This window comes from Neoarius graeffei, chromosome 23 (assembly GCF_027579695.1).
Source record: "Neoarius graeffei isolate fNeoGra1 chromosome 23, fNeoGra1.pri, whole genome shotgun sequence".
In the NCBI taxonomy this organism is placed as follows: Eukaryota; Metazoa; Chordata; class Actinopteri; order Siluriformes; family Ariidae; genus Neoarius; species Neoarius graeffei.
The window spans coordinates 53,184,251-53,306,146 of record NC_083591.1 but is presented as its reverse complement, the minus strand read 5'-3'; the positions used below and the strand labels follow the sequence as shown (position 1 = coordinate 53,306,146).

The 121,896-nt window shown below is 41.3% G+C and overlaps 3 protein-coding genes across 4 annotated transcripts; 2 read left to right on the top strand and 1 right to left on the bottom strand.

Annotated features, from left to right (window-relative positions):
• The first annotated feature begins 4,219 nt into the window (after positions 1–4,219).
• mmp16b (matrix metallopeptidase 16b (membrane-inserted)) lies at positions 4,220–72,972 on the top strand. The gene is made up of 10 exons (XM_060905470.1): positions 4,220–4,261; positions 37,827–37,975; positions 44,418–44,540; positions 54,086–54,390; positions 60,203–60,364; positions 62,911–63,128; positions 63,221–63,359; positions 63,583–63,733; positions 71,351–71,466; positions 72,608–72,972. Exons 2-10 carry the CDS (start codon positions 37,872–37,874, stop codon positions 72,970–72,972), a joined length of 1,683 nt encoding a protein of 560 aa, XP_060761453.1. The 5' UTR covers positions 4,220–4,261; positions 37,827–37,871.
• A 25,669-nt stretch (positions 72,973–98,641) lies between these two features.
• On the top strand, positions 98,642–107,163 carry pter (phosphotriesterase related). Of its 2 annotated transcripts, none has more exons than XM_060906407.1 (5): positions 98,642–98,681; positions 99,195–99,628; positions 99,781–100,046; positions 100,892–101,032; positions 104,827–107,163. In XM_060906407.1, exons 2-5 carry the CDS (start codon positions 99,197–99,199, stop codon positions 105,035–105,037), a joined length of 1,050 nt encoding a protein of 349 aa, XP_060762390.1. In that variant the 5' UTR covers positions 98,642–98,681; positions 99,195–99,196; the 3' UTR covers positions 105,038–107,163. The 2 variants fall into 2 exon arrangements, with proteins under 2 accessions (XP_060762390.1, XP_060762389.1); XM_060906406.1 differs by having other exon boundaries at positions 98,664–98,745.
• Positions 107,164–111,144: 3,981 nt separating this feature from the next.
• Positions 111,145–114,970, bottom strand: c1ql3b (complement component 1, q subcomponent-like 3b). Its single transcript, XM_060905469.1, has 2 exons — positions 114,353–114,970; positions 111,145–111,324 (listed from the first exon to the last, which is right to left on the bottom strand). Exons 1-2 carry the CDS (start codon positions 114,926–114,928, stop codon positions 111,145–111,147), a joined length of 756 nt encoding a protein of 251 aa, XP_060761452.1. The 5' UTR covers positions 114,929–114,970.
• Between the last annotated feature and the right edge of the window lie 6,926 nt (positions 114,971–121,896).

Below are 121,896 nucleotides of genomic sequence, written 5' to 3'. Positions count from 1 at the left end.
GGCAGCCATGCTTCCCTCTGCACCAACATGTTTATACCGTATATTTATACATCTGTACACCCTTGTATAAATCCATCCATTATCTGTAACTGCTTATCCTGTGCAGGGTCGCAGGCAAGCTGGAGCCTATCCCAGCTGACTACGGGCGAAAGGCGGCGTACACCCTGGACAAGTCGCCAGGTCATCACAGGGCTGACACATAGACACAGACAACCATTCACACTCACATTCACACCTACGGTCAATTTAGAGTCACCAGTTAACCTAACCTGCATGTCTTTGGACTGTGGGGGAAACCGGAGCACCCGGAGGAAACCCACGTGGACACGGGGAGAACATGCAAACTCCACACAGAAAGGCCCTCGCCGGCCACGGGGCTCGAACCTGGACCTTCTTGCTGTGAGGCAACAGCGCTAACCACTACACCACCGTGCCGCCCACTAGCATGTTAGCTTGAGATAAACAACAAGCTTTGGAGAAGTGTGTGTTTTTTAAATCCTTGTAGTGTCTTCTGATTAAAAATAAACAGGAGCTTACTTTCCAAAAGCATGAGCTTGATTTAGTTTAAGTGTTTATTACATCTTACATACAGTAATATATGCGCTATTTTAAAGGTACTAACTGCAAAGTCATCTGAAATGGTAAATTATTTTTTATTGTGCATGCATGGCTTTTCCTATGTCCTGCAAGAACAATATTGTGTGGATGAGATGGGATCATTCTGATGCACTGAGGGTCGCTTTCCTCTGTTTTGGGACCGAATATCCTCCCTCTTGAGGTAAACAGTATGGCCTTGCAGATGGAAACAGCCGAATGTGAGGAGATTTAACTAATTAGCATAACTATGGAACTGCATCACACCAAGATGGCGACACATGGAAAACATCATGACTCTGCATCAACATCGAGCTCGGAGAGTTTTGAGTCGCAGGGATGTAATTTGTGGTTGACAACGATTCACACTCACATTCACACCTACGGTCAATTTAGAGTCACCAGTTAACCTAACCTGCATGTCTTTGGACTGTGGGGGAAACCGGAGCACCCGGAGGAAACCCACGCGGACACGGGGAGAACATGCAAACTCCAGAGGTGGACAGTAACGAAATGCATTTACTTGAGTACTGTACTTGAGTATACTTTTTGAGTATCTGTACTTTTACTTGAGTATTATTTATTTTTGGAAAATTGTGACTTTAACTTCACTACATTTGAAAGGCAAATATCGTACTTTTTACTCCACTACATTTCTATCAAGGTCCTCGTTACTCGTTACTATGAAGCAGCTTTCAAAGTGGATGTTTTTTCTTTTCTTTTCTAAAACGTGATTGATTTTTTCCCAGGTGACACTGAGACAGCCAATCAGTAATCACTAGGTTCACGTCACGTCCATAGACTGTATAAAATCAAGTTCAATGATTTCTCTGCAGTGTTATTTAACACGATCAGTTGATGGCAGAATGGAAGGAGGCGGTTCTTCTGGAGGACGCACGCACTCGTGGCTTTACCTGGAACCCATCTCATTATCTCTAGCCGCTTTGTCCTTCTACAGGGTCGCAGGCAAGCTGGAGCCTATCCCAGCTGACTACGGGCGAAAGGCGGGGTACACCCTGGACAAGTCGCCAGGTCATCACAGGGCTGACACATAGACACAGACAACCATTCACACTCACATTCACACCTACGCTCAATTTAGAGTCACCAGTTAACCTAACCTGCATGTCTTTGGACTGTGGGGGAAACCGGAGCACCCGGAGGAAACCCACGCGGACACGGGGAGAACATGCAAACTCCACACAGAAAGGCCCTCGCCGGCCACGGGGCTCGAACCCGGACCTTCTTGCTGTGAGGCGACAGCGCTAACCACTACACCACCGTGCCGCCCTACCTGGAACCCATGTTTCAGTTTTCTGAAAGGATTAAAGATTCGTTTCGTTTTAAATGTTTGCTTTGTTTGCCCAAAACGAACCACATCACGGCCTACAAAAACTCGCCGTCCAACCTGCGGAAGCATATTGAGGTATGTAAACGTTTTATTCCAAGAGAAAGCTTGCAATGAAGTTGTCTGTGCTTTTAGAGCTAGCGATAATGTTGCAAATGTAGCTATGCAGTCTGGTTAGTCACATGACTTTCTATGGATTTTCCTGCTAAGTTGCCATCGCCTTGTCCACGGCTAACATTTACACACAGCTGGTTAACTTGAACACTGTTAGTTAGCATGTAAAAATAGAGTTACGCTAACATGAATAATGCTAACTTATCTGAAGTCCTTTCAGCAATATGCTTTAGCATAATCTTGCCAAAGAAACAGAATGTAGAAATATTTCTTTTCTAGTAGCGTTAGCTACCCAATATGATTTTGAGTTTGAAAAGAGTTTGCTAGCATGTCAGGTGGAGTTTCACTGACTAGCTAGCTTAACGTTAAACCACCATGATGGCACAGCATGCGTTCATTTTGTGAATCCAGTCGGTTGTTTCAGAGGCGTTAGGTTTTGTAAGCGTTCTGTCAATAATACAACAATGTGTTGACAGAAAATGTACTTTTAATACTTAAGCATTTTTAAAAGCAAGTACTTCAGTCCTTTAACTTAAGTAAAAATTTGACTGGACAACTTTCACTTGTGGGCGGCACGGTGGTGTAGTGGTTAGCGTTGTTGCCTAACAGCAAGAAGGTCTGGGTTCGAGCCCCGTGGCCGGCGAGGGCCTTTCTGTGTGGAGTTTGCATGTTCTCCCCGTGTCCGCGTGGGTTTCCTCCGGGTGCTCCAGTTTCACCCACAGTCCAAAGACATGCAGGTTAGGTTAACTGGTGACTCTAAATTGACCGTAGGTGTGAATGTGAGTGTGAATGGTTGTCTGTGTCTATGTGTCAGCCCTGTGATGACCTGGCGACTTGTCCAGGGTGTACCCCGCCTTTCGCCCGTAGTCAGCTGGGATAGGCTCCAGCTTGCCTGCGACCCTGTAGAACAGGATAAAGCGGCTAGAGATAATAAGATGAGATGAGATCTGTACTTTGACTTTAGTAATGAAGTTGGGTACTTTGTCCATCTATGGCAAACTCCACACAGAAAGGTCCCGGTCGGCCTTCTAGGCTCGAACCCAGAACCTTCTTGCTGTGAGGTGACAGTGCTAACCACTACACTGTTTATTTCTTTTCTTTTCTTCAAGTGACACATTCATTCCAGCTCACCATCTTCTTGAGGAAATCGCTCCATTTCCTCCAAGTTCTACCCCATTAAAGCTGATGAAATAGTGCCATCTGGTGGTCAAAATGAGTATTGACCCACCAATAAAGTGCCAGAAGACTAAAGGCACACATCTAAAATTGAGAAGATTATTAAAAGCCTATTAAAAGATGATTAACTTATCCTTTGCATAGGAATCCATTAGGCTCCAGGAGAAGATTAAATATTTTCATCTCAGGAATGCAGATTAAATTGGGCTCGGATGATGTTATTGGGTTATTGAAATAAACAAACAAGCAAATAAATACATATAGTAGAGCTTTATTTATTTGTTTTTAACACGGTGTGAAAATGGTGTTTCTCATTTTCAGTATTTCATTTGTGTAATCCATTTTAAAACGTGCTGAATTTGTGTTCATGGGTTTCTCTGAACACTGTAGATGATGGAGGAGTTCATTCCTCTCTCTCTCTCTCTCTCTCTCTCTCTCTCTTTCTCTCGTGTGTGCGCGTGTGTGAAACATGCACTATTTATGAATTGACAGAATCAGAATGAAAGCGCGCATGCGCAGTAGCAGCAGAGCGCCAGCCAAACGCGCAACATCGCAGGGAATTAAAAGCGCATGCGCAGTTCCAACCTCCGTTCATACCATGGGATGCTGCTGATGCTGATGCTGTTGATGCTGCTGCTGATGATGATGCTACAGCTGGATACAGCAGAAACAGTTTACCTGCTCGACACCAGGATGCAGAATTGACGCGAAGGGAATGCGTTAAAGCGCGCAGATGTTCACGAGGCATGTTTGTTGTTGAAGAAACCAAAATCCAAGGAGATGTGCTCAAGCAGAAAACCCATGGATGCTCTTCTGTCGCGCACTGGTCCATCCGTCCTGCTCCCAGCGAGTCGCCCTTGATATAGGAGCACAGCCTTGACATCTCCAGCCATGAAGAGCGCAGTGTGTTTCCTGTCCAAGCCCAAAGCCACGCTGGTGTGTGTGTGCGCCGCGCTGCTGTGGCTCCATGCGTCCTGGTGGAGTGTGTGCGCGGCGGCGGAGGAGGGAGAGGATCAGTTCAGCGCCTTGGTGAGTCAAGTCGGCCTCAGAGAGAGAGAGAGAGAGAGATGATGATGATGATGGTGGTGATGTGTAGGAGCTCCACACCAGCATCATCACTCTCGTTATAAACACTGCGCCGTTATTGTATCTGCTCTTATCCCACTATCACACAGTGTCAGTTTTCAGCCTCAGGGAACTGAAATGTCGACGCGACACTCTGATTAATTCTATTCTATCCGACTCTGTTGTCTTCTGTCCTGTGCTGTTTTCCTTTCCCTTCATTTTCTGAGATGTTTTCCCACCGGCTGCTGTGAGATTCATGCATTTTTGAAAACGGTTCCATCTGAAGCTCTTTAATTTTATTCTGCTCTGCTGCAGTTCTGTTCGATTCAATTCCATCCTGATTTATTTTCCATCGTTGCCTTTGTCACTGAATGTAGATGGGGTGGCATTCAATTCGACTCTCTTCTACTCTATTCTGTTGTGTATTTGATACTCCTGTGTGGTATTTCTCTTTCACTCCTTTAGCTATTAGATCATTCTGTTTTACAGGAAACCCTATTTTATTTTCACGATAGCAAAGTCTCAGCTTTCACTGTCACAGATTTCAGATCAGCCTCTATTCTATTCTATTGGTCTATTCTATTGTGTATTCAGTCCTCCTGTATAGTATTTCTATTTTATTCCTTTCACTAGTCTATTACAGAATTCCAGTTTATTTTCTCTATAGGTTTAACTGTCATAGATTTCAGATCAGCTTCTATTCTATTCTATTCTATTCTATTCTATGAGTTGTTTTGTTCTATATTATCCTACTTCAATTAAATGCAAATCAGCTGACATTCTATTCTATTCTATTGTCTTCTATACTGCGATATGATATTTCTCTTGTATTACTTTAACTATTAGAGAATTCTATTTTATAGAAAATCCTATTCTATTTTCACTATAGCAAAGTCTCAAAGTAGATTTCAGATTAGCCTCTATTCTACTCTATTCTATTGTGTATTCTATATTCCTATATACGTAGTATTTCTCTTTTATTCCTTTAAGGATTAGAGAATTCCATTTTATTTTCTCTGTAGCTTTAACTGTCATAGACTTCAGATCAGCTTCTATTCTATTCTATTCTGTGAGTTGTTTTGTTCTATATTAACCTACTTTAGTTAAAAGCAAATCAGCTGACAGGACAATCTGTTCTGGTCTATTCTATTCTACTCTATTCTATTCTGTGAGCTGTTTTGTTCTATATTATCCTATTTTGGTTAAAAGCTAATCAGCTGACAGGACAATCTGTTCCGGTCTATTCTATTCTCTTCTAGTCTGTGTTCTATACTGCAGTATGGTATTTCTCTTTTATTCCTTTAGCTATTATAGAATTCTATTTTATAGAAAATCCTATTTTTACTGTAGCAAAGTTTCAGCTTTAACTGTTATAGATTTCAGATCAGCCTCTATTCTATTCTATTTTGTATCCAATACTCCTATATAGTATTTCTCTTTTATTCCTTTAACTAGACTCTATTAGTGAATTCTGTTTTATTTTCACTAGAGCTTTAACTGCCATAGACTCCAGATCAGCTTCTATTCTGTTCTATTCTGTGAGTTGTTTTGTTCTATTTTGTTCCATATTATCCTACTTCGATTAAATGCAAATTAGCTGACAGGACAATGTGTTCCGGTCTATTCTATTCTATTCTATTCTATTCTATTCTATTCTATTCTATTCTATTCTATTCTATAGAGTAGACCAAAACATATTGCCCTGTCACCTGATTTGCATTTAATTGAAGTAAGATAATCAGTAGGATAATCAGATCAGCTTCTATTCTATTCTATTCTATTCTATTCTATTCTATTCTGTAAGTTGTTTTGTTGTATTTTTTTCCCATGTTATCCTACTTTGATTAAATGCAACTCAGCTGACAGGACAATCTGTTCAGGTCTATTATCTTCTATTCTATTGCTGATTCTATACTGTGATATGATATTTCCTTTTTTATTCCTTTCTTTTCATGATAAAGTCTCAGCTTTACCTGTCAGATTTTGGCTCAGATTCTATTCTTGTCTATTCTGTGAGTTGTTTTGCTCTATTTAGTTTCATGTTATCCTAAATCACTTAAATGCAATCATCTGATTCTATTCTATTCTATTCTATTCTATTCTATTCTATTCTATTCTATTCTATAATACTATATGATATTTCCCTTTTATTTCTTTGACTCTATTCCTTTTCACTATAACAAAGTCTTAGCTTTACCTGTCATAAATTAAGGATCAGATTCTATTCTATTCATTTTGTCCTATTTTATTCCATTTTATCCTACATGGTCTTAAATGCCCTGCTGGAGTCTGAATCATCTGACAGGACAATATGTTCTGTGCTTTTTTTTTATTCTATTCTACTTTGTTCTTTTCTCTTATACTGCATTCCATTTTATGTTATTTCATACTATTTTTTTGAACAATCGCCAAAGTCTGAGCTTTAATATACACAGAACTCAGATCAGGTACGGTACGATCCTATCCTATCCTATCCTATCCTATCCTATCCTATCCTATCCTATCCTATCCTATCCTATCCTAGCAAACAGCACTGCTGAATGTTATGAATATTATATGAAATGCTCTATTAACACCATGTAGTCAACCAACTCAACTCTAATGAACACAGGATCTATTCATATCGTATAATCATGTACGCCTTTTTCCGTTCTGAGCCCAGGCTGGCTGCAGCGGGTGGGAGGACAAGGTGTAGGCTGTGTGCTGTAATGTGACAGCTCTATTATTGGCCCAGACCCTTCATTTACACTTCTGTTGTTTTATTGTGCTCGAAGCCATTGTACAGGCAGTCAGTTAGTGACATGCCAATAAATAGCCGGATATAAACTGTGATAAAGGAGGCTTTTAATAGTCTCACAGTCCAAGTGCTGCAATGAAAGGAAAAAAAAAGTGCAACACATGAAGAAATAAAGTGTTGTGTAATCTGCCTGCTTTCTCTGTCCTATATTTTTGGGGGCTAAGCATGATGCTGAGCTTTGTTGAGTTTTGTCAACCTATTGCTGGTTGGTAGAAAGTTTATAGAGGCAATACAGTGGAGAAAGACATCCATGAGGAAATGTTTTTCAGTTTTAATGCTGTAAAAGTAAAATGTTATAATTTTATACACTTTGGCAGAAAGGATTCTTTACAATGAGATGGAGAACCACTGATTTGGGAGGTTTACAAAACCAAACTCAGTTCCTCTTTGAGATTTGACTGAACATCCTTTTCTCCCACCTTTTAAGAGTGTTGTGGTTCGAGGTTTTGAGATGCCTTTATAGTATTAAAAATCAATTATACAATTATCATCAAGCTCTTCATCCTGTGCACTCTCAGAAAACTGGATATTAAACTGTACTGAAAAATTAATGACGTATCCCAATTTAAAAGTCCACTATATCCATGTTTCCAGGTGAAAGATACTTATTAAAGCTAGACTGCCTTTCAGATTTTTCAAGTGTAGGTCATTAAAAGAATTTTCCCCGACATCCAATTATTTTTGTTTAGTGACCGAAAGCTACTGAATTTGAATCACAGACTTCCAATTTTATTAGTTTTTTAAAAATGGAACAATTAATGAATTTAGGGCCACATGGCCCTAAATTCTCCGCTATTTTTTCCTGCTTCACCATGACCCAATTCAAGATACTACGTCATGCATCACGTGGTGGGCTTTCCCCGTTCACACAATGCATCGTAGGATACAAATTTGAAACAGGAGAGAAAAATGGAGGACGTGAGTGTGTGCGAATGAAGCTTGAAAGACTGACTACAGTAACGGAAAGCGAGAAGAAAAGACGTTATGTTATATACGAAGGAAAGGAAACGCAGGACCAAACTAATAAATATCAGCGCTCAGCGAGCACCTTGGTGTGATCAGCTGTTCGTTTAGCGACAGAATGATGAAACTGTCAGTGCACAGTCAAAGGTAAACCTGCGCATGCGCACACACACGGACTTCCTCTGTCTGCTTGACTGCACGAAGCGGGCAATTTCATGCACATTATTTGCTTTAATCCCCTCAAATTAAATAACTTCCCAGCCACAGAATGGCCTGATATTTTGTGAGATATTACAAAAATAAACATATATCACAAAGACCACATTTCAGAGGGAACTAAATTTCACCAATTTTATGAAATCAAAAGGCCATCTAGCTTTAAAAGGATAAATCATGAGTACCAATCTCGTGAAAAGAAAGGTACGACTTTTTTTCTGAGAGTATGTTATTGCCTTCTCTGTACAGAGAAGAATAAATATGCATAATACCTCTCGATTACTTTTTTATTTTATTTAAATTATATATATATATAAAATTTATTAAATGTTATATATTTATTTTATTATTTTAATTTTATTTTTATTAGCTTCGCCAGATAACAATATAAGGCAGGGTAACCACAACAGCCTTGGTAGGCCAGTTACTGTGGGCCCATAATATAATGAAGAAAAATGATAAAATCATCGCACCAGGTTAAAAGCAGTGTAAGGCTGCGCGAAGTATTGCGCCTGAGGCAAATAGTCTTAAAGGTTCTTGGGTTTTCAGGTTCATATATAGCTTGCAGTCAGGTTCATATATAGCTTGATCTAAAATCTAAAAATGTAATGTAATGTAACAACTTTGAATGAGCTCAAGTTAACTGTAGTAAGGTTGAGTTCATCAGATCGAGTGTTCCAGATACTAACGGTTCTTACAGTAAACGAACGTTGGTAGGTCGAGGACTTACACTTAGAGGTTACATACTTAATGACATTTGAGTTACTGGTAGACCTGGTTTGTCTAGCAGGAGAGTAAATATGAGGAATGGAAGACTGGTTTAGCGTTACCAGGCCATGAACTACTTTAAAGAAAAAAGAAAACAGATCTAAGGGTGTATTCAGACCAGGATAGTTCGATAGTTCACTTGCTTTGGTCCGAACCAAATGTTTTTTTATTTTTTCATTTTGGTGCGGTTCGCTTTCACACTGTACATTTTAGTAAGCGGACCGAAATCTGTCAACAAAGCCACGCGCCCTGAGGTCGTTCAGCTATTGGTCAGAGACGACACGCGCACAAAGCGCTGTTCTGGGGAGCGCGTGAACCCCTTCTCCTTCATTTTCTCACTGAATACAGCAAACACGTCAGCATTTTTGTGTGTTCTCTCCAAAAGCTCAGATATGTGGACATCTGCCCATATATCCACAAGGGTACGCATTTCTTCCTCGGCCCACGTTTGACCCCTACTCATTTTTTGTACTCTGTAGTCTAGCCTACCACTGGTCTGAATGACTGAACGACTGTTGTAAGGTTCCCTTGACAACCGAAACAGTGTTTGCACTTTGCGGTGGAGTGTCAAGACTCTGTTTCCCATAATGCTCGACAAACGACGGAAGCTCCCGAGGTACAAAAAAGCAAAACTGTCGGATTAGGTCCGGTCTGCTTTCACACCTCCAAAAGGTCCGCACCAGGGTTCCTTTGGTCCGGACCGAGTCCGACCTTGCAGCTCGGTCTCGGTCCGCTTGTTTGGTCCGGACCAGAGTTCGGTGGTTTGTATTCAGACCAACCCAAAAGGTCCGGACCAAGGGAAATTTGGTTCGTTTGGTCGTTTGGTCCGGACCAAACAACGTAGGTGTGAATACGCCCTTAAAGACTCGTGCCAGTGACAAATTGGTAATAAATTAAGTAACTGTAACCTTTTCTCAGTCTTACGCATGTACCGCTGTTGTCCTGTCTTTTTATTATGTGCTGCAGAGGTTTTTTTAGTCGTAGAGAGCGAGAGAGAGAGAGAGAGAGAGAGAGAGAGAAGAAACATGATGATGCTCGACGACTCTTCAGGCAGAAAACCTGCTTCAGCCCGAAACACCTCAGAGAGCACCAAGCTTCGCAGTACACCCACGGACAACTCCGTTTAGTGGTGTATTAAGCACTAAGCTAATAAAAGTGGATCAAAGACACTATGAGGTCAAAGGTCATTCATTTTACAGAAACCTATGACATCATTTCACTTTTTTTTTTACAGAAAAGAAAATGACATTATCAGAGAAGAAGAAATAAGGTTGTAAGGTGCAAACATGTTATTCAGACAAATCCACAATACAGCTATAAAATACAAAAAGGTCAAATACGGAAGTTAAGGCCCGGTCCGACAATACCGATAACTATAACTATGATGATAACTATGAATAAATCAATCCCCTGCAGTTTATGTGGTCAGTGCTCACACCAGACCGATAACGATCCCTATACCCCAGGCCTGGGTTTATCTGTATCGGTGAGATTGCTTCTGGAGCAATTTTTCCAGCCCGGGACCTGATCCGATAAAACATCTGACCAATCAGGTAATTGTTTACATGTCACATTGTCTGAGCACGTGCTATTTTTCCCTGGGCGTCTTTGTACATCCTTGTTAAATTATAAAGTCACGGAATACAGATTCACAGAAAATAAAAAAATCTAACACAAAGTACGGATCTTTTATTCACAGATATGTGATTTTCTGTGAAATATCAATAAAGTAAACATATAAACGCAGGTAGGCTTTACAAATGCAGGTAAGCTCACATTTACATTCCTCTTCTGGACCAAGATTTGTCAGTATTATGCTTCACTTGGCTAAATATGTCATGCTAAAAATGATGAAGACTTTTACCGCAGATGGGCACGTAGGTTCCAGAGGCTGCAGTTGTTCCTGCAACTTCTCAAGAGTTGGAGATAAAGCGCTTTCAGGTGAAGAAACGCTTCAGAGAGTGTCTGTGGAACAACACGCTTTCATTCAGGACTATCAGAAGAGAGCTAGACATTTGGAGAAGTCTTTGAAGGATCTTAAGACAGAAGATGTCAAGTATGATGGATTGTTGAAGAAATATGAGAGAAAGACCAACTTGGAAAAAGACCTTGTGGAAAAGATGAACTTCGGCAGTCCAGACATTTAATTGTTTTAGACTTGTTGTGATGCATCATCCGTATGAAATCAGTAACCAATCTGTAATATACTGAAATGTCCGTGACCGATCTGTAAATTACTGTATTAGCATCCCTGATGCATCCGTATTAAAATCCGTAACCACTCTGTATTTTGTATACTTTTTTATTATATTTCCGTAATCTGTGACCTATCCGTATTATATCAACCACTGGAGTGTGTACATGGGTTGTTTTGAAGTCCAAGCTGTACAGTACGACCCGGAATAATGTGCTACTACTTGGAATAATCTTCCATGACTATTCCTAAGTTGCATGTGGTTATTTCCCTGAGTGTCAGGACCGAGTGATGTTATAGTCGGGATTATAGTTGTGGTGTTTCTGCTCCAGACTGGAACTAAATCAGGCAGAGGGATCGTCAGAGTTGGAGTTATAGGTACAGTTATTAGTGTTGTGGGATCGGGCCCTTACAATTAAGTGTCAAAGTGTTAATAGAGGCTGCTTTATCTTAAAGGAGTGTCTATTTTTGCATGGAAGGGTTAAGGTTCTATGCAAGTGACCCTGAATCCCAGAACAAGCAGAGACACTAATGAGTCTCTTAACTGCTCAGCTTGAACTAGATTCTACCCTACTTTCTCAGAAATAATCTGCATACACTACATGTATAGCCAAAAGTGTTGGCTTTTCAGCGACAGAACTCAACCCCACTGAACACATTTGGTATGAACTGGAATCAGTGGCAGATCATCAGCACCTGGCCTCACTAAAGCTCTTGTAGGCTCTGAACAATCACAAATCCGCACAATCACGCTCCAAAATCTAGTGGAAAGCCTTCCCAGAAGAGTGGAGCTTATTATAAGAGCAAAGCGAGAATTAAATGTTCGAAATGAACATATGGGTGTTATCTATACACATACTGTATCAAGGAACATGCGAACTGGTGCGTTTTGCTATTTTGGATTTTTGAAAAAAGTAGTTTTCAAATTTTTACATAAAAAATAGATTTTGACTTAGTTTCTAAGAGCAATGTTCATTTCTGGAGCATATATCCAAAACTATTCATGATACGGATTTCAAACTTGGTATACATGTTAACCAGTGGCGGCTGCTGGTTTTTAAAACAGGGGAAGCCCATTTTACGCATTCATCGTAAAACCTGTAGGCCGGATATCAAAGCATAGAAAGGTGTGCCCCATTAGCATAGTGAACTAGACAACCCTACCTAGTGGCAGAAAGTATTTTTGCTTGTACATTTCATGTTATAGTCTGGCTTGCCAGGCTAGTGCCTCATATCCTTAATCAAAAATATCAAACATCCAAAAATCACTGGCTATTCAACGAAGAGCCTTGAACAGCATACCCTGATATGCAACACAGAGTCTTTAACACAACACCCAGCTGTGCAACACATCCTTGAACATCTTCTGCAACACAGTCTGGAAATTCATAACCAGGTAGGCTATGCAACACACAGAACCTTGAATATTATACCCAGGTATAACCTATAACACAGAGCCCACCATTCTCTTAACATTACTGAACAATATACACACTTCAGATTCATGAACATGAACACTATTTATACACAAATTCTGCCCTCCACTCCTTTTCCAGAAAATGGTCTGTGACCCTGTCATACCAGCTGGTTGTGCTTTCCAGAGACTTCACCAATTTCTGTTAGCAGCTAGCACTGCAGATCCCAATAAGGCTCAAGCTAGCCTACAGCCAGATTGAACTACAAATGAAATAAACGAGTGAATTCACGAATGATCAAACTGATAGAATGGACGAAAGTTAACGGAGCACAACGAGTAATATTTACATTTATTTACACAGTAATGTACAGAGACATCAATGAGAAGAAACGTTTATATGAAAAGAAATTCAGACAGCACTTTGGCACACGACTGCACTTTCTCGACATCCGCTAGGGACTGACTGATCATACTTCCGTGTTCCTCGCCGAAGTACCGCCCTCCTCATGTCTTTCAAACACTACCTCCAATAATCCTTTATCAGCCCGGCTTCTTGTCCCTCCCACTGTCTCGTTTAGTCCCAGAGAAGCCCGGCTTCCCTGGAAGTGATGATTTTGTTGATTTTAACCAATAACAACTAGCCGAAATTGGCTGTTCAGAGCCGTCTCGTAGACTGCAACGGATACCCGGCTGCCAGTTAGTGTTGCCAGATACTGCTGACGTTTTCCATCCCAAAATATGTTCAAAACCCGCCAAAATGCACTTAAAACTGCCCAATCTGGCAACACTGCTGCCAGTCCATAGAGCCCATTGAAATAAGAAAGGTTACAGCCTGGCAGCAAAGGTGATTCTCGTAGCAAACTGCAAGTTCGTCAGACATCACTCAAATAAGTTACAGGATAGTTATGAACATAAATACAATCTTGGGCATATATTATGTTATGCAAGTTATTGTTTTAATGAGAATTCAACGTCGTAGACGCCACAGTTTGGGGAGAGAATTTTAGGGGAAGCTCGGCTTCCCTTGTTGTCTCTGAGAACTCGCCCCTGATGTTAACAAGGTGATGTAGATGTGCTTTTCATACTAAAATCTCATCTCATTATCTCTAGCCGCTTTATCCTTCTACAGGGTCGCAGGCAAGCTGGAGCCTATCCCAGCTGACCACGGGCGAAAGGCGGGGTACACCCTGGACAAGTCGCCAGGTCAGCACAGGGCTGACACATAGACACAGACAACCATTCACACTCACATTCACACCTACGCTCAATTTAGAGTCACCAGTTAACCTAACCTGCATGTCTTTGGACTGTGGGGGAAACCGGAGCACCCGGAGGAAACCCACGCGGACACGGGGAGAACATGCAAACTCCACACAGAAAGGCCCTCGCCAGCCCCGGGGCTCAAACCCAGGACCTTCTTGCTGTGAGGCGACAGCGCTAACCACTACACCACCGTGCCGCCCTCATACTAAAATATTTGAGAAATTTAAATTTTTCATGTTTCCATGGAAACGTTTTCAGACTTAGTCTCTCAGGTTAGTCTTAGGGGTAGGTTTTGTTTCCGGAGCAAAACTTGAAAACTATGAGTGGTATGGTTTTGAAAGTTGGTATATGTGTTGATTGAGTAATGTATACGGTATGTGCCTTTTGATACTAAGATATGTGAGAAGTTTTAATTTTTAGCCCACTTGGACCAAAGGTCCGCTGGGTTTATGCCACAGGCTGCTGAGGTCAGTGTAAAGAGGTATAGTTGGTTCCTTCCTGCAGCAGAACTTGAAAAATGTGACAAATAATATCTTGAAACTTGGTATATAGTTGGTATATAGAGCGGGGATATAGATGACTGTCTTTTTGTTATTATTATGCTCCTAACATTTTTTTGGACGCTATTTCTCCATCAGTTTTCAACCAATCATCATCAAATTTCACATGAATACCACCTCTGGGCTGAATTAAGTTGCTATGACTTTTGGTGCTGATCTGGATCACCGAACTGGAATGAGCCATGAAAAAAGACTGTTTTTCAATCACTTATAACTCTGTCAATTTTCATGATTTTTTCGGTCAGCAAAATGACCTTCACCTTGACCTTCAATTGACAAAGGTCAGCTAGCGCAAATTACCATGACTTTAGTCACAGTCTCTATCTAGTCGTTAATTTTTCAGCAAACTTGCTAAAAAAAAAAAAGCTGACTTTGTAAAATAATTAAGCTGCCTCAGCTGTCAAATAGCGATGATGTGACTACACAATAACCGAAAAAGTTACAGGTAAAGTTTGGGAGCATTTATCACTTTAATCGATATTTTGTGCTGTTCTAGACAAGAAATTGCTTTAGATTGCAAGGCATGCTTGACAGATTCTATTCCCTGAAGTGTACACTTGACCCCTCAGGCTTCCCTCGAACTAATAAATGATTGAAAGAGTCATAAAAATGTTTTGTTTTGGAAAGGAATGATGCACAAGACCAACCACTTAAGATTCTCTCAAACCAGAGCCACAATCTACCACAAACCAGCATTTCTTCTGACATTATGACCCAGATAAGCTATCCTACCTCTGTTCAGAGAGCAGGAGCCTGGGATTGCAGGCTGTCCTGACGTTATGATCGAAAACCAGGCAATCTTCCGAAGTGTCAAAGCACGTCTTTTAGTCCCATGCTGTTGCCTGATAAGTACAGTAGTTGCTAGGGCACTGAGGATCCAGCTGCACAGTCACGGATATTTACAAGCTAATCCCTGTTTCTCTTTGCCTCATACTGTGGAGCCAAATCCTGTTTTATCCTTATTTCATGTCTTTAATTCAACTGCATGACTCAGACAGCTTTGCGTCCTCAAAACTCATCCTGAAATACGGTCAGATATTGAAAATGTAATTAAAAAGAAAATAAAAAGCAACCAAATGAACAAGAGATACAAGATGCAGGTGAAAACAAGTCTCAAAATAGCTGTCTTTAAGGTCCAGTTCCATATTATACACTCACCAGCAACTTTAATAGGAGCTTCTTGTCGGTTCTAAGCTTCCTGTTCTTGGCTGCAGGACTGGAACCCAATGTGTTCTTCTGCTGTTGCATGCTGAGATGCTTTTCTGCTCAACACGGTTGTAAAGAGTTGCTATGAGTTACTATATTCTTCCTGGCAAAAAAAAAAAAAGCTCAAACCAATCTGTCCATTTCCTTCTGATCTCTCTTTTCAACAAGACGTTTGTTTCCACCAACAGAACTGCCACTCACTCACTCGATGTTTTTTTGTTTTTCGCACCATTCTGTGTAAACTCTCGAGACCACAGTAAAAGTCACACTTTGAGATCACAATTTTTCCCATTCGGATGTTTGAATGAAGGGAACATTAACTGAAGATTTGTATCTGCATGATTTTATGCATTGTGCTGCCGTCAAGGGATTGGCTGATGAGGTAACTGCATAAAACAGCAGGTGGATGGGTGTTCCTAGTAAAGTGGCAGGTGAGTATATATGATTTGTATGTTATAAAATGATAACCGCACAGCAAAGCATGCTTATTGCCTTCTTGAAGTTCAAAACCAATCTGTTCAGATTGAAAAGTAGGAATGTGAAATGCTTCTGTGAAACAAATTGAGATTGTCTTATTTAATGTTCAGACATTAAAAGGTAGCTGTCATTGCAATACCTTTACAAATTTAACAAGAAGACAGAGCCATCTATATCCCCCGCCCTATAGACCAACTATAGACCAAGTTTCAAGATATGATTTGTCACATTTTTCAAGTTCTGCTGCAGGAACCCAACCCGACCTCTTTACACTGACCTCAGCAGCCCACGGCATAAACCCAGTGGACCTTTGGTCCAGGTGAGCTAAAAATTAAAATTTCTCACATTTCTTAGTATCAAAAGGCACATATACATTACTTAATCAACACATATACCAACTTTCAAGAACATACCACTCATAGTTTTCAAGTTTTGCTTCGGAAGCAAAACCTACCTCAAAGACTAACCTGACAAAGTCTGAAATTGTTTCCATGGAAACATGAAAAATGAAAATTTCTCAGATTTCTTAGTATGAAAAGGAACATCTACATCACCTTGTTAACATGTATACCAAGTTTCAAATCCGTATCATGAATAGTTTTGGATATATGCTCCGGAAACCAACATTGCTCTTAGAAACTAAGTCTCATCTCATCCCATCTCATTATCTCTAGCCGCTTTATCCTGTTCTACAGGGTCGCAGGCAAGCTGGAGCCTATCCCAGCTGACTACGGGCGAAAGGCGGGGTACACCCTGGACAAGTCGCCAGGTCATCACAGGGCCGACACATAGACACAGACAACCATTCACACTCACATTCACACCTACGCTCAATTTAGAGTCACCAGTTAACCTAACCTGCATGTCTTTGGACTGTGGGGGAAACCGGAGCACCCGGAGGAAACCCACGCGGACACGGGGAGAACATGCAAACTCCACACAGAAAGGCCGTCGCCAGCCATGGGGCTCGAACCCGGACCTTCTTGCTGTGAGGCAACAGTGCTAACCACTACACCACCGTGACGCCTAGAAACTAAGTCAATGTAAAAATTTGAAAACTACTTTTTTTCAAAAATCCAAAATAGCAAAAATCACTAGTTCACATGTTGTTTGATATGTATACAAAGTTTCATGAAGATCTCTTCAGTAGTTTTAATGAAATGGCCCGGAAATAAAAATGTGACCCGATGGACAGCCAGACAGTTTCTATATCCCGCACCAAGCTTCATTTGGGCAGGGGATAATAAGAAGAATAAAGTAGAAAGATCCGGAGTGAGAGTAACAATTTGAGCTACCACTGTTAGCGCAAATTAATAATAATAATAATAATAATAATAATAATTGGTAAGTGGGAATTGGTCTTCGAGTTACTGAGTTCATGTTAAAACTGTTAATGTTATAGTCATGTTGTCTGTTGTTGCCCAAATGAGGATGGGTTCCCTTTTGAGTCTGGTTCCTCTCAAGGTTTCTTCCTCATGTCGTCTGAGGGAGTTTTTCCTTGCCACCGTCGCCACAGGCTTGCTCATTGGGGATAGATTAGAGATAAAATTAGCTCATGTTTAAAGTTATTCAAATTCTGTAAAGCTGCTTTGCGACAATGTCTATTGTTAAAAGCGCTATACAAATAAACTTGACTGAGTTCACTATTTAGCAGGTCAATACTTTAGCAATTTTAAAGGAAATAATGTACAAAATGCATCAACTCAGCATGGGTTTTATTAGGAATAATTTGCAACTCATTCCTAGAGGACCATTCAGGCAGGGGTCAGTGTACAAACACACAAGGTTGGAATAATCGTGAGCGCATTCCAAAAACGTATGTCAAATAAACAGCCCCCGAGGGAATAAACAGTTGAACAACAACAACAAATTAATCATGGACTAAACACAGAACAGGTGCACACAGTTGGGCAACAAACCAGTGACAGGATGAGGGGAGGAGACAGGAGCAAAAAAAAAAAACCTCGGTGCTTGTCGCCATGGAAACGCAGTGCAATGCAAACGGGGAATTTGTGACAATTGCCAAACCAATCAAATCAACTATATCCTTTTTTGCTGCCAAAATCAAGTGCATGAAAAAAAAATTAGCTTATAAACCTGGACAGAAAGTGGCCCCATATGAGTCGATACACACTTCTGAGTCATAAGGCAAAGTCGATGAGGGAATATTAAAAACAATATTAAAATGCAAGGGATGTCCTCTAGAGGAGTGTGTAGGGTATGAAATCTAAGCCTTTAAGCCTACTCAGATATGTGATTTGCATATTATAAGAGAAACACTCATACAAGCAGATACACACACACGCACATACACACTTGTACTATACTGTATCATAGGGATCTACAACAAGGGATCTACAACGATGCAGTGAATTTCTATCTCCATAAAAAGTGGAATACAATGTAACTGGATGCCGATGGGGGGGACGCCTGAGGACGTTGTCCCAGTTCCGAGCCAGGTGGAGGCCCAGGGGATCTGTTCACAAATAGAACTGGGCTGTCAGTTTGTCAGAAACGTTGGATTTGTCCCAGAAGAAGGTTTTTTTTTTGTCTTAGACACTCCAGCTGACTGTTTACTTATTGGATATCAGAAGACTCATCATCATATTGTAGCATTTGTCTTATGAGCCAGTATTTTTAGTCATACCATACATACAGCATAAGCCGCTTTATAAAGCCATTTGGATACAAATCAAGAGTTTCAGTTCATGTTCAGTTCATTCAAACATCAGAATGGGGAAAAAACCAACTGTGATCTCAAAGTTTGACTTTCTTTCACTGTGGCATGGGTGTTGGTGCTAACCTCATCTCATCTCATCTCATCTCATCTCATCTCATCTCATTATCTCTAGCCGCTTTATCCTTCTACAGGGTCACAGGCAAGCTGGAGCCTATCCCAGCTGACTACGGGCGAAAGGCGGGGTACACCCTGGACAAGTCGCCAGGTCATCACAGGGCTGACACATAGACACAGACAACCATTCACACTCACATTCACATCTACGCTCAATTTAGAGTCACCAGTTAACCTAACCTGCATGTCTTTGGACTGTGGGGGAAACCGGAGCACCCGGAGGAAACCCACGCGGACACGGGGAGAACATGCAAACTCCACACAGAAAGGCCCTCGCCGGCCACGGGGCTCGAACCCAGGACCTTCTTGCTGTGAGGCGACAGCGCTAACCACTACACCACCGTGCCGCCTGGTACTAACCTATGGAATCAATTTTGTGCCAAAATGTTCATACAATACTTTTGAAATATCAAACAAAAACGACAAATCAAAATACAAAAAAACAAAAAAAGTCAATTTTTTAGACTGGCAAACAAATTATTCATGTAATCGTGCAAAATATCAGCCTATTACTCTTCAGAAACCTTTTATTTTTGTTCCGCGTCTTTCTCAGTTTTGTTTGACGTAATTTATTTTGGTTGCGATTCCAGCTTTCTCGTTTGCGCTCCCTGACTTTTTGCTTGCAGTTTTGGCACAAACTTCACGTGTGGGTGGGCTGTCCAGGAATGCATTCCCATTGGCTAACTTGTGTTTGACTGACAGCTACGCTCAGCCATTCCCTACTCGGATTCTGGCGGACTGTTTGACGAGTGACCGATCCATTGACGGTAAACAAGGATCGAGTGGACTTCAGTGGCGCTTATACTATTGAATTAATTCAACAAAGTGTAAATTCAATATCATAGTCGCCACTGAAGTCCACTCGATCCTTGTTTACCGTCAATGGATCGGTCACTCGTCAAACAGTCCGCCAGAATCCGAGTAGGGAATGGCTGAGCGTAGCTGTCAGTCAAACACAAGTTAGCCAATGGGAACGCATTCCTGGACAGCCCACCCACACGTGAAGTTTGTGCCAAAACTGCAAGCAAAAAGTCAGGGAGCGCAAACGAGAAAGCTGGAATCGCAACCAAAATAAATTACGTCAAACAAAACTGAGAAAGACGCGGAACAAAAATAAAAGGTTTCTGAAGAGTAATAGACTGATATTTTGCATGATAACACGAATAATTTGTTTGCCAGTCTAAAAAAATTGACTTTTTTTTGTTTTTTTGTATTTTGATTTGTCGTTTTTGTTTGATATTTCAAAAGTATTGTATGAACATTTTGGCACAAAATTGATTCCATACTAACCAGATGAGTATTTCAGGTTTGAGTATTTCAGAAACTGCTGATCTCCTGGGGTTTACACACACACACACACACACACACACACACACACACACACACACACACACACACACACACACACAGAATGGTGCGAAAAACAAAAAACATTAACTGAGTGAGCGACAGTTCTGTGGGTGGAAACAAATGCCTTGTTGATAAGAGAGGTCAGAGGAAAATGGACAGATTGGTTCGAGTTGAGGTGCCAGGAAGGATAGTAACTCATAGCAACTCTTTACAACCGTGGTGAGCAGAAAAGCATCTCAGCATGCAACACCAAAAAAACGCATTGGGTTCCAGTCCTGCAGTCAAGAACATGAATGTTAGAAACAAGAACAAGGGAAAATTTGGCCATTCATTCTGTCACAGAATCCCAGCTACACTCACCAATAGTAGGCATCTCTCAGCTCTTGAATCTGACTCATGCCCTAATTTTAAGGACTTGTGACTTGACTCAGACTTGAGCACTGATGACTTGGACTCGGATTCGTGCATTAACTGCATTCGGACTTGTAAATTGGAGACTCAGATTTTTTCTTTATTTTTTTGTAGCATGCCATAATAATTTGGCATAATATATTTATATTTATATCTATATAAATTTTTAGACTAATTTCGTGCAAGAGAATGCACATTCACCTGTTCATACGTCATGTTTAAGAACAAACTAGCGTTAATGGCGCTAAAATGCCTGGAGAGAACGCCCCAGGATTGTCCGCTTTGCTTATACAGACTTCTCGTGCAGTGGGAAAAAATGCACTGCTGTATGTTCCATATGTAGAAGAACTATCGAGGAGACGACGGGGACAACCTCGAACTTCAATCGTCATTTGGCAAGACTCCACCCAGAGAAGGAAGTGACACGTTATGTTCATTGCTCTGTTGATAGTGGGCAGGGCTTGCTTGCTGAGCGATGAACTAGCTAGTGTTAACCCTCTCTCATGTTATTTGTCTTGTTGATAGTGGGCGGGGCTTGCTGAGCTATGAACAAGCTTTTTATCTGTAGCCTATTAACTAAAATGGGGCAGTTAAGCAGTAACGTTAGTCCAACACAGTAGCAGAGACGCTTTCACATAAAGGCAGTAACAGCCACCATCAAATGGTGCAGTTGGAGTCTTGTTCTCAGGCCCTGTCCACACGGCAACGGATTCAGGTGAATCTGATAAAATTGTTTATCGTTTCGGCCTGGCGTCCACACGGCACCGGCGTTTTGGGTGCCCCAAAACGAAATCTTTTGAGAACGGGTTCCAGAGTGAAAAAATCTGGCAACGAAGCCGTTGCAAAGTCATCTGGATGAGTAGAACGGATTTGTTTACGATGACATCACAACCACATGACTGTCAGTGCTTCACGCCGGGTAGAAGTGTAATGAACTCGATGCGAGTTGTCAACAAATCCTATAACTTGGTTCATGAAACGTGCTTACAAAATATTTTCACTGTGAATATTTATTGTGTAATGGTGCAAAGTGAGAAAGAGAGAGAGAGAGAGAGAGAGAGAGAGAGAGAGAGAGAAAGAGAATAGCCCTTAGGGCAGAGTCAATCCCGCCAGCAAAAATAGGGAAAAAAAGGAGCGATCTCAACTCTTCAGATGTTGGTTTAAGTCCGACAATACATTCCTCAAAAAGGGCGTAGAAGAACAAAGTAATCCATCAACGTGTAGCATTCAATTTATTCCGGACCATTAAAGAATTCTGGAGGATATCAGAATGTTGGCGTACCGGCTTCCATCTACCCCCGTTCATTCCTCTTTCCGAGTCTCCATTCAAAAAACGAGCATGTGATTTAAAGGGACTATATCCATAGGATAGGGAGTGAGAAAGTGTGTGCGTGTGACAGTGACAGGGATAGTCACTGTGCGCATGCGCAGTTATGCGCATGCGTCTACTTCTATTGTTCTGGTGTCTCCGATGGGACCGTCTTACAGCGCACGTAGAGGTGTGGCATGTGTATTGCATCGTTTTCAGCAAGCGTTGCGTTGCCATATGAACCTGATATTTTACTGATCCGTTGCCCATGTGGACGCGATATTTAAAAAAAAAATCTCGTTGCCATTGTCGTGTGGATGTAGCCTCAGACTTGACTCGGAACTTTCTTTAATGACTTGGACTTGAACACTGGGGACTCGAGACTGGACTCGGACTCGAGGTTTAGTGACTCGACTACAACACTGCATGTATGTGGAAGAGGGCAGTTAGCGCTTTCGTCCAAGTGTGTTATGCTGCCGTCCAGATCCAATGCAAAGCTCTTACTGAAAAGGAATAATATACTGAAATGTCACTTTTACTGTATACTTTGAAGTAAAATAGACGTCTGTTTTCAGATGTGATAGATTTGTTTAGTTTGTATCTACGGTAGTCTTGTAACTCCAGTGCAAACTTTAAAAAAAATGCTGAACAACCAATATATCTTGGTGAAGCAACAATATTTGAGGTAACATGGAAATTTTTACACACAATAGACAATTATTTACACACTTTGGCCTTTGCCTTGTGCTTCATTATGAAAATTCCATTTTATATTCCATTAGTGACGGTTTTCTCAGCTAAAACTAGCCCATTTAGATTAATGTTCTATGAAGAAGCCGCATTCTTATCTCAGCTCAGTCCAGCTCATTTATCTGTCAAAGCCAGATTAAAGTTGATGTATAGTTACCAGCATCACCTCATTACTCAGACACACACTCTGCTCCATTCCCACTTTCTCCAGATAAGAAGTTTCCTCCGACTCAGCAGGATGAATTAAATGATGACTTGCAAAACCTGCAGGAACATCATGAAAGAAGAAGAAGAAGATGTCAGATATGTTGTTCTCACTGAGGTCAATAGAGAATTTAAACCTAAAAGCACAAATATAGAGATTAATTTACTACTTAATTTCATAATTTTCTGATAACTTGAATGCAATATGATTGACAAAGACATCTTCTTGATCTGCAAATGTGTCCTCTTTGGAACCAGATCAAATTGGATCGAATCCTGGTCTTCACTAATATATGGTATCGCAAAACTAACAAGTGCATGAGCTGCATCTTCTCATGATGTGCTATTAAAAGCATTTTGGCAGCTACGTCAGTTTAAGGATCAACCAACCTGCCTGCCTGCATATTATCAGACCGCACACCCTTTTCACTTCAGTGAGATGTTTCGGTTCAGTGGGTTCATTTTAATGATGACGACTTTGAAAATCTGCAAGTCTTCACAAGTCTCATAAGGGCAGAAACAGAATTGCATCATCAAGAACTGACGTCAAGTTTCTGTGTCTCAATGGAGCCAAACGTAACGGTAATTGATGCCATCCTGGAAATAAAGCTGTTCTTAACAAAAGAAGTGAATGATCCTTGATCCTTGGGTTCTGCAAGAATCTAGGTGGTTTAATGACGTCCTCAGGGGATCAGGCCTCTCTGGAAAAGGACCGTAATCGATATTAGAAGTCAAGTGTCGGAAATGTTGCCTCGTTCTGTGTTTTATGGCGTAGTCTGGTATCGATTTGACATTACGGCTCAGGCAGCCTTTAAATATATTAAAGGCTTATTAAAGTCACGTTTACCTGTTGACTTATGAAGCAGGTCACACTGGCTGTAAATAAACTTCTTCTGGCTTGAATGGAAGCGAATAAGGTACGCCAAATCTGGTAGGGGTTAATTTTGCATCCACCTACATTCATCCATGTAGATTAATCGTTTGAATTCCATCTCTTTGCAGTGAGTCAAATCATTTAGCTCAGCTCATTTACTTATAAGACGCATCTTTAGCTCCCATATGGCACTGTGGTGCATTTCTATTTTGTCCTAAATTGAACAGATTTTTTAAAAAAAATAATTAATTAATGTTTCAGCAAGGGCGGCATGGTGGTGTAGTGGTTAGCGCTGTCGCCTCACAGCAAGAAGGTCCGGGTTCGAGCCCCGTGGCCGACGAGGGCCTTTCTGTGCGGAGTTTGCATGTTCTCCCCGTGTCCGCGTGGGTTTCCTCCGGGTGCTCCGGTTTCCCCCACAGTCCAAAGACATGCAGGTTAGGTTAACTGGTGACTCTAAATTGACCGTAGGTGTGAATGTGAAGGTGTGTGAATGGTTGTCTGTGTCTATGTGTCAGCCCTGTGATGACCTGGCGACTTGTCCAGGGTGTACCCCGCCTTTCGCCCGTACGGTAGTCAGCTGGGATAGGCTCCAGCTTGTCTGCGACCCTGTAGAACAGGAGAACTGTTTCAGCACTATATCTAAACATAAACATAGCTGAAGAGGGCGCTCGTACTCTGATCCAACAAAGAAGGAACCAATGTTGTTGTATGTAAATCGTATTCATGAATGCAACATCAAACTCAAACTTCACCGCAGGTGATGAAAGAATATGAATGAATTCACACTCACAAACAACTCAGATGTTGAAATCAGGTGTTGTTTCCATAGAAGCATTTCTAGTAACTCAGACTGCAAGAGTAACTTTCTTAAGAAAAAGAAAAAAATACTGCTTTTTTTATATATATATATATATATATATATATATATATATATATATATATATATATATTCCTATCCACATTCACTGGATATGAGCAATCGCATGCTCTGGGTACTCTACTACTAGGCTATCAGCTCATATACAGTACCATGATTAGAGAAAAACAAAATGGCGGCGCTGAACTAACCGAGGATGAAATAAAAACTCGACTCATAAACAAAACCCCCCAAAATACAAAAAAGCAACAAAATATTTAATAAAAGTATTTGATGGTAAGAGCGTATCTTTTTTCAAGAATTATTATTACAGCATTTTTCATAAATTGCTCCTGTCATTTCATCAGTTTGTTTACTTGAATTTGCAAAAAAATAAAAATGTTTCTCAAAATCCAGTGAATGTGGATAGAATAAAACAGTTACTCCACTCAATCTCATCGTACATGGCTCATAGACAACTCAGTGCTACGTGCTTCATCGGCTATCAGCTCATGTACAACTTGATTTCATGGAATAACTGTTAAATATATATCCAGTACTGTGCAAAAGTCTGAGGCCCCTTATTTTTTTCAGACAAACTTTGTTATAGATTTCTATTTTATGAGTTCTACATTATCAAGTCGGTACAAAAACATTTTAGAGTTCCAAATGTTCGGGGTTTTTTCCAGCACAAATTTTAACATTACAGAAAAAAAAAGTTTGTATCTGAGATCTGAGCGGCATATTACATTCCATAAGAGAGCACTTTTCAGATTAAAAAAGAAAGCATAATGAAGGCTGCTGGGTTTTGCGGCAAAATGAAGACGTGAGCGTGACAGTCAAAGCGTCCAGAAGAACTGTGGCTGGTTCTGTAAGATGCTCAGTAAAACCTACAGCTCATTTCCGCATAAAACTGCACTCACTGGACCTCACACTACTATTTTATTTTTAAAGCAAAGGGTCGTCTCACACCAAATATTGATTGTGTTTCATTTATTATGGCTGACTGATTACTGTTTATAGTATTTTTTTAATGTTGAAACATTTCATTTAATTAATTTTTAAGCCATTTTTGGTCAACAGCATTTCTTTACATGTGCTTAAGACTTTTGTACAGTATAGTGTATGTATATGCGAGTTGACTTTCACCCTGCAGATCTGCCAATATTGGAAATGTGGGCCAATAGAATATTCAGAAACTTATTATTATTATTCTCATCTCATCTCATTATCTCTAGCCGCTTTATCCTTCTACAGGGTCGCAGGCAAGCTGGAGCCTATCCCAGCTGACTACGGGCGAAAGGCGGGGTACACCCTGGACAAGTCGCCAGGTCATCACAGGGCTGACACATAGACACAGACAACCATTCACACTCACATTCACACCTACACTCAATTTAGAGTCACCAGTTAACCTAACCTGCATGTCTTTGGACTGTGGGGGAAACCGGAGCACCCGGAGGAAACCCACACGGACACGGGGAGAACATGCAAACTCCGCACAGAAAGGCCCTCGCCGGTCACGGGGCTCGAACCCGGACCTTCTTGCTGTGAGGCGACAGTGCTAACCACTACACCACCGTGCCGCCCATTATTATTATTATAAGAAATTTCATCTGGTCCTCAGTCAAAATAATATTTTATCATTCAACAAATGTGCAAGTTTCATAGAACTTCACAGAACAGGAAACATGTCGCACCAAGTTTCGAAATATTTGGCAGGAAAACTTGCATGAGAGCTGCCTTAAAGGAGAACTGAAGCCAAATATTTTATTATCAAAATTCTATTTATCTCATTTTATTAAATATCGGAATGCATGTTTGATCGCTATTTTGTCGCTGCTATAGCAAGTTATGAGTGTTTGAAATATGCTCTGTAATATATCAGTCCATATGTCAAAGCGATGGCCGTAAACGAGATTCGTTGAGACCTGTGCGAGACATCGTAGGACGGAAGTAAAACATACAGCGGAAATCAAAGCGACCGACATCTGCCAACGTTGTCAAAAGACGCGCGCGCCCTCTTTCGAATGCTGACGTAATCAAGCTGGAAGTTTTGTTTGTTTTGATAGCAATCAGGAAAATTTGAAAAAAGTAGGCAGTAATCGTCATTTAAACTCGTTTTTGTGCAATACTTCGTTTGGAAAACTTGATTAATTTGTTAATAATATTGACAAAACAGTACATTCATAAGTCTAAATTTCAGAATAAAAAACCTAATTTTACAGAACTTAGTATAGACATTAAACAGTATGTAACCACAATTTCTAGCAGCAGTAATAAGAAGGCTGTCAAAACACAAACACTTTTTGCGCTATACAATGTGTTTTTATGATCTGTTTTTTGTTTTTGTTTTTTGTTGATTTATTTTGTAATGTACATCCCCCTGGCGTAGTTGAACCAATGCTATTGTATTGCATACTCTTTGTATACTGTTTGCATACTTGATTTGATCTAATTAAAAAAAAATCATCAGTAAACAAAGGAGAAAAAAAAATTTCGTTTGGAAAACAGTTTTCAAAATGGCGGCTCTGACACCTGGCTGACACTTCACGTTTTGAAGTCTCGCACAAGTCTCGTGAAGATCGCGTAGATAAGCGACGCCTGCCGTGGACCAAACGAACTAAATTCATCATGGCTAAAAAATGAATAGGCCGATAAGTATAATATTTAATTGCAATTAGTTGCCAGTACGAGTCACGATATAAGGTTACTAAAACCGAAAACGTAATTGAATAACACGTTAATTAAGAAATAAAGCAAGTTTAAAAATGACTTCAGTTCTCCTTTAAGTACATTAATGTGATTTATCACGGTTATTATTTTTAATTCATGGTATTAAGCACTGATACTGGAGACTCCTTCCATTCATCTCATTATCTCTAGCCACTTTATCCTGTTCTACAGGGTCGCAGGCAAGCTGGAGCCTATCCCAGCTGACTACGGGCGAAAGGCGGGGTACACCCTGGACAAGTCGCCAGGTCATCACAGGGCTGACACATAGACACAGACAACCATTCACACTCACATTCACACCTACGCTCAATTTAGAGTCACCAGTTAACCTAACCTGCATGTCTTTGGACTGTGGGGGAAACCGGAGCACCCGGAGGAAACCCACGCGGACACGGGGAGAACATGCAAACTCCACACAGAAAGGCCCTCGCCGGCCACGGGGCTCGAACCCAGAACCTTCTTACTGTGAGGCGACAGTGCTAACCACTACACCACCGTGCCGCCCGAGACTCCTTCCAAAAATGTTAAATTCCGCTGCATAAACGTTGAGCTTCCGATGAGTGTAAAATGTGTTAGTAAATAATCCCATGTTATTTTTTTAAAAAGCAAATTAAAAACAAGCACTAGATAAAACCCATCTACTGTATCTCCTGGAAATAAAGATACAAATTTCGTTGTCCGGTGGGCAAGTGTTTATGAGATATGTTGCCTTGCACTTATGATTGGGTTCCCTGTGATGGTACACGTACGTCGTTTGTTCGTACGGACGTCGTACGGTTGCAAAAGCCATCAAAAATCAGGTCGATGCATCACCATATTCTCTTAAGTATGGAGCTCTGCTATCAACACTTAAAATATCAGCACATTTTAAACTATCAGTGTATTTTTATTCCATTCATTATTAATCTTAGATTAAGTGGTATTTCCACCATGGTGAATTAATTACCATAGAAATGATAACATACTGTATTAGAACAGTAGAACATAACCCTGTGATATGATTTAGGCAGCACTCTTGTCAGAGCTGCTCTTATACAAAACTCCTCAACACCTTCTGACCAATCAGATTGAAGCGTTGTGGAATAACTCACTATCCTATCACCAGATATTGACACATGCTTAATCAACATGACCTCACATAGTCTATGAGTGATTTTAAAGAAATCTATGGCAGAGACCACAAATCCAAACTCAAATGCTGTTTTACGTTTCACCAAATGCACAGCTGCCATCTAACCGAAGTTTCTTTTGAAACCTTTGAAAGAAGCTGTGAATGAAACCTCCATATTTAATCGCAGCTGTTTCACAGGAACATTGTGCAAATCAACAACACTTTATTCTCGTCACAAAACCTGATGTGTAGGAAGGACATATCCTTTCCAAATCAACAAAAACACTTTGAACTGAAGAGAGCCTTAGTGTTTGTCAGAATGCTGTAAATACTTGTTTTAATCAGGTTTGCTTTGCTTTTTTTATAAGCGGTTCATGTAAATAAGGTTCGGATTATCTCATCTCATCATCTCTAGCCGCTTTATCCTGTTCTACAGGGTCGCGGGCAAGCTGGAGCCTATCCCAGCTGACTACGGGTGAAAGGCGGGGTACACCCTGGACAAGTCGCCAGGTCATCACAGGGCTGACACATAGACACAGACAACCATTCACACTCACATTCACACCTACGGTCAATTTAGAGTCACCAGTTAACCTAACCTGCATGTCTTTGGACTGTGGGGGAAACCGGAGCACCCGGAGGAAACCCACGCGGACACGGCGAGAACATGCAAACTCCGCACAGAAAGGCCCTCGCCGGCCACGGGGCTCGAACCCGGACCTTCTTGCTGTGAGGCGACGGCGCTAACCACTACACCACCGTGCCACCCCAGGTTCGGATTATTTGCTGTTAATAAATGAGACAAACATGGAACAAAACTGCAACAGCATCACCGGTGAGCTTGTGAAAAATAACCAGAATGGGATGAAGGAGAGGGAAGAGACGCTGGGGCTGATTTCTTTCTAGCCCAGACTGTAGATTGATTCAGTGACAGTCATTATATTTAATCTCGATATTTGTGCTCCATAATATCAGCAGTGATTAAGATGGCACATGTGAACTATAAGCCAGTGGTGTAATGGTTCTGAATGAGATGAATTATTCACTCTATATTCCTTTTGCACCAAAATTTACTTTCTTTGGATGAGAAACTAAAAGCAGACTAAACACACATTGAGCAATGAAAGTTAAAAAAAAGACACAAAATGACAGAATACAAAGCTTAGTTATTTGTTTGTCTCATCTCATTATCTCTAGCCGCTTTATCCTGTTCTACAGGGTCGCGGGCAAGCTGGAGCCTATCCCAGCTGACTACGGGCGAAAGGCGGGGTACACCCTGGACAAGTCGCCAGGTCATCACAGGGCTGACACATAGACACAGACAACCATTCACACTCACATTCACACCTACGCTCAATTTAGAGTCACCAGTTAACCTAACCTGCATGTCTTTGGACTGTGGGGGAAACCGGAGCACCCGGAGGAAACCCACACGGACAACATGCAAACTCCGCACAGAAAGGCCCTCGCCGGCCACGGGGCTCAAACCCGGACCTTCTTGCTGTGAGGCGACAGTGCTAACCACTACACCACCGTGCCGCCCCCATCAAAATATTACAGAATTTAAAAAAAAAAGAAAGGAAATGAGACCGTCAATGATGGCATAGTTCATTCCAGCCCCGTCTACACTTACAAAAAATAAGTTTATTCAAGTGTGTTTCTAGTATACTTCTTTTCAACTAAAAATAAGAGAGTATGCTTTCAGTTTACTTTTTATTTACTTATCAGAGATATACTTAATAAAGTTATACATCAGTATACTTGGCTTATACTGACAAGTAGATAAAAAAGTCTAAGTATATTAAGCTTATACTTCAACTTTTGATCAAGACATACTTAACAAAAGTGTAATAAAGTATTAAAATATCTGTGCCTTATGTTTAAGTGGACTCGCCCTGTAGTTGTGCTTCAGCATTGTTGACTCTTATGTATGTCTGTGGTTCCATAGAAGGTTTTTTTTTAATTTCTCCTGAGTGGGATAATGAAATTTTATTTATTTATTTTTCTTTAGAGCTTGAATGTCAATTTCAGTTGTCATTGCCATGTTTTTATACTTTGGCATTTAATACAATGTTGCTTTAAATTTAGATTTTTAAAGAAAATGAATATGTTCTTAATCCTGAGTATCTGTTGTTATTTTGTGAATTCTTACCTTTATAACTTCATTGTAACTTAAGGTACAAAATGTGCATGAGGTAAGGGTTCGGGCTAGAAAACTAATAGTATACCTAGAAGGGGAATTGCAGTAAACTTCAAAACTAAAAAGTGGACTAGATGTATTCAGGGTGTCTCAAAAAAAAAATGTACTCACTCAGGATCATCTCCATTTAGAGCGTGGATTAATATCGGAATGTAACATTTCCAATGAACTTGCTTCAAAATGCGATGGGCACTTGATTTTGGGATTCCTGTCTCACGAGCCATTTGCCGTACAGATTTCTGTGGGGATCGGTTGAGGGTTTCCAGCAATTGATTGTCCTTTGCGGGGCTGGTTGATGACCGTGGTTTTCCTGAACGCTCCTTATGGATGTCATGCATAGTTCCATCTTATTCAAACTTATCTTGGATGCGAGCAATGGTGTGTCGTGTTGGTGGATCTTTGTCTTCTAAATTGTCTTTGCACTTCCATGATGTTTTCGTGCTTCCAGTAGCACTTTATGATAAATTTTCTTTCTTCAAAACTTAGTCGTACTTCTGCCATTATTAGGGTTAATTTGATCTGAAAAGAAACGAAAACTCCAATAAGTTATGAGGAGTCAAAATGTGAGTACATTTTTTTGGGACACCCTGTATAACCAGTAACTAATAGTACAGTATATTTCCAATATACTATAAAGTATACTTTTATAAACTAAAAAGTGGACTAGAAGTGTGTAACGAGTAAACCAATAGTATATTTCCAGTATACTACAAAGTATACTTTAGTAAAGTAAAAAGTGGACTAGAAGTATAAAACGAGTAAACGCATAGTATATTTCCAGTACACTATGAAGTATGCTTTTGTAATCTAAAGAGTGGACTACAAGTATAGAACTAGTAAACTATTAGTATATAAGTTTATTTGTGGTATACTTGCAGTACAAAATAAAAAAATACTAGTTGTATACTCGGAGTTTACTTCTCTTAGACTTAAAGTATACTTTTTATAAACTAAAAGTGGGCCAATTTAGTCCCAAGAAGTATTAGATTAGTTTACTTACAAGTATACTGTAAGTACATTGATATCAGTTTACTTGGTACACAAAAGTATACTTAAGGAAATATACTTTAACTTTACTTAAGTATACTTAATAAAATGAACTTGAAGTATACTTTTTTTTTTATAAGCGTAGTCCAGAAGGGACGATCTAAAGTGGGCCATCTTGCACAGTTCTACTCTCAACCTTACCTTACCTTAGACCTTAGTTCCTCCTGTGCCTTTAGAGGCACATCGGGCAGCAAGCTTCCATGTCCGTTTATCGGCTGCTACTGTCTCCGCTTCCTCCCAGGCAATGTTTGCCCTTTTTAGATCTTCCAGGAATGTCCTTCGCCAGATGTTTTTTGGCCTTCCTCTCTTTCTTCTGCCGTCTGGAGGAACCCAGGTCATGGCTGTTTTGGAGTGTCTGTGTCTGGGTAGGCGGAGGATGTGTCCTGCCAGCTGCATCCTCTTGGCTGTAATAATGTCACTGAGCGGTCTTGATTTAGCCCTTCTGAGGATTTCTTCATTTGTTACGTGCTCTTGCCACCTCACCTTTAAGATATTCCTTAGGTTTCTCTGGTGGAAGGCATCCAACTTTTTGGTCATTTTGACAGAACACTCCCATGTCTCGCTTGCATATATTGCAGTGGGTAGGACTATGCTGTTATACAGTCGGAGTTTTGTGTCAAGGTTGATGTTGGTTGCTGTCCAGATAGTATTCATCCTTCGGAACACTGAAGCGGCTTTCCCTACTCTGCAATTGATGTCTGGCTCCACATCACCTCTGTTGCTGATAACACTGCCAAGATAAGTAAACAGATCAACTGTCTCCACCTGGCTGCCATTGACAATGATGCTCAGTGGTGTTTGACTGATGTGGTTTCCCACCTCCATTGTCTTGGTCTTCTCAGAACTCACTCGCAGCCCAGCTTTCCTGGCAAACTCCTCTAGCCTTGTGGTTAGGTGTTGTAGATCCTGGTTGTTTTCAGTCAGCAGGGCTAGGTCATCTGCAATATCTAGGTCTGCCAGCCTTGCTTCATCCCTCCATTTGATACCCTCTCTGCCTTCTCTGGTGGTCTTCTTCAGGATAAAGTCGATTGTCAGAAGAAAGAGGAAGGGCGAAAGGATGCAGCCTTATCTGACACCTGTGATGATGTTGAAGAAATCTGTTGTTCCTTCCTCCGTTCTTACGCAGCACCTTGAGTTTGCATAGAGGCTCTTAAAGATACTGACAAAGCGTTCTGGTATTCCATATGACAGAGCAATGTTCCAGAGAGTCTCCCTGTGTATACTATCGAATGCCTTCTTAAAATCGATGAAATTCAGTGCTAATGGTGTTTGATGTTCAAGGCATTGATCAATGATGTTTCTAAGGGTGAATATCTGTTCTGTGTATGAGCGGTTGCTACGAAAACCAGTTTGTTCTTCTCTCAACAGGCAGTCAACATCTTTCTTCAACCTCTTCAAGAGCACTGTGCAGAACACCTTCCCAGGGATGGATAAAAGAGTAATTCCCCGCCAATTGTTGCAGTTTGAGAGGTCCCCTTTCTTTGGGAGCTTCACGATCACGCCCTCTTGCCAGTCCCTAGGGACCTGGTTCTCCTGCCAACAGCAGTCCATCAGCCTGGTCAGCATCTCCACTATAGGCTCACCCCCATGCTTCAGCATCTCTGCCGAGATCTCATCCAGTCCTGCTGCCTTGTTGTTTTTCATAGCTTTAATGGCTTCTATGGTTTCCTCTGTCCTGATAGGCTCCTCACAGACCTCCAGTGGATCTGGTATTTCTTCTGTTTCGAAGTCGAACAGAGTACCTGGTGTTGGCTGGTTTAGGGTTTCCTGGAAATGTTCCATCCACCGTTGGTTTTGTTCTTCTGTATTCACCAATATCCTCCCATGTTTGTCCTTTACAGGCACGTTTGAGTTGTTGTTCCAGTTTCCAGAGAGCTCTCTGACAAGACGATACAGGGTCCTTGAATCGTTTCTCTTAGTTGCTTCCTCGGCCTCAGCGCCTTTCTTTTCCAACCAGTGCCTTTTGTCTGCACGGCAACTCTTCTTCACTTGGTGGTCAAGGTCACAGTACTGTTGATCTGTTCGTTTCTCTTCCTCCTCTGTTTTTGCTCTATCTCTGATACCCTTCATCTTCTTTCTTTCATCAATGAGCTTCCAGGTAGGCTCCTGTATCCATTGCTCTTTCCTTGAACGCTGCCTTCTACCGATGGTTTCCTCTGCACTTTTTGTGACTGTTTCCCTAAAGAGTGCCCACTGGTCTTCTAAGTCTGGCCCCATCTCTTGCAATAGCTGGAATCTGTTTTGGAGGTTGAGCTGGTACTGTTGGCTATCAACAGGGTTTTTGAGCTTCTCACTTGCATAGGGTTTCACTTTCTTCTTCATTGTGAGCTTCTTCAACCGCAGCCTCACCCTTGCCCCTAGCAGGTGGTGGTCTGAACCTACATCCGCTCCCCTGAACACTCTGACATCGAGAAGTGACAACCTCCAGCGTTGGCTAATACAGATGTAATCAATCTCATTTTTTGTTGTCCCATCAGGTGCTCTCCATGTTTTCTTGTGTATCATCTTGTGCTGAAAATAGGTATTTCCAACGTTGAGGCTGTTGATACAGAAAAGCAAGAGATGTTCCCCATTGTCGTTAGTCTTCTGTGCTGTTCCAAATGGTCCAACCACAGTGTCAAACTCTTGTCTGCTACTGTCAACTTGAGCGTTGAAGTCACCCATCAAGATTTTCACATCATGACTGGGGATGTTGTCGAAAGTATCCTGTAGCTGGTTGTAGAACTAGTCTTTATCACTGTCCTCAGCATCTTCTGTTGGTGCATACACCTGGACTATAGTGGTCTTTCCATGTCTTGACTGGAAGCGTGCTGTGATGATCTGGTCGCTGACAGGCTTCCATCCGATAAGGGCTCTAGTGGCTTCCTTATCCAAGACCATGCCAGCTCCACGGCGGTGCTGGTCCTCATGTCCAGAGTAGAGGACTGTCCTTCCATCATTGCACAACTTCCCACTCCCGGTCCACCTCATCTCACTGATTCCAAGGATGTTGAGTTGGTACTCATCAAACTCCCTCAGCAGCTGTGCCATCTTCCCACTCTGGTACAAAGTTCTTACATTCCAAGTTCCGATCTTCGTTTGGCTTTTGGCACTCAGAATCCGGCACATCAGGGCCCTAACTTCCTTGCGGCTTTCATTTGGGTCCGCCACTGTAGGATCTGGTCCACTGCCATCTTTTTTGCGCCGATATCTTCGATTTTCACTTGCTGTTCCTGTAGCGGTTTTTAGGTTTTTACAGGATTGGGGTGCTGACCCAACGCCTAACTCTGGTGTTTATGGAGAGGGCAGAACTGATAATTAGTACCTCCCTGGTGCCATAAGCCCCCCGAAGGTTACAGGTCTCCCATGCACCAGACCCAGGCAGACACCAGGTAGGAACAAGCTGCTGCACCTCGTCAAGGTTACACAGTTCCTTGTTCTGGTGGGATGCAGGCCCCCAGAACCATAGCAGCTACTCTCAACCACTCCATTGTAATTAAGCAAATCTGGGTAGAAGTTCTATGCACCCTCGGTACGCCTACCTTCATGCCAGAAAGAATCAGAATCAGTGAGGAATTGAAGGAGAAGAAGAGATTTGTGTGGAAACTGCTCATTAGGGATTGATTAATTACTCCATATCTTCATTATTAATTGCAATTATGCAAATTTGGGTAGAACCTACGTATATGCACCCCAGGCAGACCTACCTTCCTGCCAAAAAGAATAAAAATCGGTGAAGAATTGAGAGAGAAGAAGCGATTTTCATGAACTGTGGATGATGGACGACGGACAACACATGATGGCATAAACTCATCACCTGTCGGCCAGATGAGCCAATAATGAATGCAGCTATGTATCTGCCTTGCAACTGTGTGTAATAGTTTGCAGCACGTTATTCTCATCATGCCATTGATGAGACCTTGTACACTACTCGAGCCAAACAACTTCATTGTGGAATTTTTGACAGACATTTAATAGTTATTCTATGAAATTGCGTCATACGTGAGCTGATAGGCACGTAACACTGAGTTGTCTACAAGTCATGTACGACGAGATTGACTGAAATAACTGTTTTATTCTATCCACATTCACTGGATTTTGAGAAACAGAGCATTTTTATTTTTATTTCTTGCAAAATCGATAAACAAAAACTATACAAAAAGTCCGACAAAATCATTTCCACTTAGGTGGACTTCTTAAGAACCTGCACAAATTGATTTGAGTATTGTTTTTTTTTTTTGTATAAAGTGCCGTCTTGCTGTCGTGCTGAGGTATAGAATAGCTTTAGACATTTATTTAATTCTTCCTTGGACATTTTAGTGATGTAATTTTCAAACTTCTTTGAGCTTTGAAACAAGTCTAAAAAAATTCAACAAATTTTAATGCTTAAAGATGAAAAATCAGAATCAGAAATCAGAACAAAAAAATCAGAAAAAGCTTTATTGCCAAGTAATTGTTGCAACTACAAGGAATTTGGCTTGGAGTTAAGGTGCTCAATAAATAAATACTAAATAAAGACAGTCTGTTCTAATAAAGAAGCTACATAAAAACGGTCTATTCTAAGATATTAAGAAATAAGAACTAAATAAACAAGATAAAAATAAGATAAAATAAATAAACAACTGTGCAAATCAGGTAAACAATAAGATAACGTAAACAAATGTGCAAATCAGGTGAACAATAAGATAACAAACAAATGTGCAAATCAGGTAAACAATAAGATAACATAAACAAATGTGCAAATCAGGTAAACAACTGTGCAAATCAGGTAAACAATAAGATAACATAAACAAATGTGCAAATCAGGTAAACAAATGGGCAAATCAGGTGAACAATAAGATAACAAACAAATGTGCAAATCAGGTAAACAATAAGATAATAAACAAATGTGCAAATCAGGTAAACAATAATGTTAACATAAACAAATGTGCAAATCAGGTAAACAAATGTGCAAATCAGGTAAACAATAAGATAACAAACAAATGTGCAAATCAGGTAAACAATAAGATAACATAAACAAATGTGCAAATCAGGTAAACAATAAGATAACATAAACAAATGTGCAAATCAGGTAAATAATAAGATAATATAAACAAATGTGCAAATCAGGTAAACAAATGTGCAAATCAGGTAAACAATAAGATAAACAAATGTGCAAATCAGGTAAACAATAAGATAACATAAACAAATGTGCAAATCAGGTAAACAATAAGATAACATAAACAAATGTGCAAATCAGGTAAACAAATGTGCAAATCAGGTAAATAATAAGATAACATAAACAAATGTGCAAATCAGGTAAACAAATGTGCAAATCAGGTAAACAATAAGATAACAAACAAATGTGCAAATCAGGTAAACAATAAGATAACATAAACAAATGTGCAAATCAGGTAAACAATAAGATAACATAAACAAATGTGCAAATCAGGTAAACAAATGTGCAAATCAGGTAAACAATATGATAATAAACAAATGTGCAAATCAGGTAAACAATAAGATAACATAAACAAATGTGCAAATCATTTGTCTACTTTTAGTTTCTTACAAAGAATGTAAACAAACTGGCGAAATGACAGGAGCAATTTGTGAAAAATTCTGTAATAATAATAATTCTTGAAAAATAAAAAAAGATATGTTCTTACCATCAAATACTTTTATTCCATATTTTGTTGCTCTTTTTTTGTATTTTTTGGTGCTTTGTTTTCAAATAGTTTTTATTTCATCCTCGGTTGATTCAGCAACACGCTCTGCCATTTTGTTTTTCTCTACTCACTGTATATGAGTTGATATCCTAGTAGTACAGTAGCCTATCAGAGCGTGCGATTGCTCATATCCAGTGAATGTGGATATAATAATAGATATTAATCATCTCAAATCACACCCAGCTGTCACTCAGTATGACTCATATACATGACTACATGCGATATGACTTTCCAACCCAAAGCAAAACTTTCCCTTGTCATTTTTCCCCCTTTCCTTGACAGGTTTGGTTACAGCGGTACGGCTACCTCCAGTCCACGCAGCCCAACATGGCCGTCCTGCGCTCAGCTGTGACCATGCAGTCAGCCATTGCCGCCATGCAGCGTGTCTACGGCCTCAACATCACGGGACAGTTAGACCTGAACACTATAGAGTGAGTACACACCTACACACACACACAGAACTGTAAGACATCCCAGAGGGTTTTGGAGCTATTTTTGCCTGGGCTACAGGTTGAGTCAATCTATCACTTTATTCCAGCATTGAAAAGCAAGGTCCTGTCAACATTCATTCATTCATTTTCTATACCACTTTTCCATTCTGGGTCATGGTTGAACCGGAGCCAATCCCAGCTAAGTTCAGGTACGAGGTGGGGTTCATCCTGAACAGGTCACCAGTCTATTACAGGGCTAAGACAGAGAGACAGACAGCCATTCACACTCATGGACAATTTAGAGTAGCCAGCTGATCTAATCCGCATGCCTCTGGACTTATGGAGGAAACTGGAGAACCTGAAGGAAACCCACACATGCATGAGGAGAACATTAAACTCCATACAGAAAGGCTTCAGTCGACTGTCAGGTTCAAACACAGAACCTGCTTGTTGTGAGGTGACAGTGTTAAACACTACGCCACTGTTCAGCCCTGTCAATATTTTTCAAATAAAAAACAAAGTCAAGCCCGTCAAACCCATCTGTCTCGAGAAGAAATCTTCACGCGTTAGGGAATTAAAGCACCTCCAGAACAAAAAAATACTATTTCACTCAGAGTATATTTAAAATATTTCAAATGACATTGTACTTTACACATATGCCTGTCTTTATTTAACAGTTGCTCATAACTTTTATTATTTAAATAATAATAAAAGTTGGCTGGCGTTTTTTGTGGTATATCAGATATATTCCATTCAGCTAGCCTGATATTGAACAAGTCGAAGACGAATAGCTGAATGGAATATATCGGATATACCATGAAAAAAAGCCAGCCAAAATTATTATCATTGTTGTTGTTGTTATTATTATTATTTTACATACACATTCCTTTCGGGTGTTCAACACGTCTTTCTCTTTCAAAATTCTCTCAAAATCTTCTGTATTTAACGAAGCAAACCTGGCAGCCATGTTTGTATACAAATTGTCACAGCCGCTCACTCACTATCGCGGAAGTTTTATGTCTCCGACGTGTGACGTCATGTCGTCTTGACAACCATGCAATATCGTAAACCATATTCAACGCTCATTCTCCATTGGGTAGAGTGACGTAATATACGTAGGATAAGCGATATGCTAACAATATTGCATGCTATCAGACCAAACAAATTAAGCCTACTAGAAAGGAATAGAACACATGTTTTTATTCCATCAAAAAAGTGTCCTGTATGTATAATAATTTTCCATATTAATCAGCTTAATGTATATTATTTTAGTTTTGTGCCCTCATTGGCTACCTCTCCATTTCGTCCATGTGTCTCGTTTGACTGAGTCTCTGCTCACTGTTGCCTCAGACTCCAGTTCTTTCCTGGTAGAAGTTTGGTGTTTGAAGATGAGTAGCTGAATGGAATATATCTGATATACCATGAAAAAAAGCAGCTTTTATTATTATTATTATTATTATTATTATTATTATTATTATTATTATTATCCATACACATTCCTTTCGGGGGTTCAACACATCTTTCTATTTCAAAATTCTCTCAAAAGCTTCCGTATTTAACGAAGCAAACCTGGTGGCCATATTTGTTTACAAATTGTCACAGTCGCTCACTAGTGTGGAAGTTTTACGTCTCTGACATGTGACGTCATGTCGTCTTGACAACCATGCGATATCGTAAACCAGTGGTTCTCAACCGGGGGGGCGCGCCCCCCTGGTGGGGCGCGGAGGTACTCCAGGGGGGTCGCGAGTAGGCTTCATGTATGGAGGAAAAAAAAAATCTGGGGCTAACAGGCTATAGTAGCTAAGCAGATGCAACACATTTACCCATGTCAAAATGCAGGACATTGGACTATTACATACAAATCAATACTATTATAAAATCTATCATCAATCTATCATAAAATCTTGTGTGTAGGTTATTTTAAGCCCGTGACGCGAACATGACGCAACGTCACGTGAGTGAGTCTGCATACCGTGGCCACCGTGTGAGTGCTTGCCACACACACACTAGTCTGGTTTCTTGCCGAGTTAACTCGTGCCGACTCTCGCTAGTCTACTATCATCAATCCATCGATACAGCGCAAAACCCAAACAGTCTTTTTAAAGACTACTACCCCACACTGTATTTTTGCTTTCCCCATTTCAGCTCTACCCAAATAATTTGTTGTTTTTGTTGTTTTCTTACTGCTAGTCTACTATGGATAATGCTACTACTGCTGCTACTGCTGCTACTACTACTACTACTACTACTAATAATAATAATAATAATGATAATAATAATAATCTAGCCCAGGGCTATCTATCTATCTATCTATCTATCTATCTATCTATCTATCTATCTATCTATCTATCTATCTATCTATCTATCGGTCGATATAAGGTGCTGTAGGTCGGGTGGCGTCACTGCGGGTGAGTGTGTTTGGGGGGGGATGGGGGCGGGGCGAGAAGAGGGGCCCCCAACTGCAATGAACCAGCTTTGGTGGGGCCCAGGTTGCAAAAGGTTGAGAACCCCTGTCGTAAACCATTGCTGTTGCAGGCCATCTGCCTCAAGGTTTTGCGTTTTGAGATGCTTTTCAGCTCACCACAGTTCTAAAGTGTGGTAATTTGACTTATCATGAATAATGAAACAGCAAATAATTAAGAAGTGGCATAACTGTTTTGTAAACATTCTCTAGAATGAATTCAACGTTCCTTTAACAGTTATTCAATGAAATCGAGTCGTACATGAGCTGATAGCTGACGAGACGCGTAGCTCAACATGACAAAATCATTTCCACTTAGAATGTAAACAAACCGGTGAAATTACAGGAGCAATTTGTGAAAAATGCGATAATAATAAAAATAATTCTTGAAAAATAAAAAAAGATGCGTTCTTACCATCAAGTACTTTTATTCCACATTTTGTCCCCCCCCCCCCCCCCTTTTTTTTTTTGCATTTTTTGGGGTTTTGTTTTCGAGTAGTTTTTATTTCATCCTCGGTTGGTTCAGCAACACACTCCGCCATTTTGTTTTTCTCTACTCACCGTATATGAGTTGATATCCTAGTAGTAGAGTAGCCAATCAGAGCGCACGGTTACTCATATCCAGCGAACATCTCATCTCATCTCATCTCATTATCTCTAGCCGCTTTATCCTGTTCTACAGGGTCGCAGGCAAGCTGGAGCCTATCCCAGCTGACTACGGGCGAAAGGCGGGGTACACCCTGGACAAGTCGCCAGGTTCCATGGATGAACATGGATAGAATAATTCTACTTATACTTACAGTATAACCAATTTGTAAATTTAAAAATGTACCCTTTTATTTGAAACCAGGATCAGTGGTTTGAAAGATGCATTTCATCGATATTTCTGTTCCGTATATTGGGAAATTTTCTACAATACACTGTAATTCAATGCAAAATGGTTTGGTATTGTTTTATGAAATATTATCTTTGAGAAGGTGCGAGGCCACACCTCCTTTCCTGAGACTGAACAGGAGATCAAGTTGAGAACTAAATAAAAATTTTATTTTAACTTCAGGTACGAAACAGAGCTGTGCTTGTAATATCCGACTCACACACACACATACAGAGCTTCGTCATTTGGCCTGTACACACTGCAACCGTCTTGAATAGTGTCTTTTGGAGTTTTGTTTTCAAGTAAAGTTTTCATTTCGTCCTCAGTTGGTTCAGTGACACGTTCCGCCATTTTGTGTTTCTCTACTCACGGTATATGAGCTGATATCCTAATAGTAGAGTAGCCAATCAGAGCGCATGATTGCTCATATCCAGTGAACATGGATAGAATAAGTCTACTTATACTTACAGTATAACCGATTTTGTAAATTTAAAAGTGTGCCCTTTTTTCACTCATCATCGTCATTAGCTTTGCCATGTACTCGCTGAGTATTCTCAGAACAGCATGTGCTCTGTAAAAGCATGCACATATGACTCATATCCCTGCTTTGCTCTTAAACTCAGGTATTTAAAAGCAAATTGTGTTAAAAACGTAATGTATGGGGGCGTCGTGGCTCAGGTGGATGGGGTGCCGTGCCGTGGATCTGGGGACCCGGGTTCCGGCCCGGGGTCATTTCCCGATCCCTCCCCGTCTGTCTCTCCCGCTCATTTCCTGTCTCTGCACTGTCCTATCCAATAATAAAGGTGAAAAAAGCCCAAAAAATATATTTAAAAAAAAATGTAATGTATTTTCCTATCAATGGATCAGAACTGTGGTGTTTTAATAATGCATTGATGGCACATTAAAGTGGCATACGCTAAAGTGTATAAAATCGCTGAGTAGTCAGTAAAGAACAGCTCTAAACAGGCACAGCAAAATCCTGCTACCAATCGATATTTTAACCTTGAGGGCATTTCATGATCTCTTCAAAGCTTTGATCTCAGAAATGATATTCAGCATCTTTTGCTGCTAGTAGCACTGCAGAACAGTCAATCGGCGCCGTAAACGCTGTACGTATCTGTCTTTTCTGAATACCAAGACCAGGATCAGTACAACCCCGATTCCAAAAAAGTTGGGACAAAGTACAAATTGTAAATAAAAACGGAATGCAATAATTTACAAATCTCAAAAACTGATATTGTATTCACAATAGAACATAGACAACATATCAAATGTCGAAAGTGAGACATTTTGAAATTTCATGCCAAATATTGGCTCATTTGAAATTTCATGACAGCAACACATCTCAAAAAAGTTGGGACAGGGGCAATAAGAGGCTGGAAAAGTTAAAGGTACAAAAAAGGAACAGCTGGAGGACCAAATTGCAACTCATTAGGTCAACTGGCAATAGGTCATTAACATGACTGGGGATAAAAAAGAGCATCTTGGAGTGGCAGCGGCTCTCAGAAGCAAAGATGGGAAGAGGATCACCAATCCCCCTAATTCTGCGCTGACAAATAGTGGAGCAATATCAGAAAGGAGTTCGACAGTGTAAAATTACAAAGAGTTTGAACATATCATCATCTACAGTGCATAATATCATCAAAAGATTCAGAGAATCTGGAAGAATCTCTGTGCGTAAGGGTCAAGGCCGGAAAACCATACTGGGTGCCCGTGATCTTCGGGCCCTTAGACGGCACTGCATCACATACAGGCATGCTTCTGTATTGGAAATCACAAAATGGGCTCAGGAATATTTCCAGAGAACATTATCTGTGAACACAATTCAACGTGCCATCCGCCGTTGCCAGCTAAAACTCTATAGTTCAAAGAAGAAGCCGTATCTAAACATGATCCAGAAGCGCAGACGTCTTCTCTGGGCTAAGGCTCATTTAAAATGGACTGTGGCAAAGTGGAAAACTGTTCTGTGGTCAGACGAATCAAAATTTGAAGTTCTTTATGGAAATCAGGGACGCCATGTCATTCGGACTAAAGAGGAGAAGGACGACCCGAGTTGTTATCAGCGCTCAGTTCAGAAGCCTGCATCTCTGATGGTATGGGGTTGCATTAGTGCGTGTGGCATGGGCAGCTTACACATCTGGAAAGACACCATCAATGCTGAAAGGTATATCCAGGTTCTAGAGCAACATATACTCCCATCCAGACGACGTCTCTTTCAGGGAAGACCTTGCATTTTCCAACATGACAATGCCAAACCACATACTGCATCAATTACAGCATCATGGCTGCGTAGAAGAAGGGTCCGGGTACTGAACTGGCCAGCCTGCAGTCCAGATCTTTCACCCATAGAAAACATTTGGCGCATCATAAAACGGAAGAAACGACAAAAAAGACCTAAGACAGTTGAGCAACTAGAATCCTACATTAGACAAGAATGGGTTAACATTCCTATCCCTAAACTTGAGCAACTTGTCTCCTCAGTCCCCAGACGTTTACAGACTGTTGTAAAGAGAAAAGGGGATGTCTCACAGTGGGAAACATGGCCTTGTCCCAACTTTTTTGAGATGTGTTGTTGTCATGAAATTTAAAATCACCTAATTTTTCTCTTTAAATGATACATTTTCTCAGTTTAAACATTTGATATGTCATCTATGTTCTATTCTGAATAAAATATGGAATTTTGAAACTTCCACATCATTGCATTCCGTTTTTATTTACAATTTGTACTTTGTCCCAACTTTTTTGGAATCGGGGCTGTAGTTTGAAAGATGCATTTCATTGATATTTCAGTTCAGTATATTGAGAGATTTTCTAAAATACACTGTAATTCAATACAAAAGGGTTTGGTATTGTTTAATGAAATATTATCCTTGAGAAGGTGCGAGGCCACACCTCCTTTCCTGAGACTGAACAGGAGATCAAGAAGGGAATAAAAATTTTATTTTAACTTCAGGTACTAAACAGAACTGTGATTGTAATATCACACACACACACACACACACACACACACACACACACACCATTTGGCCTGTACACACTATAACTGCCTTGAATACTGTCTTTATATCACTAGTTTGCTTTATTAACCATCCTGGTGTTTCTCACAGCTGGATGAAGAAACCCAGATGTGGAGTCCCGGATCAGGTCAGGAGACAGTCAGGCTCGCAGTCACGGACACGTCGCTACGCGCTCACTGGACAAAAGTGGCAGCGCACGCACATCACATACAGGTGAGCATTTTATATTCGTATATTTATACGTAAAGGAATAAAATATGATGGAGTATGGTGTTAACGGTAATTATTATACATCCAGGACACTTTTTCAATGGAATAAAAACGTGTGTTCTATTCCCTTTGAGCAGGTTTCATTCATTTGGTTTGATAGCGTGCAATATTGTTAGCATATCGCTTATCCTACATGTATTACATCACTCTACCCAATGGAGAATGAGCGTTGAATATGGTTTACGATATTGCATGGTTGTCAAGACAACATGACGTCACACATCGGAGACGTAAAACTTCCGCTCTAGCAAGCAAGCGACTGTGACAATTTGTAAACAAAAATGGCTGACAGGTTTGCTTCGGAAGATTTTGAGAGAATTTTGAAGGAGAAAGACGCGTTGAACACCCAAAAGGAATGTGTATTAATAATAATAATAATAATAATAATAATAATTAAAGCCGCTAGCGGCCTTGACGGGCCCTCGCACGTGTGGTTCCGCAACCCAGGACATTCCGCCACCCAACAAAACAGTCACATGTCATATATTCATCAAATGTTCAAAGGTGATGTGCATGTTGCAACAGTTCGACGGATGAGAGATAGACAGACAAAGACTTTACACGTAAGTGTGTGTGTGTGTGTGTGTGTGTGTGTGTGTATCATAAGGCCATTTCAACATATTACAAGATACCAAAAATGGCAGCAGCATCTTGGCATCACGTAGAACAAAGAGATAGAGATAAGGAGGATTCTGATCCTCCTTATCTCTATCTCATGCTGTAATCTTAAGTCATCTTAGCTTTCCTGTGTCTGCAGTGTGTGTGTGTGTGTATGTGTGTGTGAACTCTGCATGTACACACACACACACACACACACACACACACACACACACACAATAATAGTGACTTGCCATCATTGTGCATTTTGCTGCAGACATACGGTATGAAAACTCTGCATGTACATTCATATGTCTGCAGCAAAATGCACAATGATGGCAAGTCACTATTATTGTGTGTGTGTGTGTGTGTGTGTGTGTGTGTGTGTGTGTGTGTGTGTGTGTGTGTGTGTGTGTGTGTCTGTAAAGAGATGAAAAGAGTTCGGAGTTCTCCCCACCGCGACTAGAGAAAGTGTAAGATCGTGATTGTTAATAAAGATGCCATAACGGCTAAAGAGTATCAGAATCAGAATCATATTACAAGATATCAAAAATCCCTTCGCAATTTAATATCAGCGACATCTTGGCATCACGTATAACGAAATTCACATGAATCTCATGAACCGTCTAGGAGGAGCATGTTAAAATTCATCATGTGTCAAAACACACATATTCAACACCCTATTCTTTCCTTGGCCAGCTGGTGGCGCTATACCAGACAGGCATATTGGGCATCTAGATGTCATAGTAATCACATTCTCTAATAACCTGAAAGGTTTCAGCCAAATCATTAAATGTATTATGACTTCATGACACATTTCCTGTTTATGTGGTGAGTATTAAAATTCATAATATTGCCATTTCAACATACACTATATTGCCAAAAGTATTTGCTCACCCATCCAAATTATCGGAATCAGGTGTTCCAATCACTTCCATGGCCACAGGTGGATAAAATCAAGCACCGAGGCATGCAGACTGTTTTTACAGTTTGGAGCTGGCCCCTTCCTCTTCCAACATGACTATGCATAAAGACATGGATGACAGAGTCTGGTGTGGATGAACTTGACTGGCCTGCACAGAGTCCTGACCTCAACCCGATAGAACACCTTTGGGATGAATTAGAGCGGAGACTGAGAGCCAGGCCTTCTCATCCAACATCCGTGTATGACCTCACAAATGCGCTTCTGGAAGAATGGTCAAAAATTCCCATAAACACACTCCTAAACCTTGTGGACAGCCTTCCCAGAAGAGTTGAAGCTGTTCTAGCTGCAAAGGGTGGACCGACGTCATATTGAACCCTATGGATTAGGAATGGGATGTCACTTAAGCTCATGTGAGTCAAGGCAGGTGAGTGAATACTTTTGGCAATATTATTACAACATATCAAAAATCCCTTCGCAGTTCAACATCAGCAATATCTTCACATGAATCTCATGAACCGTCTAGGAGGAGCATGTTGAAATTCATCATGTGTCAAAACACACATATTCAAAACCCTATTCTTTCCTTGGCCAGTTGGTGGCGCTATACCAGACAGGCATATTGGGCGTCTAGATGGCATAATAATCACATTCTCTAATAACCTGAAAGGTTTCAGCCAAATCATTAAATGTATTATGACTTCATGACACATTTCTTGTTTACGTGGCAAGTATTAAAATTCATAATATTGCCATTTCAACATATTACAACATATCAGAAATCCCTTCGCAATTCAACATCAGCAATATCTAGGAGGAGTACGTTAAAAATGACCATGTGTCCAAACGCATATAAGCCCAATTACCTCACTTCCTGTTGGGCGTGACATCATCCAAAGGGTAGAACTTTGGGTAGAACTCCAAAGTTCTACCCATTCATTTCAATGGAAAAAGGGGCGCTATGAAGTCCCTGGGCCATGCCCGGGGCCAAACGTCTGTGGCTGAGAAGGAGTTACAATGACTGAATGTAACACAGCATGTACTGTGTGAAAGCAAAGGTTATGCCACATGAAGCTATTGTGCGTACATTTTCCATTTGACAATATATTTAAGGTTCAACTTTCTAACTTTTTTGCTTAGGTTTATATTTGTACTTCTGTATGTATGTATGTACTTGTGTTTGTGTGTGTATTTGATCTACCAATTACCTCACTTCCTGTTGGGCGTGACATCATCCAAAGAGTAGAACTTTGGGTAGAACTCCAAAGTTCTACCCATTCATTTCAATGGGAAATGGAAAAAGGGGCGCTATGAAGTCCCTGGGCCATGCCCGGGGCCAAACGTCTGTGGCTGAGAAGCGGTTACAATGACTGATGTGTGTATCAAATTTCATGAGTTTTCGTGCATGGGAAATGCCTCAAAAAAAGCCTAGCGCGACAGAAAAAAAAAAATAAATAATAATAATAATCCTTTGAAAAGCACTAGGGTCTTCGCACCGAACGGTGTTCGGGCCCTAATAATAATAACGTCTGCCTTTTTTTCATGGTATATCAGATATATTCCAATCAGCTACTCGTCTTCGACTCGTTCAGTATCATGCTAGCTGAATGGAATATAACTGATATACCATTCAACGCCAGTTAATATTATTTACATAATACATTTTTTATTTATCAAAGAACATTACATCATACTTTTTATCCATTTATAGTTACATTTAATGCAGTGGGGAAAAAACACATGCTACAGCAGCTATAAAATATAACAAAAACAGAAACAATAACAGCTTGCCATGTTACCAAGAAACAACAAAACCCACATCTTCTGTCCTGAAAACATTCCTGTGGAAGAAAACGTAAAGTTACAGCTTTACTTCTGATTGTTACGAAGCCCTGAAACTGGAGACTCCTTCCATAAATGTTCAAGGTCTCTTGATTATATGACTTTTTTTTTGTTAAAAAAATTATATATAAAGTTTGTGAACCCTTTAGAATTTTCTATATTTCTGCATATATGACCTAAAACATCATCAAATTTTCACACAAGTCCTAAAAGTAGATAAAGAGAACCCAGTTAAACAAATGAGACAAAAATATTATACATGGTCATTTATTTATTGAGGAAAATGATCCAATATTACATATCTGTGAGTGGTAAAAGTATGTGAACCTTTGCTTTCAGTATCTGGTGTGACCCCCTTGTGCAGCAATAACTGCAACTAAATGTTTCCGGTAACTGTTGATCAGTCCTGCACACCGGCTTGGAGGAATTTTAGCCCATTCCTCCGTACAGAACAGCTTCAACTCTGGGATGTTGGTGGGTTTCCTCACATGAACTGCTCGCTTCAGGTCCTTCCACAACATTTCGATTGGATTAAGGTCAGGACTTTGACTTGGCCATTCCAAAACATTAACTTTATTCTTCTTTAACCATTCTTTGGTAGAACGACTTGTGTGCTTAGGGTCGTTGTCTTGCTGCATGACCCACCTTCTCTTGAGATTCAGTTCATGGACAGATGTCCTGACATTTTCTTTTAGAATTCGCTGGTATAATTCAGAATTCATTGTTTCATCAATGAGGACAAGCCGTCCTGGCCCAGATGCAGCAAAACAGGCCCAAACCATGATATTACCACCACCATGTTTCACTGATGGGATAAGGTTCTTATGCTGGAATGCAGTGCTTTCCTTTCTCCAAACATAACGCTTCTCATTAAAACCAAAAAGTTCTAATTTGGTCTCATCCTTCCACAAAACATTTTCCAACAGCCTTCTGGCTTGTCCACGTGATCTTTAGCAAACTGCAGACGAGCAGCAATGTTCTTTTTGGAGAGCAGTGGCTTTCTCCTTGCAACCCTGCAATGCACACCATTGTTGTTCAGTGTTCTCCTGATGGTGGACTCATGAACATTAACATTAGCCAATGTGAGAGAGGCCTTCAGTTGCTTAGAAGTTACCCTGGGGTCCTTTGTGACCTCGCCAACTATTACACTGCTTGCTCTTGGAGTGATCTTTGTTGGTTAACCACTCCTGCGGAGGGTAACAATGGTCTTGAATTTCCTCCATTTGTACACAATCTGTCTGACTGTGGATTGGTGGAGTCCAAACTCTTTAGAGATGGTTTTGTAACCTTTTCCAGCCTGATGAGCATCAACAACGCTTTTTCTGAGGTCCTTTGTTTGTGCCATGATACACTTCCACAAACATGTGTTGTGAAGATCAGACTTTGATAGATCCCTGTTCTTTAAATAAAACAGGGTGCCCACTCACACCTGATTGTCAGCCCATTGATTGAAAACACCTGACTCTAATTAACCCCGCCGACAGTAGTCGGAGGGGTTATTATTTTCACCTGCGTCAGTCTGTGTGTGTGTCTGTCTGTCTGTCTGTCTGTCTGTGTGTCTGCAAGATATCTCAAGAACCAATGGATCGATTTGGACCAAATTTTGTACATGTGTTGCCAATCACCCAGGAAGGAAACCATTAAATTTTGGAGGTCAAAGGTCAAGGTCATGGCAGAACTTCGAAATTTTCGCCCAATGTATTTTAATAGGGAAAAGGCGGGGTTTGCACTCGTTAGAGTGTCCCTGTCTAGTTTCACCTTCAAATTAACTGCTAATCCGAGAGGTTCACATACTTTTGTCACTCACAGATATGTAATATTGGATCATTTTCCTCAATAAATAAATGACCAAGTATAATATTTTGGTCTCATTTGTTTAACTGGATTCTCTTTATCTACTTTTAGGACTTGTGTGAAAATCTGATGATGTTTTAGGTCATATTTATGCGGAAATATAGGAAATTCTAAAGGGTTCACAAACTTTCAAGCACCACTGTATGTGGTGGTGTCTTTTATCGAGAAGATAAGATCTAGATTGTTGTGATAAAATTGCTTAATTAGAAAATTTCTCATTTCACTAAACATATAATAATAAACATTTATTGAAACTGAAACAAAATGCTACAATATGTGATGCTTCTACGAAACCTTTTAACTGGAACGGAAAGAACGTCACGTCATGTCCTGTCCTTAATGTGGTCCACAATGAGTTACAGTGCTTCCTAAAGACCAGCAAACTGACTCAAGGACATTTGAGGCACTTTGTGTCCGATGGTTACAAAAAAAAATCCTTGACTCCTTTCCAATACTTCACACTGCAGTAGAGATACACTCAAGCATAAAATAACCTCCAAGACTAACTTTAGCCTTCATAATTTCCTGAAGATTATTCTTTGAAGGGAAATGGAGGGTGTTCTCACCTCAATTTAGACTTGCCTGGTTACAGCAGGCGATAATGGAAAATGATTTATTCAAATCTGCTTTTTTTTTCTAATTGACAAGCCGCCTACGCAAATGGAACGTAAATGAGGCCGAAGTCTGGCAGCTCTTTACCGAGAGAGAGAGAGAGAGAGAGAGAGAGAAGCGAATGAATGAGTCGAAGGAGATTTTCAGCTTCTTCCTGTCTGTCAGCTAGAGATAAAGCCTTCATGGTGCAAAGTTTGGCAAAGTTGCCACTTCCCAAAGTTCATTTTTGAGCTTTTAGAAACTGCAGGATGAAAAAAAAACGAAATCACTTTTCTGTTTGTTCTACGTGCGGGCAATCCATCATCTTAATAGGTTGTTAAGAACTGTGTGCAGGTGCTTGGCCTTTTGTGCTGGTCTTTTTTATAATGGTTATGATAACAATTTGGAAAGAAGGTTGGTCCTTGGTTAGAAGCAAAAAAAAAAAAATGAAGAAAGAAAATCAATACTCTGTGCATCTGTTTTAAAGCAGTGGGAATATGTCGTAGTAAAGATGGTTGTATTTTTGAGTGACCTTATACAGTAATTGATCCTTCTAACCTTGAGCGATTCCATGTGGACGTGATAAGACATTGGTTATCTGTTTAATTTCATTCAGTGCTTGTCAAATGATGCTCTAATGGTCCGACCTTATCACTTGCTTTCATCATCTGATACACAAGCAGACAGCACTGGAACACAAAGTGCATTAGGTTACAAGCCGTTAATATTTTTGTGCTTCGATACCGACTCTTGCAAAAGCCAGCTATAGGAATTTCAGCGTTCCAAACTGTACTTGTTACATATGAAATTAATGTCTTTAGGACTTGCTAAATACATACGTACTCTTACAAAAAAGAAGTTTATTCAAGTGTGCTTCTAGTATACTTCTTTTAAACTAAAAATAAGAGAGTATGCTTTCAGTTTACTTTTTATTTACTTATCAGAGATATACTTAATAAAGTCACACATACTGTAAGTATACTTGGCTTATACTGAAAAGTATATAGAAAAGTCTAAGTATATTAAGCTTATACTTCAACTTTTGATCAAGATATACTTAACAAAAGTGTAATAAAGTATTAAAATATTTGTGCCTTATGTTTAAGTGGACTCGCCCTGTAGTTGTGCTTCAGCATTGTTGACTCTTAGGTATGTCTGTGGGTCCATAGAAGGTGTTTTTTTGTTTTGTTTGTTTTTTAACTTCTCCTGAGTGGGATAATTTAATTTGTTTCTTTCTTTCTTTTTCTTTAGAGCTTGGATGTCAATTTCAGTTGTCACTGGCATGTTTTTATACTTTGCCATTTAATACAATATTGCTTTAAATTTAGATTTTTAAAGAAAATGAATATGTTCTTAATCCTGAGTGTCTGTTGTTATTTTGTGAATTCTTACCTTTATAACTTCATTGTAACTTAAAGTACAAAACACTTAAGTTGTCTACTGGTAGTGTGCATGAGGTAAGGGTTCGGGCTAGAAAACTAATAGTATACCTAGAAGGGGAATTGCAGTAAACTTCAAAACTAAAAAGTGGACTAGATGTATATAACCAGTAACTAATAGTATATTTCCAATATACTATAAAGTATACTTTTATAAACTAAAAAGTGGACTAGAAGTGTGTAACGAGTAAACCAATAGTATATTTCCAGTATACTACAAAGTATACTTTAGTAAAGTAAAAAGTGGACTAGAAGTATAAAACGAGTAAACTCATAGTATATTTCCAGTACACTATGAAGTACGCTTTTGTAAAATAAAGAGTGGACTACAAGTATAGAACGAGTAAACTATTAGTATATAAGTTTACTTGTGGTATACTTGCAGTACAAAATAAAAAATACTAGTTGTATACTCAGAGTTTACTTCTCTTAGACTTAAAGTATACTTTTTATAAACTAAAAGTGGACCGATTTAGTCCCAAGAAGTATTAGATTAGTTTACTTACAAGTATACTGTAAGTACATTGATATCAGTATACTTGGTACACAAAAGTGTACTTAAGGAAATACACTTTAACTTCACTTAAGTATACTTAATAAAATGAACTTGAAGTAGACTTATTTTTGATAAGAGTACACATTTAATGCAGTATACAGAACCCTGAAGTGTTTGAGTCTTGAGTGTCAACTAATTACTAGTTATTCCACGAAAACGAGTCGTACATGAGCTGATAGCCGACGAGGCGCGTAACACTGAGTTGTCTACAAGCCATGTACGACGAGATTGACTGAAATAACTGTTTTTTTCTATCCACATCACTGGATTTTGAGAAACATTTTTATTTTTATTTTTTGCAAATTCGATAAATAAAAACTTTATACAAAGCGTCTGACAAAATCATTTCCGCTTAGACGGACTTCTTAAAAACCTATCGACGGCTGCACGAATTGACTTTCGTGTCGTTTTTTTTGTAGAAAGTGCCGTCTTGCTATCGTGCCGATATATAGAATAGTTTTAGACATTTATTTAATTCTTCCTCCGACATTTCAGTTGTGTAATTTTCAAACTTCTTTGAGCTTTTGAACCAGTCTAAAAAAAAAATTTCAACAAATTTTAATGCTTAAAGATGAAGAATGTAAACAAACCGGCAAAATGACAGGAGCAATTTGTGAAAAATACTATAATAATAATAATAATAATAATAATAATAATAATAATAATAATAATAATAATAATAATTCTTAAAAAATAAAAAAAGATACATTCCTACCATCACATACTTTCATTCCATATTTTGTTTCTTTGTTTTTGTATTTTTGGGGGTTTTGTTTTCAAGTAGAGTTTTTATTTCGTCCTCAGTTGGTTCAGCAACACGCTCCACCATTTTGTTTTTCTCTACTCACGGTATATGAGCTGATAGCCTAGTAGTAGAGTAGCCAATCAGAGCGTGCAGTTACTCATATCCAGTGAACATGGATAGAATATTTCTATATATTAACTTCACGAAAGAGAAAAATGTTAATAGCTGTTAATAGCTGCTATATTGTAAGTGATAATGAGAACTATCTTGTTTTGTAGACGTTAATTAAATGTAGCTATAAATGGTTAAAAAGAATGACATATCATCCACTAATAAATTATAGAATTGTTAGCATTGATAAATTGCTGTGGTATAAGAGTATAAGTGTAAGAATAAAGAATAAATACTCCTGGACATGCTGTTAAAGGAAAACAAATCAATACGCTCCGCCATTTTGTTTTTCTCTACTCATGGAATATGAGCTGATAGCCTTGTAGTAGAGTAGCCAATCAGAGTGCACAATTGCTCATATCCAGTGAATGTGGATGGAATAAAACACCGTATACCACAGTGTGTTCGAATGCTCGACTCTGATTGGTCAGAAGGTGTGAATTATTTTCATACAGTAGTTCTGGCTTTAACATGAACTTAGTATTAACGTGCTCGCTCTAATATGTTATTGTTTCTACAGTAACAGCTCAAACACAGAGACTTGTAATAATGACTAATAATGAACAGATTTTTTAAAACGCTGTTTGTAGATTCTAGATAAAGGAGCAAAAAGATTTTGAGTGGTATTTGATTCGATTCCCAACAAAACAGCAAATGGTTTGTAGTTTGAAGTGTCAAGGAATGTTCAATTAGTACAACAGGAATCTGAATGCATGATATTTCTCCAGTGGAAAGCTTAAACATGCCTAATAAGTGCCGTTTTTCCTCCAGTATTAAGAACGTGACCCCTAAGGTGGGCGCCCGAGAGACTCACGAAGCCATCCGGAGGGCGTTTGACGTGTGGCAGAGCGTTACGCCGCTGAACTTTGAGGCCGTCCCCTACAGTGCGCTGGAGAGCGGTAAGCGTGACGTAGACATCACCATTATCTTCGCGTCTGGTTTCCATGGCGACAGCTCTCCGTTTGATGGCGAAGGAGGCTTCTTGGCACATGCGTACTTCCCTGGGCCTGGGATAGGCGGTGATACGCATTTCGACTCTGATGAACCATGGACCCTGGGCAACCCCAACCATGATGGTGAGAGAACGGCAGGTTAGGGGCTTTTTTGTTGTTTGTGCAAGTCGTTCCATTTGTCACAATCAGTGTCAACAACAACAGGTGACAACAATGAATAAATTCATGAAGTTTGCAAAAAAAAAGTCAACTATTTCAACAAGTTTTCCACTTGGCATAAATGGATTCCATCAGCGTTAGAAGTTTATTTCTTCACTTTTGGACTGATGTTCCAAGGTAATATAAGCTGGAATGAATGGACCAACTCACCCAAATTCTAAAATATCTCCCTCAAACCACATCCAGTCCTTTGGTGCTTTCATACCGTATTTGAATCTATAAACATCAACAAAGCTTCATGTAGCTAAACATTGTAATGTTTTGATGCGATTGCTGTTTAAAAATAGTAATTTCCTCCATTTTGTTTCAGCACAGCCTCTTCACTTTTTCTTACTGGCTCGCAAGTTCAAGGCTTGTCAAAGTTCACTGAGATAACGTCAGTGTAAAGCGAAAGTAAGCACCATGAGGAGCAAATGTGAGTCCGTCATGTCCCACGTCCTTTCCCTTTCCGTGAATTGCCTTTTCTGAGAATTAACATTTTATTATTAAAGCTAGACTGCCTTTCAGATTTTAAAGTGTAAGTCATAAAAAGAATTTTCCCTGACAACCAATTATTTTTGTTTAGTGGACCAAAAGCTACAGAATTAGAATCACAGACGCTCAATTTTATTAGTTTTTTTTTAAATAGAATGATTAATTAATTTATCTCCACGTGGCCCTAAATTCTCCACTATTTTTTTCCTGCTTCACCATGACCCAATACAAGATACTACATCATGCATCATGTGGTGGGCTTTCCCTGTTCACGCAAGGCATTCTGGGATACAAATTTGAAGCAGGAGAGAAAAATGGAGGACGTGAGTGTGCGAATAAAACGTGAAAGACTGACTACAGTAACAGAAAGAAAGCGAGAAGAAAAGACATTATGTTATACATGAAGGAAAGGAAACGCAGGACCAAACTAATAAATATCGGCGCTCAGCGAGCACCTCGGTGTGATCAGCTGTTCGTTTAGCGACAGAATGATGGAACTGTCAGTGCACGCTCAAAGGTAAACCTGTAGATGGCAGTAATGCAACACTGTGGATGCCAGCTGCTGTAAAACCCAAAAGAAGAAGAAGGTAAACCTGCGCATGCGCACACACACGGACTTCCTCTGTCTGCTTGACTGCACGAAGCGAGCGATTTCATGCACATTATTTGCTTTAATCCCCTCAAATTAAATAACTTCCCAGCCACAGAATGGCCTGATATTTTGTGAGATATTACAGAAATAAACATACATCACAATGACCACATTTCAGAGGGAACTAAATTTCACCGATTTTATGAAATCGAAAGGCCGTCTCGCTGATTTATTTAATTATTTATTCTAAAAGAGGAAAATTATTGCTCATCCGTGTCTCCTATATCACAATAGTAAAAATTGTAAATTCTACAGCTAAACTGTAGATGTTCGCACCTCTGGGTTTGGCTTTGTTTAACTTGGACAACCAGAACGACAATTTCGGCCGCATTCTGTCTGTCCCCTAATTTTCACTTCCCAAAGAGTGAAATTTAGAAGTTGTGTGCACTATAATTGTGCACAGTTCTAGTCTGAACTTTTGACTTGCATCTTAACAAACCACGTATATACTCACCGGCCACTTTATTAGGAACACCCATACATACACCTGCTGTTTTTTGCAGTTCTCGAATCAGCCGATCCTTTGATGCATAAAATCATGCAGATACAAATCAAGAGCTTCAGTCATTAATGTTCACGTCATTCAGACATCAGAATGGGAAAAATTGTGATCTCACAGTAGCCTGGCAAGCCAGACTAAATGTGAATATTTAGTCTGGCCTCAATCCGTAGACATTTCCGACAGGAGTAGGAGGAACAACCCGCTGTCTTTCAAACTGTCTCTGTGCGTATAGGCCAACGCTCTGACCAATCAGCGCAACAGTGACTGTGACGTAGTCAGAGCGACAGAAAGCAGTGGGGGAGGCCTTGAAATAAATAATTTTGCAAAATGCGTATTAATTAATAAACAGGTTCTAGATATTAAGAAATTTGGAGATAATGACCACAAGTTGGGGCGGCACGGTGGTGTAGTGGTTAGCGCTGTCGCCTCATAGCGAGAAGGTCCTGGGTTCAAGCGCCGGCGAGGGCCTTTCTGTGTGGAGTTTGCATGTTCTCCCCGTGTCCGCGTGGGTTTCCTCCGGGTGCTCCGGTTTCCCCCACAGTCCAAAGACATGCAGGTTAGGTTAACTGGTGACTCTAAATTGACCGTAGGTGTGAATGGTTGTCTGTGTCTATGTGTCAGCCCTGTGATGACCTGGCGACTTGTCCAGGGTGTACCCTGCCTTTCACCCGTAGTCAGCTGGGATAGGCTCCAGCTTGCCTGCGACCCTGTAGAAGGATAAAGCGGCTCGAGATAATGAATGAATGAATGACCACAAGTTTGGAGTCTGTACCACATACACTCATTTTTTTCCCCAAGTGTTTTTCAAGGGTTTGCTTAAACTGTTTTTGAGAGTTTTTATTTAGTGGTGTTTGGTGAAATTATTTCCCTTAAATTTAAAATAACGGGAAAATAAGAAACAATCAAAAAGTAATGTTTCAAAGCTGTTTATTAATTCTTCGTACTGCACAAACTAGCCCCATCCTTTTGGCTACGAGCGGAGCCAGCTGGTAGATCAGACTTTTGCCATAGCCGGTCGGCAAAACAGCGAAAACGTCCTTCTTGAAAAGGAATGAGCGGAGAGCCTCTTCCTGCTCATGTTTCAACGAAAACTCCAAGTCTAATTCTTCTAAAACTGATTCCAAAGCGGAGTCAAACGCGCGCTGTTCACTAGCCATAGCCATCTTTCCTGCTGCGCTTTCTCCAGCATCGCGCAGCTTTGTCATCACTCCTGCAAAAGCCCGCCCAAAGAATCCAAACAAAAGCCTTGCGTTGTGATTGGCGGGCATGATTTGATGCCCGGGGTGTTTTTGTTTATATGGTGCGAGGCTAGACCCATTCGCTAGGCAAAAATATTTTTGGCCGCTAGGCGGGTGGGTCTAGTTTACTAGGCTAATCTCACAGTGAAGTGTGACTTTCTTTCACTGTGGTATGGGTGCTGGTTTGAGCCAGATGGACTGGTTTGAGTATTTCAGAAACTGCTCCTGATCTCCTGGGGTTTTCACACACAACAGTCTCAACACAGAATGGTGCGAAAAACAAAAAAACACTGAATGAGTGAGTGACAGTTCTGTGGGTCGAAACAAACACCTTGTTGATAAGAGAGGTCAGAGATCAGAAAATGGACAGATTGGCTCAAGCTTTTTGGCCAGGAAGGAAATAGCAACTCATAGCAACTCTTTACAACTGTGGTGAGCAGAAAAGCATCTCAGCGGAAAAGCAAGAGCAGAAGAACACATTGGGTTCCAGTCCTGCAGCCAAGAACAAGCTCCTGGCCAGCGAGTGTATGAAGTTTTAAATTGATGATGAGATGAGACTTCAAATCAAAATCAGCAAACGTCAGACGTGTCTTGGATGATCAACTACTTTATGTGTTCATCCATCCTGCTTCTGTTTGTGGATGTGTAACTATTCAGTCCAAGTTTGTTTGTGCGTCCGAGTGAGTGTATGTCTGTACGGCAAAATTGACAAGACACTGATGTTCAAGATGTGTTGTTTGTAATGCACATCCATTAGTCCGACAGGTAATCAGATTCTCATTGTGCTGTGAGCCATAATAACTAGTCTGTCTGGTCGAAAAGGGCTTTTAAGATGCTCCTATGCCAGTGCTGAACACTTCAATCATGGCCATAATGGACACTGACAGCTAGGCTTCATACTACTGTCTGCCTGAGAGACAGATAAAGCTCTGATGTGCTTGCTCACTTTGATGCAATCTTTATCTCGACATGAGATTCACTTTAATGGACTTCTCTGTTTTGTATTCAAGGCTCAGTAAAATGTTCTAGCTAGCAACTTGAGAGTTGTTTGTTTGGATCCCTGCCATTAGGCCCCTGAGCCAAATACTAAAACTAAAACTGCCTAATGTATGTGCTTGATTTCAATTCTGCGTAATGACTCTCCTTAGAATATCCATATTATTATTATTATTATTATTATTATTATTATTATTATTATTATTATAAGTTGTGTAGCTCCCTTAAACTCCAAAGTCATGAATTATTATTTATTATATAGCCAAGCTTGTGATAGGTTTAATAAATTTCCAATGAGAATGACCTATAAGAGCTTCTCTTGAAGTACAACCCCAATTCCAAAAAAGTTGGGACACTGTGTTTGGTATTGGCATTGTCTTGAACGCGATAATTAACTCTAGAGACTACAAGAATGCGATAATTTGCAAATAATTGAAACCCTATATGTCATTGAAAATAGTACAAAGACAACATATCAAATATTGAAACTGAGATTTTTTTTTTTGAAAAATAAAACCTATGATTGGGTATAAAAAGAGCATCTGTGATGGTATGAGAGTGCATTAGTGCACACGACATGGGTAGCTTGTACATCTGGGAAGGCATCTTTAATGCTGTGCCATCCAGACAAAATCTTTTTCAGGGAAAGCCTTCCTTCTTTCAGCAAGACAATGCCAAACCGCTTTCTGCACATATTAAAACTCCATAGTAAAAGAGTCCAGGCGCTAAACTGGCCTGCCTGCAGTACAGATCTGTCTCCCATTTCAAACATTTGGTGCATTATGAAGTGCAAAATATGACAAAGGAGATCCTGAACTCTTGAGTAACTGAAATTGTATATCAGGCAAGAATGGGACAACATTTCTCTTTCAAAACTACAGCAACTGGTCTCTTCAATTCCCAAACATTTACAGAGTGTTGTGAAAAGTAGATGTGATGCAACACAGTGGTAAACATGTCCCTGTCCCAACTTTTTTGAAATGTGTTGCTGACATCAAATTCAAAATGAGCGTATATTTAAAAAAAAATAATAATAATTTCTGCATTTCAACATTTGATATGTTGTCTTTGTACCATTTTCAATGAAATATAGGGTTTCCATGATTTGCAAGTTCTCGTATTCTGTTTCTACAGTATTCACAGTTTACACAGCGTCCCAACTTTTTTGGACTTGGGGTTGTAAATGATGATGTCATGTCAAATCATGCCAATAGTATTACAGTATTTTATTGTTCCCTTCATCCAATCGGAGCTAGCATTAGCGTTAGCCACACATAAAAAAAATGGCACCCAAGCAGCACTATCCTTCAGAAAAAAAACTAAAAAACCAAAACATTTTACCCCTCATATAACCCAATATATTTTTGCTAAGTTTTGCCAAATGTTTGAACGCACTTACAGTATTGCTAGTTAGGTGATAGCTAGTTAGAGACACACACTATCTAGATACAGTATCCCAGTAGTTATGGCGAGCTACAAAGTTGAGTAAGTTAAGTTTATAGCTAGCTAGTTTAACAATTATAATTGCAGAAATATTAGCAAAATGTAGATACAAGTCTTTAACCCCATATAACCTGCTTTATTTATGCTAAGCTATCTGAAACATTCAAAAGATTTGCTAATCTCACTTTGCTGAGAGCTATAATGTATTTAATATTGTGTGTAGAGCATTATAATGCTCAAATTGCTGTCTCCTGATCATTCTGAGGTTGCTTTTCTCTTTCATCCATAATAATAATGTTATAACCATTACTGTAACCAGTAATCTACTCCGCATTTATGTGTGTGTGTGAGTCAGTGAGTGTGTATTTCAATCTGCACATAGAGCTTAATTGCCTTTGTACATTATCACAGGGAATGATCTTTTCCTGGTGGCTGTCCATGAGCTGGGCCACGCTCTGGGTCTGGAGCACTCCAACGACCCCACTGCCATAATGGCCCCATTTTACCAGTACATGGACACGGAGAGCTTCAAGCTGCCTCACGACGATCTACAAGGCATCCAGAAAATATACGGTAAAATTTTTTAAGTATATATATATATATATATATCTCATCTCATTATCTCTAGCCGCTTTATCCTTCTACAGGGTCGCAGGCAAGCTGGAGCCTATCCCAGCTGACTACGGGCGAAAGGCGGGGTACACCCTGGACAAGTCGCCAGGTCATCACAGGGCTGACACATAGACACAGACAACCATTCACACTCACATTCACACCTACGGTCAATTTAGAGTCACCAGTTAACCTAACCTGCATGTCTTTGGACTGTGGGGGAAACCGGAGCACCCGGAGAAAACCCACACGGACATGGGGAGAACATGCAAACTCCACACAGAAAGGCCCTCGCCGGCCCTGGGGCTCGAACCCAGGACCTTCTTGCTGTGAGGCGACAGCGCTAACCACTACACCACCGTGCCGCCCTATATATATATATATATATATATATCAATATGTTGTGTGGAGTTTGCATGTTCTCCCCGTGTCCGCGTGGGTTTCCTCCGGGTGCTCCGGTTTCCCCCACAGTCCAAAGACATGCAGGTTAGGTTAACTGGTGACTCTAAATTGAGCGTAGGTGTGAATGTGAGTGTGAATGGTTGTCTGTGTCTATGTGTCAGCCCTGTGATGACCTGGCGACTTGTCCAGGGTGGACCCCGCCTTTCGCCCGTAGTCAGCTGGGATAGGCTCCAGCTCGCCTGCGACCCTGTAGAACAGGATAAAGCGGCTACAGATAATGAGATGAGATGATGAAAATAAATTTTAAAAAATTTGTACATTATAAAAGACAGGACACTGATAAAAAATGTAATATGCACAAGAGTCAAAGAAAATGGATATAAATGCAATCACTGCACATGCAGTGAAATGCTTAGTGCAATGCTCCATAAGTGGTATAGATAGGTTAAAAGGTAAAGTAGAAAAAAGAAAGAGTAAAATAGATAATAATAATAATAAGAAGAAGAAAATTAAAATAAAACATAAAGAATGAAAATTTATTATTATTATTATTATTATTATTATTATTATTATTATTATTATTATTATTAACAATAATAATCAGTAAACTATACAAGACAGGACACTGGTAAAAATGTAATACACATGAGTCAAAATAGTAAAAATAAGAGTAAAATAGACTATAAAAATAGAATAAAAGCAATTTTTAATAATAATAATAATAATAATAATAATAATAATAATAAAATAAAAAATAATGAAAATTTATTATTATTATTATTATTATTATTATTATAATCAGTAAACTATAAAAGACAGGACACTGATAAAAATGTAATACACATGAGTCAAAATAGTAAAAATAAGAGTAAAATAGACTATAATAAATAGAATAAAAGCAATGTTTTAAATAATAATAATAATAATAATAAAATAAAAAATAATGAAAATTTATTATCATTATTATTATTATAAAAATCAGTAAACTATAAAAGACAGAACACTAATAAAAATGTAATACACACGAGTCAAAGTAGTAAAAATAAAAAGTAAAATAGACTATAATAAATAGAATAAAACAAAAAAATGTAAAAAAAAATAAATAATAATAATAATAATAATAATAAAAACAGAAAAATAATGAAAATTTATTATTATTATTATTATTATTACTGTTTTTATCCTTAAAGTACTGCTCTTTTCTCTCATGGTGCCGAGTTCATCCCTTGAACCTGAGGCAGTCATAAGTCTGGTGAATTACTTGATGGATGGAGTCCTCCTGAGTATGTGAGCAGTTCCAAGGAGAATGATCTTCAATTCTGATGTTCCCAGGGATCTTGTTGGTGCATTGTTGGTTGTTGTTATTATTATTATTATTATTATTATTATTATTATTATTATTATTATTATTATAAAAATCAGTAAACTATAAAAGACAGGACACTGATTAAAATGTAATACACATGAGTCAAATTAGCAAAAATAAAATGAATAAAATTGACTATAATAAATAGAATAAAAACATAAATAAATAAATAAATAAATAAATAAATAAATATCAGTACATTATAAAAGACAGGACACTGATAAAAAATGTAATATGCACATGAGTCAAAGTGCAAATGGATAGAAATGCAGATCATTTATCTACACTTACAAAAAAAATCATTGGACCTCATCAACAAATCTGTCAGTGTTGTGTGAAAATGTTTTCGTTGTCCAAACCGAATAAAAAATTCCTGCTAGACTTTCAGAAGTTTCTTTATTTAACGCTGATTTTCTTCCTACTCGAACATACTGTATGTTGATAAATGCCTTAAATTACCGTGTGCGTTTATGGCACAGCTAATTTGTATTTACTGATGCTCACAAAACTCTGTAAAACTCAGAGCACGCAGTGAGCTAGAAATGACAAAAAGATGATTAGACAGTGAAAGAGTGCCTCCTAAGCATGCATCTTAAACTCACTGGATTAAACGCTCATGTGAACAGTTTCTGAATGCATCCCTGCATATCCTGCTTATTAAATGAGACACATGGTCAGTGATCAGATAACGCAGGCAGACGAACTAATGAAGGTAAATCCATTCTCTTGATAATTCCAGGTCCTCCAGATAAGAACCCTCAGCCAACCCGGCTGCTCACGACTGCACCCCCTCCTCGCCTGCACCCTCCATCTGACCCTCGGAAGCACGACCGTCAGAGCCGTCCTCATCGGCCGCCGCAGAAATCCAAACCCTCCAACCCAAACTCCAAACCCAACATCTGCGACGGAGGCTTCAACACACTGGCCATCCTGCGCCAAGAGCTGTTCGTCTTCAAGGTAGAAAGCACTGGAAGTTCACTAGGGTTCTCAGATTCATGAGATTTGGATGGTTTACGATACGGTAAACTGTTGTAACTGATTCTCATTAGGATCAGTGGTTCTGGAGGGTGCGTGATAACTCGGTGGTGCCTGGGTACCCCATGCAGATCAGCTATTTCTGGAAAGGGCTGCCCCCCAAGATCGACGCTGTCTATGAGAACAGTGAGGGGAAGTTTGTCTTCTTCAAAGGTGAGCCCACATCCTGTTTCAGAAACACCATTTGCTTTAATTAAGCGGCAATACACACACATATATACAAGGGCTAGCTTGTATTAAGAGAACAGCTTGCAGATAAAACCTTTAAGACCTTAGCTTATCAATGCGGTCAGAAAGCTGACTCAGATTTGACATTGCAGCTCATGACATTTCACGATTTCTTGATTCTTGTATTTCTTTCACTTGCTTTCTAAAGGGCATCGCTTCTGGGTGTTCAAAGACACCACTCTGCAGCCCACGTACCCTCAGGACATCTCGCTGTTTGGCAGTGGAATGCCGTCACAGAACATCGAGACGGCTGTGTGGTGGGAGGACGTGGCCAAAACCTATTTTTTCAAAGGGGACAGGTGAGTCAAAGTGGCTCACTATTTTCAGCACAGTTACCATTCCAAAAAAAATTGTAAAGAAAACAAATCTGAGTCACTAATGCTGAAAAAATGGTTGCTTTTAAATAGCACCTTGAAATGCCAAACACATTCCTGTTTTACTGAGGAGTTCTTAGTCATACAAAGGATCAAGAAGACTTTGAGAAATATTCTTTGGATTCATGTACATCAATAAAACCTGAAAGGAGAATCACATGTTTATATACAGCACTGTGCAGAAGTCTTAGGCACATGTAAAGAAATGCTGTAGACCAGCGGCGGCTCCTGAATTTTTTTTCAGGGGGGACAATTTTCCCCCGTTATGTCTACACGGACCATAAATGTCCACAGGACTGAAGTAAATTGACCTAGGTAGCAAGTCAACTGTTCTACAGAATGTTCTGTAAATAGATTTTGTACTTCAAACTCCATGACCAGCAAGAATTTTACAGACTGTGCAACTTAAGGACAAACAGGAAAGTGCACTTACTGTAACAAAACATTGTAAATAGTTGGCTAACATAACAATAGCAGTTGAATAAATAGATGAGTGGATCTTTAGATCTTGCAATTACTGGTATTTACCAAGGATATTACCAAAGTGGGGCGGCACGGTGGTGTAGTGGTTAGCGCTGTCGCCTCACAGCAAGAAGGTCCAGGTTCGAGCCCCGTGGCCGGCGAGGGCCTTTCTGTGCGGAGTTTGCATGTTCTCCCCGTGTCCGCGTGGGTTTCCTCCGGGTGCTCCGGTTTCCCCCACAGTCCAAAGACATGCAGGTTAGGTTAACTGGTGACTCTAAATTGAGCGTAGGTGTGAATGTGAGTGTGAATGGTTGTCTGTGTCTATTGGCCCTTTTCAACTACCCTTTTCCAGCTCACTTCAGCTCGCTTCAGCTCACTTCAGCCCGACACGGCTCGCGTTTCGACTACCTCAGAACAGCACGACTCAGCTTGCTTCAGCCCTGCTTAGCACCCAAAACTCACACGGTTTTGGAGTGGGGCTGAAGCGAGCCAAACCGAGCTGAGTGAGGTTGGGGGCGTGAGGAGACACTCCCCTGTGCACTGATTGGTGAGGAGGAGTGTCTTCACATGCCCACACACGCCCCGCGAGCACGCTGGGATCTGTAAACACCGTAAACCCGGAAGAAGAAGAATTACGAATTACGAGAATTTCTGAAGCCTTATGCGCCTCGCCTCATCTATACGCTCTTGCCAGTATCTGTTGGCGTTGTCGGTGACAACAAGCCACAGCACCAAGACCAGCAACACTAACGACTCCATGTCCTCCATGTTTAGTGTTTACTCTCCGGGTCGTGAGACGACCGCTTAAAAGGCCACTGATGTCACTGTTTGCGCTGCTTAACGACATCACGTGACGTCCACCCACTTTCGCTAACTCCACCCAATGTGTCCACCCACTTCCAGCCAGCACGGTTCAGCGCGGTTGTAGTCGAAATGCAACTCCAACAGCCCCACTCAGCTCGACTCAGCCCAACTCAGCACGGCACGGCTCAGCCCGACTCAGCTGCGTTTGTAGTGGAAAAGCGGCATATGTGTCAGTCCTGTGATGACCTGGCGACTTGTCCAGGGTGTACCCCGCCTTTCGCCCGTAGTCAGCTGGGATAGGCTCCAGCTTGCCTGCGATCCTGTAGAAGGATAAAGTGGCTAGAGATAATGAGATGAGATGAGATGAGATATTACCAAAGTGCTAACTCTCAGAGCAAAGTGTGGCAAATATAAAAATGCACATTGAAAACATTAAAAGTGAACGGATTCTGTGACTGTGTGTGTGTAAAAACACCACGGTGACTGGAGCCCTCAGTTTCGTCTTTGCCTCGTAGAGCTAACTCGAACACTCCACAAAATTTCACGCATTGGATGAGCCGGTTTAATATGTGCCTGTTCTTGCTCACCTCACCGTTGTGGCGGCGAACTGCTAGCCTGTAGCCCTCATCCAGCTGTGTAGCGATGTTCACTCTCCCAAAAGCCGAAAATTTCAGGCAGCTGCCCATGTGAATCTTTGATGACTCACGTTTTTTTATTTTCTCTGACAAATGATGCATGTCCGAAACTCCAGTGACCGTCCAAGCAGTGTTGTCCGTGGAGCCACCTCCAGGGTGGAAAAGTAAGCTGGGGGAGCAGAAAACCGCTGAGGCGTCCTCGCAGCCAGCTCGCCAGGATTTGCGCTGGGACCATGTTGAAGTAAAACCTCGAGTATATGATTTCCCCCCCCCCTTGTCGAAATTTGTTTTATGTTTAGATTTGGTCGAGGGGGGTCCAGCTTGTTTTGTTGCCAATTTAGCTCGATTTGATCGCTGACTAAATGGAACTTCTTTTAAGGACCGCACTGAATTGCTTTCCGCATCCATCTCACCTCAGAAACTGAGAGGATCGAACGCAACTTTGCCGCGCTTCGCAGTGACGTAAGCACGTTAGGGCAAGCCCCCCCGGAACCCATAGAGATTGCATTGAAGTGTCAGTCAGGAGAAAAAAATATATTAACATGGGACTCTATCAATGAACTCTTGGGCGATTTTCAGCGTGACTGAAATCGCCCCAAAAGGGGCGGTACTCTAGAAGCAAGACCACCTTGATTGGACAATGATACCCAGAGACAGATTAAAACGACCTCGAGCAGCGCTGGTGAAAGTTTGTTTTAAAAAAAGAAAAAAAACTTTTTTTTTTTCGTTTTGGCAGTGTGTCGCCCAATCGCCCTTATGCACCAGCCGCCCTTGCTGTAGACCAAAAATGGCTTAAAAAATAATGAAAGGAGATGTTACAGTAATCAGTAAGCCACAATGAATGAAACAAAGTCAATATTTGGTGTGAAACGACCCTTTGCTTTAAAAAAAAAAGTAATCTCAGGTACAATGAGTGTAGTTTTATGCGGAAATGAGCTGTAGGTTTTACTGAGCATCTTACAGAACCAGGGCGGCATGGTGGTGTAGTGGTTAGCGCTGTCACCTCACAGCAAGAAGGTCCAGGTTCGAGCCCCGTGGCCGGCGAGGGCCTTTCTGTGCGGAGTTTGCATGTTCTCCCCGTGTCCGCGTGGGTTTTCTCCGGGTGCTCCGGTTTCCCCCACAGTCCAAAGACATGCAGGTTAGGTTAACTGGTGACTCTAAATTGAGCGTAGGTGTGAATGTGAGTGTGAATGGTTGTCTGTGTCTATGTGTCAGCCCTGTGATGACCTGGCGACTTGTCCAGGGTGTACCCCGCCTTTCGCCTGTAGTCAGCTGGGATAGGCCCCAGCTTCCCTGTAGAACAGGATAAAACGGCTACAGATAATGAGATGAGATCTTACAGAACCAGCCACAGTTCTTCTGGACACTTTGACTGTAACACTCCCTTCTTCATTTTGCATCAAAACCCAGTAGCCTTCATGATGCTTTCTTTTTTAATCTGAAAAGTGCTCTTTTTAACAGTTATTCCACGAAATCAAGTCGTACATGAGCTGATAGCTGACGAGACACGTAGCACCGAGTCGGCTATAACCCATGTATGACGAGATTCAGCGGAATAACTGTTTTATTCTATCCACATTCACTGAATTTTGAGAAACAGAGCATTTTTATTTTTTGCAAATTAGATAAATAAAAACTTTACACAAAATGTCCGACAAAATAATTTCCGCTTAGAATGTAAACAAACCGGCGAAATGACAGGAGCAATTTGTGAAAAATGTGATAATAATAATAATAATAATTATTATTATTATAATAATTGTTGAAAAATAAAAAAAGATACGTTCTTACCATCAAATATTTTAATTATATATTTTGTTGCTTTTTTTGTATTTTTGGGGTTTTGTTTTCGAGTCGAGTTTCTATTTTGTCCTCGTTTGGTTCAGCAACACACTCCACCATTTCCTTCTTCTTCTTTAGTTTTTTTTTTTTTTTGGCAGTGGACAAAACAACTTAAAGGTGCATTATTGCCACCAACTGGGCTGGAGTGTGTAACAGGAGATATTGCTGGGTTTCACATGACGTCACATCCACCTCATTAGTTATTCAAAACTTTAGCTGGTGGTCTACCAAAGCTCAGTTGACAAAATGTTTGTACGGAGAAGGTGCATTGCTTGCATGAAAATTGCCTTATGCTTGCGTTGTTTTAGGTTGTTCAAATCGATCAAACCGTGAAACTGATAAAAGTTTCTTCAGGGTTCCCCGTGAACTAATAAAAAAGGGTCGAGAAAGGTGGCTTTTGAACCGCTCACTGAAATCGAAGGAAGACGAGTCGAAGCACGCTCGAGTTTGCAGCGATCACTTGGTGAAAGGTTTGTATTTCCCTCTCAGCTCTGGCCTTAGTGTTTTCCAAGTACTTTTCTTGCTACATGTCGTTATTTTACAGTACTTTTTTTTAGTCACGAAGCGCTAAAGTCCCCAGCTGTTTTTGTTTACTCCTCACAAAGTCCATATGCATGAAGGTCGCGACAAAATTCTTACCCAGCCGTACAGTTACAATGCGCCGTGATCACTTCTTCTCCGTCTTGTTTAACTAACACTACGTTCAGACTGCAGCCTGAAACGACCCATATCCGATTTGTTGTGAAATCCAATTTTTTTGTTAGGCCTTTCACATTACCAATTATATGAGACTTGTATGCGATCTCCAATATGAACGGAAAACGACCCAAAAGTGTCCCGCATGCGCAAATTGACACGTAATAAGCACATCTACGTAATACGTAAACAAAAAAAGCGCGCACTCTTCAAGTTTAATGATTTCTTTTTTGTTTGTTTGTTTGTTTGTTTAATTATCTGGTTAGTGTTAAAGTGTGAGGTCTCGTGTGTGTTTTTGTTTCTGAAATGAAAACGTGTAGCCTGGTAACGAGGGTTGACTCCTAAATGTCTCTCTAATTTCTATATAAGTGCACTACATGTTACTAGGAAGTAATGGATTTTTAAACTCTATATAGTGCACTCGAGCTTCAGTAGGCAGTCATTTGGGATACGGCCGCTGTATTACCAAACTCTTAATTCAGGCTTAATAATTTGCACATATTTATTTCGTCATATTAATAAACTTTTTCTACATTTTTATAAATATTTATTTAGATTGTTTATAGCCAGCTGAATTCTGCAACTTCTCTCAGCGCTGGCTCAAGGTGCAGAAACACCAGTGCAGTTTGCGATGGAGATGAGGCGAGACCTGGCGATGTGGTTTTTGTGGCGGCGGCGGAACTCACACAATAATCTGATTAATGTGGGCAGCAGACTAATGAGACCGAAGGTGTCAAATTACTGGAAATTTCCAGAACAATCTTATAATCTTGTAATACAGGATGGTTTAACATCCAGGTCCCTACCAAATCCACCATTAGCTTGATCAATTCTATAAAAGTCTATTTAAATTCTGAAAACTGTACAAATGTTGTTGTTTTCCACCAAAGAGGCGGGATTAGCCAACGCAGAATAGTGACGTTTGTCTCTTGTTGATGACGTGTAGGTCGCATGAATGCGACCTGTCCGGTCAGACTGCAGTCGCATGTGAAAATATTGGATATGCATCGGATTTAGGACCACATATCCAAGCGGCCTGGGTCGCATGTGAAAAAATCGGATCTGTGTCGTTCAGATTGTCAATAACAAATCGGATACAGGTCGCATATGGGCAAAAAAATCGGATATGGGTCATTTCAGGGTGCAGTCTGAACGTAGTCTAAGATCCAGGTCTTTAAAGGGGTTTCTGGTAGCCTGGGAAATCCCATGCTGCTTTGCACAATCGTTCCGATCTGAAAAGACAGCATGGAAACTACGGTCTAAAGGCTCACCTGAGTTAGGGAGCCAATCAGAGAGTGGGGAGGGGTGGAAAGACGGTGACGCGTACTACTCGACAAACGGAAGCTTGTAGTTTATTTGGGACTGTTTACGGATCACATTTTTACATGGCGGCGAGCGATACGAACCAAACTAACCAAACCAGCTTCTCTCATATTTGTCTTGCACAAACGGCAGTAATCGTTCGGTGCCATTGTTTTCCTATTTTTGTTTTGCCTTCTCTTTCTCTTTCCTTCTCTTCTTCGCCTCTTCGTCTTCTTCGTCGCTCTAACTACGTCACCGGGTACAACTGCCATGATTGGCCATGGGCTACGTATACGCCAAATGATAGACATTCGCAACGTCCAATAAACAGCCGTTGACAATCGTAAACCACACCTCCCCTACGAGAAATTCAATAGGCGGATTCCAGACCATATTTCACTTGTGATATGGTCTGGTGTTAACCAGACTAGGTTTCTGATGATCTTTGTGAATGATTTACCTGAGAGATAAGAGCCAACACAAGTGAGAATCAAGCGAACTGTTGTTTGTTTACACTTCAACTTGCAGCGCTTCATTGTCAAGACACGAATGAAAAGCTTAAAAAAAACCATACTTACACGGGTAAAAACAATCCAGGATTCATTCGGCAGCGACTTGATCCCGAGGTCCTTTACCCAGCCACATACAAAAAAGTTGTAAGCCTCCGTACTCTTCCTCGCTTTCATCTGTTTTGCGGTGTAGAAGGACGTCTGCAACACCAGATAGTTCGAGATGTCGGGGAACTCGACTGAAGGGTAGTTTTCGAGATCGTATGACAAATCCTTCTTTCCCAGACTGTAGGGGTCGATTCCATTGTACATAGCAATCTTCTGAATATATCTAAAGCGAGCAGCGGCTTCGAGATTATGAGCGTACTATGATGTTATCGCTAGTTGTTTGCACTACAACAGTCATTTAGACCACCAGCTATTTCACTTCCGGTAAAACCGCTAAGAAAAGTCACGTGACTGAAACCCAGCTATTAGCGGGGAGAAAGCCACACCTATATTCTGTTGTTGTTGTTGTTGTTGTTGTTTTAATACTTGATGATAAAGCTGCCATTTTGTTTTTCTCTACTCGCAGTAGATATATGAGCTGATATCCGAGTAGTAACGTAGCCAAACAGAGCGCATGATTGTTCATATCCAGTCAATGTGGATAGAATATAATATGTAATATGTTGCTCAGATATAAACTTTTTTGTAACATTTAATTTTGTACTGAAAAAACAAAAAAAATGAACGTTTGGAACTCTAAAATGTTTTTGTACTGACTTGATAATGTCTCATCTCATCTCATTATCTCTAGCCGCTTTATCCTGTTCTACAGGGTCGCAGGCAAGCTGGAGCCTATCCCAGCTGACTACGGGCGAAAGGCGGGGTACACCCTGGACAAGTCGCCAGGTCATCACAGGGCTGACACATAGACACAGACAACCATTCACACTCACATTCACACCTACGCTCAATTTAGAGTCACCAGTTAACCTAACCTGCATGTCTTTGGACTGTGGGGGAAACCGGAGCACCCGGAGGAAACCCACGCGGACACGGGGAGAACATGCAAACTCCGCACAGAAAGGTCCTCGCCGGCCCCGGGGCTCGAACCCAGGACCTTCTTGCTGTGAGGCGACAGCGCTAACCACTACACCACCGTGCCGCCCCAACTTGATAATGTAGAAGTCATAAAATAGAAATCTATAACAAAGTTTGTATGAAAAAAAACAATAGGGTGCCTAAGACTTTTGCACAGTACTGTATGTGCTTGAGTTTCCATTCTGACTCCTTTCTCTTTGGTTCAGGTACTGGAGGTACAATGAGGACATCCGGAGTATGGACCCTGGTTATCCCAAACCCATTACCATTTGGAAGGGCATTCCAGACTCTCCTCAGGGTGCCTTTGTGGACAAGGCTAATGGTGCGTCCTTTTCTTTCACTTTGCACATTCGGTCCATTACTGAACTCAAAAATGATACAAGCAGTCCTGAGACTAAAGATCTGCACTTCTGGAGAATGTAGCTACAGTAAATATGAAATCAAGTTAAGGTTTTGGCTGAATATGAAATCCAGATGTTGTATCATAGTCATCATTTCATCAGTGCATGGTGCTGCATTGGAACTAAGAGCAGTGCCTTAGAAAGAAGAAATAAGAGGGTTTTTTTTAAGTGTTAGCTAATGCTATTTATGACATGATATTTATGACTTTTTTGTTATATTTAACAGTTATTCCTCGAAATCGAGTCATACATGAGCTGATAGCTGATGAGGCGCGTAGCACAGTTGTCTATAAGCCATGTACGACAAGATTGAGTGGAATAACTGTTTTATTCTATCCACATTCACTGGATTTTGAGAAACAGATCATATTTATTTTTTGCAAATTTGATAAATAAAAAAGCCCTGTGATGACCTGATGACTTGTCCAGGGTGTACCCCGCCTTTCGCCCGTAGTCAGCTGCGATAATAATAATTCTTGAAAACAAAGATACGTTCTTACCATCAAGTATTTTCATTTCATATTTTGTTGCTTTTTTGTATTTTTTGGGGGTTGGGTTCTTCTTCTTCTTTAGGGGTTTTTTGGTATATATTTTTTGGCGTAGGTGCATTACCACCATCTACTGGGCTGGAGTGTGGAACAGGAGCTGGGGGGGACGACACTATATTCTTTTAGCTATTTCTGTTTCTTTTAAATACTTGATTACAATTTTTGGGTTTTGTTTTTGAGTAGAGTTTTTATTTCGTCCTTGGTTGGTTCAGCAACACGCGCCGCCATTTTGTTTTTCTCTACTCACGGTATATGAGCTGATATCCGAGTAGGAGAGTAGCCAATCAGAGCGCATATCCAATCATATCCAGTGAATGCAAATAGAATAGATAGATTCTGAATAGATTAGTCTTCGATTATGTGGAACATCTGCTGTACAAGTTCCTGTAAACTTGCCTGATTGCCAGCACAACTGTCTCAGTATTATAGAAAAGTAATCACTCCTTCTTATGTGGTATAATAGCAATTAATATCCATTAATATTATTATTTAATTTCCTTGTGACAAAACGCAGGCTTCACATATTTCTACAAAGGAAAAGAGTACTGGAAGTTCAACAACCGGCGGCTGCGGGTAGAACCGGGCTACCCCAGGTCCATCCTACGAGATTTCATGGGCTGCGACGGCCTGCCCTCAGACCCTGACTGGGACTGGCGGCCGCCTCAGGACGACGAGCCGCCGCATTATGAGCCTGACGACGTGGATATCGTGCGTAAACCTGAAGGCACGGGTGGCACCGAAAAGGCTGTAGCCATCGCCATACCTTGCGTGCTAGCTCTATGCCTCATGGTCCTACTGCACACCGTTTTCCGGGTCAAGCGTAAGGACACCAAGCGCCACATACTGTACTGCAAGCGCTCCATGCAGGAATGGGTTTGAAACGTGGGGGATTCTGACTTCCCCATTCCAAGACATGTGGGATGTACCATGGTGTCTTACCTGAGGGTGGTGTTGGACCTCGTTCTCTCGTTGGAGGGAGGAGGAAGGGAATGGACAGCATGCCCACGTCCTAATTGTGGTGTCTGTTCTGCCCTGGAGCGCCATGTCGTTATGTGTGTGTCAGTCATGTCAGGCCTCCGTTATCGGCTATCCGCGGCCGTGTTCAGACTTGAGTCAAATCTTAAAAGCAACTTGATAAAAATCACTCAAGGACGGGCCTTTTCAAATAAAAACACATCAACATCATGTATCTCCAACTACTTATATCCGCGTGGACTCAAGAACCTTTATGTTGTAAGAACTGATACTCAAACCAAAACACCCTTGGTTTCCAAAGACAGTTGTTTTTCCTTCATGGATTTTTTTAAAAGCATAGATCTCAGTTTGAATATACATTAACTGTGCATACATCTTCAGGTTTTATCCATTCCATCATTACAGCATCAGCTTTTACGATCTTTAATCTCTCTGCAATATTTCGTTGAATGCCTTAACCACATATCTACAGTATTTCTTTTTCTGTGTGTGTGTGTGTGTGTGTGTGTGTGTGTGTGTGTGTACATGTATGATAAGAGATGGCTAATCCTGTAACCTACAGTCGAGTGCAAAAGTTTGCATACCCTTAAGCCAAAATGGGAAAAAAAAAAAAAAACATTTTAAATGAATAGTCATGAAACATTGTGGTCCTGATCTGAAACAAAGCAGCTGGTTTGTGTGTAATAAACTGTGTGCACAGTTATTAATCATATTATAGCTGATTTACAAAAATGCTTAAATGGAAAGTTCAGATCTCGCAAAACCAACTATCTGAGTAACTGAGTGTTTCTGTGAATCCTGAGAAATTTGTGTCCCAGAACCATCTCTCGGCCTGTGTAATGTGGAGAGGACTAAAACCTGTACATACAGTACAGTAAGAACTCCCTGGGGCCTAGTGTGAAGAAATTCAGCAGACCTCTCGGACGTTTCTTAGTTCTCATCTCATCTCATTATCTCTAGCCGCTTTATCCTCTTCTACAGGGTCGCAGGCAAGCTGGAGCCTATCCCAGCTGACTACGGGCGAGAGGCGGGGTACACCCTGGACAAGTCGCCAGGTCATCACAGGGCTGACACATAGACACAGACAACCATTCACACTCACATTCACACCTACGGTCAATTTAGAGTCACCAGTTAACCTAACCTGCATGTCTTTGGACTGTGGGGGAAACCGGAGCACCCGGAGGAAACCCATGCGGACACGGGGAGAACATGCAAACTCCGCACAGAAAGGCCCTCGCCGGCCACGGGGCTCGAACCCGGACCTTCTTGCTGTGAGGCGACAGCGCTAACCACTACACCACCGTGCCGCCCCGTTTCTTAGTTGTTGGAAAAAATCAAAATGAGTGTGCAAATGGCCAACTTGGCTTGTCATACCTGCATTCTTGGATTGAATTAACAGTGTAATTTCCTCCACTGAAAGCCGGCAGACAGGATTACCCTCTGTGCATGTCTTGGATATGAGTGTGTTTAAAGACAATACAATAAGCTCGATGCAGCTTTTAATCATTTCGACTGCAGCTCAGCCAAAGTAGGTGTCCCATGAACTTGCGGTCAACTCTGTGACAGTGCTGAATTCAGCCCCAGCATTGCAACGGTTCCTCAGATACAAGGTTCGCCTGGTTCATGTCAGTGTTGTAGTCGAATCACTAAACCTCGAGTCCGAATCAAGTCCAAGTCATTAAAGAAAATTTTGAGTCAAGTCCGAGAACAAAACTCCAACCGCACTATTTGACGGTGTCTGTTGCTGCCTTTATGTGAAAGCATCTCTGTTACTGTGTTGGACTAACGTTCCTGCTCAACTGCCCCATTTTAGTTACAGTGGTGCTTGAAAATTTGTGAACCCTTTAGAATGTTCTATATTTCTGCATAAATATGACCGAAAACATCATCAGATTTTCACACAAGTCCTAAAAGTAGATAAAGAAAACCCAGTTAAACAAATGAGACAAAAATATTATACTTGGTTATTTATTTATTGAGGAAAATGATCCAATATTACATATCTGTGAGTGGCAAAAGTATGTGAACCTCTAGGATTAGCAGTTAATTTGAAGGTGAAATTAGAGTCAGGTGTTTTCAATCAATGGGATGACAATCAGGTGTGAGTGGGCACCCTGTTTTATTTAAAGAACAGGGATCTATCAAAGTCTGATCTTCACAACACATGTTTGTGGAAGTGTATCATGGCACGAACAAAGGAGATTTCTGAGGACCTCAGAAAAAGCGTTGTTGATGCTCATCAGGCTGGAAAAGGTTACAAAACCATCTCTAAAGAGTTTGGACTCCACCAATCCACAGTCAGACAGATTGTGTACAAATGGAGGAAATTCAAGATCATTGTTACCCTCCCCAGGAGTGGTCGACCAACAAAGATCACTCCAAGAGCAAGCAGTGTAATAGTCAGTGAGGTCACAAAGGACCCCAGGGTAACTTCTAAGCAACTGAAGGCCTCTCTCACATTGGCTAATGTTAATGTTCATGAGTCCACCATCAGGAGAACACTGAACAACAATAGTGTGCATGGCAGGGTTGCAAGGAGAAAGCCACTGCTCTCCAAAAAGAACATTGCTGCTCATCTGCAGTTTGCTAAAGATCATGTGGACAAGCCAGAAGGCTATTGGAAAAATGTTTTGTGGACGGATGAGACCAAAATAGAACTTTCTGGTTTAAATGAGAAGTGTTATGTTTGGAGAAAGGAAAACACTGCATTCCAGCATAAGAACCTTATCCCATCTGTGATCCATGGTGGTGGTAGTATCATGGTTTGGGCCTGTTTTGCTGCATCTGGGCCAGGACGGCTTACCATCATTGATGGAACAATGAATTCTGAATTATACCAGCAAATTCTAAAGGAAAATGTCAGGACATCTGTCCATGAACTGAATCTCAAGAGAAGGTGGGTCATGCAGCAAGACAACGACCCTAAGCACACAAGTCATTCTACCAAAGAATGGTTAAAGAAGAATAAAGTGAATGTTTTGGAATGGCCAAGTCAAAGTCCTGAACTTAATCCAATGGAAATGTTGTGGAAGGACCTGAAGCGAGCAGTTCATGTGAGGAAACCCACCAACATTGCAGAGTTGAAGCTGTTCTGTACGGAGGAATGGGCTAAAATTCCTCCAAGCCGGTGTGCAGGACTGATCAACAGTTAATGCAAACGTTTATTTGCAGTTATTGCTGCACAAGGGGGTCACACCAGATACTGAAAGCAAAGGTTCGCATACTTTTGCCACCCACAGATATGTAATATTGGATCATTTTCCTCAATAAATAAATGACCAAGTATAATGTTTTTGTCTCTTTTGTTTAACTGGGTTCTCTTTATCTACTTTTAGGACTTGTGTGAAAATCTGATGATGTTTTAGGTCATATTTATGCAGAAATATAGAAAATTCTTAAGGGTTCACAAACTTTCAAGCACCACTGTAATAGGCTACTGATATAAAGCTTCTTCATCGCTCAGCAAGCCATGCCCACTATCAACAGGACCAATAATATGAGAGAGGGTTAACACTAGCTAGTTCATCACTCAGCAAGCAAGCCCCGCCCACTATCAACAGAGCAACGAACATAGTGTGTCACTTCCTTCTCTGGGTGGAGTCTTGCCAAATGACGATTGAAGTTCGAGGTTGTCCCCGTCGTCTCCTCGATAGTTCTTCTGCATATGGAACACATAGCAGTGCATTTTTTCCCACTGCACAAGAAGTCTGTATAAGCAAAGCGGACAATCCTAGGGGCGTCTCTCCAGGCATTTTAGCACCATTAACGTTAGTTTGTTCCTGAACATGACGTATGAACAGGTGAATGTGCATTCTCTTGCATGAAATTTATAAAAATTAATGTAGATATCAATATAAATATCTTCTGCCAAATTATGACATGTTACAAAAAAATAAATAAAAAATCCGAGGCTTCAATTTATAAGTCCAAATGCAGTTAATGCACGAGTCCGAGTCAAATCATAAGTCCTTAAAATTAGTGCAAGAGTCTGACTCGAGTACTACAAGCCTGCCTCATGTTATCTGGCAGGGAGAGCAACAGAACATCTCATACACACGATCATCGCATCTCATCTCATCTCATCTCATTATCTCTAGCCGCTTTATCCTGTTCTACAGGGTCGCAGGCAAACTGGAGCCTATCCCAGCTGACTACGGGCGAGAGGCGGGGTACACCCTGGACAAGTCGCCAGGTCATCACAGGGCACACACGATCATGTGTACTGCTTTTTTTTTTTTTTTTTACGTGGAAGTGAGTGTGTAAAAATCGAAGCATACCTTGTTTACATGTCAACTCTGTGACGGTGATTACATCTGCGTAATTAAAGGAGAACTGAAGGCAAATTTTTTTGTACAGTGCTATCAAAATTCTATTTCTCTCATTTTATTAAATACAGGAATGCATGTTTGATTATGAGTTATGAGTGTTTGAAATATGCTCTGTAATATATCAGTCCATATGTCACAGCGATGGCCGTAAACGAGATTCGTTGAGACCTGTGCGAGACATCGTAGGACGGAAGTAAAACGTACAGCGGAAATCAAAGTGACCGACATCTGCCAACGTTCTCAAAAGACACGCGCGCCCTCTTTCGAATGCTGATGTAACCAAGCTGGAAGTTTTGTTTGTTTTGATAGCAATCAGGGAAGTTTGAAAAAAGTAGGCAGTAATCGTCATTTAAACTCGTTTTTGTGCAATATTTCATTTGGAAAACAGTTTTCAAAATGGCGGCACTGACACCTGGCAGACGCTTCACGTTTCGAAGTCTTGCACAAGTCTCGTGAAGATCGCGCGGCAAAGCGACGCCTGCCGTGGACCAAACGAACTAAATTCAACACGGCTAAAAACCGAATAGGTCGATAAGTATAATATTTAATTGCAATTAGTTGCCAATATGAGTCACAGTATAAGGTTACTAAAACCGAAAACGTAATTGAATAACACATTAATTAAGAAATAAAGCAAGTTTAAAAATGACTTCAGTTCTCCTTTAACTGTGTAAGTAGTCAGTATGATGAAACAAAGTGGCAGCCCACTCTATTCACGCACATGACCCTGGGAGATAATAGGTTAATACTGATGGACATGGCAAGCCAAAAAGCCCAAAACTATGTGACGTCAACTATGTGACATCTAATTGAAGGTAGATTTTGCATTGTCAATACTGATGGATACTGCAGTGCAGGCTAAAATTCCACCAACAATGTTTACTGATGAAGCCAAATTCGAGACAACAAGCCATTTGAGTTTGACTTTAAAGGAGGCGGTGCACAAAAAGGAACAGGCCAACTCACTTAGTCCAACTCTGATTGTTGTATGATGTATGTGATTTGTTTTGTCTACCGAAAAATATAAAAGCATTTGAGTGCGGCTCATTCACTTGGGATGTGGGACGATCATCCATTATCCATAACCAATTATCCTGTGCAGGGTCATGGGTAAGCTGCAGTCTATCCCAGCTGACTATGGGCAAAAGGCGGGTTACACCCTGGACAAGTCGCCAGGTCATCGCAGGGCTGACACACATACCCCTTTTCCACCAAATCAGTTCCAGGGCTGGTTCAGTGCTGGTGCTGGTTCACAACTCGTTCAACTTGCGAGCCAGCTGAGAACCAGTTTGCTTTTCCATAGCTCGCGGTGCTAAGGGAAGCCACGTCATTACGTCGCTGTATACGTCAGTTACGTCGCTACGTTTGCATAAACCTTGGCGCGAATATCGAAGCAAAAACAACACAGAAGAAGCAGCAACAACAACAATAATAATAATAATAATAATAATAATAATAATGGATGACTTCGCGTTTGTACAGCTGCTGCTTCTTGTCGCTTAAACATGGCTATCTTTCGCGGTCTTGTTATTGTTGTTGGTCTTAACAACTCCACCCCCCCACCCCCCGCTGACGTAAGCGGTTCTTTCCTCTGGCCCAGCAGAGAGTTGGTGCTAGCCTGGAACCGGTTTTTCTGGCCCCAGAGCCAGTTCTTTGTCAGTGGAAACAGAAAACCCGGTTCCAAACTAAGCACTGGCCCCGAACCAGCCCTCGAACTGCTTTGGTGGAAAAGGGGCAATAGAGACAAACAACCATTCACACCTACAGTTAATTTAGAGCCACCAATTAACCTAACCTGCATGTCTTTGGGCGAAACCAGAGCACCCATAGGAAACCCACACAGACACAACATGCAAACTCCCCATTAGCCACTGGGCTCAAACCCAGAACCTTCTTACTGTGAGGCAACAGTGCTAACCACTACACCACCGTGCCAATCGTTGGGCAGTATTTATACCAAAACCCAACATACTTCATTTTTGCCAAATTGCCCACCCCAAATTTTTCAGTATTCACAGAAACACTCGATTACATGATGAAAAGTAAAAGGTAGTGTGGTGTCATAAAACTGTTGAAAACTATTTTATTTTATCTACGAATTCAGAAAATACCTGGCAACTTGTCCAGGGTGTACCCCACCTTTCACCCGTAGTCAGCTGGGATAGGCTCCAGCTTGCCGCGACCCTGTAGAAGGATAAAGCGGCTAGAGATAATGAGAATGAGATGATGAGAATTCAGAAAATGTCTAATATGAAACAAACTTTATCATGGTAATATTGGAATAACTTCATAAAATGTTCTTCTTATTTTGAGATACTAAGAAACCTAAATGAAATAATGGTTTTATTAGATCATCTGTCCATAAGGTCGACGAGCTGTTGCCATGGCGTGGCATCCGTCATCCACAATTTAGTTAAATCGTATCTCCTCCGTCAGTTCTCCACAGATTTCCATTTTGATTGTTTTGTTTGAAAGAACTCGTCACTCTGAACAAAACTTGGTCATTGGTTTGTCAGATTTTTTGCTAACGAGTTACTAATTAGGCCAAATTAATGAACTTTCCAGGCTTTTCAATAGAATTGTGTCTCCTCTCTGATTTCTCATCCGATTCCAGTTCTGATCGATGTTTTGGGTCGATCTTCCCAGTTTGTTTACAACTTTGTTTATTTTCAGTTAAATCATGTCTCCTCCCTCCTTCAGTTCTCAATGGATTTCAGTTCTGATTGTTTTATTTGAAAAAACGCCACCTTCTGCACAAAACTTGGTCATCATATTGTCAATTTTTTGCTAACAAATTAGTAATTAGGTCACCTTAACATTTTCTTCTGACTAGAATTGTATCTCCTCTCTCATTTAATATGCAAATTCAGTTCTGATCGATGTTTGTTTTGGGGCGATCTTCTTCCCTCGGGGAACAAAATTCAGTCCTTTGTTGATTTTCCTGTTGTGAACAATTTGTCATAGAGGTTGGTCCTCTTGTCACATTTCAGGCTACAGCCACATGACAACAGCAACGAGATTTTTTTTTTTTTAAATATCGCGTCCACATGGGCAATGGATCAGTTAAATTTCTGGTCCATATGGCAACGCAACGCTTGCTGAAAACGATGCAATACACATGCCACACCTCTAGGTGCGCTGTAAGACGGTCCCATCGGAGACACCAGAACAATGGAAGAAGAAGTACACGCATGCGCATAAACCCCTTCTTCTGTAGCATTAGCCACATTAGCTTCCGCAGTGTTTGGACTAAAGACTCTGCCCTAAGGGCTATTCTCTCTCTCTCTCTCTCTCTCTCTCACTTTGCACCATTACACAATAAATATTCACAGTGAAAATATTTTGTAAGCGCGTTTCATGAACCAAGTTATAGGATTTGTTGACAACTCGCATCGAGTTCGTTACACTTCTACCCGGCGTGAAGCACTGACAGTCATGTGGTTGTGATGTCATCGTAAACAAATCCGTTCTACTCATCCAGACGACTTCGCAACGGTGCCGTTGCCATATTTTTCCACTCTGGGACCCGTTCTCAAAAGATTTCGTTTTGGGGCACCCAAAATGCCGGTGCCGTGTGGACGCCAGGCCGAAACGCTAAACAGTTTTATCAGATTCACCTGAATCCGTTGCCGTGTGGACAGGGCCTCAGTTCGGTTTGATGTTTTGGTCGTCATGGTTGCTTTGATGGCAGGTCAGATGAGCTACTATGTCCTTGACGGTCCGGTTTTGTCTTCAAATAGCAGAAACAGGGGGTTTTTTTGGGTTTTTTTTTTTGGGGGGGGGGTGCAAATTAAGTACTTGCTCTTCGGTTGTATTCGTTTGTACACATACAGTGCTTGTTCCTGAAATTGAAAAATTCTGGCTGAGGTAAATCACACAGCAGGTGCTAAATGAATCAATTTATATCGAATCCGCACTGTATTTTGCATTTTTCGTTATTTATTAAGACATGCAAACCAGTAACGATGTTATTTTATTTATTTGAAAGATTCAATCCTCCATAGAGTTTACACTGTTTTTTTACAGGTTGTGTCAAGGTGTTTTTACACACACACAAATCTGCAGTGAATCAAGGTTTCAGTTTGGTTTTGGAAAAAAAAAAAAAGACGGTCAAATAGTGTGTGATTACGTTTGACAATAATGCTAATAGTACGATCATGCATATCATACTTCTTTACATGTTATGTTGATTTTATATTTAAGAATTTTTCTGCTGATTTTTTTGTCTTATACTTCTTTTCATTTTTTTTACCTGGAATTTTTGGAATTCAGTTTTTCTTTTTTAAGGTACATTTTCCTTTTCCTCCCCCCTCATTCCAAATCTACAGGGGATTCAAACTTTTGCACTCAACTGTATGTTTTAAACTGCCCTACTTGGCATGATGCTTAAAAAAAACCTTTTTGTGTGTCAATTTTCTTTGTTTTAGGAAAGGTCTTCCAGGTTCAATATAAAATAAGCAGTGGAAATAATCCTAGATGTTTAGCATTCTGAATAATCTAATAATATAATAATATAATATACTTTAATATTATGTAGAATACAGACTGTCAGAAAAATGTAACCATGTAGAAACGTCAGACCCGTTCAAATTAGCGTAGTTTGGGGTGGACTATATTTGACGAGCCGTTGCGCTGAACTAAACTAATATTACAGTAAAACTGTGTTAACAACGATCATTCAGAACTAAAAACTAACAAGCTCAGATCAACGTCTATGACTTTATTACAGATTTTATACCGAGGCTGATTGTGATTTAAAAAAAAAAAAAAAATCCTGCTTGATGAAATCAAGAGTCGAAGAGAAAAATGATTCAAAAAGAGATATTTTTAAGTTATAGCACTGTAAACAAATGGTATGACCTGTTTTTTCTATTTTTCGTTCATCTCTTGTTTTGCTGTTTTAATGGTGAGTCTGTGACATCCTCCGAAGTCAGTCATGTTCTCCAGGATTCATTAATGAAGCAGTGGGGGTTGTGTGGCTGCTGTTCTTCAAAATCTTCAGCGAGCATCATTGGCACCACTCTCTCCAACCCAATTAACAACTTCCTGAATCGTGAGACCGCATGGTGACGGAACACACAGACTTCACATTGTTACCAATATGGCAGCTTTCTGAACTCTGCCTTTGGAAACAGGATGTGTATATATATATGAACATGTTGTATATATCTCATATAGTGTCTTGAATATGGATGTGAAGGGCAGATTATACAGTATTAAATACTAAGATATCAATCAGATCTGCGGTGTGTGTGTCATTCTTTTGAAAGAATCAATTATTAGCTCATCCGGCCAACAGGTGATGAGTTTATACCATCATGGGTCGTCCACATTTCACGAAAATCACTCCTTCTCTCTCAATTCTTCACCGATTTTTATTCTTTTTGGCAGGAAGGTAGGTCTCCCTAGGGTGCATATAGCTTCTACCCAAATTTGCACAACTGCAATTAATAATGAAGATATGGAGTAATTAATCAATCCATAACGAGCAGTTTCCACACAAATCGCTTCTTCTCCCTCAATTCTTCACCGATTTCGATTCTTTCTGGCATGAAGGTAGGGGTCCCTAGGGTGCATAGAACTTCTACCCAGATTTGCTTCATTACAATTATTAATGAAGTTATGGACTAATTAAGCCTTCATGATCAGTTCAACAACAACAAAAAAAAAATAGCTTCTTCTCTGTCAATTCCTCGCCGTTTTGGATTCTTTCTGGCAAATAGGTCGGTATTCCTAGGGTGTATATCGCTTCTATATATAGCTTGTATATAGTGTATATAGTTTGCAACATTTATTGCGCAAGGTGGCCCACTTTAGATCGTTCCTTCTTGACTAGATGGGGCTGGAGTGAGCTACGCCGTCATTGACGGTCTTGTTATATCCTGCCATGAGCAAAGAGCATCTCCACGCTTTAGGATATCTTTCAACGTGTCCTTGAATTGAAGAAAATGACAGCCAAACTTCCTGGTTCCTTCTGCCAGCTCACCATGTAGCACTACTGTACTTTGACTTGAGCGTTCATCTGGCATGCCAGCAACATGACCCATCCAGCATCCAGGGGTCACACTACAGGGTGAATAAATAGCAGAAATAAATAACTAGTGTCTCTAGGTGGAACCTATAAATAATAAACCCAGAACACACCCCTGTTTTATATTCTCCATGAATCATTATTTACCATAGGAAAAGTGAGAAAAATGTGCATTTTTGTCCCACAAGATTCACCCACCCCTGTTACCTGAACACATTCAGCTTTATGGAATATTTAGGATGTTCTACAAGTCACATGTTCAACAGGAATTTGCATAATCAGGATTTTACGAAGATCACAGGAAGAAGGAAAGTCAGTTCTCTATGGAATGAATTTACTGATTTCCACGTGTACACATTTTTTTTACAAGCACAAAATATTTCTACAGGCACAGATAGTAAAGTCAGCAAATTCATTCCATAGTTCTCTAGTTCCTTTTTCTTTATTGATGATTGATGAGATCATTTCGAATGTATATCCTGTTACTCAAATTATACACAAAAATAAATTCTTACTTAAATTTTTTGTGTATATTCCTTGAATGCTTTGCCTTGATTTCATTAGTATGGATGCTAGATAACACCAATTTGATTAAAAATATATTTAAGACCAAAATGCAGCCATCATGAGCAAAGCAGGTTAAAAAAACCAAAGCTCAATGGCACCACAATCATCAAATCACTCGGCGTGAGCTACACCGTCATTGACGGTCTCGTTCTACTTACAGTACGCTCTTCCTGACCCAGTTACTTTAGACACAGATTCTTTATCAGAGGTCCCCCCTTCTAGTTTGCCACATTTTCCATGTACCATTTAAATAATATTGGCTGGCTTTTTTTCGTGGTATATCAGATATATTCCATTCAGCTAGCATGATAGTGAATGAGTTGAAGGCGAGTAGCTGAATGGAACAGTCAAGTCACGTCAAGTCAAGTTTAGTTGTATAGCACTTTTAACAATAAACATTGTCGCAAAGCAGTTTTACAGAATTTGAACGACTTAAAATATGAGCTAATTTTATTCCTAATCTATCCCCAATGAGCAAGCCTGTGGCAACGGTGGCAAGGAAAAACTCCCTCAGACGACATGAGGAAGAAACCTCGAGAGGAACCAGACTCAAAAGGGAACTCGTCCCCATCCGGGCAACAACAGACAACATGACTATAACATTAACAGTCCTAACAAAGTCAGCTTCGTTGATGCTATAAACCCCCCACCGACGGAAACCCGAGTGCAAAACCGTTCACGACAACCGTAGTCCCAAAGTCAGCAAGTCAACTGCAGTCCCAAAGTCAGCAAGTCAACTGCAGTCCCAACGTCAGCAAGTCAACTGCAGTCCCAAAGTCAGCAAGTCAACTGCAGTCCTAAAGTCAGCAAGTCAACTGCAGTCCTAAAGTCAGCAAGTCAACTGCAGTCCCCAGCCACAAAAGCACCACTGCAAGAGTCCAGAGCGTCCTCCAGGCGCGACCCCCAACTGTCCACATGGGGCTGCCCTCCACAGGAGTGATGCGATGAGACTCCAACCAGACACAGGGCACCAGGATGGATCAGGCAGGTCCGAGGAGCAGAAGAGGTCAGCATCTCGATCCCAGGACCAACATGTAACTCAGAGGGACAGATTTTTTTTTTTGGGGGGGGAGAAGAGAGAGAAAACACAGGTTGTTAGGTATGCCCAATGTCACCTGAATAAGTAGGAACAGTATACATATTGCACTGAATACAAGCAGGGACTCCGGCAACTAACTATGACAGCATAACTAAAAGGGGAGAGCCAGAAGGTAACACAGGCATAAGGGACATAAAGCAGCCAGCCACTACACCGTCAACAAACTCGAGTGAGCAAGCGAGTGGGGACTGACAGCATCCATACATCTCAGTTTACCAAAACACTCTGTCTGAGGACCCTCCAGATCTACACCTTTACCTCATAAACACCATTAACAAAAGGCTTGACTAAAAAAACATGTTGTCAGCCGAGACTTAAACACTGAGACTGTGTCTGATTCCGGAACACTACTTGGAAGGCTGTTCCATAACTGTGGGGCTTTGTAAGAAAAGGCTCTGCCCCCTGATGTAGCCTTCACTATACGAGGTACCAGCAGATAGCCTGCACATTTTGATCTAAGTAGGCATAGCGGGTCATAGAGGAGCAGAAGTTCACTCAAGTACTGTGGTGCGAGACCATTCAGTGCTTTAAAAGTCAATAGTAGTATTTTATAATCAATACAAAATTTGATTGGGAGCCAATGCAGTGTGGATAAGACAGGGGTGATGTGGTCATATTTTCTAATTCTAGTAAGGACTCTTGCTGCTGTATTTTGAACCAACTGGAGCTTGTTTATGCACTTATTGGAACATCCAGACAGTAAGGCATTACAATAATCCAACCTGGAGGTAACGAAAGCATGAACTAGTTTTTCCGCGTCATGTAGTAACATTAAATTTCTTATCTTAGCAATATTTCTGAGATGAAAGAAAGCTATCTGGGTAATGTTATCAATGTGAGTTTCGAATGAAAGACTGGGGTCAATAATCACTCTGAGGTCTTTTACTGCTGCACGTGAAGAAACAGAAAGGCCATCCAGAGTTACTGTGTAATCAGAAAACTTACTTCTAGCTGCATGTGGTCCTAGTACAAATACTTCAGTCTTGTCAGAGTTAAGCAGAAGGAAGTTAATAAGCATCCAGTGTCTAACGTCCTTAACACATTCTTCAATTCTATTAAGCTGGTGTCTCTCATCAGGTTTTGCAGAGACATACAACTGTGTGTCATCAGCATAACAGTGGAAACTAATACAATGTTTGTGAATAATATCACCCAGAGGTAACATATATAAAGAAAAAAGCAGTGGACCCAAGACAGAACCTTGTGGAACACCAAACTTTACCTCAGTACATCTAGAAAGATCACCATTTATATCAATATACTGATAGTGATCAGTTAAATAAGACCTGAGCCAGGAGAGGGCCGTTCCCTTAACTCCCACAACATTTTCTAGTCTATCCAGAAGAATGGAATGATCAGTGGTATCAAATGCTGTACTAAGGTCAAGCAACACAAGCAGCGAGACACAGCCCTGATCAGACGCCAACAGTCGGCCATTTACTACTTTAACCAGTGCTGTCTCTGTGGTATGATGAGGTCTAAATCCTGACCGATACATTTCATAGATGTTATTCCTATGTAAATATGAGCATAACTGCTGTGCCACAGCTTTTTCAAGGATCTTGGAGGTAAAGGGGAGGTTTGATATTGGCCGATAATTGGACAGCTGACAGGGATCAAGGTCAGGTTTTTTAATCAGGGGTTTGATAACTGCTAGTTTAAAGGATTTGGGTACATAGCCAATCATAAGAGAAGAATGTATTATTTTTAGAAGCGGTTCAATTACTTCAGGTATTATCTGTTTGAATAGACGTGTAGGTAAGGGATCTAGTACACAAGTTGAGGCTTTTGATGCCGAGATTAATGAAAGTAATTCAGTTTCTTTTAGGGGAGTAAAACATTCTAATTGATGATCTGATACAGATATATTGTTAACTACAGGGTCACTTAAGCCTACGTCACAACCGGACGTACGATTTTTTTGGCCGTGCAATTTTTGGCGTTTCCCAAATCGCTGCGTTTTTTTTTTGTTCATGGAGAAAGAAGCATGTTGGCCATAAGTTTGTCTTGCAACCTAAAAAAAAAAGTAAGCGCCTGTAGAGTTTGTTTGACATGACAAAGAACCTCTGCGGCCAGTCTACGGCTCGAAAATCAGCACGTCACACGCGCACCCTCCGTGCGTTTCTTGCGTTTTTTGCACGTAGACCGGCCGTAGGAGCACGTACGTCCGGTTGTGACCGAGGCATTACATTGTCTGACCTTAAATTAGTAGTTTGAATTTTTTGTCGGATATTCTCAATTTTGTCATTAAAAAAATTCATGATATCATTGCTACTACATACTACAGGTGCAGAGGTGGAAAAACCCGGGTGCAGAAAGTAAAAACCCTGCCACATTTTTGCTCCAGCCAATTCAATGAACCAGCTGATCCTAATTACCACTTCCCTAAGCCAGGTTGATGAGCTAATTGGTGAAATCACCTGTGTTGAGAGCACAGGCAGAAGGAAAACCTAAGCAGGACTTTTACTTTGTCAATCCAGTTTTTCCACCTCTGTACAGGTGTGCATGTGTCTATAGTGGACTTATTCCTGGTTAATTTTGCTACAGTATTAAATAGGAATCTAGGATTATTTTTGTTATCTTCTATTAGGGATATGGATATATATACATACAGTGCTGAGCGTAAATGAGTACACCCCCTTTGAAAAGTAACATTTTAAACAATATCTCAATGACAAAGTTTAATATAACATTTGCTTAACTCATAATGTGAAAGTAAGGTTAATAATATAACTTAGATTACACATTTTTCAGTTTTACTCAAATTAGGGTGGTGCAAAAATGAGTACACCCCACAACAAAAACTACTACATCTAGCACTTTGTATGGCCTCCATGATTTTTAATGACAGCACCAAGTCTTCTAGGCATGGAATGAACAAGTTGGTGACATTTTGCAACATCAATCTTTTTCCATTCTTCAACAATGACCTCTTTTAGTGACTGGATGCTGGATGGAGAGTGATGCTCAACTTGTCTCTTCAGAATTCCCCATAGGTGTTCAATTGGGTTCAGATCAGGAGACATACTTGGCCACTGAATCACTTTCACCCTGTTCTTCTTCAGAAATCCAACAGTGGCCTTGGATGTGTGTTTAGTCATGTTGGAAAAGTGCACGACGACCAAGGGCACGGAGTGATGGTAGCATCTTCTCTTTCAGTATAGAGCAATACATCTGTGAATTCAGTGCCATCAATGAAATGCAGCTCCCCGACACCAGCAGCACTCATGCAGCCCCACATAAGGACACTGCCACCACCATGTTTCACTGTAGGCACCATGCATTTTTCTTTGTATTCCTCACCTTTGCGACGCCATACAGTTTTGAAGCCATCAGTTCCAAAAACATTTATCTTGGTCTCATCACTCCAGAGTATAGAGTCCCAGTAGTCTTCATCTTTGTCAGCATGGGCCCTGGCAAACTCTAGGCGGGCTTTTTTGTGCCTGGGCTTTAGGAGAGGCTTCTTTAGTGGACGGCATCCATGCATGCCATTCCTCTGCAGTGTACGCCGTATTGTGTCACGGGAAATAGTCACCCCAGTTTGGCTTTCTACTTCTTTAGATAACTGCAGTGAACTTGCATGCCGATTTTCTTCAACCCTTCTCATCAGAAGACGCTCCTGTCGAGGTGTTAATTTCCATGGACGACCTGGATGTCTCTGTGAGATGGTTGCAGTTCCATCTTTCTTAAATTTTTGTACCACTTTTGCTACAGTATTCTGATTGATAAGTAAAGCTTTGCTGATCTTCTTGTAGCCTTCACCTTTGTGGTGGAAAGAAATTATTTTCTTTAGGGAATTCTGAAGAGACAAGTTGAGCATCACTCTCCATCCAGCATCCAGTCACTAAAAGAGGTCATTGTTGAAGAATGGAAAAAGATTGATGTCCCATGCCTCAAAGACTTGGTGCTGTCATTAAAAATCATGGAGGCCATACAAAGTACTAGATGTAGTAGTTTTTGTTGTGGGGTGTACTCAGTTTTGCACCACCCTAATTTGAGTAAAACTGAAAAATGTGTAATCTAAGTTATATTATTAACCTTACTTTCATGTTATAAGTTAAACAGATGTTATATTAAACTTTGTCTTGTCAACAATTTTTGGAAATTGTTTGTGTTCATTGAGATATTGTTTAAAATGTTACTTTTCAAAGGGGGTGTACTCATTTATGCTGAGCACTATATATATATATATATATATATATATATATATATATATATATATATATATATATATAATGAATATATCTGATATACCACAAAAAAAGCCAGCCAATATTATTATTATTATTATTATACATACACACTCTCTTTCTTCCAGTTTTTCGATGTCCATTGGTATGTTTTTCTCTTGTAAATATATGTGAAAAATATCTAATGAAGTTTTGGTCGCCTTTCGGGTGTTCAACAATTCTTTCTCTTTCCCAGTGAACAAAGAAATGCTTCTGTGCATGCGCAGCAAAAAACTTTCTCATCGAATATTCATTTTGGGTGTTAAACACGTCTTTCTCTTTCAATATTCTCTCAAAATCTTCCGTATTTAACAAAGCAAACCTGGCGGCCATGTTCTCATCTCATCTCATTATCTGTAGCCGCTTTATCCTTCTACAGGGTCGCAGGCAAGCTGGAGCCTATCCCAGCTGACTACGGGCGAAAGGCGGGGTACACCCTGGACAAGTCGCCAGGTCATCACAGGGCTGACACATAGACACAGACAACCATTCACACTCACATTCACACCTACGGTCAATTTAGAGTCACCAGTTAACCTAACCTGCATGTCTTTGGACTGTGGGGGAAACCGGAGCACCCGGAGGAAACCCACGCGGACACGGGGAGAACATGCAAAGTCCACACAGAAAGGCCCTCGCCGGCCCCGGGGCTCGAACCCAGGACCTTCTTGCTGTGAGGCGACAGCGCTAACCACTGCACCACCGTGCCGCCCGCGGCCATGTTTATTTACAAATTATCACAGTCGCTCACTCGCTAGCATGGACATTTTACCTCTCTGACGTGTGACATCATGTTGTCTTGACAACCATGCAATATCGTAAACCATATTCAACACTCATTCTCCATTGGGTAAAGTGACGTAATGCATGTAGGATAAGCGATATGCTAACAATATTGCATGCTATCAAACCAAATGAATCAAACCTGCTAGAAGGGAATAGAACACGTTTTTATTCCATCAAAAAAGTGTCCTGTATGCATAATAATAATAAGTGTATATTTGGTGTATATTTAATATTTTCAAAATCTCAGAAACATCAACAAGGTTGGTGAGCTGTATTTAAACTACAAAACAATATAAAGCCTTTCTGTACATGCCTGAGCTTTATCTAATTGGTATTCCGGATTATTTGGGCTACTGCTGTTTTCGTCATGTTTAAAACATCTTTAAACTGTTTTCAGTGGCTAAAGAATAAGACAAGCTTTGTTTTAACATCTGGCTATAATCATAACATGGTCCTACTAGTTATGTTCATGTAGCAGGGTTAAATATATACGCGCCCCTGAATTTCACCACTAAAGTTGTGTTTTTCCTTCCAAGCTGTGCACATCTTTTGCATTTTCCCACGCCTTGGGAGTACAATAGGGGGTGTCAAGTCAAGTTTATTTTTATAGCGCTTTTAACAATAGACACTGACACAAAGCAGCTTTACAGAAATTTAAAGACTTTAAACATGAGCTAATTTTATCCCTGATGAGCAAGCCTGTGGTGACAGTGGCAAGGAAAAGCTCCCTCAGACGGAACGAGGAAGAAACCTCGAGAGGAACCAGACTCAGAAAGGAACCTATCTTCATCTAGGTGATAACAGACAATGTGATTATAAATAACTTGCTTCTATAACAGTGTCCTATAGTCACAAAGTATAACTGTGAAACCAGGAAAATCATTATAGTTTGAACATGAAGTCTGTTTTGTTGAAGTTATAAACTGTTCATTAATGGAAACTTGAGTGCAAAACTGTTCATGACAACCAACTGCAGTCCTAAAGTTAGCAAGTCAACTGAAGTCCTCAGACATAAAAGCATTACTGTAAGTGTCCAGAGCGTCTTCCAAGTGCGACTTTCAACTGTCCATATGATATGGGGCTGTCCTCTCATCTACAGGAACGATGTGATGAGACTTCAGCCAGACGTAGGGCATCAGGATGGATCAGGCAGGTCTGAGGAGCAGAAGAGGTCAGCATCTCGATCTCAGGATTGACATGTAACTCATGGGTGTGGCCCCTAAGCCAAATACTAAAATTAAAGTGAAGAAGAATCTCCAATAAATCCGAACGAAAAGACCATTGCAACCACTCTTGCCTGCCGAGTCTGGCTTTGGTCTATAGCTGTCAAAGGCCTCGGCCTTAAAACCGGTTACCGCAGTGATGTCACTCACCCAGGGCTGGCTGGCTCAGCGGGGCAGCTCAAATGCCAACTTTATCTCTCAAAAATATCTCATTATCTCTAGCCGCTTTATCCTGTTCTACAGGGTCGCAGGCAAGCTGGAGCCTATCCCAGCTGACTACAGACAAAAGGGGGGTACACCCTGGACAAGTCGCCAGGTCATCACAGGGCTGACACATAGACACAGACAACCATTCACACTCACGGTCAATTTAGAGTCACCAGTTAACCTAACCTGCATGTCTTTGGACTGTGGGGGAAACCGGAGCACCCGGAGGAAACCCACGCGGACACGGGGAGAACATGCAAACTCCACACAGAAAGGCCCTCGCCGGCCACGGGGCTCGAACCCGGACCTTCTTGCTGTGAGGTGACAGCGCTAACTACTACACCACCGTGCCGCCTCTCAAAAATATCTTTTTTTTTTTATTCTCGTTTATGCAGCATATAAGAGTAAAGGATGGAGATACTATCCACTCAGAAATCTCATTATCTCTAGCCGCTTTATCCTGTTCTACAGGGTCACAGGCAAGCTGGAGCCTATCCCAGCTGACTACGGGCGAAAGGCAGGGTACACCCTGGACAAGTCGCCAGGTCATCACAGGGCTGACACATAGACAACCATTCACACCTATGGTCAATTTAGAGTCACCAGTTAACCTAACCTGCATGTCTTTGGACTGTGGGGGAAACCAGAGCACCCAGAGGGGACCCACGTGGACACAGGAAGAACATGCAAACTCCACACAGAAAGGCCCTCGCCGGCCCCGGGGCTCGAACCCAGGACCTTCTTACTGTGAGGCGACAGCGCTAACCACTACACCACCGTGCCGCTACTCAGAAATGTATTTAAAAATAAATACATACACCTTTAAGTCCTTTGGGGTCAGCAAGGATATTCTTACTACTTTCTACTACTCCTTCACTGAGAGTATAATGACATTTTCCATCACCTGCTGGTTCCAATCCCTTAGCCTACAGAACCAAAACCACCTGCAGAGCACAGTCAAGGTGTGGTCTAAAATTATTGGATTCTCCCTCGGGTCACTCTCAACTCTCTGCGAGCAGCAGACAGTAAACTCAGCAGGCAGGATTCTTCAGGACCCTTCACGTCCTGTTCCCTGCATTTGAGTGGCTCCCCTCAGGATGCCAGCTCCGTTGCCCGTGCTGCCGAACACAGAGGAGAAGAGCGACCTTTGTCCCCAGAGCTGTTCAGCTCCTCAACTCTCTGCCATCCTTGTCCCTTTACTCACGCCTCCAGCCCCTTCCCCCTTCTCCACATGCCTGTCTGGTGCACTATCACCCCCTCTGTACACATACCACTTTAAAAATAGACTCTGTTGCTATTGATCCTTCTACCACATACAGTAAGCAAATTGCACCACACTGTATTTTTGTATTTACTGCTTTTTAATTATCATATTTATACCTATTGTACCACTGTACAGTTATATATTCACATACTGCCACCTTGCACACTATTATAATTTTTATGTTTCATGCTTGCTTTGGGGCAGCACGGTGGTGTAGTGGTTAGCACAGGTGCCTCGCAGCAAGAAGGTCCTGGGTTTGAGCCCAGTGGCTGATGAGGGCCTTTCTGTATGGAGTGCACCTGGGTGCTCTGGTTTCCCCTAAAGACATGCAGGTTAGGCTAATTGGTGGCTCTAAATTGAGTGTGAATGGTTGTTTGTCTCTATGTGCAGCCCTGTGATGACCTGGCGACTTGTCCAGGGTGTACCCTGCCTCTTGCCCATAGTCAGCTGGGATAGGCTCCTGCGACCCTGTAGAACAGGATACAGATGATGAATGGATGGAGGGTACCACTGTACAGTTTATTCACATACTGCCACCTTGCACGCTGTTATAATTTTTATGTTTCATGCTTGTTTTGGGGTGGCAGGGTGGTGTAGTGGTTAACACAGTTGCCTTACAGCAAGAAGGTCCTGGGTTCAAGCCCAGTGGCCAATGAGGGCCTTTCTGTGTGGAGTTTGCATGTTGTGTCTGTGTGGGTTTCCTCCGGGTGCTCCGGTTTCCCCCACAGTCCAAAGACATGCAGGTTAGGCTAATTGGTGGCTCTAAATTGACCGTAGGTGTGAATGTGAGTGTGAATGGTTGTTTGTCTCTGTGTGTCAGCCCTGCGATGACCTGGCGACTTGTCCAGGGTCTACCCTGCCTCTCGCCCATAGTCAGCCGGGATAGGCTCCAGCTTGCCTGCGACCCTGTAGAACCTAGACCCTGTAAAGCAGCTACAGTTGCCTGGATGGATGTTTGCTTTGTTTTGATTTATGTGGTTAACTGTACTTCTCTGCATGCCTTTTAAATTTCCCCTAGGGGACAAATAAAGTGTTTTGAATTCTGTTTAGAACTGAACCTTAAGCTGCACTTACACAGGTATAACCAGTAGAGGGGATCAGTTCTTCAGAAAAACAAAAAACCAAAAGTGGTTCTGTTATGTGACAGATTTTCCATCACCAGCCTGTCTTTTTTCTGATTGGTTATAACCCCATCCCATCATGGAATAGCTCCTGTAACAGCATACAGCAGTGTTTTATGCCCTACAAAAAGAGAGAGAGAGAGACAAGAAAAGTTGGGGGAAAAAAGGAGTGAGGGGTCTTCATTCATTTCATTGTAGCAGTCTTGCAAGCTCAAATATGACCCTGGAGCTTGTCATATCATATCTCCTACCCTCCCTTTTTAAGACACTACAATTATGTTACAGTAAAGACAAGCCAGGGAATCGAACTAGTGACCTTCTGGGTATGAAGCTGCTTCTCTAGGTATTTAGCCAAGGCTTTCCCAGTTTATCAGTAGCTAATGGAGAATTATATTATTTATTATTAATATTGCTTGTTTACTTGTTTTCTTTTTCTTTCTCTCTGTGTACATCTTTAACTACAGCACTTCCTACGTAATTCATTTTCAATTTTGTATTATAAATTGTTTAATAAGTGGGCGGCATGGTGGTGTAGTGGTTAGTGCTGTCGCCTCACAGCAAGAAGGTCCTGGGTTCGAGCCCCGGGGCCGGCGAGGGCCTTTCTGTGTGGAGTTTGCATGTTGTCCGCGTGGGTTCCCTCCGGGTGCTCCGGTTTCCCCCACAGTCCAAAGACATGCAGGTTAGGTTAACTGGTGACTCTAAATTGACCGTAGGTGTGAGTGTGAATGGTTGTCTTTGTCTATGTGTCAGCCCTGTGATGACCTGGCGACTTGTCCAGGGTGTACCCCGCCTTTCACCCGTAGTCAGCTGGGATAGGCTCCAGCTTGCCTGCGACCCTGTAGAACAGGATAAAGCGGCTAGAGATAATGAGATGAGATGAGATTATAGTCGCCACTGAAGTCCACTCGATCCTTGTTTACCGTCAATGGATCGGTCACTCGTCAAACAGTCCGCCAGAATCCGAGTAGGGAATGGCTGAGCATAGCTGTCAGTCAAACACAAGTTAGCCAATGGGAATGCATTCCTGGACAGCCCATCCACACGCGAAGTTTGTGCCAAAACTGCAAGCAAAAAGTCAGGGAGTGCAAACGAGAAAGCTGGAATCGCAACCAAAATAAATTACGTCAAACAAAACTGAGAAAGACACGGAACAAAAATAAAAGGTTTCTGATATTTTGCACGATTACACGAATAATTTATTTGCCAGTCTAAAAAAAAATGACTTTTTTCTTTTTTTGTATTTTGATTTGTCGTTTTTGTTTGATATTTCAAAAGTATTGTATGAGCATTTTGGCACAAAATTGATTCCATGGAATCCCCCCCCCCAAAAAAAAAAAAAAAAAAATATATATATATATATATATATGGCGGCACGGTGGTGTAGTGGTTAGCGCTGTCGCCTCACAGCAAGAAGGTCCTGGGTTCGAGCCCTGGGGCCGGCAAGGGCCTTTCTGTGTGGAGTTTGCATGTTCTCCCCGTGTCCGCGTGGGTTTCCTCTGGGTGCTCCGGTTTCCCCCACAGTCCAAAGACATGCAGGTTAGGTTAACTGGTGACTCTAAATTGACCGTGAGTGTGAATGGTTGTCTGTGTCTATGTGTCAGCCCTGCGATGACCTGGCGACTTGTCCAGGGTGTACCCCGCCTTTCGCCTGTAGTCAGCTGGGATAGGCTCCAGCTTGCCTGCGACCCTGTAGAACAGGATAAAGCGGCTACAGATAATGAGATGAGATATATATATATATATATATATACTAGTGCATCTCAAAAAATTAGAATACCATGAAAAAGTTCCTTTTTTTCATAATTTAATTCAAAAAGGTAAACTTTCATATATTCTATATTCATTACATGTAAAGTATTTAAACCCTTTTTTGTTTTAATTTTGATGATCATGGCTTATAGCTCATGAAAATCAGAAATCCAGTATCTGAAATTATTAGAATATTCCCTAAGATCAATCAAAAAAAGGATTTACAATACAGAAATGTCCAACTTCTGAAATATACACTCAATACTTGGTTGGGGCTCCTTTACCATGAATTACTGTATCGATGCGGTGTGGCATGGAGGTGATCAGTCTGTGGCACTGCTGAGGTGTTATTGAAGCCCAGGTTGCTTTGATAGTGGCCTTCAGCGTATCTGTATTTTTGGGTCTGGTGTTTCTCATCTTCCTCTTGACAATACCCCATAGATTCTCTATGGGGTTCAGGTCAGGCAAGTGGGCTGGCCAATCAAACACAGTAATATCATGGTCAGCAAACCATTTGGTAGTAGTTTTGGCACTGTGGGTAGGTGCTAAGTCCTGCTGGAAAAGGAAATCAGCATCTCCAAAAAGCTCGTCAGCAGATGGAAGCATGAAGTGCTCTAAAATCTCCTGGTAGATGGCTGTGTTGACTTTGGACTTGATAAAATACAGTGGACCAACACCAGCAGATGACATGGCACCCCAAATCATCACAGACTGTGGAAACTTCACACTGGGCTTCAAACACCTTGGATTCTGTGCCTCTCCACTCTTCCTCCACACTCTAGAACCGTGATTTCCAAATTAAATGCAAAATATACTTTCATCTGAAAAGAGGACTTTGGACCACTGAGCAACAGTCCATTTCTTTCTCTCCTTAGCCCAGATAAGACACTTCTGACATTGTCTCTGGCTCAGGAGTAGCTTGATATTAGGAATGCGAAAGTTGTATCCCCTTTCTTGAAGATGTCTGTTCGTGATGGGTCTTGATACACTGACACCAGCCTCAGTCCACTCCTTGTGAAGCTCTCCCAAGTTCTTGAATCAACTTTTCTTGACAATCCTCTCAAGACTGCGGCCATCCCTGTTGCTTGCGCACCTTTTCCAGCCACCCTTTTAAGCAATGACCTTTTGTGGCTTACCCTCCTTGTGGAGGGCATCAGTGATCATCTTCTGGACAACAGTCAAGTCAGCAGTCTTCCCCATGATTGTGGTTGTGTGTACTGAACTAGACCGAGAGATACACTGTGTTCATACTGTTTTACTCAAACTCGAAATGAAATATTCTAATATTTTGAGATGTTTTTTATGTTTTTGTACTGTATGCCATACTGATTAAAATTAAAATAGAAAAAATGCTTGAAACATTTTAGTTTATGTGTAATGAGTCTATAATATATAACATTTTCACTTTCTTAAATAACTGATGGAAAATATTGAACTTTTTCACAATATTCTAATTTTTTGAGATGCACTAATATATATATATATATATATCTCATCTCATCTCATTATCTCTAGCCGCTTTATCCTTCTACAGGGTCGCAGGCAAGCTGGAGCCTATCCCAGCTGACTACGGGCGAAAGGCGGGGTACACCCTGGACAAGTCGCCAGGTCATCACAGGGCTGACACATAGACACAGACAACCATTCACACTCACAGTCAATTTAGAGTCACCAGTTAACCTAACCTGCATGTCTTTGGACTGTGGGGGAAACCGGAGCACCCGGAGGAAACCCACACGGACACGGGGAGAACATGCAAACTCCACACAGAAAGGCCCTCGCCGGCCCTGGGGCTCGAACCCAGGACCTTCTTGCTGTGAGGCGACAGCGCTAACCACTACACCACCGTGCCGCCCTCTATATATATATATATATATATATATATATATGTGTGTGTGTGTGTATTTGTAGATTTACAAATAACCCCCTACCCCTTTTTAAAGTACTACAATTATGTTACAGTACAGGGGCGGCACGGTGGTGTAGTGGTTAGCGCTGTTGCCTCACAGCAAGAAGGTCCTGGGTTCGAGCCCCGTGGCCGGCGAGGGCCTTTCTGTGTGGAGTTTGCATGTTCTCCCCGTGTCCGCGTGGGTTTCCTCCGGGTGCTCCGGTTTCCCCCACAGTCCAAAGACATGCAGGTTAGGTTAACTGGTGACTCTAAATTGAGCGTAGGTGTGAGTGTGAATGGTTGTCTGTGTCTATGTGTCAGCCCTGTGATGACCTGGCGACTTGTCCAGGGTGTACCCCGCCTTTCGCCCGTAGTCAGCTGGGATAGGCTCCAGCTTGCCTGCGACCCTGTAGAAGGATAAAGCGGCTAGAGATAATGAGATGAGATGAGATGAGATGTTACAGTACAGACAAGCCAGGGAATCGAACTAATGACCTTCTGGATACAAAGCTGCTTCTAGGTATTTAGCCAAGGCTTTCCCATATTAACAACAGCTACTGGACAAGTATATTATTTATTATCAATATTGCTTGTTTACTTGTTTTCCTTTTTTCTTTCTCTCCGTGTACATCTTTAACTTCCTACGTAATTCATTTTCAATTTTGTATTATAAATTGTTTATATTAGATTTACCAGATTGCTACCGTTGATAATTTCTTTGCTCATCACTTTATTTAATAAGATGATAAATAGCATCATGATGTTGCCATATTGGTTTTGTACATTTGTACTTTTTCAATAAATAATAATAATTAAAAATAAATAAATAAAATAAATAAATAAATAAATAAATAACCGCCATTGTTCCCTAAAAGGGCATGGAAACGCAAATCTCGCGATATTTCGAAGTTCAAGTCGCGCGAGTTCCTGGTACTCCGGCAGCATTACGAATGACTCTGTACTTGGTGTGTAAAGGCACTACACAGTGCTTAAAGTGCTGGCTTTTACACCCTACCTAGTGCACTATGTCTATAGGACAGCGGTATTTATATTACAGCCTCAGCTTGACAGCTTGTTGATCTGTAAAGTGCAGACTGCAGCACAAACTCAGCCTTCAGGTACAACAATTAGCACATAGCAGCTACTGTTAATGCAGTTAACATATTTAATTGTTGTGTCGGGGTGAGTAAAGATGAAATAAACTGAATTAGATTGCATATAGGCTTTGTACTTGTGTATTTTATTGCCATGAAGTCAGTGCTTTGCTTCTGAATGTTTACAGATTTTCAGCCTGTATTATTACTGAGTGTGCATTTCATTTAAAAATAATTGTGTGTTTATTAGTCTGTAGCTCTATGAAATCCAGTTTACTCTCTGCATTATCAAGAACCAAGAATTCAGTGCAATGTCCAAAGTTCAGAGTGGGATAAATAGGTGACTCAGGAAGAGTTTAGAAATTTATCATTTACAGAGCAATTCTCAGAACCCTTGGGATTACTCTTCTGATCCTATCCTATTCTCAATTCTGATTGGTCAGAAAGTTGATTAATTTCCTAAAACAGCAGTTCTTTGTTCCAGATTTCTGTCTAACCTTGGCACTGAAATAATCAGCATTTCTGATTTATCCCAAGTCATGTCTGCTCTGAGCGGGAAAGTCCAGACAGTCCTGGGCCCGATAGATCCAGACCGACTGGGTCGCACCATGACCCACGAGCACCTGACTATGAGCTTCGAGTGCTGCTTCGTCCCGCCGGCTCCGGGACATGAGGACAATTCCTTGGCACCCATCCAGCTAAAGAACGTGCACTGGCTCCAGCAGAACCCGTACAGCCACCGAGAGAACCTTCTTCTGTGCCAGGAGATCGAGGCAGTGCATGATGAACTGGTATGCTTCAAGAAGGCTGGAGGAGGCACCATTGTGGAGAACACGACGACGGGTATAACTCGAGATCTGCCCGCTTTATGCAAGCTGGCCAAGGACACAGGGGTTAATATCATCGCAGGGGCCGGATACTACGTGGATGCCACTCATTCTGATGAGATGAGGAAGATGACCGTGGAGAAGGTGTGTTAGTGTTAACTCTTGTGTTCTGTTTGGTTTGGAACAATTTGTTTAATGCATAAGATCTAGTAGCCTAACAAGATTTATTTATTTATTTATTTTGTACTCCATCAGTGGTTTAATCTGATTGCTGCTGTTTCTTTACCCCATAAAAGCTCACTGATGTTATCGTGAGTGAGGTGTCACACGGCGCTGATGGCACAGACGTCCGCTGCGGCGTGATTGGAGAGATCGGCACAGGCTGGCCAATCACAGAGAGCGAAAAGAAAGTGCTGCGTGCCACTGCGCATGCTCAGACACAGCTGGGCTGTCCGGTTATCATCCACCCGGGCCGGAACAACGCCGCCCCTGGCGAGGTAGTCCGAATCCTCCAGGAGGCTGGAGGAGACATCTCTAAAACCGTGATGTCTCATCTTGACAGGTGATGAAACTGAACAAGAAATTCATAACCTTTCAGACAAGAGAAACCCTGGTGTATAAGTTGGACAGCAGTGAACCTCTTAAAGGAGAACTGAATGCAAATTATCAAAATTATATTTATCTAATTTTATTAAATATAGGAATGTATGTTTGATCGCTATTTTGTCGCTGCTATAGCAAGTTATGAGTGTTTGAAATATGCTCTGTAATATATCAGTCCATATGCCAAAGCGATGGCCGTAAACGAGATTCGTTGAGACCTGTGCGAGACATCGTAGGACGGAAGTAAAACGTACAGCGGAAATCAAAGTCACCAACATCTGCCAACGTTGGCAAAAGACGCGCGTGCCCTCTTTCGAATGCTGATGTAATCAAGCCGGAAGTTTTGTTTGTTTTGATAGCAATCAGGAAAGTTTGAAAAAAGTAGGCAGTAACCGTCATTTAAACTCGTTTTCGTTTGGAAAACAGTTTTCAAAATGGCGGTGCTGACACTTCATGTTTCAAAGTCTCGCACAAGTCTTGTGAAGATCGTGCGGATAAGCGACGCCTGCCGTGGACCAAACGAACTAAATTCATCATGGCTAAAAACCGAATAGGCTGATAAGTATAATATTTAATTGCAATTAGTTGCCAATACGAGTCACGATATAAGGTTACTAAAACCGAAAACGTAATTGAATAACACGTTAATTAAGAAATAAAGCAAGTTTAAAAATGACTTCAGTTCTCCTTTAACAGTATAAAATACAATCAATGCTGAGAATATCTTGTATCTTTAATATCAGTTCAGTTAATTCACCTTATTAATTCACATAGTCTTTTCTTCTCTGTTTTCTCTTTACCCAGAACCATATTTGACCATGGCGAGTTGCTGGAGTTTGCGAAATTAGGAAGCTATCTCGAGTACGACCTTTTCGGCACAGAAATGCTGGACTACCCCTTTAATTTGGCCGTCGACATGCCCAGTGACAGCCAGAGGGTTCAAACGTAAGTCCCGAACAAGACACGTCTTTCAGTTCTGTCGTATTTCCATAGAAATCTTTCTGCTGACCAGGAAATTGTTTAAGATGAGACACTGTATATGTGGAGTACAATTTTCACAAGAGTTTGTGTGTGACAAAAAAAATGTCATTTATCTATTATTTTAAAGGGGCGGTTAGTCATTTTTAGAGCCCTCTGCTGCCTGTGTGGTGTATTACAATTGTCATGAAAACATTCACACTCACTGGCCACTTTATTAGGAACATCCACCTGCTGTTTTATGCCGTTATTTAATCAGCCTTGACGGCAGCACGAAGCATCGAATCATACAAATACAAATCAAGTGCTTCAGTTGTTAATGTTCACTTCATTTCAACATCAGAATGGGAAAAAATTGTGATCTCGATTTTTGTGTGACTTTCTTTCACTGTTGCATGGGTGTTGGTTCGAGCCAGATGAGTGTGAGGTCTTTCAGAAACTGCTGATCTCCCGTTGGGCTGCAACGATTCGCTAAGACAGCGACTTGATTTGATTCGATTCACAATTCAGACCCTTCGATTCAATTCATTTCGATTTGATTCTGCAATGAAATATAAAGGACAAACAAACCTCGGATTTTAAACTTTAAACATCAGTCAGTTTTAACCGTCCCCACGTACCTGGTTTTTCATAACACTTCCAGTTTTCAATTCGGCGGCACTTATTTCATTTACATCCACGTTGTGTTTTCGCTTTAAATGATTTGCGAGGTTTGTAGTCGCCTCTCCCTTACACTTCATATCAACATAACACGTGCGGCACGTTGCGATGTCCTTCGTGTCTTCTCGAAACCCAAAATGTAGCCAAACTTTCAGTTCAAGATCAGACGAAGGATCTTTAAGCTTGGCTTCCGCCATTTTGGTGCCCAGCAACGGCGTTGCCATGTAACGTATTGGCTACTCTGATTGGACAAGAGCAAGGACCCAAACCAATCAAATTGCACATTTTATTTAGAAGCAAAGCTGTGCTCTATTCTGGCCGATCGCTTTCTCGCATCGATTTAACAACGCAAGTGTGATGGTTTATAAATCAGTAAAAATTGAAATAAAAAATGTCGCTGAATCGAAATGAAAATAGATAGAAATAAATAGAAATTGGGCGGCACGGTGGTGTAGTGGTTAGCGCTGTCGCCTCACAGCAAGAAGGTCCGGGTTCGAGCCCTGTGGCCGGCGACGGCCTTTCTGTGTGGAGTTTGCATGTTCTCCCCGTGTCCGCGTGGGTTTCCTCCGGGTGCTCCGGTTTCCCCCACAGTCCAAAGACATGCAAGTTAGGTTAACTGGTGACTCTAAATTGACCGTAGGTGTGAATGTGAGTGTGAATGGTTGTCTGTGTCTATGTGTCAGCCCTGTGCTGACCTGGCGACTTGTCCAGGGTGTACCCCGCCTTTCACCCGTAGTCAGCTGGGATAGGCTCCAGCTTGCCTGCGACCCTGTAGAACAGGATAAAGCTGCTACAGATAATGAGATAAACAGAAATCTTTGTCGTTGTAACATGTACAACGAAATGAAATTAAAGTGCAGACCTTAAACAGTGCAACATTAAAGGGGAAAAGTTATAAAATACTTTAAAAAGAAAGAATAAAAAACACAGCCACACAATACAAAACATCTAGACGCTTGCAGCATTCAATTCAAATACAGCTACGTGGATCGATAATCGGTACGGCAGGTATGAACTCGATTTTCGGTGCACCGTAGTGAATCGTTGCAGCCCTGATCTCTTGGGGTTTTCACACACAACAGTCTTTAGAGTTTACACAGAATGGTGCAAAAAACATTGAGTGAGTGAGCGACCGTTCTTGTTGATAAGAAAGATCAGAGGAAAATGGCCAGATCGGTTCGAGCTTTTTTGCCAGGAAGGATATAGTAACTCGTAGCAACTCTTTACAACCGTGGTGAGCAGAAAAGCATCTCAGCATGCAACAGAAAACAGAAGAACACATTGGGTTCCAGTCCTGCAGCCAAGAACAGGAGTCTTAGAATCAAGAACAAGTTCCTATTAAAGTGGCCGGTGAGTGTTTGTACTGTATATGAAACTCTATAAGCCTTGTGAGCTGAGATTACCGCAGAAGAGGTTTAACTTGAAAATCATGTCTGTTATTACAGACCTACAAAGACTTTTTTTTTAAGTTCCTGTACAGGTAGTCGTCGACTTGCGACTTATGACTGATCGACTTTACGACCGTCTAGTTATGACTGGTAAGTGTTTCCCAGCTGAGCGTACGACAGTTTCCGCCCCAGCTCCCGGCAGCGCCTCTCACCACGTACAACAGTTTCCGCCCCAGCTCCTGGTTTATCTCATTATCTGTAGCCGCTTTATCCTGTTCTACAGGGTCGCAGGCAAGCTGGAGCCTATCCCAGCTGACTACGGGCGAAAGGCGGGGTACACCCTGGACAAGTCGCCAGGTCATCACAGGGCTGACACATAGACACAGACAACCATTCACACTCACATTCACACCTACGCTCAATTTAGAGTCACCAGTTAACCTAACCTGCATGTCTTTGGACTGTGGGGGAAACCGGAGCACCCGGAGGAAACCCACGCGGACACGGGGAGAACATGCAAACTCCGCACAGAAAGGCCCTCGCCGGCCCCGGGGCTCGAACCCAGGACCTTCTTGCTGTGAGGCGACAGCGCTAACCACTACACCACCGTGCCGCCCCTCCTGGTTTATGAAACGAGCAAATGCTCCCGCCAGCCCGAGCGCTGCAACAGCTGATGATGACGTAGACGACCCACAGCCAAGCACCAGTGATGCCAGCGGTCACTAAATTTTGTATTTTGCTATGTTTTACATTTGTATTTTGGTATGTTTCAAACTAAAATGTTTTCTTTTTTTTCACACCTGTATTTCGTATTTTTTGTTTTGCATATATTAAACGAATTGTACTGTACGCAGTGTAGTGTTTGACTTAAACCAAATAATGAGCCGAGGTAATGAAATAAGAAAATGTTGATAAAATAGGACTTTAAGATGATTACAATATCGTTACACATCACAATATACTTGCGTTCATTTAACATAGGCCGACTTACGACCAGATCGGTTTACGACCGGTCAGTCGTAACTAAACGCAGTCGTACGGTAAGTCAACGACTACCTGTACTTGAAATTAAAACTGATCTACCTGTCGCTTACTAGCGTGGACATCAGTATGATGCGGGGAAAAATCCTGGAGATATTCTCATTTCAGTTTTATTGTTTGTCATGAAGAGCATGATCGTGATTATTCTTGATTGCCTGTTGCCATCATATTGCCTGTTTATTCTATCCACATTCACTAGATATGAGCGATCACGTGCTCTGATTGGCTACTCTACTGCTAGGATATCAGCTCATATACCTACCATGAGTAGAGAAAAACAAAATGGCGGCGCGTTTTGCTGAACCAACCAAGGACGAAATAAAAAAGTAACAAAATATGAAAAGTATTTGATGGTAAGAATGTATTTTTTTAATTTTTCAAGAATTATTATTATTATTATAGCATTTTTCACAAATTGCTCCTGTAATTTCGCCGGTTTGTTTACATTCTAAGCGGAAATTATTTCGTCGGACGTTTTGTATAAAGGTTTTATTTATCGAATTTGCAAAAGATAAAAATAAAAATGCTCCATTTCTTAAAATCCAGTGAATGTGGACAGAGTAAAACAGTTATTCCGCTCAGTCTCGTCGTACATGGCTTATAGCCGGCTATCAGCTCATGTACGACTCGATTTCGTGGAATAGCTGTTTTAATATTTATTTTTGTTCCTAGCCTGGCGTTTCTAATTAAAGAGGGCTACGAAGACAGGATCGTCATCGCTCATGATATCCACACCAAGAACCGACTGACCAAATATGGCGGCCATGGTTATTCCCACATCCTGAAGAATATTGTCCCCAAAATGCTTTCCAGGGGCATCAGCCAAAAGCAGGTGGATAAGATACTGATAGACAACCCCAGGCAGTGGCTCACCTTTAAATAGATCATCTCTCTCTAGCCGCTTTATCAATAGATCTGACATTTAAATCTGATGAAGGAGAAAAACAGTCATGTGATCGTACAGCAAAAGTGTTGTAGTGTAGGAGGAGAAATATCTGCTTGGGATGTTTGGAATCATACAAACATGAGTTTTTACAGCTTTGATAACTAATATGATTTGTGTGTGTGTGTGTGTGAGAGATATTCAGTGAATTGACAGCAGATGCTTCACCTTGGCTATTCAGTCGGTATCTAATTAAGAAAAATCAAAATAGATTTCAAGGCTGTTGTTTTGTAGAAGTCATCAGGGAAAACGGATGGAGTTGATTCATTACGAGCACAATTAAAGACGGGTTTTGGGACATCGTTCAATACTCCAGAGACAAAAATGAACGGAACACCTTTTGATTTCAGACAAATACCTCATGCTAATCATTGTGCCTCAATGAGACATCACGTCAGTGCAACGACTGGGCTTTGATTGTGTTGTTTTTGTTTTTTTTTGTTTGATTGTTTTATTTCTTCATTCAATCCTAATTAAAAATGCAGTCCAACAATGCTGCATTTAATCGCAATAACAGCACTGCAGAGAAATAGCACTTACTTTGCAAAAGCTTTAAGCTTGATTCGGTTAAAGCTAGACGGCCTTTCAGACTTTTCAAGTGTAGATCATAAAAAGAATTTTCCCAGACACCGAATTATTATCTTTGTTTAGTGGACCGAATTCGAATCACAGACTTCCAGTTTTAAGTTTATTTTTTTTTTAATAGAACAATTTATGAATTTAAGGCCATGTGGCCCTAAATTCTCCGCTATTTTTTTTTTTCCTGCTTCACCATGATTTGATACAAGATACTGCGTCATGCATCACGTGGTGGGCTTTCCCCGTTTGCACAAGGCATTGTGGGATACAAATTTGAAACAGGAGAGAAAAATGGAGGACGTGAGTGTGCGAATGAAACGTGAAAGACCGACTACAGTAACGGAAAGAAAGCGAGAAGAAAAGACATTATGTTATATACGAAGGAAAGGAAACGCAGGACCAAGCTAATAAATATCGGCGGTCAGCGAGCACCTCGGTGTGATCAGCTGTTCGTTTAGCGACAGGACGATGGAACTGTCAGTGCACGCTCAAAGGTAAACCTGTAGATGCGCGCACACACACACGGACTTCCTCTGTCTGCTTGACTGCGCGAAGCGAATGATTTCATGCAAGTTATTTGCTTTAATCCCCTCAAATTAAATAACTTCCCAGCCACAGAACAGAACGGCCTGATATTTTGTGAGATATTACAGAAATGAACATGTATCACAATGATCACATTTCAGAGAGAACTAAATTTCACCAATTTTATGAAATCGAAATGCCGTCTAGCTTTAATTTTGACTTTATTCTGAATTTAACAGTAAAATATTAACAATTAATAAAATGTACTTAAAATATATTGGTTTGTGAGATGCAGTTTTAGATTTTAAACCTTATCATTTTATTGCTTTCACTATGCAATATTTTTGATGGAAACACAATGATGTGATACAGTACTGTGCAAAAGTCTTGGCACCTCCTTTTTTTTTTTTGTTTTCAATCCAAGCTTTGTTGTATTTTATGACTTCTGCATTATCGAGTTGGTACAAAAGCATTTTAGAGTTCCAAACATTTGTTTATTTTTTTCAGCACAAAATTAAATATTACAGAAAAATGTTTGTATCTGAGATCTGAGCAGCATGTTCCATTCCATAAGGGATGACTTTCCAGATTAAAAAAGAAAACATAATGAAGGCTGCTGGGTTTTGGTGCAAAATGAAGACGTGAATGTGACAAAGTGTCCAGAAGAACTGTGGCTGGTTCTGTAAGATGCTCAGTAAAACCTACAGCTCATTTCCGCATAAAACTGCACTCACTGGACCTGAGACTACAATTTTTATTTTTTATTTTTAAAGCAAAGGGTCGTCTCACACCAACTACTGACTTTGTTTTATTTATTATGGCTTACTGATTACTGTTTATAATATATTTTTTTTAATTTTGAAACATCTCATTTCATTATTTTTGAGCCATTTTTGTTCTACAGCATTTATTTACATCTCTAAGACTTTTGCACAGTACTGTACATCTGCCTTTTTTTTTAATGAAACAAATGAATTTATATCACTGTGAAACACTGAAGACTTAAATTCAAATAAAGAAATGAAGTAATACAATTTGTGGTGATTTGTAGTCATAGAAATTCAAATAGAATTAAAAAAAAATATTTGTTGACTTGAAACTTGAAATGTTCACCTGTTGCTACACTTGTACTTTCATTATTAGCTCATCCGGCCAACAGGTGATGAGTTTATGCCATCATGTGTTGTCCGTTGTCCGTCCGGCGTCATCCACATTGCAGGTAAATTGCTTCTTCTCTCTGTCCTTCACCGATTTTTATTCTTTTTGGCAGGAAGGTAGGTCTGCCTGGGGTGCATATACGTAGCTTCTACCCAAATTTGCATAATTGCAATTAATAATGAAGATATGGAGTAATTAATCAATCCTTCATGAGCGGTTTTCACACAAATCGCTTCTTCTCCATCAATTCTTCACTGATTTTTATTTCTTTCTGGCATGAAGGTAGGGGTACCTAGGGTGCATATAACTTCTACCCAGATTTGCTTAATTTCAATTATTAACAAGTGTCGCCAGGCAAAATAAAACCTCGCCCGGTATCACTTATGATGAATATGAAGGAAGATATCGCAAAAAAAAAAAAAGGTACTCTATGGATCCATATGGCTACTGCTTATAAATAAAATAGTTTTCTGATCCCATGTCCATACAGTAAATATAGCATATATATATATATATTTACTCTATGAGGCAGTAGAAACAAAAACGAAGCGTAATCCAAAAATGAACAATTTAAAAATCACAGAAGTAAAATATTCCAAGTGTCTGTATTATAATATTATTCTACTCGTACCTCTTACAGTTTTTGAACCTGAAACCTCCGAACCGAGGCTGACATACACACGCTGTCACCATGACCCAAACTCTTATTTCCCGGAAATGGCTCGGCGCTAGAGCTCAGTGGAACACACTTTCCCTCTGTAATAAGCATAAACATGTCTGTAAGTGATTTCTTTAGTCTGGTCCATTTATTTCGAATGGTGAACTGAATTATATACACTCACCGGCCATTTTAATCGGAATACGTGCGTCCGCATCGCCAGCAGTGCACAATTGTTACACTCTTACATATGAGTGTGTGAAGCAGTAGCCACAAAAACCTTGGCCTTGACTGGACGACCCCAAAATGTTGGAGGTTCTATTTGAGACCAATACCCATCGATCCCGAAAGTTTCACAAAGATTGGTCCAGCCGTTTTCCTGTAATATGTTTTACAAAAAACAAAGAAACCCGACCGAAAACAATACCTTGTCCCCTGGTGGACTCCGTCCTGGGTGAGGTAATGAAGTTATGGACTAATTAAACCTTAAAGTGCCATTCCACCATTGGATGTATTCTTTGGCATAAAATACAATATATTTTATGACAACATGACTAGACAGAGAAATCTTTTAGCTTCAAAATGATATATCAAACATAATGTTTTGACAACGACAAGTATATTAATTTTGCGACCAAAGTCACCTACCCTTTTAATTTCCGTGCGGTAGTGAAACGTGATGTCATCGGCAGGTTCCCCTTCTTGTGTACCACGTCACGTGTGACGTGGCACAGATTATCAGCAATGACGGATAGAACGCGATTTCCACTTGTCGATTGCTGTGCCGATATTCACCATCGACCGTCTCCTTTGGGCATCACTTGCTATTTTCCTTCGCTTCTTTTCCGAAGCTGACAATCACGTTCTATCCACCATTGCTGATAATCTGTGCCACGTCACACGTGACGTGGTACACAAGAAGGGGTTATATATTTGATGTATCATTTTGAAGCTAAAAGATTTCTCTGTCTAGTCATGTTGTCATAAAATATATTGTATTTTATGCCAAAAAAATACATCCAATGGTGGAATGGCACTTTAATGTTCAACAGCAGTTCAATGAAAATCGCTTCTTCTCGGTCAATTCCTCACCGTTTTGGATTCTTTCTGGCAAATAGGTTGGTATTCCTAGGTTGTATATCGCTTGTATATATAGCTTGCAACATTTATTGCGCACTTTAGATCGTTCCTTCTGGACTAGACGGGGCCAGAGTGAGCTACGCCATCACTGATGGTCTCATTCGTATTGGTTTTTTTTTTTGTTTTGTTTTTGGCATTATAAAATTTCTCAGGATTGTAGAGGGATCTTTTAGAGTTTGCACTTGGAAGGATGGAACCTTTAGAGAATGTAGACTCATGTAGTCATTTGTTTTTCCAGCCAACTCTCCTGTAATGTGCTTCCTCAGTAACGTGTTAAACAGCATCTTTATCGAACTGCTGCTCGTGCTGCATCACAAGGCAGTGTAACCCACTCAGAGGAACGCACTATCCGCCCTCTTCTGCATACCTGATCTCACAAATACCCCTGATTGGCTTGTGTTGCTGTGATTGACAGGGAGACAGTGTATGCTCCTCCCACCTAAAATCGCACAACCAGTTTTGCTTCCTGAATCGAATCTCCGAGATTCGATTTTGTGAATTCAAGACGAGAAGGCGAATTCTTAAAGTGTTACGAGAAGAGGTATACACTCAAAAAAATGATCCTTAGTCCAGGTAAATATTAAGAAATAGTTACACATAAAATTTAAGTAAAGTTTATAAAACTGAAAATATATTCAATTAAATCATATAAACGCTATTTGAACTGGCCTACTACGAACTATATCTAAGCAAATCATGTATACTTTACTTGAGATCTCGTAGGGACTGACATGCACATCACACTCCCGCACAGTAGATGGCAGGTGGCAACATTTTCAGTCATTGTGTCAAACTTCTTCCTACTAAATCGTGACCTTATTGGTACAAATAATTATATTTAAAATTTCAGAAACACGATATGTGAAATTCATGTCACAATTCAAGTGGAATCAAAAAATCATTTTAATTTCACCATTGACTCATGGGGGTGTCATGGCTTAGGTGGATAAGGCGCCATACCATAAATCCGGGGACCCGGGTTTGATTCCGACCCGAGGTCATTTCCTGATCCCTCCCCGTCTCTTTCTCCTGCTCATTTCCTGTCTCTACACTGTCCTATCCAATAATAAAGCCAAAAAAAAATCTTTAAAAAAACATTGAGTCCATTTATCCACATAAGGTTTATTTAAAAAAAAATCTATAACCATTATGTAATTTATTTGCATTACCTTAACGTGGCTGAAACGTGTACCATAAAGCTCGGCATTTACTTAAAGTTTATGTGATAGAATTACATGGAAAATTGTCATGTGATTAAATTACATAAAGTCTATTTTTTAGGGTCAATTATTTTTTTGAGTGTAAGGAATAACAAAATGGCGCTCACCCCATGAGTCATCTTGACTTGGTTCTCGTCTCGTGCCATAGCTAGACACAGATGACCTGCTGCCCTTTATGTGACCCATAATAAATAACACTTTGCAAGATCAGCGGTGGAGATGCGTCTTTTATTTATTTTAGTGTAGATTGTACAATGTTTATGATATCCAATAATAATAATAAAGCAATACAAATGAGGTACAGCAAATCAATGTTGGCATAACTCAACCGTTTTTACTTTAAGTAGTTTCTCTTTAATAAAATTCAAACTGAAGCTCATCAGAAGTGTGATCACTGTCACAAATAATGCGATTGATCGCATGTTACTCAACAAACACACACAGCATGACTACTTAACCCTTTTTTCCCCATACCTCACAGTGATTCGTCTAAAATCTAACCGGTGAGATGAAGTCATCACATGCTTAAGGTCACTCCAGCCAACTGACCTTGTCACTACTGACCCAATGCCACAAAATGAACCTTTTTAAAAGATTTCAGGCATTACGCAGTCATAACCGTCTTGTCCAGCTTTAAGGACGATAACTTTTAATCACAAGTGAACACTGTAATTGCGTGATGTAACTGCATTTATTCGCAGCGTTTCCTTTCGTTATGTCTCTGAGTGAACAAACCAGGCAGCTTAGCTTTCAAGTCCTGTCACGTATTAATCGGCGTAAATCATGAACCCAGAGAACGTGCTGTATTTGTTGTTGTTCCCTCCGTGAGCTTTGCCGCCATCCAGCTTGATGTAGATCTCGTCTCCAGGCTCCAGGTGTAACACCACGCTGTTGCTGGCGTAGTCATAGTTCTGATCTGCATCCTGAGCGATAGCGCTTGCCCTCACCTAAAGGAAAAAAAACATGAAATGATACACAACTGCTGTTGTTTTTAGTGGAAAGTTTTACAACATTGTCCTGGATTACAGTATGTATTATTTTGCATTACGTTAAAGGAACAGTCCACCGTACTTCCATAATGAAATATGCTCTTATCTGAATTGAGACGAGCTGCTCTGTACCTGTCCGAGCTTTGCGCGACCTCCCAGTCAGTCAGACGCAGTCAGACGCGCTGTCACTCCTGTTAGCAATGTAGCTAGGCTCAGTATGGCCAGTGGTATTTTTTGGGGCTGTAGTTAGATGCGACCAAACTCTTCCGCGTTTTTCCTGTTTACATAGGTTTATATGACCAGTGATATGAAACAAGTTCAGTTACACAAATTGAAACGTAGTGATTTTCTATGCTATGGAAAGTGCGCACTATAATGACAGGCGTACTAACACCTTCTGCGCGCTTCGGCAGCGCATTGATATCTGAGCTCCGTATCAATGCGCTGCCGAAGCACGCAGAAGGTGTTAGTACGCCTGTCATTATAGTGCGGACTTTCCATAGCATAGAAAATCGCTACGTTTCAATTTGTGTAACTGAACTTGTTTCATGTCACTGGTCATATAAACCTATGTAAACAGGAAAAACGCGGAAGAGTTTGGTCGCATCTAACTACAGCCCCAAAAAATACCATTTGCCATGCTGAGCCTAGCTACATTGCTAACAGGAGTGACAGCGCGTCTGACTGACTGGGAGGTCACGCAAAGCTCGGACAGGTACGGAGCAGCTCGTCTCAATTCAGATAAGAGCATATTTCATTATGGAAGTACGGTGGACTGTTCCTTTAACGGTATTTAGTAGACGCTCTTATCCAGAGCGACGTACAACATACCCAGAGCAGCCTGGGGAGCGGTTAGGGGTTAGGAGACTTGCTGAAGGGCACTTCAGCCATTCCTGCTGGTCTAGGGAATTGAACTGGTGACCTTTTGATCCCAAAGTTGCTTTGCTAACCATGAGATCATGGCTTCCCCCCCATTATTGTAATGCGTTCTGAGATTTTAGTAAACATCTAATAAGTTTCAGTAAATTACAGAAACTTTAGTTGTTTTTGTGTTGATGATGAGCTGGAGATACTTTTATTTATATGTTACGGGATATTTGTGTCGGTTCATGCTTCAGTACGATACACTCTATGCTAATGCTAGTTCATTTGCATTTACATGTAATGTGAAGCAAAGCTTCCTTGAACTGGAAAATTGCACCGTTTTGTACAGCTGTACAGTTTACAACAGCGGCTGATGAGCCATTTTCCTTATTGCTGGGGTGATACAGTACCATCACAGGTACTTTTCTTCTTCTGAGCCGTTAAAAGATATCTTTCAGCTGGAAACGTGGATATACACTCACTGGCCACTTTATTAGGAACACCCATACACCATACCTGCTGTTTTATGTCGTTATCTAATCAGCCGATCCCTTGACGGCAGCACAATGCAGATACAAATCAAGAGCTTCAGTTATTAATTTTCACTTCATTCAAACACCAGAATGGGGAATCTCACAGTGAAGTGGGACTGACTTTCACTGTGGCACGGGTGTTGGTTTGAGCCAGACGGACTGGTTTGAGTGTTTCGGAAACTGCTGAGAAATCTCCTGGAGTTTTCAAACATAAGTCTCTAGAGTTTATACCGAATGGTGCAAAAAACAAAAAATATCAAGTGAGTGAGGGACAGTTCTGTGGGTGGAAACAAACACCTTGTTGATGAGAGAGGTCAGAGGAAAATGGACAGTGCTGAATTTCCCTGAGTTTCCTAAAAGCATCGTAACACACAGATCATCATTAAATGGTAGAGCGAGCAGCACAATGAACACTACTTAAGATGCTCTTAGTGTTAAGAGGCTTTTGGGAAACCCACCACAGATTGGTTCGAGCTGCTTTTTTTTTTTTTTTTACCAGGAAGGATATAGTAACTCATAGCAACTCTTTACAACCCTGGTGAGCAGAAAAGCATCTCAGCATGCAACAGCAGGAAGCTTAGAATCAAGAACAAGCTCCTATTAAAGTGGCCGGTGAGCGTAATGTGCATTTAAAAAAATGAAATAAGGTGCATAAAGATTATTAGTAGCATAATCTTAGAGGTGCAAAAGGTCCGTCCGTCCATCCATCTGTTATCTGTATAGCCGCTTATCCTGTTCTACAGGGTCACAGGCAAGCTGGAGCCTATCCCAGCTGACTATGGGCGAGAGGCGGGGTACACCCTGGACAAGTCGGCTGACACATAGACACAAACAACACTCACATTCACACCGATGGTCAATTTAGAGCCACCAATGAGCCTAACCTGCATGTCTGTGAGGGAAACCGGAGCACCCGGAGGAAACCCATGCAGACACGGAGAGAGCATACAGACTCCACACAGAAAGGCCCTTGTCGGCTGCTGGGCTCGAACCCAGGACCTTCTTGCTGTGAGGCGACACCGTGCTGCCCGGTGCAAAAAGTACCACCCTTTTTTTTTTTTTCTTCCTGAGAGTGCTCCATGGTGAGGTGGTTTATATGAAGGTGTGTGTGTGTGTGTGTGTGTGTGTGGTCTTCCTTTACATGTACAGTCAGATTTCAGAAATTATTATTATTATTATTATTATGATGGGCGGCACGGTGGTGTAGTGGTTAGCGCTGTCGCCTCACAGCAAGAAGGTCCTGGGTTTGAGCCCCGGGGCCGGCGAGGGCCTTTCTGTGTGGAGTTTGCATGTTCTCCCCGTGTCCGCGTGGGTTTCCTCCGGGTGCTCCGGTTTCCCCCACAGTCCAAAGACATGCAGGTTAGGTTAACTGGTGACTCTAAATTGAGCGTAGGTGTGAATGTGAGTGTGAATGGTTGTCTGTGTCTATGTGTCAGCCCTGTGATGACCTGGCGACTTGTCCAGGGTGTACCCCGCCTTTCGCCCGTAGTCAGCTGGGGTAGGCTCCAGCTTGCCTGCGACCCTGTAGAAGGATAAAGCGGCTAGAGATAATGAGATGAATGAGATGAGATTATTATTATTATTATTACCTGGCTATTTTTGCACAAATCAGCCCACATGCTCGTACCGTCGCCTCCCCGCATGAGCACGTGGTACACAAAGAAATAGATTCCCGGGATGGAGCAGGTGAATTTGCCGGTGGACGGGTCGTAGTGGTTGCCCAGGTTAGTGACCACATCGTCGAACTTGAGCACCTCATAACCTTCGTGCTGCTTCTTGAGCCCGGCGTAAAACGCGACTTTGGGTACCGTGGTGTACGTGGCCGCGTTAACGACGCCGCCGCTCACCCCGATCGCTCCCGGGGGTCCGGGTAACCCGGGCGGTCCTGGATTCCCGACTTTTCCCGGCGGGCCAGGTGGTCCAGGTGGCCCTTGGTCACCCTTCGGGCCAATGCGCCCCGTGCGTCCCGGTTCTCCTTTCGGACCGCGGAGAAAAGTGGTCGGAGGCTGGATGGAGCGCGGGTCGTTCCCGGTGGCGCGCGCCGGCGGCTTGATGGTGCCGTAGGGATCGCAGATCATCCTGCAGGCACTGAGCGTCTCATAGCGCGCGTCCGCTCCGGCCGCGTTCACCAGCACCGGGATCAGGATGACCAGCACGAGCACCATGGCCACGCCGAGGATGCCGGCCGCGACCGTGCGCGTCCTCGCGCCCAGCCCGGACAGCGACGGGCGGCCCTCGCGCTGCGTTTTGCGCGCTATCTTGCTCGTGCACACGCAGTGATAGATAGATAGATAGATAGATAGATAGATAGATAGATAGATAGATAGATAGATAGATAGACTATCTTTCAGCTGGATGAATCAGCGCGTGCTCTCAAGGTGCGTAATCACGACTTAATTATGCTGTGAAGGGAAGCAGAAAGAAGAGAGGAAAGCACATGTCTTCAAAGTGAGGGAGGTGGAGGAAAAGTGAGAGATAAACAAAAAGAGAGGGAGACAAGAGAAGAGACGGTGAGAAGACAGAGGGAGGGGGAGGGAGAGAGCATGTTTTACCAATAGCTTGATTTTGATTGTGAAGGTTTAACTCATCAGTGCCTTGGAAATGATCCACCAGAATTAATTCCCATAATAAAATGGAGTTCTTCCTACAAACTTCCAACTCAATTAGCAAGTCCTTCCTTCCTTTCTTCCTTGCTTACAAATCGCTCTAAGCATTTTAAAATACATATTTAGAATAGAGTAACACAAATATTAAAGGTGCCATATGTAATTCTCAGACATGTTCCTAGATCTGTAATACTTCCCTGACTTCAAAGATACCTTAGCAAAATTGTGATTTGCAACATGGCCATGCAATGGATTGCACCACATGCTTCTCCAGCCCAGACACCTCCACCACCGTCTCCACTACCAGCCAAAGCAAAGCTGCTCAGCTCCACCCCGTTTCCCCAAAAAAACAATCCAAGGTTGTACAGAGAAACATTAGCTTGTGCAGAGACGATGTTCCACAATCCATCCATCCATTATCTGTAGCCGCTTATCCTGTTCTACAGGGTCGCAGGCAAGCTGGAGCCTATCCCAGCTGACTACGGGCGAAAGGCGGGGTACACCCTGGACAAGTTGCTAGGTCATCGCAGGGCTGACACACAACCATTCATACTCACATTCACACCTACGGTCAATTTAGAGCCACCAGTTAACCTAACCTGCATGTCTTTGGACTGTGGGGGAAACCGGAGCACCCGGAGGAAACCCATGCGGACACGGGGAGAACATGCAAACTCCGCACAGAAAGGCCCCCATCGGCCACTGGGTTCGAACCAGAACCTTCTTGCTGTGAGGCAACAGTGCCGCATGTTCCACAATATTACATTTAATTGTAAACAAATTAAAAATATGTCTTTCTTTAATAAACAAAAAAATGCTAGCATTAGCAAGTTAATGTAAGGACAGCAAGCGCAAAATGTTTTTGCACAGCATGTTGTCTCATGGGGCGACACAGTGGTGTAGTGGTTAGCGCTGTCGCCTCACAGCAAGAAGGTCCGGGTTTGAGGCCCGTGGCCGGTGAGGGCCTTTCTGTGCAGAGTTTGCATGTTGTCCGCGTGGGTTTCCTCCGGGTGCTCCGGTTTCCCCCACAGTCCAAAGACATGCAGGTTAGGTTAACTGGTGACTCTAAATTGACCGTAGGTGTGAATGTGAGTGTGAATGGTTGCTTGTGTCTATGTGTCAGCCCTGTGATGACCTGGCGACTTGTCCAGGGTGTACCCCGCCTTTCACCCGTAGTCAGCTGGGATAGGCTCCAGCTTGCCTGCGACCCTGTAGAACAGGATAAAGCGGCTAGAGATAATGAGATGAGAGGTTGTCTCATCAGTAGGGCAGAGCAAGGAGACTTGGGACAGTCTGTATTCCCATAAACTAATTTCAACCAATCAGGTTTTAGATTCCTTCAGAAGTTAGACCTTGTCCCTTAGAGTAACTGACTTCCTTTGGAGACACGAAGCTGGACATTGCAGTAAGGTTTGTAGCAGTTCAATATTTTTATCAACCAAAACTTGTATTTTCTACTTCGCTTCCACCTCCATTCTATGGTGTAATGTACGCTGGTGAATTGGAGATTTGCTCAGAAATAGAGTATGTAGACTAGAGTGACCAGATATGGTATAATTTATTAAACTTAAATTCTGAGGAAAAACATTTTAAGGAATTTTTTTTTCAAAATGTCCAGATGGGGAGAGTTAGGACAGTTCATCATGTTACAAGTTTTTTTCTTGTGGTTTACAAATATAAAATTGTTGTTAAAAATGTGGGCGTGTCCCTATGACGATTAATCTTATTTCATTCCTTCTTGAGAATGGAAATGTTTTGTCTCGTCAGGTTTTGGGTAAACTGACATTTTTCTATCGCTGTACCCAGGGCCGTCGACAGGGGGGGACAACCGTGTATTTTGTCCCGGGCCCAGGCATGAGGGGGGGGCCCAGAACTAGTCCCTCATGAAGATGCCATTAATCATTCTGTTTCATTTCAAAATGTGTTGATTTGGGGGAGAAAAATGTGCTATATTTGCATTCAATTAATGATTTCTGGTTCTTTTGCCTTTATTGTCTTCGAAAATAGATTCAAGAACCCACCTACCACCCCTAATGCAGAAATGGTTTGGTCTTTGATTAAGGCGCCAAATAACACGGCACTATTCCATCATAACGCTTCGACAATAAGCGTGCGAGCCTGTTTGCCAACATGCACAAGTCAGGAGCAAATAAAAGAAAAGAGAAAAAGAGATGAAGAAGCCAAGAGCCTCAGGGGCTCACTGCATAGATATTTTAGAAAAGATTCAGATGATGCAGCTGAGACAGGTAAGACACAGAGAACTTTTTTCCAGCCCCGTAATGTAACCCCAGCACGCGCGACGCGCCATTCATAATTATAAAGTAGGGGATAGCAGGGTACACTGAGTGAACACTGAAATGCACAGGGCATTGAATTATTTCATAAACATATCGGTTTAATAACACTGTGTTGCATATATCTCAATGAAGCAAAGAATAGCACATTGGCCCGCAATCATATCCAAATGTTTTAGGCACGCTTGCTGAGCTGCGCTGAGCTGGACTCCGGTTAGCTGAAAGCCCGTGGAACGCTGCCTCTTGTTAATTAAACCTTATTTTGTTGGAAATCATCCCGTGTAGATACGACGGCATGTGAAATTGCCAGCTAGATAGAGTTTAATGTAACGAATGGGCTATAAATGGGGTGTTTTGAGGTTAGTCTGTTGCAAAACATTAAACTTTCGCTTAGACTGGATACTCTTCAAACAATTCCCTTGCTCAAGTGAAAAATGATAGGTATGAAAAGCGCAATTAATGAAAGTAGCCTAATAAGCCCTAAATGAATAAAACAACCTCTGTTTTATTGTTGTTGCTTACACGTTAAGATTTTGAAATCTTCTCGGTCCAGTTCTATATCCAGGGAACGTTGTAATCCTTTTGGTTTATCCGTAATAAACGTGTCAGCCCCCAGGTCAGATAGGCTAATGTTACGTGGTTGGGAGGGTGTCAATTTTTTTTTTGTAACATTCTGAATCGAGTACGGAAAGGACGTTTGTGAAAATCAAGACAAAAAAATACACTGAAAAACTCACTGTACACATCACTAGTGGCACACACGGACTGGCCATTGGGAGTAGCGGGAGTTTTCCCGGTGGGCCGGTGGTTCAGTGTGAGCCGGCGGAGAAAAAAAAAAAAACAGTTGCGCGCTGGCCTTTAATATGATAAGCAATGTTAACAGTTTCTTTAAGAAACTGTTAACATTGCTTATTACAGTTGCACGCTGGCCTTTAATATGATAAGCAATGTTAACAGTTTCTTAAACTGTTAACATTGCTTATATTAAAGGCCAGTGCGCAACTGTTTTTTTTTTTTTTTTTTTCTCCGCCGGCCCACACTGAACCACCGGCCCACCGGGAAAACTCCCGCTACTCCCGATGGCCAGTCCGTGTGTGACTAGTGGTGATGCTTCTATGTTCAGATTTCGGGAAAGCCATAACTCCGTTCTCATTGAGGCCCAATTCCATCCCGTAAACAATCATTTTGGTTTATCAACTACCTGCGCTCAAACATGTCACAGGAGAGGCTCAATGGGCTGGCTATGCTCTCTATAGAGCGCGAACTTGCAAAGAAGCTGGACTTCAATGACCTTATTGACGACTTTGCCACAGCAAAAGTCCGGCGCATTGCATTTCGCACCTGAATAGTTGCAGACTAAGGAAATGTTCAAACTGTAAATATGTTGAAATGTTGAAATAAAATGGTTGACTGTTATAATGGGCTTGGAATACCTGTTATTTAAGGGTTGGAGTGAATGGAGACTGTGAAAAGAGGGGTTGGGTGTGGGTGGTTGCTGTGTGGCGATGTGCGTGCGCGCGTATGTGTGTGTGTGTGTGTGGGGGGGGCACTCAGATTATTTGGGGGGGGGGCCCACTCAGATTATTTTGTCCCGGGCCCAGCCAAAGCTGTCAACGGCCCTGGCTGTACCAGCATCATGCGTTCATTCATACAGTTCATACGGTATGTAACGAGTTTTGACAATAAATGAAAATTAAACCTGTAGGATTAAGCTCGGTATTTTATTTTTGTCCCAAGCCTCCCAACATAATGTCCTATATCTCTCCACAATAAATAATAACAGAAAAAGTGAAGCCTGAAGGCCAGTATATGTGATAAGCTGAGAAACTGATGTTGTGGTAAGAGGGTAGCGTAAATACTCTCTAATGCAATATGAGACAGGAATGTGATGCTACCTGCAAAGAATTTCACACAATCTGCAAAAGCTGAAAACTCGTCCCAAGTGTCCCCGCTCTCCCCTATAATTGAGATTCAGATTCACCTGAGAGGAAAGTGGTGTTGCAAAACAAGAAGTGCATGAATGCTCATACTTTTGAACATACACCCACGACCACTCACAAACACACCCTCTGAGTCAATGATCACTTGTGGCCTGCCTTGTCCTCTCCAGCTGGCATGTGCAGTCGTTTACTCAGTGCATTTGGACGTTTAGCGCAGATCATGAGTCACATGGTATGTTCAGATGAACAGCCGTGTATCAACCTGGCCTCTGAAAACAAGCTGCAACTTTTTCACTTTAGAGCAGCATTTCATGTCAAAGATCCTAAATGTGTTTGTCTTTTTCAGTCCGAACTGCAGAAAAACGCCTTTAAATTTGATGTATTTGGAGGACTCACTTATCCAGAGTGGATTACAGGGAAAGCAGACTCTAGCTTTCTGGGGAGTGACAGATCCAAAGTTCATGCCTCATGACAACTGCTGCCATAATAACACATAAAGACCACGCCTCTTTGACTGGGACTGACAGGTACAAAGGCCACACCTCTTAAACAGTCAGGCACAAAATACAAACCTCTTTCACTGGGACTGACAGACACAGGGGCCACACCTCCTTCACTGGGAATGACAGGCAGTGAGGCCGCACCTTCAAGGGAAATGATAGATACAGGGGCAGCGCCTCCTTCAATAGGAATGACAGACACAATGGCCACGCCTCCTTCACTGGGACTGACAGACACAGGGGCCACTCCTCCTTCACTGGGGCTGACAGTCAGTGAGGCCACGCCTCCTTCACTGGGACTAACAGACACGGGGCCACTCCTCCTTAACTGGGGCTGACAGACACAAGGCCACTCCTCCTTCACTGGGGCTGACAGGCAGTGAGGCCACGCCTCCTTCACTGGGACTAACAGATACAGGGCCACTCCTCCTTCACTGGGGCTGACAGACACAGGGCCACACCTCCTTCACTGGGAATGACAGGCAGTGAGGCCACGCCTCCTTCACTGGAAATGACAGCTACAGGGGCCACACCTCCTTCAATGGGAATGACAGACAATGGCCATGTCTCCTTCACTGGGACTAACAAACACGGGCCATGCCTCCTTCACTGGAATTGACAGACACACGGGCCACACCTCCTTCACTGGGAATGACAGGCAGTGAGGCCACGCCTCCTTCACTGGAAATAACAGATACAGGGGCAATGCCTCCTTCAGTGGGAATGACAGACACAATGGCCACGCCTCCTTCACTGGGACTGACAGACACAGGGGCCACTCCTCCTTCACTGGGGCTGACAGTCAGTGAGGCCACGCCTCCTTCACTGGGACTAACAGACACAGGGCCACTCCTCCTTAACTGGGTCTGACAGACACAAGGCCACTCCTCCTTCACTGGGGCTGACAGGCAGTGAGGCCATGCCTCCTTCACTGGGACTAACAGATACAGGGCCACTCCTCCTTCACTGGGGCTGACAGACACAGGGCCACGCCTCCTTCACTGGGAATGAAAGGCAGTGAGGCCACGCCTCCTTCACTGGGACTAACAGAGACAGGGCCACTCCTCCTTCACTGGGGCTGACAGACACAGGGCCACGCCTCCTTCACTGGGGCTGACAGACACAGGGCCACGCCTCCTTCACTGGGGCTGACAGACACAGGGCCACGCCTCCTTCACTGGGGCTGACAGACACAGGGCCACGCCTCCTTCACTGGGGCTGACAGACACAGGGCCACGCCTCCTTCACTGGGGCTGACAGACACAGGGCCACGCCTCCTTCACTGGGGCTGACAGACACAGGGCCACGCCTCCTTCACTGGGGCTGACAGACACAGGGCCACGCCTCCTTCACTGGGGCTGACAGACACAGGGCCACGCCTCCTTCACTGGGGCTGACAGACACAGGGCCACGCCTCCTTCACTGGGGCTGACAGCCAAACTGTGTAGTTTGAACAAATTGTGTTCACCTTCCCACATCAAAAATATAAGTTTACATGTTTCATTTGAACACCTCATGAGGCGCAAGAGGAGAAAACAGATGAGGCTTTGTTGTTTTTAACTGGGAAATAACATGTCTTTTGAGGTTTTGAATAAAACATACCGAGACATAAACCGTCTCAGAAATGACTCACTGGAAATTTTCCCTTATGGTAATGTGCTCAGACGCCGTCAATCTGCAGCCGATCTGTTGTCAGTTCTTAAGGGCCCTCACATGAAATATGCATGACGTCCATGCCGTTTGTAAAACAAAGCGTACGGATTGAAGTAAGCTGACAACACTGATAAACAGCT

Bases quoted from the DNA above. Each gene is read 5' to 3' on its own strand.
- pter (XM_060906407.1), top strand. From the start codon at position 99,197: ATGTCTGCTCTGAGCGGGAAAGTCCAGACAGTCCTGGGCCCGATAGAT. The intron at 99,629-99,780 runs GTGTGTTAGTGT...ACCCCATAAAAG, and splicing joins GGAAGATGACCGTGGAGAAG to CTCACTGATGTTATCGTGAG. The intron at 101,033-104,826 runs GTAAGTCCCGAA...TTTTGTTCCTAG, and splicing joins GACAGCCAGAGGGTTCAAAC to CCTGGCGTTTCTAATTAAAG.
- c1ql3b (XM_060905469.1), bottom strand. From the start codon at position 114,928: ATGGTGCTCGTGCTGGTCATCCTGATCCCGGTGCTGGTGAACGCGGCC. The intron at 111,325-114,352 runs GTAATAATAATA...TTTTTCCTTTAG, and splicing joins ATTTGTGCAAAAATAGCCAG to GTGAGGGCAAGCGCTATCGC.
- mmp16b (XM_060905470.1), top strand. From the start codon at position 37,872: ATGGCCGTCCTGCGCTCAGCTGTGACCATGCAGTCAGCCATTGCCGCC. The intron at 37,976-44,417 runs GTGAGTACACAC...TGTTTCTCACAG, and splicing joins TTAGACCTGAACACTATAGA to CTGGATGAAGAAACCCAGAT. The intron at 71,467-72,607 runs GTGCGTCCTTTT...GACAAAACGCAG, and splicing joins CTTTGTGGACAAGGCTAATG to GCTTCACATATTTCTACAAA.